The sequence below is a fragment of the Microtus pennsylvanicus genome, chromosome 7 (genome assembly GCF_037038515.1).
Source record: "Microtus pennsylvanicus isolate mMicPen1 chromosome 7, mMicPen1.hap1, whole genome shotgun sequence".
NCBI lineage: Eukaryota > Metazoa > Chordata > Mammalia > Rodentia > Cricetidae > Microtus > Microtus pennsylvanicus.
Genome location: NC_134585.1, coordinates 119,599,481 through 119,721,376, shown reverse-complemented (window position 1 = coordinate 119,721,376; position 121,896 = coordinate 119,599,481). Strand labels below are relative to the sequence as shown.

Sequence of the window (121,896 nt, the reverse complement as noted above, 5' to 3'; positions counted from 1 at the left end):
GCATATGAATTTTTTGAATATTTTTATGTTTTTTAACTTTATGTGCATTGGTGTGAAGGTGTCAGATCCCCAACAACTGGATCTTCATACGATTGTGAGCTGCCATGTGGGTGCTGGGAATTGAACCCGGATCCTCTGGAAGAGCAGCCAGTACTCTTAACCACTAAGCCATCTCTCCAGCCCCTATGAATTTTTTTAAAAAGATTTATTTATATGTGTGGGTGCTTTTGCCTACATGTTTACTTGTGCTCACATGTGTGCAGTACCCACAGGAGCCAAAAAAAAGGGGGGGCATCAGATAATCTGAACTGGAGTTACAGATGACTGTGAGCCTCCATGTGGGCTCTAGGAACCGAACACTGGCTCTCTGCAAGAGCAAGTGCTATGAACCACAGACTGCCTGTGCCCTAGGTCCATCCATACTGTCTGTGTATCCTTCTGCCTGTGCCCCAGCTCCATCCATACTGTCTGTGCATCCTTCTGCCTGTGCCCCAGCTCCATCCATACTATCTGTGCATCCTTCTGCCTGTGCCCCAGCTCCATCCATACTGTCTGGGCACCCTTCTGCCTGTGCCCCAGCTCCATCCATACTGTCTGTCTATCTGTGCATCCTTCTGCCTGTGCCCCAGCTCCATCCATACTGTCTGTGCATCCTTCTGCCTGTGCCCCAGCTCCATCCATACTGTCTGTGCATCCTTCTGCCTGTGCCCCAGCTCCATCCATACTGTCTGTGCACCCTTCTGCCTGTGCCCCAGCTCCATCCATACTGTCTGTGCACCCTTCTGCCTGTGCCCCAGCTCCATCCATACTGTCTGTCTATCTGTGCATCCTTCTGCCTGTGCCCCAGCTCCATCCATACTGTCTGTGCATCCTTCTGCCTGTGCCCCAGCTCCATCCATACTATCTGTGCATCCTTCTGCCTGTGCCCCAGCTCCATCCATACTGTCTGTGCACCCTTCTGCCTGTGCCCCAGCTCCATCCATACTGTCTGTCTATCTGTGCATCCTTCTGCCTGTGCCCCAGCTCCATCCATACTGTCTGTGCACCCTTCTGCCTGTGCCCCAGCTCCATCCATACTGTCTGTCTATCTGTGCATCCTTCTGCCTGTGCCCCAGCTCCATCCATACTGTCTGTGCACCCTTCTGCCTGTGCCCCAGCTCCATCCATACTGTCTGTCTATCTGTGCATCCTTCTGCCTGTGCCCCAGCTCCATCCATACTGTCTCTGCACCCTTCTGCCTGTGCCCCAGCTCCATCCATACTGTCTGTGCATCCTTCTGCCTGTGCCCCAGCTCCATCCATACTGTCTGTGCATCCTTCTGCCTGTGCCCCAGCTCCATCCATACTGTCTGTGCATCCTTCTGCCTGTGCCCCAGCTCCATCCATACTGTCTCTGCACCCTTCTGCCTGTGCCCCAGCTCCATCCATACTGTCTGTCTATCCGTGCATCCTTCTGCCTGTGCCCCAGCTCCATCCATACTGTCTGTGCACCCTTCTGCCTGTGCCCCAGCTCCATCCATACTGTCTGTCTATCCGTGCATCCTTCTGCCTGTGCCCCAGCTCCATCCATACTGTCTGTCTATCTGTGCATCCTTCTGCCTGTGCCCCAGCTCCATCCATACTGTCTGTGCACCCTTCTGCCTGTGCCCCAGCTCCATCCATACTGTCTCTGCACCCTTCTGCCTGTGCCCCAGCTCCATCCATACTGTCTGTGCATCCTTCTGCCTGTGCCCCAGCTCCATCCATACTATCTGACTATCCGTGCATCCTTCTGCCTGTGCCCCAGCTCCATCCATACTATCTGTGCATCCTTCTGCCTGTGCCCCAGCTCCATCCATACTGTCTGTGCACCCTCCTGCCTGTGCCCCAGCTCCATCCATACTGTCTCTGCACCCTTCTGCCTGTGCCCCAGCTCCATCCATACTATCTGTCTATCTGTGCATCCTTCTGCCTGTGCCCCAGCTCCATCCATACTATCTGTCTATCCGTGCATCCTTCTGCCTGTGCCCCAGCTCCATCCATACTATCTGTGCATCCTTCTGCCTGTGCCCCAGCTCAATCCATACTATCTGTCTATCCGTGCATCCTTCTGCCTGTGCCCCAGCTCCATCCATACTATCTGTGCATCCTTCTGCCTGTGCCCCAGCTCCATCCATACTGTCTGTGCATCCTTCTGCCTGTGCCCCAGCTCCATCCATACTGTCTGTGCATCCTTCTGCCTGTGCCCCAGCTCCATCCATACTGTCTGTGCATCCTTCTGCCTGTGCCCCAGCTCCATCCATACTATCTGTCTATCCGTGCATCCTTCTGCCTGTGCCCCAGCTCCATCCATACTATCTGTGCATCCTTCTGCCTGTGCCCCAGCTCCATCCATACTGTCTGTGCACCCTCCTGCCTGTGCCCCAGCTCCATCCATACTGTCTGTGCACCCTTCTGCCTGTGCCCCAGCTCCATCCATACTATCTGTCTATCTGTGCATCCTTCTGCCTGTGCCCCAGCTCCATCCATACTATCTGTCTATCCGTGCATCCTTCTGCCTGTGCCCCAGCTCCATCCATACTATCTGTGCATCCTTCTGCCTGTGCCCCAGCTCCATCCATACTATCTGTCTATCCGTGCATCCTTCTGCCTGTGCCCCAGCTCCATCCATACTATCTGTGCATCCTTCTGCCTGTGCCCCAGCTCCATCCATACTGTCTGTGCATCCTTCTGCCTGTGCCCCAGCTCCATCCATACTGTCTGTGCACCCTTTGACATGAGACCTGCTCTTATGCCTCGATTCCTTCATCTGTCGAATGAGAAATGGTGGTGCCTACTTCACTGTAAGCACAGAGTACATGTTCTTACTGAGAGAGCATTATCATCTTGGTTTTACAGATGGAGAAATTAAAGCTTAGAGTTTAAATAACTTTTCCAACCAGCATGGCTAGTAACGAAGATATTGGATGATAAATAAGAGCTGAAGCCCACGACAGCTCTCTGAGCTCCATGCTACACGATCTCACTGTTGCTGAATGACCAAATGCAAGGACAAGTGAGTGACAGAAAAGACCTTTATTGCTGGTGCCTGCCTTTTGACTCTTGCATAAGGAGGATATTGGGACACACCATCTCCCTGTTTCTCATTCCCTGCAATCAACTAAGAGAGTAGACAAAATTCTTTATCACTTTTTTATGTGTATAGGTGTTTGCCTACATGTATGTGCACTATCTGCATGTCTAGTACCCTCAGAGGCCAGAAGAGGGCGCGAGATCCCCTGGAACTGGAGCTGCAGACAGTTGTGAGCCACCATATGATTGCTGGGACTCAAACTCACTCAGGTCCTCTTGAAGAGCAGCCAGTACTCTCAACTAGTTAGCCACATTTCCAGTCCAACAACATTTTTTTTTTAATTTTTTTATTGATAAAAGGAGGATAAAGAAAAGAAAAAAAAACAAATTTCCACCTCCTCCCACCAGCCTCCCATTTCCCTCCCCCTCCTCCCACTCTTCTCCCCCTCCTCCCACTCTTCTCCCCCTCCTCCCACCCCTCTCCCCTTCCCCCCACTCCTCTCCCCCTCCCTTTCCAGTCCAGAGAGCTGTCAGGGTTCCCTGCCCTGTGGTACGTCCTAGGTCCTCCCCCCTCCATCCATATCTAGGAAGGTGAACATCCAGACTGGCTAGGCTCCCACCAAGCCAGCACTTTGCATAGGATCAAAACCGCGTGCCATTGTCCTTGGCGTCTCATCAGCCCTCATTGTTCGCCATGTTCCGAGAGTCCAGTTTTATCCCATGCTTTTTCTGGTAACAGTCCAGCTGGCCTTGGTGAGCTCGCAGTAGATCATCTCCACTGTCTCAGTGGGTGGGTGCACTCCTCGTGGTCCCGACATCTTTGCTCATGTTCTCACTCCTTCTGCTCCTCATTGGGACCTTGGGAGCTCAGTCCAGTGCTCCAGTGTGGGTCTCTGTCTCTATCTCCATCCATCGCCAGATGCAAGTTCTAGGATGGTATGCAATATATTCGTCAGTATTGCTCAAGGATAGGGTCATTTCAGGTTCCCTATCCTCAGCTGCCCAGGGAACTAACTGGGGACCTCAGCTTGGGCACCTGGGAGCCCCTCTAGGGTCAAGTCTCCTGCCCACCCTAAAGTGGGTCCCTTAACTAAGAATTGTGGTTCCGTGCTCCCCTATCCAACCTTCCTTTATCCCGATCCTCCTGTTTCCTCAAGTCCACCCTCCTTCCCTTCTACCTTTTCTCTCCCCATCTCCCCTAACCCCCATCCCACCCCACCCCCAAGATCCCACTTTTCCCCCCGGCAATTTTGTCTACTTCCCTTATCCAAGAGGATAACTATATGTTTTTCCTTGGGTTCACCTTCTTACTTAGCTTCTTTAGATTCGCCTATTGTAGACTCCGTGAACCCTATTTATGGCTAGAAACCAATTATGAGTGAGTACATCCCATGTTCGTCTTTTTGGGCCTGGGATACCTCACTCAGGATAGTGTTTTCTATTTCCATCCATTTGCATGCAAAATTCGAGAAGTCATTGTTTTTTACCGCAGCGTAGTACTCTAGTGTGTATATATTCCATACTTTCTTCATCCATTCTTCCATTGAAGGGCATCTAGGTTGTTTCCAGGTTCTGGCTATTACAAATAATACTGCTATGAACATAGTTGAACAAATGCTTTTGACATGTGATAGAGCATCTCTTGGGTAAATTCCCAAGAGTGGTATTGCTGGGTCCAGGGGTAGGTTGATCCCGAATTTCCGGAGAAACCGAAACACTGACTTCCACAGTGGTTGCACAAGATTGCATTCCCACCAGCAATGGATGAGGGTACCCCTTCCTCCACAGCCTCTCCAGCAAACCAACAACATTTTTTAAAATAATCTATTTTTATTTTATGTGCATTGACCACATGTGAGATTTTTCAAAATTTAAAGATTTTTCAATTTGTCAACTTTGGCATGTTGACAAACCAGACATAATTAGATTATGAAAAGGAAAGAGGAGTTGAAAATGTCTGGTTTGACGAACAGAGAAACTGAAGTCTGAGTTGAAAATGTCTGGTTTGACGAACAGAGAAACTGAAGTCTGATGCGATAGCCCACACCTATTGTCTCAGCACACAGGAGATTGACACGGAAGAATGGGGAGGGAGGAGAGAAGGGGAAGGAGTAAGGAGGAACTATAAAGAGGGACAGAATAGATGAAAGATGATTACAGATTTTCTGACCCCAAGATTATACAGCCAAGAAGAGAAGTCCACTTTTTTTTTTAAGATTTATTTATTTATTATGTATACAGTATTGTCTGCCTGCAGGCCAGAAGAGGGCACCAGATCTTATTACAGATGGTTGTGAGCCACCATCTGGTTGCTGGGAATTGAACTCAGGACCTTTGGAAGAGCAGGCAGTACTCTTAATCACTGAGCCATCTCTCCAGCCCCGAAGTCCACTTTTTTTACTGACCAATGTTTTGCAAGAATTTTCCCCAATAACATAGTTTACATAGCATGTCAGTTAAAACACAAACCACACTGAAAGTTACAGGTCAGACAGAAGGGTCAGGCTGGGCCAAGAACCCCAGCGACAGGGAGGACAGGGCTGGCTCTGCTCAAGTCATAAGGACTCGTGATTCCCTTTCCTTCAGTGCTCTGAGGACCAATGCCCTGTCGGGAAATGAATTATCCTGCCACCATCGACCCTCAATCTCTTCTTGCACAGGGCTCCAGGGAAAGAGATCTAGCAGAAGGCCACACATCTTAGAGCCCAAAGTCGGCCTCAGTGAGTCAGGAAGTGCTTACCTTTAAAGGCCCACCTCTTCCATCCTCAGCCTGGAGAAGCATTTCCCTTGGGAAAGGGGAGATAGTTGCCTCTCCAACTTTTTAGTTCCAAGGTCGTGTGCTTATAATCGGGACAGAAGAAACAATTGCTCCCTGCGAAGCTGGAGTTCTAAATCAAAGCGTGGAAAAGAGGCCAAGGGCCCTAGGCGAACATCTGTCATTGAGTCATAGCCTGAACAGACTCAGGGCCTAGCTCAACAGCCTGGCTCTGAGGAATGGGAGAACTTGGATCACACTGGCCCCACACACAACTGCTGCTCAGAGCCAGGGGCTGACTTGAGAGGGGACGCTGCTTCTCCATTCCAGAGGGCGCTAGCCTCCTCTGGTAAAGTGAGTCACTCTGTCAAGCAGAGCGTCCTCACAATGTGGAAACACTTCATGTGTGGAATGCGGAACAGTGAACGGCTGGAAGTGATTTAAAACAAGGACAAAGCCAGGCGTGGGGTGCACACCTGAAATCCCAGCACTTGGAGTGGGGGCGCTAAGGCTGGAAGATGGCGACTTTGAGGCTAGCCTCAGCTACATAATGAGATCCAAGAGAGACAGAGATGAAGACACACAAAGAAAAATGAACAAATCATCTTTGAACCTTAGAAACCTGTCTGGCCTGGAAGTCACTATGTAGACCAGGCTGGCCTCAAACCCACAGAAATCAACCTGCCTCTGCCTCCCAAGTGCTGGGGTTAAAGGTGTGCACCACTACGCTCTGGGATCTTCTCCTTTATTTAGTTTGGTAAACTTGTATTTAGAGACAGGTCTTCCTAAGTTGCCGAGGCCGCCCTTACATTTCCAGTCCTCCCGCCACATCACTAGGCAGCTGAGGTTATCCTGCTCCGCGGGGTGAAACAGTGCGTGCGCCGGGCTCTTTTCTGCTCAGACAGAAAGATGAAGACCTGGAATACGGGCAGCTGTTGTGAAGGCTGGGAACGAGCGCTCCCGTGAGCTTCTTTCCCACACCATGTCTGCAGTCCACGTTTATGGGAGGCTGGCAATGATGGCTGCATGTCTGGGCAGCTCTTACCGCCCTCATGGTAAAAGTCCTGGAGAGGCAGAACTCTCCTCCCTCCGGCAGCACACAGGAGTTGGCTTAAAACACCGCAAAACACAGGCAATAAAAGTGGCTGAAGTCAGGAGCTTGCCATCTCCTCAGCCCTGACATCTCTAATTGGAAGCTGTCAAGATGCTGAGCGGCTGCCCAGCCATGCTCCAGCATCCTGTTTGGCCTTTCAGCAGCAGCCCACAGTGGCATACAAAGCAGATGCCAAAGATGCCCCCAACACTTTATTTGTCTAAATAAATCTTGATCTCCAGAACGTCTTCTGCACAGCTCCTATCTGCACGCCACATCTCTGCTCCTCCCTGCGGGAGAGCCTCCCTTTCCTGCAGGCAGCACACTCATTCAGCACCCCCAATCCAGGCCAGTCTTCTTGGCACCCTTGCCAACCCCACCCTGCTTCCAGCCTGTTCATATTCTGGGACAAGCAGTCTGGATATACCTGTGCCAAGCAAGACTGCCAGGGCAAGAGCAACCCGGGAGTCAGGAGCAAATCCAGATGTGGAGTGGAATGTTTTCAGGAAGCAGGGGAAGAAAAGTTACATTCTCAACTGAAAAAGAAAGGGGAACCAGAGGGGCCAGGCAACAGGAGGGTGTTGTTTCCCATTTCCTTGGCCCAGCAGGGTTTGTGTAAATTCAGCAATGTCTTATTTGGCCCTGCAGCCAACTGGCTTCCTGACAGAAGGGGTGGGGGGGAATCACTATACTAACCCAGTGCTATCCAGAGATTGCCAGAAACGAATAAGCCCTTGCAGAGCTGCAGTCAGTCTTTCCAGGGATCTGCTCACCTCTGCAAAGGCGCAGGTTGCTCATGTTCCTCTGCCGTGACTGGCATCCCCCATAACCCTGTGCAGTGCTGTTTCAAATCAGGGCACAGAATGGCCAAGTTCAGGGATCCCACAAGGTCATTGCCCCCAAACGGGGTCAAAGCTAGGGTTAGGTCAAAACGGGGCCTGGTGACTGTAGCTTTTCTAAATACCACACCACCCATACATCAGAGTCTGAGGGAGCTGTATTACATCTTTCAGATGGTGACAACAGGATACCACCCTCTTTCATCCTCTCCAAGGCGTAGGAGACCAGGCCAGGCCCATGGGGCAAAGAGATATGTTAGCATAATTTATTGAAGTCACCAGACAATGACTGTGTCACAGACAGGAAAAGAATTTGAAGGGGCATGGAGATGGTGTTCAACGCCCTCATTCTGTAGAGACTGAAGTCTCAGGACACTGTAGAGACCACACCAGGCCCTGGGCCTGGTCCTGACACATAGAAACACACAGACTTAAGGCTCCTGGTTGTGAGCTAAGGAGATTTAAGACTAAAGCTGTCCCAGTGGTCCCGCGTTCAGGTGCTGGAGTGCTGTTGAGACTACTGGAGGACACTACAGGAAACACACTGAGCTGCAGGGACACTCGGGACTGGAATTGAAACTGTTCTGGGTGGAGAGATTAGAAGATCCCACCCCTGCCCCTGAAACAGTCATGATTCCCCTGTTCCCCGGGCAGCACACACTTGGGGACAGACACTAGCCTCCTGAATTACAAACTGACTCAGGAGGGAGAAATGAAAAGCAGCAGCTAGAGGGAAGGAGCCAACAGAATGCTCTCCCCACGTTCAGGTATGCCCAAACACCTCTGCAGAAGACTGCGGAACACTGGTATTAAATCAGCTATGAGATGCAAGCAAAACCAGTAATAACTTAGCAAAATAAATACAGTGACAGTTTTGCTGGGACTGATGAGGAAGTGGTTCTTAGCTCTGGGTCAGGAAGACTGAGGTGTGCCTTTTGGGACACCACAGGGGAAAACCTGAAGACTGGGAGCTTCCACGGGGGGGAGTGAGGTCGCAAGAACTATTCATGGTCCTTAGGAACCTGCTAAAACCTGCTCCCTGAGGGTAGATTCCTTTGTCCCTAGAAAGGCAAGGCTGTCTAGTTTCGGCTCTCTGGTTAAGACTGGGCCTGGCCAGCTACCCGACACTGGCTGTCCGAGGGAGGCCCAGGAGAGCGTGGCACAGGGTGGAGCCGAGTAGAAAAACAAACAGTTTGTTGCTAAGAACTGAGCCTTGTTTGCAGAAGGAACTTCATTCCCTCAGGACACTCTTCAGTCGCTGTACAGCTGTGCTTCCAACTTTTGGGGGCTGAGACAAATTTTGTCACTTCTCTGGAGGTGATGAGGGCCTGGCTTCGGGGCAGCGAGACTCCAGTGTACACAGCAGGGGAGCGGTTACCCAGAAAGACAGTAACTGGGAGAAAGAATATTGTCCTGTTCCTGCTAGCAGGAGAATGTCTTCCCAAGGCCTGTAGTGTCCCGAGGAGACAGACGCTTCTGCTCCATCTGCCAGCAAGCAGAGGATAGGAGCCTGGGGCATGAGCCCAAGACCTGGGGCTACCAGGGTTCGGTCGGGAAGTCAGTCGGTATCAACGGCCTACAGAGGTGGTGGGCTTCTCTGCAGGTCTGAGCGACAGCAAGGGCATCCCAGCGTCTCCCGCAGCTCAGGTTTCCACCACTCGGATGAGAGGCATAGGCTTAGGGCTGGGGGGCTTGGATATCCTGACACTGGAGAGAGAGGAGTGAACACTGAGGGGCGCTATTGTCTCCCACCCCGCAGCCGCCCTCCCCCCACCCGAGGCACTTCCGGTGCTGGCTCATCTCCCGAGGTCTACCTGGAGGAGCAGCTGTGACACGACATATCTATCTGACATAGTGGCTGACAAGGATGGGCAGTAAACAACCAAGAGTGGACACGGCTGACATTCTTGATCTTCTTCCTAGACTGGGGCCTTTCTGTGAATCTCTTAGGAACAAAAGACCCTCCTCTAGAAATGTGCAAATATATGTACAAATTTGCAATACGTAAATATTATAAATAAATTTTACTCGCACTCTTAGGGGTTCATATACTTCCACAAGCCATGCGTGGACCTGGGCTAGAGAGTAGCCTGCCGGATGATTTCAGATTGGAGACCGGGGCAGAAGGCTGGGCTTCCGTCTTCCTTGCCTCAGCACTGAAGGCTTTACAAAGCTCCTCCTCTCTCTCCATCCTGCCCGGGCCCACGCTCAGCATGTACTCACCTGCCCAGATTCTCCGTCTTGGCGCGGGTCTGCGTGCTGAAGTTCCCATGACTGACCTGCTTCTCTATTAGATGCTCCATGCGGTCATGCATCTCCAGGTTCTGAAAGGCCAGCATGGTTACAGCGGGCCTCCCTGGTTTGCCACACGCCCCCATTAATTTGCATGGACGCTCCCGCTAACTCCATGACTACCAGCACCTCTCTCTTTATCTTCATCACAAGACACCACTCTCTGTCTCCAATGCTGGCTCCTCACTAAGGCAGCAACACTGCTCACTTCTGGCTTCTCCTCAGTATACATTTCCTATCCAGAGTTTGTCTCCAGCTGACATAGTCATATGCCTTCATCAACAGCCTAGTTTTTAAATATCTGTAGTTTCTTTGCTGTTGTTTTGACTTCTCCTTTTGATTTCTCTGTATGTCTGTGTGAGTGCACACCACATGCACACAGGTAGGTGCCTTCGGAGTCTAGAAGGAAGTGCCAGATGCCCAGTGCTGAATGTACAGGTGGCTGTGGCTTGCCAGATGTGGGTGCTAGGAACTAAACTTAAGTCCAAGCTCTTAACCCCGGAACCATCTCTCCAGTCCTTACAATTTTGTTTTTCTCCAACATATTTTATCTTAACTCTAGACGATACTTTCTCTAAATACCATTTCCCATCTGCCTCCCCTATTACAGGGACATCACACAGTGGACTGCAAAGTGATCAGCAGGTGGTCAACAGATGGGAAGGGCTTAGCAGCCAAGTGGAAATAGACCAGGAAGTCACCCTGATGCTGACTGAGCCCATCACCAGAACTGTGAGGAGATGCTAACTATAGAACGTGCCCTCTTCCTTCAAAGCCCGGCTCCACTGTCAGCGAAGTTCTTATGGTCAAGATGTGCCACAGTGGGTGGTTTGTACCATGAGGCTCTGCCCTTCGGCAGGGACAGGTCTTGCCACTGTTAGCTGCTTACAATCCAACTGACCATAGAGCAACACTCTCAGATACTCGGTTCAAAGCAGCTGCTAGATAGAACCAAGCCCCTTCCTGTGCCCAGGCTTCTCCATAACTCAATTCCATGTTGGGGCTCTCCCACACACAGACCTCAGCCTATCCTGTTAGAGCTCCTCTATACACAGACCTCAGCCTGTCCTCTCCCACACACAGAGCTCAGCCTGTCCTGTTGGGGTCTTTCCCATACACAAACCTCAGCCTCCAAATAGGCAATTTTCTCCTTGAGTTCTTGAATGGTGGCGTCCTTGGACTGGATCACAGCTTTTGAATTCTGGAGCTGCGAAGACATAAGAAACATGGAGTTTTTTTTCTGCAGAGACTCAGTTCACACTCACCAAACTCCACCCTGGCTAGAGGGAAACCAGCAGAGTCAAAAGGAGAGCTTGCTCCGCTCAAGGCTTCACTGATGTTTCTCTAAGAATGAACACAGAAGCAAGGATGGCAGAGTGAGAAGTGCCATCCTTAAATCCAAAGTGCACAGCAGACGATGCAAAACCTAGTGCTTTGAGTTCTGTGGAGTGAAATTATTTATTCATTCGTCTAGGAAACATTCTTTGAGTGCCTATCATATCATAGCTGCTGTTCAGGACAATAAAAAATGGCAGAAAACAAGACACATGTAAAAGGAGCTGGCTCAAAGGGAGGAAATGACCTTAAAGAAGAGAACCTTATGCTAAAACTCAGGCAGAAGAGTGAGGCCGGGAGCTGCAGGAGGTATGAGACGGTGATCTTCACAGATAACTGGTTTGTTAGGACTCCATTACTCATTTGCCAGCAAAGAGTTAGAGCGTAGATGAGAGCAGCCTCTCTCCTTTCGCAGTGGGAAACGAGATGCAAATACAATGTAAGGGAAGGACAGGAGCGCAATACCTGAACTCCATGTGCGTCCCATGCTGCTCACGGGACGCACAATTTTAAACTCAGCTGCCCAGGGGACAGGTAATGAGAGCACAAGCTTGGGGTGAACACAGGACAGGTAAAATGGGACACCCCCCCTTACCTGCTCTATCATCTGCCGAACTTTCCGCTGCTGGCTCTTGAGCATGTCATCCAAGTGGTGGATCTTCTCCCGAAACCCAGCCACTTCCTTTTCAAGAGCAGCAGTCCTGGGGACAAAGACCAGGAGGCGAGGTGAAGTCACACTGCCACCAAGTGTGAACCCCTCTGGCCTCCGTGGCCTACCCTTTAGAGTTGTCTAGTCCAAGGACGAGGCAGTATAGGTCATGTGCACGCCACTAGGGGGCAGAGTGCTGTGTTTCGGCTGTTCTGTTTTCCGAGACCAGGACCGCACTGAAACCTGTCAGGCTTTTCCCAGACCAGGACCGCACTGAAACCTGTCAGGCTTTTCCCAGACCAGGACCGCACTGAAACCTGTCAGGCTTTTCCCAGACCAGGACCGCACTGAAACCTGTCAGGCTTTTCCCAGACCAGGACCGCACTGAAACCTGTCAGGCTTTTCCCAGACCAGGACCGCACTGAAACCTGTCAGGCTTTTCCCAGACCAGGACCGCACTGAAACCTGTCAGGCTTTTCCCAGACCAGGACCGCACTGAAACCTGTCAGGCTTTTCCCAGACCAGGACCGCACTGAAACCTGTCAGGCTTTTCCCAGACCAGGACCGCACTGAAACCTGTCAGGCTTTTCCCAGACCAGGACCGCACTGAAACCTGTCAGGCTTTTCCCAGACCAGGACCGCACTGAAACCTGTCAGGCTTTTCCCAGACCAGGACCGCACTGAAACCTGTCAGGCTTTTCCCAGACCAGGACCGCACTGAAACCTGTCAGGCTAGCTCTGCACTCACAGGTGCTGTCTCGCCTCAGTCTCCCAAGGTGCGAGGATTACAGACACGCATCAGCATGCCTTATCAGAGGCAGGTTTCTGGCTTTTTATTAACATTATTACTAAACTTTTTCAGTATTAAAGTCAGGAGAAAGTTGGCTGCCCCGCGTGTTATAAGTTTCTGATTGCCCTAAAAAGTTAAGTAGGAACTTACATTATTCTAAGCAAACAAAGTCAAGATCCTCAATAAGAAATATTTGCTCTTATTACATTTTTAAAAAATTTCTAAGAATTTTTAAAAATTCTATGTGCAGTAGTGTTTTACCTGCATGTATGTCTGTCGGATCCCCTGGAATTGGAGTTACAGACAGGTGTGAGGAGCCATGTGGTTGCTGGGAACTGAACCCAGGTCCTCTGGAAGAAGTCAGTGTCTGAGCCACTTCTCCAGCTCCTCGGTCAATTTTGTTTGTTTGTTTTTGTTTTTTCAAGACAAGGTTTCTCTGTGTAGCCCTGCTGTCCTGGAACTTGCTCTATAGGCCAGGCTGGCCTCGAACTCATGATCCTCCTGCCTCTGCCTCCTTCAGCAAATCCTACTGGCGTGTGCCACCACAACTAGCTGTCCTTAATTCTTAACAGAGTATTCCTCAAATCCTTATAAATTTCCAAGCCCAGGAGCAATGGGCCATGTTTCACTATACAGTATTTGGCCATGTGTTCCTAGCTCCTGACAAGATGCCTAGAACCTCCAGAAACACCAAGTGTGTCTTAGGTACAATAAGGGAATGTTGGCTGGGGTTTGTACATAGTTGCAGGATGGGGCTAGTTAAACTTCAATCCTTCTCCAACCTCAGGGGGAGAGACCAACCCTGCCTGCATGCTGGACAAAGTGTTCAAAGACCTCCTGGGTCCAGAAACACATAGGCACGCACGTCAAGAGGACAGCGTATGCTAACTCCCTGGGAACAGGCGCGGCGCACTCTGGACCTCACCGCATGTGCCGCTTCATCCGTTCACCTGAACCCTTTACAAACCTGACAGCATTGTTTCGTCAGCTCCAGGAGCTAACAACAAATTCCTGACCTGAGGAAGCAATTGGGAAGCACCCCACCTGATGAATAGGTAATGGGAAGGTGGTACATGGTGTCCTTGAGCATGCTCATTTTGAATGTCAGCTGAGGGGAGGTAGAACTGAGCTCTTGACGCGTGGGGCCCAAATCAACTCTGGATAGTCTTAGACTAGGATTAGATTGTGGGACCCATGATCAGTGTCAAGAGAGAGGTAGAAAATTGCCTAATGTGGCAATGCTGTGAGCAGAGGGAATTTTCCTTAGTTTTGAGAATGCCCAGAGAACCCAGAAGAGCCACAGGCACTGGCTACCCCCAGTTCTGCCCGAAGACAAGTGCACACTGCTGGGAAGTGGGGAGTACTCGGGCTGAGGTGGAGCCACCACACACCTGCGCCCCATAGCCTTCTAAGTCCCACTCTCGGTTCTCCACACTAGGGCATGCAGAGGTCAAACACCATTCCAGAGCCTTAGTCTGGGATTACCTCACGCTGTTTCTCTTGTTCTTCTCTTAGTCTGCCCTGAGTATGTCCCACACAAGGTGGAATGGTTATAGAAGTCCACCTCATGGGCTTCCGATCCTCGTTAGTATTTGCATATGTCCTCTGCATCCTCCCTTACACTTTACCCATACATCACCTCACGGGCTTCCGATCCTCGTTAGTATTTGCATATGTCCTCTGCATCCTCCCTTACACTTTACCCATACATCACCTCACGGGCTTCCGATCCTCGTTAGTATTTGCATATGTCCTCTGCATCCTCCCTTACACTTTACCCATACATCACCTCACGGGCTTCCGATCCTCGTTAGTATTTGCATATGTCCTCTGCATCCTCCCTTACACTTTACCCATACATCACCTCACGGGCTTCCGATCCTCGTTAGTATTTGCATATGTCCTCTGCATCCTCCCTTACACTTTACCTATACATCACTTAGGATACCTAATACAACCACTGCTCATTGTTGGTTTGGGGGACCAATGGCAACCAAGTAGCACATTATGCCATGTTTGCTTGATGCTCCTGGGAGGCCTGCTCTTTTCTGAGGGGAGACAGAGAAGGGTTTGGATCTGGGGGAGGGGGAGGTAGGAAGAGGAGAGACTCGGCAAAGGAAGTCAGGATGTAATATATGTGAGAATAGAAAAAAATAATAAAGCCAGGCGATGGTGGCGCACGCCTTTAATCCCAGCACTCGGGAGGCAGAGGCAGGTGGATCTCTGTGAGTTCGAGACCAGCCTGGTCTACAGAGCGAGTTCCAGGACAGGCTCCAAAGCCACAGAGAAACCCTGTCTCGAAAAAACCAAAATAAATAAATAAATAAATAAAATAAAATAAAAAAAGATTTGATAGGAGAAAAAAACTGATGTAGAATATTTATAGCAAAAAAAAAAGACTCAATATTCAGTAGAAACGATTTCCAATTTCCCATTTTTTGCTTTTGTTTTTTTCCCTTGAGACAGGGTCTTACTATAGTCCTGGGTGACCTAGATCTTCCTATGTAGACCTTGTTGGCCTCGACTTAATAGAGATCCACCTGTATCTACCTCCTGGGTGCTGGGATCAAAGGCGTGAGCCACCACTCCCAGCTTCAACTGTTCTTCTAAAGTGACTTTGCTATGAACGCAAACCAGAAAGGGCGCTACAATAAAAAGATGCCCGAATTTTCCATGCTGGGAAGGTCAAGCCCAGGTTGTCCTAAAGAAGAGAAAATACCCCTATTTTCGGATGGGGGGCTGTGACTCTGCTGATCTTGGCCCTTCAGGTAATGTCTGTTGAGTCTGAAAAGGGTCACTTACACAAGGGTGATCAGACCTGAGATCTAACTGTTTTTGTTTATTGTTCATCTATTTTTGAGCCAAACCTTGTTACAATGCCCAGGCTGGCCGAGATCTCATGGTCCTTCCTCCTCTGCCTCCTGAGAACCTGGGGTAACAGGTACAGACCACACCACTACTGCACCCAGACAGAGTTTAGTTAGAGACAGAATTCACTCTGCAGCACAAGCTGGCCTTGAACTCCCAGCAATCCTCCTCAGTCTTCCAAGTGCTAGGATTATGGGCATGTGCCACCATGCCCTGTCAACATCTTACCGGTCCTGAAGATTCAGGAGGCAGTCTTTGCTCTGTGGGTCCTACTGACCTGACGCCTCTGAGCCCCTCTCCTCAGAGGGCATTTGTCAAACCCTCTAACCTTGGAGGCAGAAAACTCTCAGTAATCCCTACAGCTCTCCAAGGACAGCAGGTAGTTCTTGGTTTCTATCTGAACTGCTTAGAGCAACAGCAAGTCCTCATGGAGCTATCCTTTCCGTCACTGAAAGACTGGAGAAACTACAGGATCTTGCGGAGCTTCCCGTGTGTCTGCTCTAGGAGTGAGAAACCTGGAGTGGCTCACAGTGAAAACCCCTCTAGTGGGCTGCAACAGCCACGCTGACAGCTCTACCTGACCTTAGCTCTAAAGCCATAAAACCCTTTTCTTTAGGTCACTGCCCACATGTTAAGTGAGCTCCCCGAAGAAGGCAGCCTTCCGAACAGTATCTGCCTGGGTGGGGCTCCAGCCTATGTGAGCACACTGAGTTGGAACTGGAAGATCTGACCTCAGCGCCAGCTTCCTCCTAGCCCTGGCAGCAGGCTGCACCACCCGCCCTCTCTTCCTTCACCCAACCTTACAGTGAGCAAGGGCCCTTACTTTTCCTTTTCTGCTTGGCAGTCGGCGTTCTTGGTTCGCAGCTCCTCTAGGGCCAGCTCCCCTTCCCTGACTCTTGACAGTAAGGCTTGATGCTCCTAGAGGGGAACAAAAGAGGCATGTAGCAGGAAAGGACAGCAACAGAATCTGTGCTTGGGGTGAAATGGGTACCTCAACAGCAACTTGGCTGCCACTGGGCCTGGGCCTGCTGCCAAAGAGCAGCAAGCCAGGCTGGTTTGCTGGGTGCCCTCCCCTGTCAAGCACAGCCTTTCCCACTTTCAGCACAGAAACTTCCCAGCCTCACCCAGCCGCCGTAGAGAGAACTAGGCCTGTGTTGTGCAAACCCACCTGCCAGCCCTGGCGGCCAGTCCTGGGTGAACCAGGTAGAGTGACTGGCTGCTAAGAAGTCTTCAGAAACCCAAAGGGGGCATCTGTATAAGAACAGGTCTAAAGTGGGAACGGTTCTCCTGCAGTGGAAGAAGACGGAGGCTGGATGTCCGACTTTCCATTCTTAAAGTGCTGGAAGGGATGGGAAGGGGTGTGCATGGCTGCTGGAAAGGGACGCCACTGAGCTACTGAGCTACTGGAAAAGAAGCCTTACGTCCATTTTGGCCCCAAACATCACCATTACCGTCTCCATCCCCAACAAGCGCCTCTGTAGCTCCCCGACTTCTGCCGACTTCTGTTCCACTCTGTCTTCTTCTCTCTGAAGGGCCACATTACTCTGCTCTGCCTCTCGCTGATACTGGCTGAGTGTAACCTGTGATGTGTGTTGAAGGGCAGAAGAGAAAAGGTAAACACAGATAAGCCTCAGAAAGAGAACCTGGGGAGGCTTCAGAGCCCTGACGGGACGAAGGAGGCCACTATGGAGCACGGTGTCACTCCCATCTCCACCAGGACTACCATGGAGAGTACCTGGCCCTCACACACGGTTCATCAAGATCCCCTGGCTGACCCCTTCAACACCTCCACGGCCCTCCAGTGCTGACCAGCTTAACCCAAAGCTGTGACTTCCCTGCTAATCAGAAGCAAACAGCCCAGGAGACACACTTCTAGCCTGCCATTTCCCCACATCTCTGCCTCCACATCAAGGCCAACACGCTGCCTGCACAGGTGCTGCAATGCAGCATGCAGAATCTGCCTAGCAGATGAGAAGTCTCACAGATATCCCTTCTAAACACCCTCCTAGCCCCGAGCAGGTTTTCAGGTTCAGCATGGCCCCGAGCACAGTGCGAGTTCACGTCGCACAGACCTGGGGTCCTTCCACATTTCCAAAGAGCCACAGAGTTCCTTGCATGCAGCAAGTTCATTTAGTCCAATACTCGCCCTGGCACAAACAAAGCTAGAGAATGCCAGGGCCCGTGCTACCACCGGGAACTTCAGCATCCATTTCTCTGCTTCCCTTCACCCCAGACGCCTCACTACTTGGTAAAAGAGGATCTAGATAACCTCTGGAGGACCCGGTGAACCAGGGAAGAGAAAGCCCAATGCGGAAGTGTGTGACGGGACCTGTCCGCATAACTCACCTGCCCTAACCAAGAAAATTCACTGCAAATTCCTCCTGAAGCAGGCAGCCAGTAGACCAGGAGTCCATACTCCACGACAGGCGATACTTATGAAAATGGTCAGTCTTGCCCTTCATACCCCCAGGTTCAGAAAAGCAGACTGGACAAATAGTCTTCATCAGGAGAGGTTAAGAAACACCCTCAAAAATAAGTATTAGCCTGAAACAGGCCAGCTTCTTGAGCAGGAGCTTAGAAAAAGCCCACGCTCAGACTGATGTGTGCCAGAGCACAGATAACACAGCCATGATCTAAACTTCCAATGTCCATCACAGAATCACAAAGATGCAAAAACAAACCTACAAAAACCAACAGGCCCAAAAGGGGGAAACCAAACAAATCAGACTTGTTTTCCAAATCCGTCACAGCAGCTCAGCCTGCCCTGTTCATGTAGGAGAAACCTGACCTAAGGGGCACCTGCTGTACTGGGTGAAGAACTATCTACTATCCCAAACTGGCTGCTACTGTCTCAGGCCGGCCTTTGGAGCAGCAGGCTCCACCACGCCGTCAGAAATCGCAAGCATGTCTGGAATGCCACAACTTCTCACGGCCTCCCAAGTCCTAAACCTGCTTAGGGCTACAGCTTCAGCCTCCTTTCCAGAGAATAGAGGAAATGGGTGGTCATCAACTGACACATAAATAACCAGATTATCTAAACTGGCTCACAGGACAGAGACTGGGAACTCCTTTACCAAAGGGCTGCTTTGCTCATAAACTGGTCTTAAAATTGCCCTAAGTCAAACTATGTTTTTTTTTTTTTTTAAACTATGTTTAGCAGGAAAGTCTGCTTAGAAACCCAGCACTGAGAAACACTAAGTCTGTCTCCCTCTTCTAAACCCACTGTAGCAAGCGCTCGCAAACACCCCACACGGTCGTTCATTAATCCATCCAACAGAACCTGAACCCAGCTCTAAGGAAAGCTATGTCATGGCTCAGTTTCCTTAACCCCAAGACAAGCCATCATCCTCAGTGCTGTTCTCCTTCATCCTCGATCTTCTTCTCAAAAACCCCCGAGTTTAGGGTCGGTAGATGGCTCACAAGGTAAAGGTGGCTGCCATCGAGCCTGGAGATTTGAGTTTGATGTGGTGGAAGGGAAGAACCAACTCCAGCAAAGAGAAACCCAATTTCCATGTATGCACGGTGACAACCATCCACCCACAATATAAAAAAACAACTCTTTTTCTCTATGGAAAAGCTCCCAGTGTGCCTGCAGCAAACACAATCCTATCATACCATATCTATCTGTGAGCAGTAACAGGTAACAGAAGGGAGACTGCACACAGAATAGACAGAGAGCTGCCCAGCACACAGCATTCTACACCCCAAGGATTTTCCACATTGAACTGAAGACTCGCACACTCTTACTAGAAAGGGGCTTTTCCTGTTCATAGATTTTGTATTTTTTTAATCCTCTAAAACAATCTAGATTATTTGGGAGGGGCTGATGAGATGGCTCAGCAGGGCAAACGTAGTTCAGTCCCCAGGACCAACACGGAAGAAAGAGAAAACTGACTCCTATAAGCTGTTCTCTGACCTCCATACACACGCCAGGACAGCAAAGTGTCCTCTGCTTGCTGCGCAAATCAACAGCTGGCTGACCAAATAACACACACACACAATGTTCCTCACTGATGCCATGCCTGCCTAGTGTGCATTCAATCTCCAGGACCACACACACACACACACACACACACACACACACACACACACACACACACACCCAGCACTTGGGAAGGTAAAGAATCAGGAATTTAACCTGGGCTACATGAGATTTGTCTCAAAAACAACAGCGGCTGGAGATAGCTCAGTGGATTAAAGAGCTTGCTGCTCTTCCAGAGGACCCAGGCTCGATTCCCATCACCCATCTGGTAGCTCAGAACCATCTAGAACTCCAGTTCCAGGGGCTCTATTCTCGCTTCTGACCTCCTCAAGCATCAGGCATGAATGTGGCAGACATACATGCAGACAAAACAGCCTAACACATAAAATAAATAAAAGAAAAGAATTAACTATAACAATAATAAAGGTGGCAAAGCCCTGTGTGTCCACCAGCCTGGTTATCTTCTTGACAACCCAGACTTATTCACTCAGCCTCCACTTACGAAAGACCTACCTTATGCCATGTATTACACCAGGCACTGGAGTTCTGTGAACAGGACAGCAACGTGCCTGCCAACAAGGAGCCTCGGAAGCTGTGATTCTTATTATGGTACACACAGCAATGACTCTTGAGTTACCTGTGGCCCCATCCGGGACTACTACTCCACTTCAATAGAACAGAGAATCAAGAGCCAACCTTCAAGGGCTAGCCATGTAGCCCCGAGGTAGAGCATTGCCTAACAAGCAGAAGGAAGGCATAGGCCTCAGCACAGAAGGGAAAGGAAAAGAAAAGACCTGACCTTTAAACTACGGCCAGATGTGGACAGCAAACACTTTAACTAACATCCAGGGAAAGCAGAGGCAGACAGGAGGTGAGCAAGGCTTCAAAGCATTGCATTGTTGGCTGCCGTTCACCCAGAGAAACAAACTCCATGCTGAGAAAGTCGCTGGCACTTCATCCAGGAGCCAGTCCTGAGGGCACCTTCTCTCCAGATCCCACATCTTACCTCGAAAGCCACACGGTCTGACTGGTGTCGCTGCTCGGCCTCCTGCAGCTTGGCAAGCAATTCCCGCACGGTCTTCTTCAAGCTCTCGACATCTTCGCTCATGCAGGTGTCAGCCTAGAACAGAAACAGAGAAAGGAAAGGAAGCTGCCCATCTATGACTTGGTAAGAGAAGGCCGCCTTCCTGCCCAACGCTGGGATTTGCACCACCTGTAGGGACCACCCTGACAAAAGAATGAACATCACACAGGGTCCACAAAAACATTCTCCCTTAACCCCTAAGAGACTTGGCCAGGCTCAAATCACTCAAGGATTTAAGATAAAGTTATTTTTAAACACATTAAGGGAATAGTTTCTTCTCAAACGCTTACTTTTTAAACATGTATCTTGTATGTTGGGGTGGCGGTGTGTGTGTGGAGCACTGAACACATACGGAGGTTGGAAGACCACTTGTTGGAGGTGTTCCCTCCTTCCTCCCTGTGGGTCTCAGTGACTTCAGGGCAGTGTTACCTGATCATCTCACTGGCTTGGGAAAGACTTCTCAGAGGTGGGGGGAGGGGTGCTGTCTTTATGGACCTGCCTTCCTCTCGATTAGACTGCTTTGCTGTTGCTCTGACTTAAGGTTTCATTCCGTAGTCCAGGTTGATCTGGAACTCACTATATACAGCCCAGTCTGACCTCAGTTTCGTGGCATTCCAGCCTCAGCCTTCCTTGGCTAGGATTAAAGGTATAAACTACCAGTCCTGGGTTCAGAGAAAAGCTCTCTGAGAACAATGACCTTGCTCCCAAGGACAGCCCCAAAGCCCGAGGGCACGTCTTTAGCGGTTGCCGTGACTCACTCAGACTCAGCACGGAAAGGGCTTACTGCTGCATAGGCAGGTTTAGAGAAAAGCGTGAAGCACATGGATCTGATGCGATGAAGAAAGGCGGCCCTCTGAGGTGACGGCTAGCTGTCCCTCCCAGACACACCCAGCCGTGGGCTGCTGGTGAGGCTGAGCAGGCGTGCAGGGTCTCGCTCTCACTTCTGCTGCTCCTGAGTCTGACAGACTCTCCCAGTCTTGCACACTAGGAAGCAGCAAGACCTTCATCCTGGCACAGAACTCTCAGCCAGGTGCAGGGAGGCATCCCCTGCCTTTCATTCTTCCTGGCTCCTGCAGGCCTCCATTTCTACGCATGAGTGGGGAAGACTCCTCACCACACCCTGCCTCACAGGCTGTCTCCAGAGCTGGCAAGGCAGTACCTGGTGGGGGTTGGAGCTTCTAAGAAGAATATAGGCAGCTATTGCTAGGTGTTACTATAATTATTACCAGTAATTTATTTGTCAAATACGGTGACCCATGGGGAAGGAACAGTCTGGACATTAATTAAGTCACTTTGTCGAGTCCTCGCTAGCCTCACCAACAGGCTCCTGGGATACAACCCTGACACATTTACTTCAACTATCTTCTCAGAAGACCTTTTCGATGACATGGAGATTTTTTTACATTAATTAAAACATGTCAGAGGTTCAGCTCTGTAGCAGGCTGCTTGCTTAATATGTGTAAGAGGTTAAGTACTAGAGAGAGAAAGAAAGAGGGGGAGGAAGGGAGAAAGAGAGATTTTATCATGTAATACAATATAAAACAACAATAAAAGGCAGTTATAAAACTACACATGAGAGGAACAAATAACAAACTATGCTTCAAGCTGACATTGTTCCTCCTGCTTCGGTCTCCCATGTCCTGAGATTACAGGAATGTGCTATCATGCACCATTATCATGTGCTATCATCATGTGCTATCATGTGCTATCATGTGCTATCATGCACCATTATCATGTGCCACCATCATGTGCTATCATGTGCCATAATGTGTCATGCATGGCTCAACACATCAGATTTTCATATAGTAATACAAACAGACCCTAAAAATGCATTTTGAGCAAAATGATTTAAAAGACATAAGTCTGTCATGTAAACTGAAATCACTTTACAGTAATTTTATTTAAAGTCATATAATAAGTATTTTCTAGTTAGTGGGAAAAAAAGAAAAAACAGTACAACCAGCGAGAGGCCCCGATGGGCCTGATATGCGGTGAGTAATGGATGAATGTCATTCATTTCTATACGCGAAGGCCAAAGAGCCCAACCCCAAAAAACTGTTCTTGGGGCTGGGTGTGCACTTTAGTGGTAGAGGCCACGACTGTTGAAGAGACCCAGGTTCAAGCCTCAGTATCAAACAGACAGAAGCCCCTAAAAACAGGACAAAGAAAAGCCACCACCACAGAAACAGAAGCAAACAAGGAAATGCAGAGTGCCGTGCAATCTCAAAACTGTAACTGAGTATTTGCATGACTGAGAAGGCAGAGAACGTTTCACAAAAGTATAACTTTTCCCCTTTGGAGATGAGACTGGACAGAGAGACAGGAAAAGTGAGGGGTCAGGGGAAGAGAAAGAAACCCCTTATTTCTGGAATCTGGCGGGGAGACAAAACTGTGAACACTGATAAAGCCAGGAGTGGTTAGACACACTGGCTTTCCTAAGAGGAGTTAAACAAAGATGCTAACAATAGCAAATGAACTGAGCTCACCTGGGGACAAAACATTTGTAAACATGACCACATTATCACTCCTCTGTCATCCCAAACACCCAGACAATATCCCTCATAAATCTCCTCCCACCTGTCTTCTGACCTTCACGCACATGTGGGGGCATTCACATGTTCGTGCACACACACACTCAAGTGCATGCACACACTCGAGTGCACACACACAACAAATAAATAAATGTTAAAAAAAACTGTTTTAAACCACTTGACAATTTCATTAACAAAAAGAAATTCTTTCAGACTAGAAATAAATCAGCTCATATATTTTTATTTAATTTTTAAACTTAAAACTTAAGTTTTGCTTAGTCTTCAAACCGTGTTGTAAGTTATGTCTTTCTAGCAGTGTAATCTGGAAAGCCGCAAGATCACAAACCGCCACTGTAAAGACGGTGATGGCCCCTCTAGTGAAACCCGTGTGCAGCCATTTCCCTAAGCTCTCCCTCTTTTGTGGCCCACACGGAATCTGAAACGTGTACTATCCCTTATCTTTATTAATAAACTGCCAACTTTGCTTCACTCTGACCCGCCCTAGAGTTGGTGTAGCCAAGAATCTGGCTTTCTTCCTTGTGGCAATCCCTAAGGTGAGGTGAAGCCCTCAGGATGCTCACAGGCTACTGCTGCCACTGATGCAGAGACCAAAACTCTGAAAAATTTCTCCTTTACTTTTCTGTTTCTGAATTCCCAGATTTTCTATAGTTAGCATATCTTATTGTGGTGGTTTGAATGTAACTGACCCCATAAACTCATAGGGAGTGCACTACTAGGAGGTGTGGCTTTGTGAGAGTGGGTGTGGCCTTGCTGGAGGAAGTGTGTCACTGAGGGGAAGGCTTTGAGGGCTCATATATGCCCAAGCCATGCCCAGTGCCTCAGTCTACTTCCTGCTGCCTTCTGATCAAGATGTAGCCAGCACCATGTCTGCCTGCAGGCCATGTTGGTAATGGATTGAACCTTGGAAATTGTAAGTCACCACCTCAGTTAAATGTTTTCCTTACAAGAGTTGCTGTGGTCATGGCAACAGAAACCCTAACTAAGACACAAGGTACAAGTCTCGTTTTTTAAAAAGCACAGCAGCTGAGGAGAATGAAGCTTATGAAATAACATGGAAAAACTTAAATAAAACCAGGTGGTGTGGTGCACACCTTTAATTCCAGCACTCAGGATGCAGAGGCAAGAGGATCTCTGTGAGTTCCAGGACAGCCTATCTACAGCGTGAGTTCCAGGGCCACTACACAGAGAAACCCTGTCTCAAAAACAAAAAACAACAACAAAAGGCTTAAATAAAAAGCCAGGAGGCTGGGAAAATGCCTCAGGAGTAAGAGCGCTTTACATAGCATACAAGAGGAGAAGTGAACAGAAGTAATGTCTAACATGATCCTGGATTTGAGAAATATAGGTACATGTTTGCTTATGCATGTGCATTTGTGCATGCACTTAAATGAGTGTCTGTGCACAGAAAATAATGGTACTTATGCCCAGAAGTAATGGCGCATGCATGCCTTTACTCTTAGTACTTGGGAGGTAGAGGCAGGTGGATCTCTGTGAGTTCAAGGCCAGCTTGGTCTACAAGAGCTAGTTCCAGGACAGGCTCCAAAGCTACAGAGAAACCCTGTCTCGGGAAAAAAAGAAGAGAAAAGAAAGAAAAAGAAAGAAAAGAATGGTACTCAACTTTAGATAAATATTAGATTCACTTAAAAAAAAACATGATGCTCGGAGCTGGAGAGCTATTCCAGCTCAGAGGTTACGAGCACTGACTGCTCTTCAAGAGGTCCTGAGTTCAATTCCCAGCAACCACATGGTGGCTCACAACCATCTGTAATGAGATCTGGTACCCTCTTATGGTGTGCAGGCATACATGGAGGCAGAATGTTGTATACATAAGAAATAAATCTTTTAAAAAAAAAAAAGAAAAACCAGAAACATGATGCTGGCACTACGGAGATGGCTCAGCAGTTAAGAGATCCTCCTGCTCTACCAGAGGATCCAAGTTCAGTTCCCAGCACCCACATGATGGCTCAAAACTGTAACACTAAGTCCAGGGGATCCAACAGCCTCCTCTGCCCTACAGGGCACCAGGCACACATGTGGTATACATATACACATCCTTGCAAAAACACTTATGAACATTTAAAAACAATTACTCTACATCTCCAGGAATGGGACCCAGGCATTACCTCCTTTAAAGCTTGTAAGTCTCACCCAAGGGGCAGCCAAGCAAAGTCATCCTCTTGGAGGACCCGCCCGCTCCAGTCTGCCGGCAGTGGCTACTCCTAAGCAGCCAGCTTGCAGAACTTCCACTTTTCCTGTCTCTGTTAGATTTTTATACCAAATGAGGTATGAGGTGGAACGGCCGGGGGCAGGGAATGCTGCCTGCCAGTTAAGCTCAGTTCACCATGGTCTCCCCTGCTACCTACCTCAGGTGGGCTGCTGTAGAGAGACGTGGGACCCTGACTGAAGCCATTTGGCTTTTCTAGTACCACCTGTGTAGAGAAGAAAAAATCCAGATTAAAAACAATTGAGCAACCTGGCAAACAATTCTGATGCATTACATTTCTAAGATGTCAAACCCTACAGAGCAGTGAGGAGGACCACAGTCTACAGAGCAGTGAGGAGGACCACAGTCTACAGAGCAGTGAGGAGGACCACAGTCTACAGAGCAGTGAGGAGGACCACAGTCTACAGAGCAGTGAGGACCACAGTCTACAGAGCAGTGAGGAGGACCACAGTCTACAGAGCAGTGAGGAGAACCACAGTCTACAGAGCAGTGAGGAGGCTCAGGGTCACTTGCCACCAAACCACCTGAGTTCAGTCCCCAGAAACACCTGGCAGGAGAGAACTGACTCCAGAAATTTGTCCCGACATCCACATGTGTGTCATGGCATGAGTGCATGCATACACACACATACACACACTCAACACGTGTGCAGGTTCACATGCAAAATAAATGTAAAAATATTCTTTTTATCTTTTATGGAAGAGAAGGGAAAGGGAGAAGGGAAAGAAATAGGAAAAAGAAGAGAAGGAGGGAGCCTGGGAGGGGAAAGATTCCTAGTGCTCCAAGGCAAACAGAAAGTAGAGGGTGGGCTGCAAGATGGCCTTGAGAGGGAACTGTAACCTGTAGGGTGGGTGAGACAGACCTCAGGCTAAAGCCTGCAAGGACTGGAAAAGGTCTGAGGTGCATCCCTCCCAGGAATACAAGTCGCTGCTTGCCATGCACACTGAGGTTTCCTTTCCATGGAGATTCTGACAAGTTTTGACAAAGACTAACCAAGAGAGGAAAAGCTTTTGCTACTGCTCATCACATGATCTCAACAAGGGGCCTGGGATTGGGGTCTAGCTCTGACTGTGCACAAAAATTCTGGTGGCACTCGACAAGGTGTGACATCAGGCCTTGATGGTGCTGCCTTCAGCCAAAAAAAAAAAAGGAAACCTGGAAACATCCAGCCCAGCCCGTGAAATCAGTGGAAACAAGGAGGAGCCCTTTTGCCACCAGTGGCTCAGAACAGGGAGGGGGCTGCTGCTGGAGAAAGATCATCTGACCCAAACTCAGGTCTCAGGAGCCAGAGTGAGACCTCAAGAGGAGCTCGCTCTGCTTCTGAGGCCACTCCTGTTCTGGAGCTTTGAGAAAGCTGGACAGCAGAATCCCACACTGCTCTCCCAGAGAAGATTTACAGTGTTTGCTCCTAGATTGCTGATGTCTCTGCTTCCTACATCTTGGTCAGGCTAAGGATACAGGGACAGGATGGAGTTTCCTAGCCCAGCGTTGAGATAACTGCATACACAAATAACAGACTGGATCAAGACTTCCACTTTGGGACTGGAGAGACCCACAAGTTCCAGCATCCCTATGGCAGCTCATAACCACCTGTGACTTTAGACCCAGGGATCTGACACTCTTGGCCTTCCGGAACACTGGGTGAAGACATGATACATATACACACAGACAGGCAAAGACTCACACACATAAAATAAAAATAATAAATGTTAGTTGGGTGTGGTAGTTCACACCTTTAATCCCAGCACTTGGGAGCCAGAGGCTAGAGGATCTCTGTGAGTTCCAGGCCATCTTGGTCTACATAGTGAGTTCTAAGACAGCTAGGGCTGCATAGAAAAATCTTGTCTCAAAATAAAAAAAATACAGAAATAATAAATCTTTAAATATATATATATGACTTCCATTTCTACTTAGGCTCACCCAAATTTGGCAAGAGCAACTTACAAGAAGTTTGGATACCTAGGATGTCCAAGGCTACATGCTGGAGCCCTATTTCTGTGAGTTCTCAGGAAGCCGGAGCCTCTCTGCGCTCTCCCTTCCTGGTCATGCCTGAGAGTCAGCACCATTCCCAAGTACCTGGATCTCCTGCCGCTGTAGAGGGTCTCCTGGACTCCTGTCAAGCTTGCTACTTATATCCTCCCGGAGCTTCTGCAGGCAGTTCCTGGCCTGGGGAAAAGAAGGCCAAGACACTTGAGGCTCAGGGCAGGGAAAGCAAACCATACTACTTCAGTCTGACATTGTGATACACAGTGCCTGCAGACAGGAATTGTGCTTGGGTGAGGTGACAACCCAGTCTCTCCAGTGCAAGCAACAAGATAAATTAACTCCTCCCCTGGCAGCACTGGCATGCTGGCTGAAGAGACAAGTAAGATGCGCAGTGTGGAATCCAGCGGTGAGTGCTAAGGAGGAGACCAGCCAGGCAGGGGCTGGGAAACACTGGGGAAGGTGGCGGACCATACAGCCAAACAGCCATACAGTTGGCGTGGTGAGGGATACTTGATTATTTGTTGATTAATGGATTAGATCCAAAGGTCAAGAGTGCTATTTGATAGCACTCGGGAAACAGAGGCCTGCATAAAGAGTTCCAGGACAGCCAGGGCTCCACAGAGATCCTGTCTCAGAAAACAAATAACAAGTAAAAATAGATAAATAATATATAGACACATAGGAGGCCATGGGCACTGCAGTGACACAAAGGAGCAGAAATAAAAGGGAGCCCCCCAGATTTTAGGCTCAGGGACTCTAGGTTTTCCCTCCCTCCCTCCTTCCCTCCCTCCCAGGAATGGGGCCGCACCTCCTGGATGTATTGGACCTCACTCTTCAGCTGGTCGATGTTCTTCTCGTGGATCATCTTGTCTCCAGGCCTCCCTTTCAGGTACACCTGCAATGAGGACGGCACTGTTTAGCTAAGAAACACGCAGCCGCACTCCAGGAGGAAGGGGCATACTGTGAGCACCAGCTTACCCGGAGACAAACTGGTGACTCAGCTCAGAAGAGTTGGAAATGCATTTCCACTGCTCTGTGTAGGCAGAGCTGGGGACCAGACTCAGGTCTTCATACACGCTAGACAAGCACTACCAACTCAGTTACAGCCCATCCCCAAAATGTAGTGCTCTTGGACCTATTTAATCTGCTTCTAGGAATTTATCCTAACAACAAAGTCAGCTAAACGACACACAACCATACCAGCACACACACAATCACACCATGTGACTTGATGGAAAAGTGGCCGGAAGGATGCAGGCTGAGCCAGTCACTCAGTCCCCACAGGAAGAGGTCTGAAGAAGGACTGAAGGCTCTGCTCGGCACAGCCTTTTCCAGCAGTGAAACAGCTGACCGCTAGCATACGTACACTCAGTGGCATCTATGCTCAGCCAAGTATTAGACATGGATACAAAAGAAAAACAGACAAAATGTGCAACAATGGATAATGAATTCAATAAGTCATAGCGTTTAGTGGAATATGATGCTGCCATTAAAATGCTGATAGGTCTAGACACAGAAGGCGTTACAATGTGTCATTCGGTGTGGGTGGAGGAGGAGATGATGGAACAGCGCTTACTAACATTCTCTCTTTTTAAGAGATACATGTATATATAGAGGAGGGTATACAGTAAGATGTTTACAACGGTTATCCTGCTAGACTATGAGGTAGCTTCGTCTTCTTCAAGAGGCATGCAATTACTCTGGGTAAGGAAAATAAATAAAGTAATTAAAGGCATTCCGTTTGGAAGGGAAGAAGTGAAGCAATGCCTATTTGCAGATGACATAACCTAGCATAGAGAGCCATCTAAAATCCCCAGGGAACGCCGCAGCTAGAGCAGCGAGGCTGAAGGACACCACCTCAATGTACAAACAGGTTGTCTTCCTACATCCTAGCAGTCAGCAATCCAAAGATGAAACCTTGGCAGGGGCTGGAGAGTTGTGGCTCAATGGTTAGGAGCACTTCTCTGAAACCATGAGGACAAGATTCAGATTCCAGCCCCAGGTAGCACACTGGCTTCCCCATAAGTGCTGTGACCCCAGCTTCAAGTGAGGCAGAGACGGAAAGGTCTCCAGGGCTCGGGAGCTTCCAGGGTAGCTGAGAAAGGACAGGCCTCGGGGGGAAAAGGCCAACAGTGCACATGCACACAGCACACATGTACACACATAACTCTCCCCCAACATGTACACACAAATAAATAAATATAGTAATAAACAAAATTCCATTTGCAGCTGGCTGTGGCAGCACACACTTGTAATTCTAGCACCTGAGAGGTTGAGGCAGGAGTTCCAGGCTAGTCCAAACTACAAAGTGAAATCCTATCTTAAAAATAAAAATAGGGGGCTGGAGAGATGGCTCAGAGGTTAAGAGCACTGACTGCTCTTCCAGAGGTCCTGAGTTCAAGTCCCAGCAACCACATGGTGGCTCACAGTTATCTGTACTGAGATCTGGTGCCCTCTTCTGGTATGCGGGCATACATGGAGGCAGAATGTTGTATACATAATAAATAAATAAGTAAAAAAAAAGAAAAAGAAAAAAGAAATGGTTTAATAAATAAATAAATAAATAAATAAAAATAGGGGTGCTGAAGAGATGGTTCAGAGGTAAAGAGCACTGGCTCAACTCTATATTATGTTCTAAAGTTATTTTTAATTTTTTAAATACATTTTTAATTTAAAAACTATTTATTTATTTATATGTGCATTGGAGTTTTGCCAGCAAGCATGTCTGTCTGTACACCACATGTGCCTGGTACCCTGCAAGGTATTAGATTCCCTGACATGGAAGTTACAGACAATTGTAAGCTACCATGCAGGTTCTGGGACTCGAACCCGGGTCCTTGGGAAGAGCGCCCTATGCTTCTAACCTCTAAGCCAGTTCCCTAGCCACACATCTTTAAACTTTTAATTATGTGTATCATGTATATCTGTATAGGAAACTGTTGTGAGAAATTTGTTTGCACTGAAACTCTGCGACTGCCCATAAAGTTTACTTTGAACCAGAGTGCAAAGTTAGCCACCAGCTGACCAGAATTAGCCATTGGAGAACCCAGGACACATATAGGGAGACACAGGAAGTAGGAGGGAGTGGCTTAAAAGATTCACAGACCCTGTTGGATCAGAGAAGGAGAGAAAGAGGAGGCCACTGGTCACTTCTCTACCAATCAGGTTTTTATCCCGATATTTAACTCGCGAGTTTTTATTAATAATAGAACAATGTAAGTCTGGAGACTGTGCACATGAGTGCAGTTGCCTGTGGAGGCCAGAAGAGGGCATTAGACTCCCTGGTGAGGAGTAACAGGCAGTTTTGAGACACCCGACATGGGTGCTGGGAACCCAACTCAGGTCCTATACAAGCACAGCAAGTGCTTTTAACCACTGAGTCAACTCCCCAGCCTCTAATAAAGTTATTTTTAAAAAAGAAGGAAAACTGTTCATGCCCATGCCTGGGGCCAGGCTCGGCCAAAGCCTCTGCAAGGGTGTACTCTGGTGGTAGAACCGCTGCAGGAGACGACCAGGAGCTAGCTAGCATCTCCCTGATCTCTCCAGCCGGTATATGAGCTGTCAATCACATACCTGCAGGATGGGGGAGCAGAGAGGAAAAGGGGACGTGAACAAAGCTCACCTTAATAATCTCTTCGTGCCCATCATGGGACTCCACCAGTTCTGAAGCCAGAGCATGCCCAGAGGAGCGATCAGACACCATGGCGTAAGTCTTCCTGCCCGCCTGCCAGAGAGACAGAAGTGACTCAGAAACCACACTGCAACCAGGACCTTCTGCCCTCAACCCACACAGAGACCTACAGGAAGCTTCAGTCTGATTTCTTTGCCCCCCAAGAGCAGCCACACAGCAACAAGGACACAGGGCAGGGGACGTTAGTAGAAAACTTGGGTTAGCTTTTATTTTAGAGGGGCCTCCCACTTCCCAAAGCACACGGCTGGGTTAGCTGGGTGTGTCTGCAGGAGATGCTCGCAGGCTTGCAGCAACAGATGTGGCTCCAGGCAACACCAGGGTGAAGGGAGGGTCAGGAGCAATGAAGAGCTGGCTGAGAGGAGGCCTTGCCCCAGCAGACACCATGATACCTTCTGGGCTATGTGCTCAAGTTCGTCTCCTGTCAGTTCACCCTGGAGGGTCAGCCTGAGAATGTCCACACTGCCCTAGTAATGACAACAGCAACAGAGACCCCTTAGTGGAGAGCCTGCCGTCAGCTAAGGTAGACTCTCTGGAGGGTCAGCCTGAGAACGTCCACACTGCTCTAGTAATGACAACAGCAACAGAGACCCCTTAGTAGAGAGGCCTTGACAAAGACAAGTCCAGAGACATGCTCTCGGCTTCTCCAGTATCAGGTCTCCCTGGGTGCTGGCATGTCTCTGACCTGAGAAAGACTATAGGCACATGGTTCCACAGATCACAGGAGCACAAGGTATGATTCTCCTTCCCCAGAGAACAGAGAAATTATCCCCAGACTATCATCTCCAAGCCAAAATTCTTGCTTGTTTGTTTGTTCGGAGACTGGGTCTCATCCTGTCCAGGATAGCCTTGAACTGCTGATTTTCCTGCCCCCACTTCCCCTGTGCGGAGATTACAGGTGGACACCAATGCACTCTGCTCTTGAACCCAGAACTTCAACCCCTGATAAACAGCCAGAAACTTTTGAAGCCTAGGATATCCTTCTAAAACCAAACAATAAGTCAGACCCTGAATCTCAATTTGGGAGTGGACACACACACATGTACATACGCAAACATACAAAAAGACCCACACGCGCACACACGTATATACACACATATACACACGCACACACACAGACACACACTCACTCACACTCAATTCCAGCACTTAACAGGCGGAGGCAGGAAGATCGTCAATTTGAGGCTAGCCTAGAGTACACAAGTGAGACATTTCCAAAAAACAAAACAAGCAAACGACAAACAAAGAAACAAAAACCTGAATACAACCAAGCCTCTATTAGCCACATGGAAATGATCCAAATTACAGAAGGCAAGATAACAGGCATTTACTCTGATATCACAGTAATTTCAAAGGACGAAGGCGACTTTGCTAACTCAGGATGGATTAAACACCTGTGAGGACAACTAAAAATCTCAGAGAGGAAAACAGAAGTGAGGAAAGCAAGCGGCTAGAAATTTAGGATGCATGGGGACTTAGCCACTCTGGGCCTCAGTTCAAATGGGGAAAGACAAGGGGCTGACAGTCAGAGGGAGACAGCGTGAGGGTGGAGAATAGAGATGGAAACTCCTATTCTCTTCCTTTCTGATTTTCTTGCAGTGCTGGGATGGAACCCAGGCTACTTGCCCATGTTAGACTCCACCCAGCTACACCACAGACCCCAAGAGAAGATGGGGGTGCTGGGCATCCCAAGGAGGAAAGTGACCTTGAGCTAGTGCCAGGAGGCACAAACAGCTAGATCTGCGTTTGAGGCCAGACTGGTCTTCATAGCAAGCTTCAGGCCACAGAGGTAGAGGGTAAGACCCTGTCTCAAAATAAATTAATTAAACCAATATGAAAAACAACAAAGAAGCAGACACATCAAGACGGCTCTGCAAGTAAAGGCCATTTGCCACCAAGCCTGGTGACCATGATAAGTGGAAAAAAAAGATTAAGAGTGTAGATTATAGTGTTGTGTGTGTGCAGGTCGAAGCCCAGGGTTAACATCAGGTATTTTCCTCGCCCCCTCCCGTCTGGCAAGGTCTTACTACATAGCCCTGGCTGTCTTGAAACTCACTATTTAGAGCGGGCTGTTCTTGAACTCACAGGGGTCTGCCTAAATCCACTTTATTTCTTTTTTTTAATTAATTAATTTATTTATTAAAGATTTCTGCCTCCTCCCCGCCACCGCCTCCCATTTCCACTTTATTTCTTGAGACAAAGTTACTCACTGAACCTGAGCTCACCAATTTGGCTAGGCTGGAAAGCCAGCAAAGCGCTCCCACATCCTCCTGTCTCTGTCCTAGTACTGAGATTACAGGCACGTGCTGCCACCAAGAGTCAAACTCGGGTCCTCAAGATTGCACTTTACCCCAGCCCCAGAAGTCTGTTTGCTTAGAAAGGATTTCTTCATTTTTATTTTATGTGAATAAGTGCTTTTCTTGCAGATATGGAAGTGCAGCATTTGTGTGCAATGCCCTTGAAGGCCAGAAGAGGGCACCAAACCATCAGAACTGGAGTTACAGACAGTTGAGTCTCCATGTGGGTAGTGGGAACCAAAGCCAGATCCTCTGCAAGAGCAGTCAGTGCTCTTAGACTCTGAGCATCTCTCCTGCCTCCCTGCCCACTCTCACCACAAAAATGGTAACTGTGTGAAGCCATGCATATGCTGCTTAGCTAGATCGCATTGTTCCACACTAAACACATACTTCAAATAATACAATTTTATCTGTTCTTTTAAAAAAGGTATGTTAGGTGTGGTGGCACATACCTTTTTGAGACTAGTTCTCATTATGTAACCTAGAATTTGCTATGCAGACCAAGCTGGCCTTGGCCTCAGAGATCTGCCTGTCTTTGTACTAGGATTAGAGGCATGCACCACCAATCTTAGTCAAGAAAATTAAGACAATTGTTAGGTACATGTTAATCTCAGCAGTTAGTAAGGAGGAGAGTGGGCTGTAAACTGTGATGTTCTAATTAGGGTCTAATCAGCTTGACACAATCCAGAATCACCTGGGAAAGGAGGCTCACTGAGAAACTGTCTAGATCAAGCCAGGCAATGGTGGCATATGCCTTTCATCCCAGCACTCAGGAGGCAAAGGCAAGAAGATCTCTGAATTTGAGGCCAGCCTGGTCTTCGAAGTGAGTTCTACGATAGCCAGGGATACACAGAGAAGCCTTGTTTCAAAGAAGCCCGAAACAACGAGAACAGCAACACTATGGGACTTATGTGCTGGAGAAGAAGCCACCTCGGTAGGGTGCTGACTGGGATGGATGAAGTTCCAAGTCAGTTTCCAACACTTCATAAGACCTGGTAGGGCTGTGGACACCTGTAATCCTAGCACCCGAGAAGTAGAGGCAAGAGGATCACAAGCTCCACCCTGGGCTACACAGTAAAATCTTGTTTCAAACGACCCCTACCAAAAGATAATGAAACAGATATCCCTAAAATCCCCATAGCTGTCAAAAGAAAGAACTAATACTATGAACAACTCTAAATATAAATTTGATCATTTATAATAAATAGACCAATTCCTAAAATAGAGAAAAAGAACATCTATCACTACAAGTCACTCACTCCCAAATGAATAGAGACTGTAGCTCATAAGGAAATCAGGTTTCTAGTCTGAACTCTCCAGGCCTGGACGACTCCACTGAATCAGCTCATGGACCGGAGAGGCAGTGCCAGGTCTATGCAATCTCACCCAGAGAATGGAAGACGGTTCTGCTGTGGGAGCTTCTTCTGCTCCTTCAGCCAATAGCCTTTAAGATACCAGTCCACGTGGGCGTGTCTCTTATACTGTAAATGCAGCTGTAAAGCATGCCCTTGCTCTCTGACAGGAATCTTAAAGGCTATTGGCTGAAGGAGGGGAAGGAGCTCCCACAGCACTGCTCACTTGATGAAGCTAGTGTAACCGAGTACAGACAACGACAGAAATCGATGTGCCTGTGTGCACGGGGGGAGATACAAACACACAACACAGGACGACTTACGGACACCAGTATCTTTCACAAGTATAATTTATTCCCTAATATTTTGTTATAGGCAGGACAAGAACACGAAGAGGCATTTTACTAATGAAGGGATACAGATGGTAAATAAGTACATATAAATAATTGTAAGCACATGTAAATTAAGATCACACTGAGCACCACTACATACCCACCAGAATTACTGAAATAGCACCCATTTTGACAGTACATATACTAAAATCGGAACAGGGCCCGTGAGGTGGCTCAGGGGTAAGGGTGCTTGCTGCCAAGCCTGAAGGCCCGAGTTCAGTCCCCAGCACTCACATGGTAGAGACAAAGAAACCACTCTAGCAAGCTGATCTCTGTATTTGCATACACTGGCATATCTGTGCACAGACTCATACAAAATCTCAAGTTCAAGGCCAGCCTGGACTACAATAAGACTGTGTCTCAATATAACAAGGGAAAAATCCTTAAGAGTTATGGAAGATCTTGTCTGGCATGGTCAAGGCCTTGCATCCAATCTCCAGCATCACCCACTCCCCAAAGCCTCCCTTCAACAGGCAAGTTGTTACATTTGGTGGGTTTTTGCTTATTAAAAAAACTTAAGTTATGGGTATGGGTGTCCTACCTGCCTACATCTGTGCACCATGTGCATGCCCAGTGACCAAGGAAGCCAGAGAGGCTGTTGGGTCTCCGTGAGCAGGACTTACAGGTGATTGAGAGCCACCATGTGGGTGCTGGGAATCAAACCCAGGTCCTCTGGAAGAGCAGCCGGTGTTCTAACTGCTGTGAACTGCTAATTTTGTAAATCCATTAAATTAGAACATTACTTCGCAATAAAGGGGGACAAGTACTGATACCTATACTAGCAATCTCCAGAGAATTATGAGTAGGAACAAAAACAATAAAAAGGTAGATGCCGGGCCGGAGAGATGGCTCAGTGGTTAAGAGCATTGCCTGCTTTTCCAAAGGTCCTGAGTTCAATTCCCGGCAACCACATGGTGGCTCACAACCATCTGTAATGGGGTCTGGTGCCCTCTTCTGTCCTGCAGACATACGCACAGACAGAATATTGTATAAATAATAATAAATAAATATTTTTTTAAAAAAGGTAGACGCCATACAACTCCATTTATGTAATATTCTCGAATGAACAGGAAAGAAACGAAGACACCCTCTCCCTGCAAGCAGCCTGAGGTGACCTATGAAAATGGCTCACTACTTTCTTGACCCAGAAAACCCCACACAATTATACAATTCAAGAGTTTTAAATCTTTGAATTCCCCCCCCCCTTTTTTTTTGGTTTTTCGAGACAGGGTTTCTCTGTAGCTTTAGAGCCTGTCCTGGAACTAGCTCTTGTAGACCAGGCTGGCCTCGAACTCACAGAGATCCACCTGCCTCTGCCTCCCAAGTGCTGGGATTAAAGATGTGCGCCACCACCGCTTGGCTTTATATTCACTTTAAGAACATCTATGTAAGCCGGGCGATGGTGGCGCACGCCTTTAATCCCAGCACTTGGGAGGCAGAGGCAGGCGGATCTCTGTGAGTTCGAGACCAGCCTGGTCTACAGAGCTAGTTCCAGGACAGGATCCAAAGCCACAGAAAAACCCTGTCTTGAAAAACCAAAAAAACAAACAAACAAAAAAAGAACATCCATGTAACTGCCCAGGCCATCCAGGGTTTGTATATCGGAAAGCCACGGAGACTATGTCCCACCAAAAGCCGTCATTTTAAAGGAGCAGCGAGTGCCGGTCTGGCAGCAGATGCGCACAGGGCAAACAGTGGAGCTGGCCAGCGTCGGTGGCTAAAACACTGCTGAGTGTCTCCCGGGCTTACAGAGAGCAGTGCACCACTTAGGGTCAGCTGTGGATTCTCCAGCCACTGAGCACACCAGGTGTACTCCAGCAAAGCACCCACTACCAGAACTCATGAGCATACTAATCCATACATGAGCTCCCGAAACACGGAGGTGACCCCCTCACTGAAAAGGAACAACTGTTTCTAAGCCAGAAGAGGAGGCTGCACAAAAGAAAAAGAATTCCTAGAAGAAACAGAAGCTACAAATGTTACAGCCTTGGAATAAATTCAGCACAAAATAAATGCATAAAAGAAAAAGAAAGAAAGACCAGATTAAAGATTGCTGGGAGCGAATGGGAGGGTGGGGCAAAAGGGCAGAGTGACTCCGAGGCAACAGCGATGGCAGAGATGCCTGTGTGAGCAGGGAAAGCTCAGGGGGTTTCCACGTCCGTACCCTGCAATGCAGTGTACTGGGGTCTGAGCTGAGGGATACGGATAGGGAATCCTATCTATTTTTTATATTTATTTTTATTTTATGTGCGTTGGGGTTTTGCCTGCGTGTATGTCTCTGTGAGGGTGTCAGATCTTAGAGTTACAGACAGTTGTGAGCTGCCATGTGGGTGATGGGGATTGAACCCAGGTCCTCCGGGAGAGCAGTCAGTGATCTTAATTGCTGAGCCATCTCTCCAGCCTCCCCATCATCTATTTTTTTAAGGCAGGATCTCACGTGGTGGCCTACCCTGTCTTTGAACTTGTAGTCCTGTTGCCTCAGCCAAAACTGTATTTAATGCTCACTAACACTCTATTTAATGGATAGACTAATTTATTCAGACCAACCCTTATGTAGGTTGTCGGTTTACAGCTTATTCTCTATCTCTGTCTCTCTCTCTCACACACACACATAAACACAAACAGGTTTTTTTTAAAGAAAATATTGGGGCTGGAGAGAAGACTCAGTGATTAAGAGCACTGGTTTGGTTCTTAGCACGCACATGGCAGCTCACAACCACTTGTACGTAACTCTAGTTCCAGGGATCCAAGGCCTTCTTCTGGCCTCCATGGTAGTCATTCAGATACATGGTGCAATACATACACATACGTACATATATACATATACACACACACATACATAAACACGCACAGTCAAAACACATATGCATGATATAAAGTAAGTAAGCCATAAAGAAACCTTTATTTGATAGATCAAAATGATCTGTAACAGTCCCTGGGTCGCTCTTCCATCTCCTTAGAGAAAAGGAATAGCATTTGGGACAGTTGCAACGATACCCCACCCCACTTCAATCTCTTTGGAGAATTCCTACTCAGCCTTCAAGGCTCAACTTGAAAGTTAGGGTTATATTTCAGTTGGCAGAATGCTTGCACAAGGCCCCGGGTTCGATTCCCAGCACCATATACACCCGGTGTAAAGGTGCACACTTGTAACTCCAGCATTTGGGGGGGCTGAACAGAGTAAGATTAGAAGTTCAAGGTCAACTACACAGTAAACACCCAAGGCCCAACTGGGCCACATGAGACCCTGTCTTTAAAATAAAATAAAATTAATTAATAGGCTGGGTGAGATGGCGTATGTCTTTAACTTTTGTTTTGTTTTTTAGAGACAGGGTTTCTCTGTGTGGCCCTGGCTGCCCTGGAACTCGCTCTGTAAACCAGGCTGTCCTCAAACTCAGAGGTTCTCCTGCTTCTGCCCTCCCCCCTCCACCCCAAGTGCTGAGAAAAAAGGCATGCATTAGCACTGCCTGGCCTACATTTTTATTTTTAATCATTTTTAATTTTTATTTAATGTTATGGATGAGTGTTTTGCCTACATGTATGCAAGTATATCATCTGTATGCAGTGCCCAAGCAGGCCAGAAAAGGGTGTCAGATCCTCTGGAACTGTAATTACAGAGGCTGGCGAGCGGCTATGTGGATGATAAGAATCAAGCCCAGGTCCTCTAGAAGTGCTCCTAACTACAGAGCCATCTTTCTAGACTGGGTACCGGCTGGAATCCCAGTACTCAGGAAGCAGAGGCAAACAGATCTCTGTGAGTTTAAAGTGAGCGTTCCAGGCCATCCAAAGCTGTAGAGTAAAACCTTGTCTCAAAAATTAAAATAAATGCCGGGCGGTGGTGGCGCACGCCTTTAATCCCAGCACTCGGGAGGCAGAGGCAGGCGGATCTCTGTGAGTTCGAGACCAGCCTGGTCTACAAGAGCTAGTTCCAGGACAGGCTCCAAAACCACAGAGAAACCCTGTCTCGAAAAATCAAAAAAAAAAAAAAAAAAAAAATTAAAATAAACTGGGTGGTGGTAGCACATGCCTTTAATCCCAGCACTCAGGAGGCAGAGGCAGGTGGATCTCTCTGAGTTCGAGGCCAGCCTGGTCTACAAGAGCTAGTTCCAGGAGAGGCTCCAAAACTACAGAGAAACCCTGTCTTGAAAAACCAAAAATAAAATAAAATATAAATTTAGAATAAAATAACCACAGAAGGGGCAGCAGAATGTAGCACCAGGACTGGGAGGAAGCTGTGAGGTGCTGTCTTCAGGACACGACAAGGCCTTTGCGCTCATGAACGCTCTGCAACCACAAGATCCGTCAGCAATCCACCAGGCAGCAGGCAATACTACTCAGGCTTACTCATCTGCAGGATGGGGGCTTGAAAGTAGGGGGAGAAGGCTGGAGAGATGGATGGCTCAGAGGTTAGAGCACTGGCTGCTCTTCCAGAGGACACAGTTAAATTCCCAGCACCTACATGGCAGCTCATAACTGTCTATAAGTCCAGTTCCGGGGGAAACTGACACCCTCACACAGACATTCATGCAGACAAAACACCAATGCACATCAAATAAAAAGAAAACATAATAAAAGAGTGGGGGAAGACCATGTTAGGTCTTATTTATATAACCCTTTTATACCCTTTTCTTTGCTCCTCTTCTCTCAGAGACCTTGAATACATGAACAGCTGATTAGGCAGTGACCAGCTCAGAGTACCTGATGTGAAGACACATTGAGAGAATTCAGGTGATCCAGCCAGGGATCTTCCCAAATCCCTTTCTTTTGAGAAACACAGACCGCTTACCTTCACCCTCACCCCCAACAGAGTTTCTCTGTGGAGCCCTGCCTGTCTTGGAACTCACTCTATAGACCAGGCTGGCCTTGAACTCTGAGATCCACCTGCCTCTGCTTCCTGGGTGCTGGGATTAAAAGTGTTCACCACCACTACCTGGCCAGACTCTCTGATCTGGAGAAAGCAGTCAGGCACACTAGACAAAGTCAACAGAGAATGGCGGAGGAGTATCATGAGAAAGATCAGCAACAGCCCAGGAAGGCGGGCCTAAGAAGAAAACGGCCCGTGGATATACAAAGGATGCTCAGTTGGGCACACCGGCAATCCAGAAAAGCAGCGGGGTCAGGGCCAGCCTGGCTACATAATGAGACTCAAAGTACATGGGAAGGGGCATGCTAGAGAGGTGGCTCAGAGGTTAGAGCACTGGCTGCTCCTGGTTCAGTTCCCAGCCCTCAGAGGGGCTCACAAATGTCTATAACCTCACTTCCAGGACGTCCGACGCCCTCTTCTGACCTCCATAGGTACTGCAAGCATGTGGTACACAGTCTACACATACAGGCAAAACACCTACCTACATAAAATAAAATAAATAAAATAAAATAAAAATTTTAGAAAATGTTAAACTACAAAATGGCCACAAAGCAGTTCACACTTATGATCCTGTGATAGTTTGAATAAGTATGATTCCCACAGTGTCTGAATGCTTGGCCCAGAGGGAGAGAACACTATTAGGAGGTGTGGTCTTGTTGGAGGAAGTAGGCTTTGAGGTCTCCTATGCTCAAGCCACGCCCAGTGTGGTTCTCCTGCTGCCTGCAGATCAACAGAACTCTCAGCTCCCTCTCCAGCACCATGTCTGAACCTCTGAACTGTAAGCAAGCCCCAGTTAAATGTTTTCCTTTCTAAGAGGTGCCGTGGACATGATGTCTCACAGCAAATAAAACCCCAACTACGACAGATCCCCTAACCCTTGAGAGACTAACAAGAATTTAAACCCAGCCTGGGCTATACAGTGTGTTCAAGGAAGCTTGGGCTCTTAATAAAAAGAAAAAAAAATAGACACTAATTCACAAAACATGGCTTTTCATTTAAGTACACGAACACACAGTAATTGTCAACTCCTACACACAGCAATTACTATGAGTGGGACCCTACTGGGCTCTAGGCCAAGGACTTTACATGTGCTAACTCATTTAAGCCTAACAACAGCATGCAGTAAGCACCACGGTTCCAATTTTACAAACAGGTTCACAGGTGAAGAGTCTCATCATGCAACTACTCATAGACAAATCCCAAGACCTGAGGCTCCCCTCTCGGCTTCTAACCAAGATGCCACACAGCATTCGTTCTAAGCAAACACACATTTGTTCTGAACACACACACACTGTGGGGGGGGGCGAGGAGGAGCAGAGGCTCAAGGTCATCCTGACTACACACAAGTTTGAGGCTAGCCTGGACTATGAAACCCTGGAAGGGAAAGGAGAGTGGGGGAGGGGCATGAGGCCTTTTTCCCCCATATATTTCTGTGGTTTTGGGTTTACATGTGTGCGCGTCTATTGTGTGTGTTCGCGTAGGTGAGCGTGGAGGCCGAAGGTCAACCTTGGGTGTCACTCCTCAGTCGCCATTATTCTTTCTAGACAGGGTCTGTCCTTGACCTGGAGCTCACAGAGTAGGCCAGACTGCTGACCAGTGAAGTGTAGGGACCCTCCTGTCTCTCCCTCCCAGCATGGGGATTTCAAGGACCCCGCCACCAGGTCCTCAGTGTGCCCAGCAAGCAATTTACTGCCTGAGCCATCTCCCCAACCCCTCTGTGGAAATGTTGCCTAACACCCCCATAGTAAAATTATAGTGAGGAGAAGGGAAGCAAGGTCCTAAGGCTAGATAGAAGTGAGCCATGTGAATCCCATCTGGCGTCCGCTCATCCTGCAAGCGCTCGCTCTCTGGACCCTGATTACAGTCTGTAGACCGCAGGTGACCATACCCACGCTGCTCAGTTTGGGCAGAGTAGGAGCTGTGTGAGGGCAATGCACAGGCACTCGGTGTATGGAGGCAGCACAGTACCCAGGCAGTCAAGGGAGGAGGGCGTCTAACAGACGGTCTACACAATCCTGGAGGGAGAGGCCCAGGGTTCTCTGCGGACGCTACAGAGCCACAGACCTCATCCCACAACTCCAAAACAGTGCCAAGGATGGAAACCCTAGGGCTCCTCTCTGCTTGCTGAGAACAGCTGTCCTCTGGAACTACAGTGACCACAGGGCTGTGTTCAGGCAGAAAAGACCTTTAGAAACCACCCCAAAGTGTTGGGTAGGATGGAGGATGGTCCCCTCTGGGGCCTCTGCAAGGCTACAGGGGAATTGGGAGTCTTCTCGAGGGGCAAAAGCAGGACTAATCATAAGGTGAGCAGGCCTCTAACCTCATAAACACTCTCCGGAGAAGCCCAGCGACCTCCAATTACAACAGCCTCTGAGCCCTGTTCAAACAAACCTGCAGTGTGACTCACTCCTCAGAGCAGGGAGGGGGTAAACACATAGCTAAGGGCTTAGCAGATCAAGAGGCTCAGAGAGGTGATAGGAGATAAACAGGGGGGGCCCCAGGGGTTCTCACACCACAAGCTTACTGAGTGGGAAAAGATCCATGGGAACAGCCCGCTTTCCTAGAACCCACTCTTCAGGCGGCTACGGAGCCACTAGTTCTGGGAGTGGGGAGGTCCAGGGTAAAATGCCTGGGTCAGAAAGGGAAGGGAAACAGAAATGGTCTCTGAGCTGAAAACCTCGAAGTCACCTTCACCTTGTACCCAACTCCTGCAGGCTGATGTAATCTCACAAGCTGCTGCTACGGCGGCCATCTTAGCCACTGCTATCCCCATCTGTGGATTGTCCAGCTATGTCCACCCAAAAACTGAGAATGCCACCTTCTCCTAACACTGGTTCCTGAGAGGCCAACAAGAGGGAAAAGGGAAAGGGAAGAGGACGGGATGGAATGGGATGGCTGGGTGCCCACACTCTCTCGGGGAAGGTCGCCAATTCACTGGGTGAGTAGGCTTGGTGTGCCTGGTCCTCCCTTCCCTCCTCCTCACAGGTAAACCAACAAAACAGGAGGGGAGCACCTCTCATCTGGCAGCCTACCCGCAGCATGGACTGGACAAGCGCCACAATGGGACTCACCTGACTGGGGAAAGAAAATGAGGACACTTGGAGCAACACATTTCTCATGATCTGCAGCCCCACACCGGTGCCTGGCAGTGACAGTATGGGACACCTGCCTCAAGTGCAGCCAGGCTGGGGAAAGGGGGACTCCCCAGACCGGATACCAAAGGCTGAGGCTTCCCTGGTCTGGACGCCTTCCTTGTGATTGGTTTCCTGCTCTCACAGGCTTCTTTCATTCATCATCTCCACCCTGCTCTACCCACCCCACATTCTCCTCTCTTCCTGCTTCTGCTGCCCAGCCTTAAATCTGGGCCAACAGTCTTCCTGGCACACATCCATTCTCCCAACGAATCCTGCCACCCCTAAGAAACAGGTGTTTCACAAGACTGCACCGTGACCCAAAGAGGCACATGCCATAATTACCAGCAGGCGGGGAAGCTTGTCCCACCCGATCTGAGCACTAGCCCTGGAACCGAAACCATCTGGTGCACGCTCCACCCCGGAGAAATGCGGGCAAGGTTGGTGCCACATGCCTACTGGTTAAGTAACTTTCCTCTCTCACATCTTCCCCTCCCAAACCAGGCAAGAAAGCCAAGCTCTCCCCGAATCCTTGTCGGGCTTGGGGACTCACTGAAAAGGTAGAGCGGGCAGCAAAAGGAGTAGGGAATGGTGTGGGGAGAAACTCACACTGGAGTCTGGGGCAGGGGCAGGGGCCGGAAGAAATAGTCCCCAAACTTGAAAGATTCCTCCACCCAAGAGTTTCTTCCCCACCCAGGTGTCACAGAGACAGGACTTTCAGCATTTCAAAATTCGTCCCATTGGAGGAAGCACCAATGAGCACAGATCTTAAGTGGCTTCGAACTCACTATGTAGCCCAGGATGAACTTCTAATCTGCCTGCTTCTACCTCCCCAGTGCTGGGCCACCATGGCACGTTTATGTGGTTCCGGGAACTGAACTCAGGGACTTCATGCTGGGTGAGCACTCTAACAACAAAGCCATGCCCCTGGCCTCTCAATCCTCTTTGAAAGTAAGAATACTCAGCTGGGCAGTGGTGGCGCACGCCTTTAATCCCAGCACTCGGGAGGCAGAGGCAGGCGGATCTCTGTGAGTTCGAGACCAGCCTGGTCTACAGAGCTAGTTCCAGGACAGGCTCCAAAGCCACAGAGAAACCCTGTCTTGAAAAACCAAAAAAAAAAAAAAAAAAAGAAAGAAAGAAAGTAAGAATACTCAAACAATTCCATTCCCAGGTATAAAAGGAAAATAAGTCTACATAAAGTTATAAAACTCCCTAGCACCAATACTTACAACAGTCGAAGACTAGAAAGAACCCAGAGGTCCGCCATTTATCCTATGATGAACACGCCACAGGACACCAGAGTTAACATGGAGCATCAGTCAGTGTCGTATGTGTACGAGCCTTTCAGCAGCACACAACTTGAAAGACAGTCAGAAGGCCCACAGACTGCATGACTTCATTTATGGGAAATGTAAAAATGAATAAGAAATTCATAGGCAAACAGACTAGTAGTTGCCTGGGGTTGGAGAGACTCAGAGGAATGGGGAGTGAGTGGCTGCCAATAAATAAAGATTTCATTATGAAGTGAGCAAAAGGCTCCAAAAGTGGTCCAGCAATGACCGTGTATCTCTGAATACACCAAAACCACAGAACTATATACCTTAAACTGGTGAACCGTTGGCATGATGGTTTTAATAAAGTTTATAAAATGGTTAAAATTCATGGTTCACTTACAATAAACCACACCCCAATTTTAAAAATATTTATCTTTGTGTCACGTACATGAGTATTTTACCTACATGGATATTTGCGTACCACACAAGCACCTGGTGCCCACAGAGGCCAGAGGAGGGCATCAGATCCCCTGGAGCTGCAGTTACGGGTAATAGTGAGCTGCCCTCTGGGTGCTGGGAACTGAACCCAGGTCATCTATAAGAGGGGCCAGTGCTCTTAACTCTGAGCCATCTCTTACAGTCCAAGCATTGACTAAAGAAAAAGTAGGCCCAATCATTAAACTATTTTGGCTTCTGAAGTCTTACAGGAAGCATCTAATAGACAGTAAAGACAAAGGTTCATCCTACAGCAGATAAACAAGTTCCAAATCTTTCCAAGACCAAAAAAACCCCTCAAGTGTGGTAGCATAGGCCTTTAACTCTGGAGCCCAGGAAGGAAAAACTGGGAGGACACAGGTGCGCATTCTCTATCTGCGCGGCTCCCGCCGGACAGATAGGAAGTCGGACCTCCCACTCTTGTAGTGTGAGTTTCCCCTTATAACCATTAAAATATAATTGTTATTCTTGAGCTGGCCTGGTTATTTATTGTACCGACCTAATTCGCAACAGATCTCTGTGGGTTAAAGGCTAGTCTGGTCTACAGAGCAAGTTCTAGGACAGTCAGGGCTAGAAAGAGAGCCTGTGTCAAAACAAGAAAAGAAAGTAAGAAGGAAGGAAAGAAGGAAGGAAGAAGGGAGGGAGAAGGTTAGGGGAAAGCACAGTATATAAGGAAGGGTAACACAGAGATAAAAAAAATAGCCCAGAGTACACCAGCTCCCTTGGCCACGAGAAATGGAAAAATGAAAGGGCCATTAACTCTCAATACCACTATGAAGGCCCAGCCCTGCTGACTCGCAAAAGTCACTCAGCTCTCCACCTTGGGTCACCCAGTCTCCCTCCTACTCTTGGCTCTCTACACTGGCAGAGACCTGGAACATCAAGGAAAGGGAAAGGAACAGGTAAGGATAAGCAAATGTGGCCATACACACCTTTAATCCTAGAACCCGGGAGGCAGAGGCAGGTGGATCTCTAAGTTTGAGACCAGCCTGGTGTACAGAGTGAGTTCCAAGACAGCAAGGGCTACATAGAAATCCTGTCTCAAAAAAACAAAAACAGGGCTGGAGAGATGGCTCAGAGGTTAAGAGCACTAGCTGCTCTTCCAGAGGTCCTGAGTTCAATTCCCAGCAACTATATGGTGACTCACAACCATCTATAATGAGATCTGGTGCCCTCTTCTGGTATGCGCCAGGCACACATGCAGACAGAACACTATATACACAATAATAAAAATCTTGAAAAAAAATGAAGAAGAAGCACATGCCTATATGAAGAGATGAAAACTTGACCAAAGTCAGACAAGGTGTAGTGGCACATGCTTTCAATCATAGCACTTTGGAGAGTGAGGCAGGAGGACCACAGCAAATCTGAGGCCATCCTGGGCTACCTTAGTTCTAGGTCAGCCTGGGTACAGTATGAGACCCTGCCTCAAAAAGGGAGTGGAGCGGAGGAAGTGGAGATGGTTCCATGTACAAGCAGAGTACAGATCTCCAGAGACTGAGAAAGAAATCCATCTTTAGCATCTGGCCTCTATGTATACCTGCACTCACACATAGATACACACAATCCTATTTCCTCCACCCCTAGGCTTGGGTACCCAGGTGCAGTTAAAACATTTCAGTCCACACCAGTGGCAAACACAAAATAAGAGCTAACATCTGACCGCTTACCACGTGCCAAGCGCTGTCTTTAATGTTTCACACACGTTATCTTACTTAATCCCCATAATGATCTTATGAGAAGGTACGATTGCTGTCTCTTCTTACATATTAGGAAACTGAGAATGAAGAAATTAATTACCAAAGTACTTAGTCAGACTTACAAAGTTATGCTGCCTTTCTTTTAAAACAAAAAACTTTTTAAATTATTAATTATTTGTTTACTTTGAGACAAGTTCTCATGTATCCCAGGCTGGCCTTGAACTCCCTATGTACCAAGGATGACCTTGTACTTCTCATCTCCCTGACTAATTTTCTGAGTGCTGGGATTATAAGCATGTGCACTACACCCAGTTTGTATAGCGCTGGTGAGCCGATCCAGGGACTTGTGCATGCCGGGCAAGCAATCCAGCAGCCCCAGAGCCACGCTCTTACCTGCAATGCTATTAATAGAAATCACGGGTTAACTAAAAACTGTGGTTACGCTGCAATCACAAGAAAGGGCTGTCTAAGAAATAGGAGACTATTAACCTCCTTATAATTCCTACAAGTCAACAGGTATTTAAAACTGATAGAAAACAAACAAAACCAGGAGGCACAGCTCTGTGGTGGAGCACTTGCTTAGTGCTCATGAGGCCCCAGGTTCAATTCTTTGTACCTCTAGTGTTTTCTCGGTGGGTATTGGGGGTGGTTGGGCTGGGGGTGTAGCTCAACTAGAAGAAAGCTTACCTAGCATGTCCAAAGTCCTGGTTTTGACCCCCCGCACCACATAAATCGTGCATGTTGTCAAATGATCGTAACCTTAGCATCCAGGAGGTGAAGGCAAGAAGGAAGGTCGGAAGTTTAAGGACATCACTATTGGGCTTGAGGACACCCCAAGTACAAGCAACTCTGAGGAAAGGGGGAGGGAGGAAGAAGAGGAAAAGGAGCTAACTAAATGGCTTAGCAAAGAGGTGTCTGATGCGGAACCTGACAAGACCCACATGGCAGGAGAGAACTGATTTCCCTGTCTCCTGACCTCCATACATGTGCCACGGCAGATTCCCACTCCTGCCCAAGCAAATGAATGAACGTAATTTTCAAAACAGGAAAAAATTACTATAAGCATTTTATTTAGAAACAGAGGTTCGCACCAGACAAAACAGGTAAGAGTTGAAAGTGGCCACTTTCCAAGCAGCAGAACTTAAAGTAGAGAACAACTGTATTTTTTCAAAACCCATCTGATATTAGTTTCATTTTATAAATCACATACAAGAGCAGGCTAAAACCCCAGCACTTGGGAGGTGGACACAGGAGGACCAGGAACTTTCATGTTAGCTTAGGGTTGCATGAGACCTTGCCTCAAAATGCCAGAAACCAAAAAAAAAGTAAGATATTCTTTAAATGTTATTTATTGATTTTATATGTATAAATGTTTTCCTTCATGTATGTATGTAAATCACACATGCCTGGTGCCCATTAGAAAAGGGCATGTGATCCCCTGGAACTGAAGTTGTGGGTAGTGGTAAGCCACGCACTACATGGGTGTTGAGAATCAAATCAACTAGAACCCTGAACTACGAAGTCATCTCTCTATCCCACATAGTCTTTTCATTTAAAAGGTCGGGGGGGGGGGGGGGGCTGGAGAGATGGCTCAGCTGTTAAAGACTAGGCCTGCAACTAAAAATATAAAAAAGTCAAAGAGAGGGAGTGAGTGAGGGAGATAGCAGGGACGGAGGGAGGAAGGAGGCAGGCACCCGTGCCGGGTCTAAGGCACGAACACGTTCTTTACACGCAGCCTCCATGTCCTCCACTGGTGACAGCATGTGGGTTTTGCACCCCATCCTTCACTGGGCAATCTTGTAAAGCTGCCAGCCCAGGAGCCCTGCTCTGTCCTAGTTAGGGAGATGCCAGGAAACAATGGCTCCCTGGATCTCAGAAGAACGGCAGAAGGGCCTAAGACAGCTGGAACCACCCAGAAGAAGAAAGCATCTGTGTTCTTGTCCAGGAATCCCTTCACTCGGACTTTCTAAGCTCTCCTTTACCTCTGTGCACCGTTCCTTCTCTCCTAATAAGTTCATCTCAAAGTAGCTAGGTCACTGAATTGTTTACTATAAGCAAAGGAAGGCAGTGGAAATGTCTAATGAGTTTGGTATTCATTTGTACTTTCTATGCCAATATAATTTACCAAGGACACTTTCAAACAAACATTTTTAACATCAAAATATATTTATAACCAGACAGACACAGTGGGCTGCACCTTTAATCCCTTCAGACTCACATGTAACTGAAGCAACATTTTTGTCCAAAGACTACTCTTGCCAACAACACTCTAGGGATGTAAGCTCCTTTTTTTTTTTAATGCTGTTTCTCTTCCACTATATATTTTGTTTTGTTTTGTTTTGAGACAAGGTCTTGCAAGCTATGTAGTCATAACTAGCCTGATTCACTATGTAGACCAGGCTGGCCTCAAATTCCCAGAGGTCCATCTATTTCTGTCTTCAAGTTCCAAGATTAAAGGCATGTACCACTATGCCCAGCCTTACCTCTATGTTCTTGTTTGTTTGCTTAGTGACAGGAATATAGACAGCTTATTAAGGAAGAGAAAGGCACTCCCAAAAACACATAGGTGGGGTACAGTGCCGGAATGGACGGAAGCTCAAAAGCTTTCTGCCCCACTATGTTGATTTCAGACCCACTAGCGGCTAAAGGCTCTAAAGACTGTGCCTTTACAAATGTCCAGCCAGAACAGCACTACAGTGTGTTAACTGTACTTTCTCATCAAAGTGTGAAGCATGGGAGACACATGGTCCCAGGATTCTGACTCCAACTGTCTACACTCCCAAATCCTGGGGGCCTGTTTTCCTGATGGGGGTGGGGTCAGTTAGTCGAATGCTTGCCTGGCATGCCCACAGCCCTGGGTTCGACCCCAGCACCCATACATCAGGCATCCATTGACTCATTTATTTACTCATACCTTTTGCATCCTCACTGAGCACCGTTCAATGCTATGAGTCCATGACAGGTTCCCAGGAACTGAGCAGGGCCATAAATTCTATCTGCAGATTGGCTCAGTCAGAGGCAAGGAATCCAGGACAAACCCTGTCTCCTGACTGATTGATTGTTTACCATCTGTCCTTCCTCCTCAAGAACCCAGGAATGTCTCCAAGAGCAAATCGAGGCAAGGGTTTCTTTATTCCCAGCTCTAGAGCAAAGTGAGTCTCGAGTCTAGCCTGTCTCCTCCGTGATATAAAGCTCTCTAGTCAGCTCTAAACGTACCTAGACCCAGAACTAATTCCTTGCTATTCTCCATCTCTGCTCTCTGTCCCACAAAACAAGCAACAAAAGTATCAAGGGACAGCAGCAGATCCTTCTGTGTTTTGGTTCTCTCTATAGGACGTGGGTCTTTTTCTACATCAAGCAAAGAGACGCCCATGACCCCTCACTCTTCTTCATTCCACATTCTTTTCCTGACTCAACCATTCCAAAACAGCAAAAGCATGGAGAACTTGAGATTTGTTGGCTGTTGGTTTTGTTTTTTCCATTTGGTCAGCATCTCTTACCTGGAAGGAAAGGCTGGGTTTGGGCAGTGTCAAGACTTGTAATGTGGCAGAAACATTCATACTTCTAGGCAAAAATGTCAAGGGGACGGTGAGCAGACTTCAGTGATCAGCTGTATTCTAAACTTCAAATGAGCACCTATTCTACAACTATCCTTTGAAGAAGAGCCATAATCCAGCTGTGGCTGGGTTAGCTTTGCCTCAGGGACATGCTGAGACAGGCAGAAGCAAAGGAATCAGATGGGGGGGGGCACAACCCCCCCATCTCCTTGGCTCTCATATCACTCTCCCACAATAGCTTGGAAATAAATTAATTAGCACAGATCTACGGTGTATTTGGATCCCCCAGCAATGCCTAGAAACATTCAGCATCAAATTACCGGCCTTTCCCTCTGGAGAGAGAAAAATCATGCGGTCAGCTGAGGGTGCTGGGTGGGGAGGGCATAGGGGAACAGGGAAAACTGGCTTGCTCTGGAGAACACTCACCTCTGCCTCTCTCTCTCTCTCTCTCTCTCTCTCTCTCTCTCGCTCGCTCGCTCGCTCGCTCTGTCTGTCTCAAAACATCCCTTTCATCCCCTCCCGAGGCTTGGCAATTGGACACGGAAGCAAAACCCAGGAAGCTACTGGTTGGTCGAAAGAGGGAGGGGATCATTAAAGCAAGATGAAAAAATAAATTCGAAAGAGGTGACAGTCACACGGAAAGCTCTATCCATCCTCTTAGCGAAAGGTAGAATCTCTGAACAATTCCGGAGTTGCCTGAAATCAGCCGGCCCTCCCACGCTCTCGCCTCTTAGTTCCCTGCCCTAGCATTTCACCCTCTGCCTCATTTTTCTAGTTAAAGGATCACCTGAAGCACCATAAAAGTCTTTGAAGGGCTTCTGAGGTCATCGGGACACACGGACAAGCCTAAACCTCCTGGACCGGCACAGTGTCCGAAACGGCGCAGGAATTCGGTCCCTTGAGCGTCTCCCACGACCCAATCCAGCTGCCCACGAGACACCTAAGTAAAGCGCCCGGTCCCAGGACCGGGGCTGCAGTGTCCTCGCCAAGGGCAGGTACTCCCCAGTCCGGGAGCCTCCAGGGTTTCGTCCCGCATCTCCCACGCCACCGTCCGCCGCAAGGCAAAGGAAGAAAGCGCACGGGGCGACGCGGGCCTGACCGCACCAAGCCGGGCGTCAGGTAAGGCACGGGAGCGGCTGGACTGGACAGCCCGATGCCGAGGCGGGAAGGCGGGGTGAGCGAGACGACCTACCGCGGTCTGGCCCTCCGGGTGCACGTCCACTAAAGTACACCAGTTCCGCGTCCCGTTCATCTTTCCGCGGAGGTCGCACGGGAGCCCTCAACTCCGAGGTCCGGCGGCAACTGGGCGGGCACGCACGGAACCGCCCCCTGGTATAGGCGCGTCGGGGGCGGAACTGGAGCTGCGCCACGCCCAACGCGGTATTTGTCAATGGGTTGAGCGGAAGAGAGGGGGCGGTGCCAAGAGTCTTCAGGTCTCGCCTACTAGCGCTACCGCAGATTTACAAAAAGGTGGGGCTTGGGAGTGAAGGCAGGGTGGCCGCTGGGTACGAGGAGGTGGTGAGTACGAGTCTGTGGTGGAATCTCAGCATTCTTCATTAGTCTTGTCTCCTTTCAGCTCTCCAGGATCGGTGCAGGGAAAGAATCTGTCTGGCCCTCTGTAAAAGTGAGTTGGGGCCGGCACATGCTTCTATGGTCTCTCCTCTCTCTAAACGTAAGCCAGCCTGTAGGGTTTTTAGAGCTGAGTAAATCTTTCCTCTGTGGCAAATAGGTAGGCAAGCACCAAGGGCCAGCTCACCAGGACTAGTCTAAGCCAGTTTGGCAGGTGCTTTTCCCTGGCAAGCCGCCCAGGCCGGAGTCAAAGCCAGCTAAACTCTGGGTGGGGCTTGTTTTCCAGAAGCTACCCTTATATGGTGGGGAGAGGCGGGACAAATCGCCTTAAAAGGAATTTGCGCCCTAGAGAAAAGATGAGTCTCCACAGCACCAGAGGCATTTGCTTCTTTTGAGGACTGAACGCTGGTAGATGGCTATCCCACTGACTGATCCAGAGGGACAGGCCATGTGTAAAAGCTGACCAGCTTGAGTAGGCAGAACTACTACATTCGTTTTGGTGAACAGCTGGCTCCTTCGTGTGAATTGGAATTGCACTGAGTCACTGGATAGTAAGAAATGGATGCAAAGCTCTCTCCCTGAAAGATAAAAGCTGGGGCTATCAGTGACCCAGGATAAGAGAAAAACCTGGTTCTGGTCTCTTCTCTACCCCTCAAAGGCACTTGTGGCGGTTTGGTGTGAAAGTCCCCCATTGATGGGGGAGTGTCATATATCAATCTGTTGATTTCATTGTTTAAGCAATAAAGAAACTGCTAGGCCCATTTGATAGGCCCACCCTTAGGTGGGTGGAGTAAACAGAAGGGAAGGCTGGGAGGAAGAGGAAGTGAGGTCAGAATCCACAGCTCTGCTCTCCGGAGCAGACGCAAGAGAGACGCCATGCTACCTGCTCCAGGGAAGACGCACACCATGCCCCAGCTCCGACCCAGGATGGACTTAGGCTAGAATCTTCCCGGTAAGCGCACCTAGGGGCGCTACATAGATTATTAGAAATGGGCCAGAGCAGTGTTTAAAAGAATACAGTGTCCGTGTAATTATTTGGGGCATAAGCTAGCCGAGCCGGGCAGGCGGCTGGGGTGTTTGGGGACGCAACCCTGCCGCCGCCCATATTACTACAAATGGCGCCCAACGTGGGGCCCGAACCCACGACCCTGAGATTAAGAGTCTCATGCTCTACCGACTGAGCTAGCCGGGCCGGGCGGCTGGGGTATTGGGGACGCAGCCCAGCCGCCGCTCCATATTACTACAAATGACGCCCATACGTGTGGCTAACTAAACCCACTTAAAAAACCTGAGAAGGCTTAAAAATAAGGGAGAGAGCATTTAACACAGATTTTTGCTGTTTGTTGGTGACGTGCTGTAGAGAGATTTCCTGATTCAGCAACAGCAGCAGAAAAAAAAGCTGCGTTATTTTAAAGTGTGGCTTCCTGGGGCTTTGCCGCCAGTGCAAACTCTGGCTTTATGTTGTGTTCCCACTTGGGATCAGAAGGAGAGTGCTCTGAGACCGTGACGATGACTCAGAGCTCCCCGTCTGCTCCTAGGCAGAAGGCAGAATCAGGCTTAGGCAGGCGGAAGAGCATGGCGGATTCCTGCTGCCATACAGAGACGTGTTTTCAGACTGCGCAGTGCTCTCTCTGCGTGTCAGATTTGGCTGTAACTTGGATGAAAAGAATTTCTGTGCTGCACGCTCAGTTTCAGAATTAAAGTGCTGAGTGCCGCTCCTACCTGGTAGCCCCAGAGCTAGCACAAAATGGTACGTCCTCCATTTTGAAATTTTCCTGACTCAGCTTCAGCTGCAAATCCCTGCAGCTCATTAAGAGGTCCTGCCACAAAACACTTAAACAGTGTTGATGAAAAGCTGAACACATGCTTTTCGGTTTTCAGCCGTAGCAGGAAAAAAGCTGCGCCGTTTAAAAATGCTGGCTTTCTGGGCCATCCTGCCAGGGCAAACTCTGACTGTTTGAGGCAGGAGGGCCGGCTACCGAGAGAGGATTTGAGTGTTGTCTGTTGTAGCTCGCTGGCTGGCAGGGACCTTGAAAGGCCATGAGGCTGGAAAGTTAAGGAATGGACTGGATCTAGCTGGCAAAGCCACGCCTTTAGTCCTACTGATATTGCTTAGTAAATTAAAGGCTCTTGTGGTCAGAAAAAGAGAGATATACAGTAAAGAGAGATTCAAAGACAGAGAAAATTTCTGAATGGTTTAAAGTGTGTTAAAAATATATGCAAGCTGAAAGTTGAAGTTCTTAAAGCAAAAAACAAAAAAGGAAGAGAGTTGTTGTGTGTCTTAGTACACACCTTTAATCCCAACACTTGGGAGGCAGAGGGAGATAGACCTCTGTGACTTCAAGGTATGGTAGCACACGCCTTTAATCCCAGTGCCTAGAAGGCAGAGACGAACAGATCTCTAAGGTGTAGTAGTGTACGCCTTTAATCCCAATGCCTGGGAGGCAGAGACAGGCGGATCTCTGAGAGTTCAAAGACAGCCTGGTCTATAGAGCTATTCCAGGTCAAAGATATGCACTCAAAAAGCAAAAGTTAACCTAGGAATGTCACATCTTAGATTCTTAAGCGCCTAGTGATTTAAAGGCACAAATCAAAAGTGCTCCTGAATAGTAAAAAATTGCAGATTCACAATAGGACAGATTCAGACAGCTAAACGAGTCACACTGTTGGATAAATGTACGTTGGCTTGGGAGAGAGAAGAAAAAGAATATAGAGAATAAAGTTAATGGTTTAAAAAGAAAAAAGTAAAAGTAAAGTCTTTAAAGAGACAGAATAAAGTAAAGTGATAGAGTAAAAATAAGCCGCGTAAAGATGGAAAATTCACAGAGAGTCTGGATTATGTACATTGTGTTTTCTTTAAAATTTTTGACTGTGAAGGAGCTAAGTACAGAGAGATATTTCATTACATGGGCTGCCAAGCTAAACCAGAATGGATATAAGGGTATTACGATTTCGAAATTTGGATCTAAGGATATGATGCTTTGGAGAGAGTCTTCTTTTGTTTTCACAGAGGATGAGACTCTATGGATTTCTTCTATTCCGATTTGGTATGATGGACCACGTCCTCCTGAAGGGTTGCTGTGAACATCTTCAGAAAATTGCCTTGCTCAACTGCCAACTGAGATAAACCTGGCACACAGGTTACACCCTAAAATCATTAACGACGCCCCCATTCAGCAGGAAGCAGTTTGGAGAGAAAAAACTGCGCCCATGTTCCCAAATATAGTTTATAAATGTTCTTTTACATTTAAAGGGGGCTATGATATAGACATGAATAATTTGCATTAGTATAGATTTTGCTTTATTGATAGAGATTTACGGTCAATTTTGTTATATGTATAAATGTTTCTGATGTAACTTTTACTTGATAACTGTTTTGTTATATGTAATTTTGCTAGGTTGAAGTTAAAGCCTTTCTTTTTTGTTTAAACAGAAAAAGGGGAAGTGATGGGGGAGTGTCATATATCAATCTGTTGATTTCATTGTTTAAGCAATAAAGAAACTGCTAGGCCCATTTGATAGGCCCACCCTTAGGTGGGTGGAGTAAACAGAAGGGAAGGCTGGGAGGAAGAGGAAGTGAGGTCAGAATCCACAGCTCCGCTCTCCGGAGCAGACGCAAGAGAGACGCCATGCTACCTGCTCCAGGGAAGACGCACACCATGCCCCAGCTCCGACCCAGGATGGACTTAGGCTAGAATCTTCCCGGTAAGCGCACCTAGGGGCGCTACATAGATTATTAGAAATGGGCCAGAGCAGTGTTTAAAAGAATACAGTGTCCGTGTAATTATTTGGGGCATAAGCTAGCCGAGCCGGGCAGGCGGCTGGGGTGTTTGGGGACGCAACCCTGCCGCCGCCCATATTACTACACCCCATGAGCTGTCATTTGACACTTGGTTCCGTTTGGGAGGGTGAGGAAGTGTAGTCTTTCTGGAGGAATTATATCACTGGAGCAGGCTTTGAGAGTTCAGACTTCCACACCATTCCCAGTTTGCTCTCTACTTTCCTTTGTGTGTATGTGAGCAATCAACTGCCTGCCTGCCTGCCTGCCACTGCCTGCCATCATGATGGTGACACTCTTATCCTTCTTGAACCCTAAGCCCAAATAAACACTTCTCTGTCTAGGTTGCCTTGTGGTGTCTGGTCACAGCAATGGAAAGTAGCCACTGCAGCGTTCCTTGCTCTTCCCAGAGGTTGTTAGGAAAGAGTACTTCTACTTTTAAGTAGTCCATGTTTCCTAGATCCCTGATCAGTTATGAGAGACATCTAAATAAAGTCTCATTTTAAAGTACAGTTTAAATGACTTCTTGAAATAGGGCCTGCTTAGGAGCTAAAGGCGCCTGCTGCCAAGCCTCACGACTTGAGTTCAATCCCCAGGACCCACACTGTGGAAAGGAGTCTCAAATTTATTATCTGACCTCCACAATTGTGTGCGTGTATGCATGCATGTATACATGAATGCTACAACACACCAAACACACACACACACACACACACACACACACAATGTTAAAAAAACAACAAACTGGGGGCTGGAGAGATGGCTCAGAGGTTAAAAGCATTGCCTGCTCTTCCAAAGGTCCTGAGTTCAATTCCCAGCAACCACATGGTGGCTCACAACCATCTGTAATGAGATCTGGTGCCCTCTTCTGGCCTGCAAACATACACACAGAATATTGTATACATAGTAAATAAATAAACAAACAAACAACAAACTTTTGAGTAGGCCCCCAAATTAGCCAGGAAAATAAAGACAGGAATTTCAGTATAGATATGCCATTTAAATATTTAATTTAAAATAAACCAAGACAATCTGATTTGCAGGATTTTTTTTTAATTCATGAAATTACAAGTGATTGATGAGAACAGAACTTACTTTGGAAATAAGAGGTGAACCATCCCCATCCATTACCTTCACCCACCAGAGCTTGGCACACCCCAGAACTCAGGAATACATTCTCCAGTGCCCCTTCCCATCTCTACTGGGAGTCATCTTCTAACCCCAGGCAAAGATCTGAATCAGGAATCTCACTTCCTGAGAAAAAGCAAAGATCTGTTGGTTCCCATGGAGGCTGGGGACATCTGGTCAGAGAAGCCACTAGGAGGCCACAGGGACTAGATGTTTGCTTTTAGGACCTGTGTAAACAGTCCTGTGGTTCCCAGACAGGGGGTGGGCGAGAAGGAAGATGGAACCCTGAGGAGAACCAATCCCCACCGCCTTACCCAGGCTTCGGAAGCCCTTCTCCCGGGGGCTGGCTGGCAGAGCAGCCTGTGGGGAAGGACAGGCTGGCCCCAGCGAGGAAAGGCTGGTCTCTGGAGAGGTATGAGTGCAGGCTTAGGAAAGGCAAGGGCAGCATCCCCATCTCACACTGCTAAGGCACTGAGAGTAAAGCAGCAAGGCCGGGATGGTAAAGACGGAGAGACGACAGGTCCCCTGGACCCAGTGACGTGGAGAGAACAAAACCATTGCGACTGAAGAGATGCTAGGGACTACTCGTGGGCCCACGACTGTGCAAAAAGTATCCCAAGTGGGTAGAGCCCACCTGCATGTCCATTACCCATAGTGCTCCCTCCCCTGCTCCAGAGTGGGAGGAATAAAGGTTGCAGGGATCCAGGGAGCAGAACATTGGGTATTTCCCTGAGCCATATGGTTAAATATTAAAGAAATAAAGCTTTACATACATGGCAATATCCATCCCTCCCTGTCCTCTGCAGTCCCCCTCCGTGGATATGTTGGCCATTAGTCCCGCTGTATGGGAGATGACAGAGAGGTCAGAACCTACAGGAAGGGCTCAGCAGGCCTAGCCACTCTTCCAGTGGCAGGGACAAGCCCACCACCAGCTCACTGCTAATGTTTTATCACCCTTACTCTGACCCCTCCCAGTCTTAGTCTGAATCAGGTCACCCATAGAAAAAACAAATGACTCAGGCAGGCAGGACAGAGCAAAGCAGAACAGGGGTGGCTGAGATAGGCTTCAAGCCCGTATGGTCCTTAACAGAGCATGCGCTAACAGGAGCTGGTCTGCAGGTTGCTCTCTGTGAGCAGGGATGCAATGGATGAGGGGTCGTAGACGCTGTCAAATTCCTCGTCAGAGCTCAGCCCCTCTTGTTTGAGGGCCGCCTCAGCAGCTGAGCGGGAAGCTTTCCGCCTGAGTCGGAGAGAGAAGGGGCAGGACTGAGACCATCACCCTTCCACTCTAAGACCTAAAGCTAGCACACGGTCCCCTCCTCACCAGGGATCTAGGGAGACAAAGGGAATGGTGGGAGCTAAGATACTAAGACCCGATTAGTCTACCTTCTAGGCAGGGATAAAGAACTACATAGTTCTCCTTACCTGGCTTGGGAGGGTCCATTCCCTACCCCCCATGAGCATGGTGCAGAGCAAGGTACAGAAAGGTGGCCATACCAGGCTTCCTTTTCCAAGGCTTTGATCCGGGCCTGGAGCTGTTCATTGACTTCATGCTGTTCCTCCAGCTCACGCTGTGCCTTCTTCCTCAGGCCATCCAGCCGCTCAATTTCCTCTTCGGCTTCATCCACCTGCCGCTTCAAAGCCTTCACCTTCAGGCTTAGCTAAACAGGACAGGGTGTCCCCACATTAGGAAAGCTTACTCCAAGGGCTGGAACCTCCCCTGCAATGTTCTGACAAGGGACAATCCCCCTCACCCATGCTGTGACTTTATGTAAATCCTCCAGCCTCAGGGAATTGTTGAGAGGCAGGTTAGGGAGCTAAGGAGACAGTTCAGCCAATAAAGGAAATAGATTGTCACGTAATCTCCCTAGGACACACTAGCCAGCCAGCCTAACCTATTTGGCAAGTTCCAGACCAGTGATAGATTTTGTTTCAAAAAAGAAAAAGATGGAAGGTGGACCGATGAACAACACCCATGGTTGTCCTCCAGCCTCCACACACGTGACACACATACACCTACACACAAGCACAACCCAAAGGTTATTTGGGGATTCGGTGAATTCATGACATATAACCCTTAGAGAAACTAGCACACACACTACAAAGGCTATAACTACCCTAGGCTAGACCTCTCAAACTAATCTCTGTCCTTACACAAGCTAATTCTAAATGCAGAAGACTTATGGGGACAGTGGCCTTCAAGAGAGCACCTAACGTATTTCCCTGTGGCTGCATGTCCACAGGTGCCATCCCTCACCCCTGTGGCTGCTGTCCACAGGTGCCATCCCTCACCCCTGTGGCTGCTGTCCACAGGTGCCATCCCTCACCCCTGTGGCTGCGTGTCCACAGGTGCCATCCCTCACCCCTGTGGCTGCTGTCCACAGGTGCCATCCCTCACCCCTGTGGCTGCTGTTCACAGGTGCCATCCCTCACCCCTGTGGCTGCTGTCCACAGGTGCCATCCCTCACCCCTGTGGCTGCTGTCCACAGGTGCCATCCCTCACCCCTGTGGCTGCTGTCCACAGGTGCCATCCCTCACCCCTGTGGCTGCGTGTCCACAGGGTGCCAGGCCCTCACCCCTGTGGCTGCTGTCCACAGGTGCCGTGCCCTCACCTGGTCTTTCTGGTCGTTGACATGCTGCCGCTCGTCATCGATCTGAATAGAGAGCTCTTTAACTCTCCGTTCTAGTTTTCGATTGGTGGACTGCAGAACTGTCTTCTCTCTAGAAAGAACAGGAAAGCGCGGTCTCTAGCTTTCCCATCTCTAAGGAAGCCTTTACTTAGCACTGACCACCTCCGAGGACTTTCCTGTTATGAGCCTCACCAGCTGGTCGGGAGGATTCTAGGGAAGTCCCAAAGACCCAGGGGTCATTCCCATCCCAGAATTTCCACAACTCTGCTCTAGATCAGGAGAAAGGGGTGGGGAGAGGGATGACTGACAGGTTTGTATCACCTCTCCTCAGCTTGCAGCCGCTCTTGTAACAGTTGATACTGGGACTCAAGCTGAGAGAAGCTGGCGCTGGGTTTCTGGAAGCCTTCGGAGCTGGCCAAGCGGGTCTTCAAGTCCTTGTTCTGAGAGAGATGGGAAGATCCCATGGTTAGCATTCCAGATGGTCCTCTGTCTGGCCTCCTGAGTCTATCCCCAGACTCCTTCTCACCTGTCTCTCCAAGGAGATTTTGTCACACTCCAAGTCCTGCCGAGCAGACCTCTCCTGCATGAGCTCCGTCCTCAGCTGATCCACCTGTTAGAGATGAGGGAGAATTAGACTCGGAGAAGATCACAGCTAAACCTGCAAAGTAAGTCAACAGAACCAGATCCCTGGAAGACACTCTCTGAACCCCGAGTCCCTCAGATTCTCAGGCAATTAAGTACTCTCCTCCTAGAATTCCCAGCACCCTATTCTCAACAGCCTAACTAGATTAGAGAAGGCCATCATACATCATACATGAAGCTACCTCTCATTGCCCCTTCCTCATCACATTGGATTGTATCCCAGAAAATCAGTTTCCTGCAAGCAGTTCCCAAAAGGCTACTGCAGAATCTGTGAAAGTGAAGTCTGAATTGCACTGGAGAACCTAAGATGTCTCAGGCACCAGGAATGCGGGACATTTGCAGTGGGAAGATACAGGCGCCGAGAGGAGCTGATGGGAGAAGAGAGAGGCTATGCGTGCTACAAGCAGCAAAGCTGCAGGGGAAGGACTGTCCAAGACCAGTAGAGTCAAATGATGTCACCAGGAGCCCTGGACGCTGGATGTGGGTGCAGAGCTTACAATTAAAACACTGCTTTGAGTCTCAGAACAGATTTTGAACTTTGGACTTCTGAACAGTATCGGAACTGGAAGACTACAGGAACTTTTAAAATTGGACTGAACGCATTTGCATTATGGTATTGATAGGGGTTTTATGGAGGGGAACAGTGGGATACTATAGATTAAAGTGATGTTTGGAAGTGTGCGTGGTGGGGCACACCTTTAATCCCAGCACTCAGGAGGCATAGGCAGGTGGATGTCTGTGAGTTTGAGGCCAGCCTGGGCTACGGAGCATGTTTCAAGGCCAGCCAGACTATATAAAGACCCTGTCTCAAAAAACAACAAAAACAAACAAAAAAGTGACATGATGGGTGTCAGGTTAAAAGAAGAGTTTTTTTTTAAATATTTTATATATTTATTATGTATACAACATTCTGCCTGCAGGCCAGAAGAGAGCATCAGATCTCATTTCAGATGGTTGTGAGCCACCATGTGGTTGCTGGGAATTGAACTCAGGACCTTTGGAAGAGCAGGCAATGCTCTTAACCACTGAGCCATCTCTCCAGCCCAAAAGAAGAGGTTTTAACTGTTCAAATGGGAGGAACAATTTAAAGAAGGCTCCCCAAATCCCACAACCAGGACTCCTGAATTGAAATAGTCCTCACTAGGGTCAGCGCAGCCTGGACCACCAGGGCTTTCCGCAGACTCCAATTCTTGGCTTCCTGTCTGCTCCTTCCCAAGCAGAGGAGAGCCTGAAGGCCTAAAGCAGATGCCTTGCCAGACCCCCCAGGTTATGAAAGGAGAGCAGAGCTATCTTTGAGAGCTGGGGTGTTACGGTGGGGAGTAGTCACCTGGTCACGGCCACGGTTCACACGCTCGGTTAACAGTTCCACCGTGTTCTTTTCTTCATCTAACTCTGCCTCCAGCCGTGAGACTTTCTCCTGAAGCAGAAGGATAAAAGATCAAGTCTGTACCAAATTCTGGGCCCTCGAACACCAAACGCAGATCAAGACCCCCATCAAAACTTCAGTTCCACAGATTTTTCCCCTTGCACATTCCAGAAACCTTCCGCTTGCTCCTGCTTGCTCAAAACCACCACGGAGCCAGCGCCCTCTGCTGACCAGGAAGGCGAACGCTAGAGAAAAACTGAAGTTCCTGTTCCCCAGCGGAGGCCAGGATGGAAACCCTCAGAAGCAGCATTCCCAAAGTGTGGGGAAATTTAGGCGGCCCAGCAGTACCATACAGAAGTAAGAGCATGGATTCAGGTCAGCCTCCTAGGCCTGGACACCAGACCTCCCATGTTCTGGTGAGGGGACCTACTCCACTGGAAAGTGACTTATCTCTGCACCTCAGGTCTCCTTATCTGTGAAATGGAGTGAGACCATCTACCTCCCAGGGAGAGTCCGAGGATGAGTCTTACGTGCCACGCCACAGTGCATTATATGCTTGTTGCTATTATTCTTACACAAGCACAGCAAACTGGAGGCTACCATTCACTCTAAGGGAGGAAAGCCATGCTCAACTCCAGCTAGCTTGTGACATGCAGAACTCAGGTCTAAGAGGGTCATGCTAACACTGTCCAAATGCAAAACATGACAGAAATCCAATTTTTTTATATGACATCTATAAATTTCTCAACATCTACATTTAGTTCATAGCTTAAAAAAAAAACTTCTTGAGTTTTATTATCTACACAGAAAAAGGCTTCGGATACATTGGCTCCATTTCCTACTCAAAACTCACCGCGCTAGCCCCAAACCGCCCTCTCTCCTCACCCAGCCTGTCTGTGCCTTTACCTCGAGGCTCTTCAGTTGTCGAGTCTTGTCATCCTGGGTGCGCTTCTTGTTCTCAGCCTCCTGCTCCAGCCCCTGCAGTCGCTGGGCCAGCAGCTCTTTGTCCAGCCGGGCTGTGTCCCGCTCAGCCTGGGCTGTCTGCAGGGCCTGCCGCAGCCTTTGCAGCTGGGTCCAAAGACAATACACAACAGCTCAGCCTAGTTGAAATGTAGGGGTAGAAGGTGGGAGCAGTCTGCCCATGGGAAGAAATACTCCACCACGGGCATTCTTTAGTGCCAGGCTGGGACCACAGCTTGGTGGCAAAGCGCTTGCCCTGAGCTGTCAGCTCATGATGAGAAACAATCACTTCTAGTTCACTTTCCTCATTGCCTTAAAACTCACTGCACAAATGGGAATCACTTGGGAGTTTTACTGGGGAGTAGGCACAACTGTGCCTATTTAAAGAGGTTTTAAAAACCACCAGTCTGCCAGCACTGGGGAGGCAGAAGCAGGAGTTTGAGGCCAGCCTGGTCTATAAAGCAAGTTCCAGGGCAGCCAGGACTGTCCTACAGAGAAACCCTATCTCAAAAAAACAGAAAATAGACAAAAACAAAAAAGTTACTAATCCTGTCAGGCATGGTAGTGCATGCCTTAAATCCTTTAGCACTTAGGAGACAGACAAACAGATCTCTGTGAGTGTAAGGCTAGCCATGGTGAGACCCTATCTCAAAAAAAAAAAAAAATCCTAGGTCCCAGATTATGACCTAAGTAATAAAAAATTATATTGAGACATTAACATTTTTAAAAATCTTGGACAAGTGGTGGTGGCACACACCTTACACACCTTTTAATCCCGACATTAGGGAGGCAGAGGCAGGCGGATCTCTGTGAGTTTAAGGCCAGCCTGGTCTACAGAGTGAGTTCCAGGACAGTCAGAGCTATACAGAGAAACCCTGTCTTGAAAACCAAACAAACAAACAAAAACAAAAACAACCAACCAAACAAAAGCAAAAAAAAAAATTTCAAGATTTTTAAAAACCTTCCCAGGTGACTCTGATGTGCGGCATCTCCTTCTGTCTGTCCTCATGTGAACAACGCCCCCCCCCCCCTCCAGTGGTTATACCCAAGTCTGCGCCCCAGCACTCCGGCTCACATCTTCAGTGTGGGGCAGTGACCTTCAAACCAAGGACACTTTTCTGTCACTTAGGCTCCTACCTCATCCTGAAGCCGGCTCAGCCCCCCTGAATTCTTTTCGGCCTCACTGGCCCAATCCTTGGCCTGGCGCTGGGCATCAGCTACTTCCCTCCGGGCCTTTTCCTTGTAATCTTCCATCTGGGACTGGAGCTGCTGCAGGGCTAGCTTGGAGTCATCCCCAATCTGCTCCAGCTAAAATGCAGGGGAAAGTGTTTACTCACACCGCACCTCTACACCAAATGTTCTCTCCTGTGTGCAGTCCCAGCTCCAGAAGTCTCATAAGAGCTTCCTCTCTGCCAGGCAGCCCTCTCCAGCTTTCCTGGTCTACATCCCTCGTATGGCGAGGGTTCAAATGTCTGAACAAGGGACTGAAGAGATGCCTCAGTGGTTAAGAGCACTGCCTGCCCCTCCAGGGGACCCAGGTTCAGTTCCCAGCACCCACAGGGCAGCTCACTGCTGTCTATAACTCCGATTCCAGTTCTGTTCTCATACAGGCAAACATGCAGGCAAAACATGAATGCACATAAAATAAAAAATTAAAAACAAAAGAAAACAAATGTCTGGATAGACCATAGCTTGATCACTTATCTCTGGTCTCATTTTCTCATCTATAAGATGGGATAGCAGGGCTGGAGCAATGACTCAGTGGTTAGAGCACTGGCTGCTCTTCCAGGACTCGGGTTCAATTCCCAGCACCCACGTGGCAGCTCACAAATGTCTGTAACTCCAAGATCTGGCACCCTCACACAGACACACATGTGGGCATAACACCAACGCAAATAAAATAAAAGTAAATAAATTATTTTTTAAAAAAAGATGGGATAACAACAGTATCTACATTGTTAATATTTATAATAGTGGTTGATACTAAGTAACCCTTCAATCACCAAGTTTCTGCAAACTTGCTGAGACATGGTTATAAGATATACCACTAAAAAAGAAACTCTGCCTACTGAACTATGACAAGCCCTTAAGTACTATTTTCAGAGAAAATAAAATGTTTGTTTTTCTCAGTTGACATTGCTAATAGTTGACCTTGCTTTGTAAAAATAAGATTGTGAGGAAGAACCTTACCAGCAGAAGTAATTTGATTTCTTTATTTCACTTGCTTCTTCCTCTCCCCACAATTTAAATAAAAAATAAGCTGACTCTTATGCTTAGGTCTTTGAGACTTCTAAAGGAAACTCCAAGAATGAAGACCCCAGGGCAAAACCACTGATATGTAAGTGGGATATCACATTGGGGCTGGGCATGGTAGCACACAACTATACAGTTCAATCCTAGTTTTAGCTAAATGAGATCTGTCTCAAAAAAAAAAAAAAAAGAAAAGAAAAGAAAAAAAAAAGCCGGGCGGTGGTGGCGCACGCCTTTAATCCCAGCACTCGGGAGGCAGAGGCAGGCAGATCTCTGTGAGTTCGAGGCAAGCCTGGTCTACAAGAGCTAGTTCCAGGACAGGAACCAAAGCTACAGAGAAACCCTGTCTCGAAAAACCAAAAAAAAAAAAAAAAGGGGGGGGGTAAGAGATGGCTCAGTTAAAATAACACTGATCTTCCAGAGGACCTGAGTTCAGTTTCTGGCGCCCACAATGGAGACTTGCCCTCTTCTGACCTCCTTGGGTACTGCACTCACATGCACACAGATAAACCCTGACATAGACACAGGTATATAAACCCAATTTTAAAATAACAGTAAGAGTCAAGTATGGTGGCACACACTCTTAATCCCAGCACTTGGGTGGCAGAGGCAGGTGGATCTCTGTGGGTTCAAGGCCAGCCTGGTCCACATAGTAACTTCCAGGACAGCCAGGGTTACACAGAAAGACCCTTTCTCAAAAAATAGAACAAGATAATAATAAGGCTTTTTTTTGGTTTTTTTCTTTTTTTAAAAAAGAAGATTTGGCCCAATCCTCTCTTGAGGAAAATGAACGTCACACAACCTACCCCCTTCCAGGGCTAGTTTCTGCAGGCTTAACGCCTTTTCCTACGGGTCCAGGCAACCTGTGTTTACCTCTTTGTTGAGTCTGTCCACAGTCTTGTTCAACAAACGCTTCTGCTCCTCCAGCTCTGCCTTGCTCTTTCGGAGAGCCTCCCGCTGCCTCCCCTCTTCCTCTAGGGCCCGGTTCAGTGCTTGCTGTTCCTGCCCAAGGCGTGCCAGCCCCCGCTGGGCCTCTTCCAGCCGGACCTCCAGAGCCCGCTTGGCAGCTGCCAGGCTCCCCTCCTCCTCCTGGGCAGCATTCAAAGCCTCCTCTAGCTGCTGTTTCTCTACCTGTGAAGAGGGGACGGTTGGGCTGAGAGAAGGCAAAACTTAGGCAGGAGGAGGGGAAAGTTGGGGAGTTACTAATGAAAAAGATAGTGCTGGCTGTGGTGGCACACCTCTAACCCCAGAGCTTGTGAGGAGAAAGCAGGCAGACCTCTGTGAGTTCGAGGCCAGCCTGGTCTACATAGTGAGTTCCAGGCCAGGTGGGGCCATATAGTGAGACCCAGTCTCAAAAAAACAACAAAGAGCGGGCAGTGCAAACAGGCTGGAGGAACGAGCAAAATAATCAAAGCACAGAACAAGCAAAGGGAAGGGAGGCAGGAGACAAAAATATCAGTGCAAAGTCTGAAACCACCAAGTCGCTCCAGGAAACAAACCCAAGCTTAACAGGTATGGTGAGGGCAAAGGAGCAGCCCATGAGGGCCGCACACTGAGAAGGGGAGCCCAGGGCATGCTGGCACACTAAAACCAATGGCTGAGTACTGAAAAAGGCTTGACGGTATGGTGCAGGGCGGTCCAGGAGACCTAGTGCTTACCTCCAGTCGGCGCACTTTGTCCCGAAGTCGTGCCTCCGCTGCTTCCCCACCCTCCGCCAGGCCTCGGGCCTCCTTCAGCTGCTGCTCCAGACCCAGGATGCGCCTTCGGAACTCATCGTTTTCCTCCTGGGTCTCCCGGAGTGTAGTTTCCACTGTTGCCCGACGCTGCCCCAGCACCATGGCCTCTGCCTCTGACGCCAGCTTAGCCTGCGGACAGTGGGAGAACTGGCTCAGACCGTGGGGCTCAGGTGGGTAAACATGCCTATCCAGGAAAACGGGCCACCTAAGCACCCACCAGAAGCTCACAAGAGCCAGGCATGGAGGAGGAGCCCCAGCCAGGGACTCCTAATTACCCTACCCCTATGTAGATGCAGCCTCCCCTGCCATAATCTGCTATTCACCACACGCACGAGCCTCCAGAACAGCTCAGTACATACCCATCACAGGTAGCTTTGCAGGCTCTGGTTTCTCAGCCCTCCTGACCCCTCAGCCTCCACCTCTGAGCCCTGGGCCCACTCCCCTTGCCTTAGACGCCTCTTCACAGTCCTGCCGCAGTTGCTGCAGGGTCTTTTGTAGCTGGAAGTTCTGCTGTTCCAGGTCTCGGCCTCGATCAGCCTCGGCCCTCAGCACTGCCAGCTGCTTCTCTAATTCCTGGTCCCGCTGTCGCCCAACCACCTGCTGGCTCTGCCGCTCTGCCTGGAGCTCTTTAAGTTCCCCCTGGGTGCGTCTCAGCTCCTAAGGGAACAAAAACAGCGAGGACAGCTAAGAAAATAGGACTCTCGTACATCATGGAAAGGAGTATACATGCTAAGGCCACTTGAGAGAAGAATTCAGATTCACAAAAGCTGAGCCAGGACAAAGCAAGCTTGTTCTTAGTGACATGCACATGAAACTGACAGTTCTCACAAAAATTTGTTCATAAATACTCATAGCAAGATCAGTCACCGTGTCAGGCACAGAATTTCCTAAATTTGGAAAATGAACAAAATACACAAAATCAAGAATAGGACATTGTACAGCCATAAAGCTGGGTAAAGCCAGATGTGGTGGTGCACACCTATAATCCAACACATATAAGGCAGAGCCAGAAAACTCACGCGTTTGAGGCACCCTTGCTGTACATAGTAAGTTCCAGACAAGCCTGGACTATGTGAGAGACCCTATCTCTAAAACCTAGTATCATGTAAACAAACAAAAAGATGAAGGCACTTGGTACCACACAGTTGAATCTTGAAAAAAATTACACCAGATGAAAATGATGAAGGCCAGAAATCAAAAGCTACAAGTAACTGAATTGCAATGATATGAAATATCCAGCTTATACAAATCTGGAGAGAAAAGACCATTGGGGCATGGAGAGAATGGCTGCTAAGGAGCATGGGATGCTTTGGGGGAGGTTAAAATATTCTGTAACTAGGTAATGGTAATGGCTTCGCCGTACAATGAATATACTAAAAACTGCCAAACTGTTGACTAGGAGAAATTTGGGGCCAAATGTGGTGGTGCATTAATCCCAGCAAGAGGAAAGCAGAAGCATGCAGATCTCTGTGAGTTCAAGGCCAGCAAAGTCTACATAGTGTGACCATGTGTATAAACAGAGGAATTTTATAGCACATAAGATATAACACACTTTTCAGCTTTCAATTCGGAAGAGGCTATGGTGCAACTTTCTTCGATCGTCCCTAATCCGGGTTTATCTGACACCAGCCACCTCCACCATGCTGACAAGTTTGACCCTAAGGAGATCAAAGTCGTGTACTTGTGGTACACCAGAAGTGAGGTCGGCGCTACATCTGCCCTGGCCCCCAAGATAGGCCCCCTGGGTCTGTCTCCAAAAAAAGCTGGTGATGACATTGCCAAGGAAACCAGTGACTGGAAAGGTCTGAGGATTATGGTGAAACGGACCATCCAGGACAGACAGATCCAGACTGAGGTGGTGCCCTCTGCCCTGATCATCAAAGCCCTCAAGGAGCCATCAAGAGACAGAAAGAGGCAGAAGAACATTAAACACTTTCGACAAGATGGTCAACAGAACTTCCTGGAACTATTAAAGCAATCCTGGGTTCTGCACAGTTTATGGGCTGCAATGTGGACCCCGCCACCCTCAAGACATCGTTGATGACATCAACAGTGGCGCAGTGGAATGCCCAGCAAGAAGGAGCAAGAGAAAATATTTCAATAAAAGACCATCTGCTGATCAAAATAAAAAAAAGATAGGCCAGGCGGTGGTGGTCCACGCCTTTAATCCCAGCACTTGGGAGGCAGAGGCAGGCGGATCTCTGTGAGTTCGAGACCAGCCTGGTCTACAAGAGCTAGTTCCAGGACAGGCTCCAAAACCACAGAGAAACCCTGTCTCAAAAAAAATAAGTAAATAAATAAAAATTAAAAAAATAAAATAAAAAGATATAACACTGAGAAACCATGAGGAGGAAGAATGAACTCATGACTAAAACAGGACTGGCCATCTAAAAAAAAATATACCAAAAATGTGAAAGAATAAATACTATTGCATCTTAAATTTCTTTTAAAAAGGCAGGTAAAATATCAATTATGGTTCCCTCTAGGCACTTTTGAAATTTATAACTAGCTAGCAAGACTGACGGGCAGAGCATGCAGTACTCTAGTGTACACACTAACCAAACTCATCGCAAAGAAAAGGGAACACAGCTGCTATCTGGTTTGTGCTGGACTTGGTTAGTCTGCTACCCTAACTCATATTTTTGTTAAATACTAGATAAAATATACCTCCTCTTTGAGGCATAATAATGAATGAGATCATCTGGAGAACTGTCAAGCGGCCACGACAGCTGATACAGCCATAGGTTTCAGACTCTCCTCGGTATCTGTAACTTCACAAATGTCATCCCCAAATAATTAACTGTACTCCTTTTTGTTCGGTTTGTTGTTTGTTTTTAGTTGGGTTTTTTTTGGAGGTTTTTTAAATATTTATTTACTTATTTATTACGTATACAATATTCTGTCTGTGTATATGCCTGCAGGCCATAAGAGAGCACCAGACCCCATTACAGGTGGTTGTGAGCCACCATGTGGTTGCTGGGAATTGAACTCAGGACCTTTGGAAGAGCAGGCAGTGATCTTAACCTCTGAGTCATCTCTCCAGCCTCCCCCCCCCCTCCGGGGGGGGGTTTGGAGGGAAGATTTGAGGCAGAGTCTCTGGAGCCCTGACTGTCCTGGAACTCAATATGTAGATCAGGCTGGCCTCGAACTCATAAAGGTCCACCTGCCTCTGCCTCCCCCGTGCTGGGATTAAAGGTGAGCCACCACCTGGCCTATTAACTGTTTTTCTTATCCTTCATATACTACAATACCAAGAGTATGAAACTGGGTTTAAATTTTATGACTTTCTCATGACCCTTTTATGGACCATATCCATGCATGAAAAAAGGACTGACTTTCTAAAGAAGATCAAAGGGAAGTGTGTGTCACTGTCCTGCCAGCAAGACTGTGGCTTGGGAAACTGGGAGATGCAATCAAACACAGGGCCCCTTAAGTTCCATGTCCAGACTCTGCTTTACCAAATAGCCTTCGGATTACACTTTGATTTCCAAAGGTCAGCCAGCCAGGCTGACCCAGCATTCCAGCCCAGGGATTATATTTCTCAAGGTAAACTAATAAGCAGACATTCTAACAAAACATTTGCTTTGTCACGTAGTTAATGAATTCCTTCCTGGAAGAGCAGTTTTTGAAGTGCTAACCAAATTAAGGCTCTGAGCCTGCAAAAATGACCCTGGAGTTTTACAAATCCACATGTATTTAGCTTCCTATGATGTCTTCTAAAAGGTAGCCAGCAGCTTCTGCCTATACCCCAACCTGGCTGCTGATAGTCTTTTTCTTTAGGAAACTCTATAGCCAACGAGGAAACCAGTCCTGAAGAACTAGACAGCCAAAACTGAGCTGCTAGGATGAAGCCTGAAACCCCACTCCTGGACACAGCCCCACTAGCCCGGGCAGAAGTGCATCAGTGGGGCAGGAGTCATCCCGACCTGCAGTCGGGCCCCAGGTCCAAGTACCTTTTTGAGCTCCTCAACCTGGTGAGTATCTCTTGCACCAGCCCGGGCCTGCTCCAAGTCCCTCTGTAAGATCTCCATCTTCTCCCCAAGTTCCTCTTCCATCTCCTCCTTCTCCATCCGCAGCTGCAGAAGTCTGAGCCCAGCAAGGTTAGAAACAAAGGACAGAAGATCAAGGTGAGACTTCCCACGTGAGGAAATTAAAAGGACAAAGGGAACAGCCCTCTGGAGGCCATTGCCACAGGCACCACTCTCAAGGAATAGATCTGGAAAATGCCAGCTTTGGAAAGAGGATATGGGAGAGCCCCTTGGGAGGGAAAGGCAGTGGGGTAAAGAGTCAGGTTAAATGCCCCCGAGAAAAGCAGAAAGGTCTTATCTTACTCCTGCTTGGTGGCTCGCAGCTCCTCCTTGTTTTTCTGGAACATACTCTGCCAATGACCTGTCTCCTCTGAGGTCTCCTCCAGCTCCCTTTGCAGCTCCCGGACCAGGGAAGACATCTTCTGCCTCTCAGCTTCCAATGCAGCATGGTCCTACGGAAGGAGGCAAATGGGCACCCAAGGTACCTTCACGTAAAGGTAGAAGAGGAAGCTGAGGCCCAGAGAGCATCACAGAGTGACAGTGTGACCCCTGGCCGGGTGAAGCTAAGAAGTGACAGTCAGCCTCCCTGTGATCTGCAGGAAGCCCCCCTCCAGTATTTCCCCATGGATTTGGCCACACATCCTTATGCTATTTCTAGCCTGTAACTCCTCTCTGCTCTGGTAGGTTTCCTAACCATCTCATGTGTCCTTTAGGAAGGTCCCTAACTACAACCATGAAAAGTTCAAATATACACAAATAAGGCAGCCCCATTCCCTGGCAGTGTCGTCCTCTCCCAGCCCCAGTTCTTGTCACATGCCTGGGTCGCATCTTGCATGCTCCGGCGAAGCTGCTCCGTGTCTCTCTGGTATTGCAGCCGGACATGTTCCACTTCCTGGTCATGGGAAGCTACCTCCTCCTTCAGGGCCCCCTTCAGGGCTGTCAGCTCCCGTTCCCTCATCCTTAGCTGGTCCTCAACTCGTTGTTTTCCCTCTAAGACCTCTTCCAGAAGTTCCCGGGTCTCTAACAAGTCCTGGAGAAAGGGAAGGTGGAAGCTCGGGCGGGGGACCATGTTAGGATTCATTCTGTCTATTAAAAACTCAACCACGAGACTGGAGAGAAGGCTCAGCAGTTAAGAGCACTGTCTGCTTTTCCAGAGGTCCTGAGTTCAATTCCTAGCAACCACATGGTGGCTCACAACCATTTGTAATCTGGAGCCCTCTTCTGGCCTTCAAAGGTACAAGCAGATAGAACACTATATACAAAATAAATAAATCCTTAAAAAAAAAAAAAAAAAACTTGCCGGGCAGCAGTGGTGCACACCTTTAATCCCAGCACTTGAGAGGCAGAGGCAGGTGGATCTCTGTGAGTTCGAGCCCAGCCTGGTCTACAGAGCTAGTTCCAGGACAGGCTCCAAAGCCACAGAGAAACCCTGTCTCGAAAAACCAAAAAAAAAAAAAAAAAAAAACAACTCAACCACTTAGCCAAAAATACTTATGAGATCTTGACAGGGTGGCATATGCTTCTAACCCCAGTATCTAGAAGACAAAGGCAGAAGAATCACAAGCTGAAAACCAGAATGGACAACTTCATAAAGTCCCACCTCCAAAAAGAAAGAAACCATACTTTGTATTAGTATAGTATTAGGTGCTTTTTGCCCTCTAAACTGCCTGCAGTCTAAAGCAGAGCTGTCATCTGGTCTCTAACCTCACACCACCTTTGAGTGTGCCTGAAAGCACACTGAAGAGCGCTGGTGAACACCTGCCTGCTTTCCGCACTTCAAACAGTGGATGAGCAGACCTGGGGATGCTGCAGGGACCGAGGCTAACACACACACACACACACACACACACACACACACACACACACACACACACCTTCCTACCTTTACGAGAATCTCCTTTGCAGGCTCAGGACTCTGGCCCTGCTTCAGCTTGATCTGTAGCTCCTTCACCTGGGTCTCCAGCCCATGCCGTAATCCTTCTTCCTGGCCCAGGAGGAGCTTCATGTTCTGAAGCCTATCAAGAGATGATAGCATGGATACTATGCTCTGCAGTTGCTGGCTTACCATCCATCCATCCATTTAAACTTCCTTTAAATCTCTAATTTTTGCACATTTGGTTTTGCTATGAAGGAATAGAAGGACCTTGTCAAAATGGGCAAGCATTTCACCAATAAACTACACCGTGCCCCATTCAAATTTTTTCCCTTTATTATATTTTTATTTATTTACTGTGTATATATGTGTGAGGGAAACATCTGAGAGGTAGCCAGACGACAACTTGCAGGAGTCATTTCTCTCTTTCCAACCTGTGTGTCCTAGGGACGAAATTCAGGTCCTCCGGTTCTGTGGTAAACACCTTTACCAGCTGAGCCATCTCCAGGCCCTTGCTCAAACCTCTTGTTTTCTTTTTCTTTTTTTTGTTTTGGTTCTTTGAGACAGAGTTTCTCTGTGTAACAAACAGTCCTGGCTGTCCTGTAAGTCACTCTGTAGACCAGGCTGGCCTTGAACTGAAAGATCCGCCTGCCTCTGTCCCCCACACGCTGGGATTAAAGGTGTGTGCCACAACTGCCCAGCTCCCTTGTTCAAATCTTTTTTTTTGGGGGGGGGTTTCGAGACAGGGTTTCTCTGTAGCTTTGGAGCCTGTCCTGGAACTCCCTTTGTAGACCAGGCTGGCCTCGAACTCACAGAGATCCGCCTGCCTCTGCCTCCCAAGTGCTGGGATTAAAGGACCTGTTCAAATCTTAATGAACATTTATTCCCAACTACTTCAATGAAAACTGAGACCTGCTCCTTGGTGAGCGAGTCTGCAGCACTCACGCCATCAAGAGCTACAGTTTACACATGCACACACACACTCCACTTCTCTACCCTCTGTTCCCTGTCTCTGGAGCAAAGATTCTGGAGATGAGGACCCTGCCTGCACAGCTCACTGATGTTCCTCAGGAGCCCACACCAGAGCCTGTCACATAGACAACATCGGTCACAGACAGAAGACATCTGCTACACTAGTGAGTAAATCCTCACAGCGACCCTGTTCGGTAGCTGATGTTTTGAAGGCCATTTGACAAACTCAGAACCTCAGGCATGCCCATGAGCCCATCTCCAGATCATGCGCTATCACCATTACACAGAAAGGGAGAAAGAAAACAGTCTCCGCCCCCTTCCCATCTGCCTCCTACTCTAGGCCCAGCCCAGGCCTTGAAGCTGACCCCAGTGCTCCCCCAGCGGCACTCACTCCTTGGCGCTCTGCTGCGCCTCCCCCTTCTTCCTTTCCAGCAGCTCCTGCAGTCGGTTACACTCCTCTGCCTTCTCCTCCAGCTGCCTCTCTAGCCCAACCCTGGATGGTTCCAGCTTCTGCCGCTTCTGGGAAAGAAATGGAGAACAGGAAAAGCTTATAGACAGATCCGGAATAGCTCCAAATGGCAGCACATGCCTATAATCCTGACACTTGGGAGGCAGAAGCAGGAACTTCAAGGCTAGCCTGAACTACACAGTGAATTCCAGGCACTTAGGGTTAGAATGAAATCTTGTCTCAAAAAAAAAAAAAGTCTCCTAAGTGTTCTAGTAATAATAGCCATGAGTCAGAATTACTCAGTGAAGCTGATCCCTGATTCTCAGTCCTCAGACACTGAGAAATGCTTGTTTTAGGCTGTTAAGTTTTGGAGTAATCTGTTTTGCAACAAATAAGAGTATATTATTATCTTCACTTAGTGATCAGGAAACGGGATTTGAATACTTGAAGAACTTAACTGAGATTAGTTACACAGCCAACAATTACTAGAATCAAAGTTGGAATCCATTAAGTTTGATTCCACATAACCATTAATCTGCACCGATTTCTCCTTAACAAGGGGATTGCAAACCAACAGGAGCTGAGCTCCTACTTATGTACAGGGCAATACTGGGAAAAGAGGAAGTAGCATTTATAATGGGGCTGGGGCCGGGCGTGGGGGGGGGGCAGGGCGTGGTAGAGTGCCTGCCTAACATACACAATCCCTGGGTTCCATCCCCAGCAAGGCATAAACTGTGCCTAGTTTATGGTGATGGACATCTGAATCCCAAATTTAGGAAGTAGGGGCAAGAGGGTTGGCTGGGCGGTGGTGGTGTGAATGCCTTTAATCCCAACACACAGGTGATATCTGTAAATTCAAGGCCATCTTGGTCTACCGAGTGAGTTGCAGGATGGCCAGGGCTATATAGAGAAACCCTGTTTCAGAACAACAAACAAAAAAATAAAACAAGAAGTTCTGGGTCATTCTTGGCTAACGTAGTAAGTTCACAGCCAGTCCTTTCGGGACCCTGTCCTCCAATCCTAAAAAGAAAAGTAAAAAAAAGTGTCCATATGTTTTAGAGGAGAGTGGCTTCATCATCTCACCCTTCTCTGCAACTCACTGCTACAGCAAGTCCCCTAACCGCTCATCTTCAGATTTCTCAGAGAAGATCCTCCGACATACTTTTCTTTGCACAGTCACTGTAATGATTATGTATTTACCCAGAGCAGTATCTGCCATAAAAATTACACTCGATAAATGACATTATCGTCACCATCGTAAGTATGATGAGAAAAAGACGACTCGAGACACATAGGATGTAAGCAGCTTTGGGTTTTTTGTTTGTTTGTTTTTGTTTTTTGAGACAGGGTTTCTGTGTGTAGCTTTGGAGCCTGTCCTGGAACTTGCTCTGTAGACCAGGCTGGCCTCGAACTCACAGAGATCCACCTGCCTCTGCCTCCCAAATGCTGGGATTAAAGGCATGCACCACCACCGCCTGACCTTTTCTGTTTTTGAGACATGGTTTCATGTGACCCAGTCTGACTTCAAACCTGATAAACAGCCAGAGAGGACCCTGAACTTTTGATCCTCCTGCCTCTACTTCCTGAGTGTTGGGCTTATAGGTACCACCACAACTGATTGTATTCAGTACTAGGGATTGAACCTGGGACACTTGGTGCGTGCAAAGTGAGCATTCTATCAGCTGAGCTACACCCCTGGAGAGAGAACAATAGTAAGTTTCTCAAGCTTCCTCTGAACAGTCAATAGCAGACTCCAGACATGGACACCAAGGGATAATGAAAAGGAAGTAGTTAGATCTCCTACATGCTCCCCACCCATGAAGTCCCAGAGAACGTCAAAGGCCTTGCTGGGACTAGGATACCAACTTATTGTCTCACCTAATACAGACAGGACCACTCAGAAGAGCCGGCCTAGCTGGGCATGAGTCCAGCAGAGCGAGGAAGATCTCTGTGAGTACGAGGCCCAGACAAGGATACTCATACTCAGTAAGACGCCCCTCCCCTCCAGTCTAGCTCATCCCTGGACATCACCTTCCCCGTGGTCCTTCACTCCTCCCCCTGCACTGCCTTACCTTCACCTCTTCATCCAGCTTCTTCTGGAGCTCCTCCACTTTTCGGGTAAGTTCATTCTGCCCTGCCAGGGCCTTCGTAGAAGCAGGAGAAACCATCTGCCAGAGGCATGGGGGAACAAGCAGGTGGAAAGTAAGCCCACATCCAGATCCCTGGAGGCCCTCAAGGTGCTAGTCCTGACCCCAAAAGGTCACTCACCCCCAGAGGCTGCATCTGCTCCAACACCAAACTGACCTTCCTCCTCACAGAGACTTCACTTTCTGAGCTCCTGGGGGACAAAAGGACCAAAGCAAGGGTGAACAGAGGGGAGGAGAGGGACAAGAAAGGAAGTGTATGCTCCCACTACTAGGTGGACCCACTCACCCCTCCCTGAGGATGCCATAGATGGTGGCCTTTACATGGTCCACACTGCCTGGTGCAGCCTCCCGCTGGTCTCGGAGAAGGTCTGGAGTTGATTTGAACTGGAGGGAAAATGAAGGGGAAAAAAAAGGAAAGGAAGAAGAGAAGAATGGAGAAAAGATCAGGCCAGAGTATTATGTGGTTCAAATGAAGCACAGGCAGTCGGAAGAGGAACAACACTGCTCAGGCCTGAGGAACGCCCCCCCCAAAAAGCCCAAGCAGGGTAGATCTCTGCACTATTGCTGTACATCAGACTTTTCTCAGTAACCAGCTGTGACCTGTGTCACAAGTAATCTGTCATTAACGCCAACAGATGTGCTGGATTTGTAAATGCACACAGCTCTAGAAGGCACATGTCTCCCACTCAGTCCTGAGTTAAAAAGGAGAAAGACTAGCAGGGGAGCTTCCCATACCCTGCAGCCTGCATCAACAGTGCTAGACCTAGCAAATATCTGTGTGCTGATGACCGCAGACGGCTCACTCCCCGTGCTCGCTTCCATTCTCCTTAGAATTGCACCATGAAAGTAGGCTGTGCATGTGACATTGAGTGGATAAGATGGGGAACAAAAGGCAGACTTTTGGCCCTGTGCTATCTGAATTAGCAAAGGATTCGTGGGCGGATGCAAAGCTGGGGTTGGCAGTGGGGAGGGATGCCATCTGACCTGCACCATGGTGGGATCCTGTGCTTTCTCCCGCGTTTCCTCAAAACTCTGAAGGACCCAGTCTTGGGTCTGCCGGGATCGGCTAAAGCTGCTGAGAAGGCTCTGGCTCTGAGGCGGCTGCTTTGAACTGTCCACGTGGTTGTCATACTTTGTCTCAGGGGTCCAGTGGTTGGAGGACTGGCGGTCCCGATCCTCGCGGGTATCCCTTGAGAGCCGGCTGTCCAGACTCTGGCTCCGCTTGCGCTGTTCGTGGGGAAGTGTCCGCGTGCGGCGTCCAGTGCGTCCGCGGACCTGGCCCCCGGTTTGACTATCAAACTTGTTGATGAGTGAGTCCACTGAAGACAAGGGGGCGGTGTCAATGGTGTTAACCGGGGGCTTCTTTGGAGGGGTTAGCTCCAACAAGCTGGCGCTCCGATTGTTAGGACCCACCGAAGCAAGCCCTGTGAGGGAGGCTTGCGACTGGGACCGGAGCAGTCTTCCGTTCCAGTGGTCCCTGGGCTCCTCATCAGATGTGCTGCTCTGAGAAGGGGCGGGAAACCCCTTGACTTGAGAGTAGGGGTTCTCAGGGAGTTCTGAATCAGAGCTCAGTGCTCCTGGGGACCCTCGGTTGTTGGACCCCTTAATTTGAACCCCGAAGGAGTCGCTGCCTTTCTCTCCACTGTTAAGCACCACAAAGGGCTGTCCGGCAATGCCCTGCACGCGCACAGCGACCCCATAGGTACTGGCTCTTGCATCCTTAGCAGGACGACGCCCAGTGCGACGAAGGGTGCCCATCTCAGTAGCACCCTCTGGCTCTGTGATAAAGCGAATTTGTACTCCATGGTCTACAGGGCCCCGAGGATCAGCCATCATGTGTGCCTGCTCCACATGTAGGAGGGGTCCTAGAATATGAAGAAAAGAGTTTTAGTTGAGGAGCCTGAAGTAGAAAGCTAGTTTTAGGGAACACTGTGTTCTACAGAAAACGGTTCTCATATTTTATCTGAGCAGCAGAAATGCAGTATACGGAGTCTATCCCCGGTTTCTGACTGCAACTTCTCCCAAGTGACGCTGATACTTGTGGTCCACTTTGAAAAAGCTGGGACGGTAGTTCGTGAATAGACAGCTTGCCTAGTATGTACAAGGTTTCTCCAACATAGGGAAAAAATAAAAATAAAACAGATAACACGCTTTGAGACCCAGAGATCCAACAATAATTCATTTCCTTTATGCAGTCCTGGGGATTGCGGCTTAGTACGACTTTGAAGATACAGCACATACAGCTGTGATAGCCAGCGGTCTCTACCACGCAAAGGCAGACCCCTAACCTACTTATCTGATTCTTCCAGTCCCTTGAAAAAAAGCCTCCTACTGCAGAGTTTATTAAAATGTATAGATGACAAAATGGGCACCCATTTCCGGGAAGACAAACTGCTACTGACAGCAGCGATGTGTCTGGGGTGAAGGTCCTGAGGGCTGGACACACAGACGGGTTTACTCTCCGGGCTTTCCCTGTGTAGCTTCCTGTCTCTTCTGAACTTGATACCGTGTGGACTAGCGCCTATCTCAGAAAGAACTCTGGGCTAGGTTGTGACTCAGTGATATAGCATTTCTCTAACATGTGTGAGATCTGGATTCAATCCACAACACCAAGACAGAAAAGTAAGAGGAGGGAGGACTTAAAAAAGATTTTTTTTTTTTTGAGACTGTGTCTTCTGTGGTCCAAAGCTGGCCTCACACCCTTTTCGCAGCTGAAGATGACCTTGAATTCTGATCCTTCTGTTTCCGCTTGAGCACTGGTATTACAAGGGTGAGCTCCTGGGCAGTCTGGGATGGAAAGAGGGCTTTCCGTGCCAGGCCAGCATTCTACCGACAGAGCTTCGCTCCCACCCTTTCCACATAGGTTTCAGTGTGCCAGCCCAAGGACCCAGAGCAGGCAGGCTGTGGGACAGAGCCAGGGCTATCCACAGGCCAACCAGTAAATGGAATGCCTTCCAGGTGTGCTCTGCTTCCTGGAACTGGGGAGGGAGGTTTTGGTCCAAGCAAATTAAACAACAAATGCAGCTTCCTCACTTCTGCTGGTCTCTACTGGAGCCCAGCACCAAGCTGGAGGGAGGAACCTCAGGTGTGCCAGACAGAAAAACAATCATACCCAATCCAACCGCCCTGTGGGGCGCTGGGCCAAGGAAACTTGGCAAGGTCCCTCTCAGAGATAGTAGACGCTCTAGGAAGCCAGAAACCAGGGCAGCTGAAGGGAGGAGATGGGCAGGAGGAGCAGAATACAGGTGGGAAAGGAATGGGGAGAACCGGACACTGAGGGCATTCTTAGCAATCCCAGACCTTCCCAAATGGAGGGAGAAACCCTTTATTGAGAACGATTCACTTTGGGGATCCTGGGGCTGTGACTGACAGGAATGCACCTCCTCCACGACACAGCCCACACACACTTTTAACGCAGAATATTTAAGTTTGTGAGTGCAGTGGGGAGAAGCTCTCCACATTACTCAAGAAAAAGAAGAAGCACCAGAGAAGTGGTTCTCACCCTGTGGTTGGCGACCCTTTGGGAGTCAAAGGACCCTTTCACAGGGGTCACCTAAGACATTATGGTTTATAGCAGTAGTAAAATTACAGTTACGAAGAAGCAATGAAAATGCTTTCATTGTCTGTCCCCACAGCATGAGGCTCTGCATTAAAGGGTCGCAGCATTGAGAAGCTCGAGAACCATTGCTCTAGAGTTAGCACGTGTGAGTCTGAGACAAGAGGATCACCAGGAGTTCAAGATCAGCTTCAGCTGCAGTGAGACTTTGCCTCAATAAAAATACATAATAAACAAGCTGATTGCCTTCTTTTTTCTCCACATGCAATAATTTTATGTTTACCTTTTTTTTTTTTTTTTTGAGAAAGGGTCTATGTAGCCTACCTAGGCTGCTTCTGAACTTACTAAGGAGCTGAGGAAATTAAGGTTCTTTCTTTGGGAGTCTTAAGTTTCATCAATATAAGAATTTATGGACACAGAAGGAAGCTTACAAACAAGAGTTTGATAAAAAGCAATAGGACAGGCAAACTGTCAATCACAGCAGATGCCAGGAGGAGGGAAATGGAATGCATTTAAGAAAGCAGGCAGGTTAGTAATGGAGGTCAGCAACCAACCTAACAAGGCAGACAAGCAGCTAGAGGAAGAGAAAGCCCCGTGTGTATGGAAAAGCATGCCCAAGTTTGGCAGATAGCGAAAAGAGAAAGAAATAGCGGTGCTTCTCTCGCTAGGAAAAGCAGAGTTTCTTGCAGAGATCCCATCATTTACATATATTCCCAGCAGGTTTACCTCAGTTTACCTCCACACACTTACTGAAGAGATTAGTTCCTGTCTCTACCACTAGATAATGAGCTCCTCCAGGGCAAAGACCAAGACTCCCAGCTACCCTCCGCCTGGAACTTGGAGAATGTAAATGAATACTCTTTGAAGGCTGTGTCCTGACCAAGGCAGACTCTCCCAGCAGCAGAGAGATATGCCCGTGGATGTCTCATAGCATTCCTTGTGCCTTAGTAAGGATACATCTTCCTGGTCTGGACTCTCTGCCCCATAGATGTACCTAAACTGCCAGCTCCCAGAAGTCACATGATTTATTCATGATGAAGTTCTGCCCTGTCAGTGTATCTGCAGATCTGGACAAGGAGCTCCCATGTAGGCACAGCAAAGTGTCCACCCCTTGGCCCAGGGTACCAGCCAATGTAGGGGTGCTATCCAGTGCTCCCCTAGGTTCCAAAGACACACCCCCACCCTCAACTACTCTGAGTTCCAGGACATGTGGGTCAGGGGCCAGGACGGAGAGATCTTTAGGGTGGGTCAGAAAACAGAGCTCTAAATGATTCAACACGGAAAACCCGAAACCTACCCGCCTTCAGTTACAGAGGACAGTGGGGTGGGGCCCAGAGAGCAGGGCACTCCAAGGCCTTGCATAAGCCCTAGGCAGGTAAACAATGATCGCGACCAACAACGCAAAGCCCAGGGCCTGTGCTCTCACCAGATGCCTGACCCTCTTTTCCCTCTCCTGGCACATGCCCAGGGCATTTCTCACCAACTGTACTGTGGGAAAATACCAGGCCAGAAGTTAATTCAACGCCATCTGTCTGCCTCTGCCATCCTTGTCTGAACCCAGGGAGAAGGCACGGTACACCTGTACCAGACAGCCACTTCTCCCTGAGTTACTCATTAGCCTGCCCTGCCCCAATTCCATCACCTCTGGCCCAGCCATTCGCAGCTGGCTTCCAACCAGGAGTGACAGGGTCCCTGGACTTCTGGCAGGAAGTGGGGGGTGGGGTGGTTTCGGGTGTGTGGAGGAAGGGCTGATGTACACAGGGCCAGGCGATATGCTAGATGCTGAATAACAGCAGTCAGATGGGGAAGAACTAAAAGAACATCGATCAGAACCACCTCAGTTGTAATAAAAAAAAAAAAAGCAAACAAATGGTCAAAATTAAAAAGGCAAGTTCAGCGACTTATCATTGATAAGGCTCCTTGTAGGCCCAAACAGAACACCCCCTCTAAGGGGACTCCAGGCTAGGTCCACTAAAAAGCAGAAACCTGAGAGCCAAGCTGGAGTTGCTTGGCCAGTGGGGGTAAAAAACACAATGAAGAACTGGGCCCTTGCAAACTGGCTGGACTGGTTTGAGAGGCAAAGGGAAGGGAGGGCCTGGGAGGCTACCCTGGGAGCGGGCAAAGCAGACCAGCGTGGTTCCCCACCACAGCGGTGGGATGAGGCCAGGAGTGGAGCTCTCCCCAGCCTACCCGCCAGGGCCGAGGCTCTGGAGGCGGAGGCAGAGGTGGGGAGGGAGGAGGAGGCAGGAGTTACAGATGCACCTGGAACGCGGTGACAGGCCAGTTTGTGACAGGAAGACTTTGTCTCCCTCCACCACTCCCTCTCTGGCTCCCAAAGTTGCATTCCTGGTCTTGCACTTACCTTCATCTACTCCCAGGCACTTGGCTCTTCCCTCCCCTCCCACGAGGGTAAAGGCAGGCAAGTCTGCCTGGGAACCACAGGAAGCCAGAATCCTCTTAGAATCAGGCAAATCTCTGAGCTGACAGCCCCCAGAGCCAGACCCATACTCCCAAATACCCGGGAAAGGAAGGTGCCCTGGACCATGTAGGCAGCTTGTCTACAAACATAGCGGTTGCTAATTATTTCCCAATTACAGCAACTGTCTTCAGACAGAGCATCAAAGGGGCCAAACTAAGGTTGACTCTGCCTCCACTGCCGCCTAAGGCAAGGAAATTCACCTCAGAAGTTGTCTGGGGCCCAGTATATACCTCTCATGTGGCCTGGGAATTTGGAGATGGCATTCCCCGAGTCTTCTGGTCTCCTAGGGGGTTCTGCCTGTCTCTCTGCACCACTAGTGCCTACAGTGACTTATCATAGATCAGGAATCGGGACTCCTGCTACGGTTCCAGGGAATCAAGAGGATTCTGTAATGCAGCAAGAAAATTAGCTGCACTCCCAAATCTCGCCAGTGCCCCCCAATCCAGAACTAAAGGAAGAAATATATATTCTCTGGAAAGGAAGGGTTGACATCAACCTCAGGGAAGAAGACAACTTATAGGTGGGTGTGGTGACACACGTGCCTGTAACCCCAGCGCTGTGTGGTGCCAGCAATCAGTTCAAGGTCAGCCTCCTCAGTACAACTTCAAGGCCAGCGTGGACAACATGAAACCCAGTATTCAATCAATTCACTATCCACTCCCCCGAAAAAGCAAACATTTTCAGTCATTTGGGGGGTCCAGGGATTTATGATTCTTGATGCCCCTCTCTTAGAGAACACACACAGTTCTTTCTAGAGGAAGAAGGAAAAATTCTCCCTGGCATGAATAGAAAGACAGAAACAACCTTAAATAATCTCACACCTAGCAAGGAGATGGGGATGCCCTCATATCCCGACCTTAGCGTCTTACTGGCAACCGTTTTCACCTGTGGGCAAACGGTCAGAGAACGACACCACATTTCAGAGCACTTCCAAAGCCAGAGGAGGGTGTCAGAGGCCAGCAAGGACTGGCGGGGCGGGGGGGAGGGGGTGTGAGTCACCCCCACACCAGCACCTGCTGATATCGCCACCGCAGTCTCTGAACCCACGGCGGCACTTCCATTCGCTCCAATACACTAACCCTCTCCCGCCCCGACGCTGGTTTCCAAGAGAAATTCTGCCCCAAGGGCCAGCGCCTGACCTCCAGAGATCGTAGCGCTGAAACGCTCGATGCCCTGGGAACAACCTTACCCTCAGGTGCCCCACACCTGGCACGGTACCAGTCACTTACTTCTGGCACCGGAGCAGGGGCCAAGCTCTTAGTTCTGCCACCGCACTCTGACCGCCCCTCCTCCTAAACTCAGCACCTGTGCCGAGGAGGAGGAGGGCATCTGGCGCCTCCACCCCGCCCCTCAGGCGTACTCCTGCGGGCCCACCCACCTCGCAGGTGTCCTCGCTCCCCGCAGGCTCACTCACCCGAGTCGGGCTCGGTGCTCCCGGACTCTCACACCCCGCAGGGGCTCACGCTCCGTCAGCCCGCGCAGCACGCGCGGCTGCAGCCCAGCCCCTCCGAGATCTGAGCGCCCTCCTCTCCCCCCGCCCACCAACCTGTTACTCCCCAGGAGCTCCGCCCCCATTGGCCGTCACCTCCCGCTCCGCCTCACCCCTCCTCCTATTGGTCGGCTTCCCGCAAGGGGCGGGGCAGCCACCGCGGGAACCCAGAGCCGGGGTCCCCAGCCCGGTGGGCGGGAGGGGCGGCGGGGTCACGTGGGCTGGCGGGGCGCCAAGGGGCCTGAGAGGCCATTTTGGGGGCGTCGGGGCTTTGCGGACCGGGGTGTCTGAGCGCCGGAGCATCCCCTGGGCTCTGTGGGAAGCGCCTCCCGTGTGCTCTTCTCTACGCAAATCTCGGTCCACGGCCCTTTCCGCCCTTCATCTCCCTCCGCCTAAGCAGGAATACCGTTCTGTCACTTTCTGCAGAAAATTTCTTCAGTCTCCCGACGTCAGCGCGCCCTGCATTTCTGCTCGCCTGCCTTATCGGCAACCCGAACCAGAACTCCAGTCTTGGGCTTCTGGCCTCCATGATCATTTTGCAACCTTTTTCTCTGTAATATTTATCATCTAATTTACATCATTCTAAAAATCATTTTCATCCTTTTGTCTCCCTATGATAAGCTCCGCCACAGCTGAAATCTTTTTCTTTTGTTTCGTTCGCTTCATCTCAAACGCCTATAACAGAGGCCAGCACATATTTGGGTCTTAATAAATATGTGTAGAATGAATGAATGACTGGGGGCCGAGTGCTGTAAATTTACAGCCATCAGAATGACCTTCGGTAGGAGCAGAAAGGGACTCAACCATAGACTGTAAATCCGTCTTCTTTGAAAGCCTGTCAATAAGTAGGGCTTTTGGCCCCACTAGACCAAAAGTCTGGGGTGCTTTGCCTGTAAACTGAGGGCAGTTAACCTTAAAGCCGGCTCCTCGTGTTAACCGCTGAGGTACGTTAAAAGAAGATTGGCTTAGCTTACCTTGCTGGGCTCTGAATAGTTCTCTCCTTTATTTGTTCAGTAAATATTTAGTGTAATATATTTAGGTTTGAAGAGGAATCTTCGATACAGCCAGCATTCCCGTGGCGTTTGCTGTAGCTTATTTCCTCCCCCTCCCCCAGCCCTCAGAAGCTGGGCGTGGACCCTGGAGGGGAAAGTCCACCTACCTGTTCTGTAGCTGGGTTGCTAGGTCTCCGCATTCCAAAGGAAGCTTTCTAGGAGGGATAGAGCCCTAAGGAGGAACAGCGAGAGAAGGCGCGGTTTGGGCGACCTTCTGGGGAGCTGGTGTCCCTCCTGGATCAGGTTACTTTCAGACCAAAGGGTGGTTTGGAAAGGAGATCTTAGAAATAAATAAAGATGATAGACAGACAGACAGACAGACAGATAGACAGACAGACAGATAGAACAGGTGAATTGTCCCAGTTACTGGAAAAATTAAGGTAAATTAACTCTCTAGGTAACCCCTTAACTATACTGAGTGTATTTGTACTGAACAAATAATAGGAGAAAAAGAGGGGAGCTCCGAGTCACCCACAGAAACCTTTCCTTGGAGGAAGCACTCAGGCGGATCATCAGCCTCAGGTCAAAAAAAAAAAAAAAAGCCCCACCCACCCAAGTCCCTCTGGCCAGAATTCAAAAGCCTTTAATCCTAGCAGAGACAGGTGGATCTCTGAGTTTGAGGCTAGCCTGGTCTACATAGAGAGTTCCAAGCAATGTATTCCAAAGATACATTAAGGGGGGGCAGCATCAAAGGTATGACCCCCTTTTCTGGAGGATCAGGTGTGGAAGGACAGAGCTGAAGAAATGGAGTCAGGTGACTTTAGACACCAGGCGGCTGGACCTGCCACGGAGAAGGGTGATTCTCTCTCTTTGAGGCTGGCATTTTGGAGCTATTGGAATTATTGACAAGCCTAACAGAAGAGTATGATAGAGGCAGAAAGACACAAATGATGTGCTTATGGGAAAGTCTCCTTTCAACCCAAATAAGGGCAAACTTAGTCTGAACCTTTAGAAAACAGGTAAGATTATACTTCCAGGGATCATTTCTATACTTCATTTCTAGAGAAATTTAAATGTGTAGAAAAAGAAAACAGGTATGTTAGTGGGGTTGTGGTTGAGAAGACTGCTTGCCTAGCATGTTCTGGGGATTTGGCTCAGTAGAAAAGGATTTGCCTATCATGTCCAAGACTCTAGGTTCAACCAGTTGAAGGAAGGGTGTCATGGGAGCGCACTTGCCTAGAAAATAAATAGGTGAAGGAGAAAGCTGGGTGAATGGAAATAAGAAAATGGACAAAGTGTTTGGGTGGAAGCATCACCCCAGCCGCTGACATTCATACACCCAAAGAGTCTGGAATGTTTGGGTTAAGCCTCACCCCAACCCCTGGTGCCTCTGTACCCAAATAATCTGGAATGTTGGGGTTAAGGCTTCACCCCAGCCCCTGGCATCCATATATCCAAAGAGTCTGGAATGTCTGGGTGGATAGTTCCATCCCAAGCCCCCTCCCCTGAGATGCTCAAGACCATGCCCACAGGGTATTTAAACTGCCCTCAGAGAACACACAACGTGTTCCTGTTCTTCCTTCCCAGTCTCCTCTCTGGGGGCTGGAAGGCCACCCGGGAGGGAGCATTGGTATCCATTAAACCCCAGGCTTTTCTAATTCAGTTTGATTTGGTCTGATTCAGATTATTGCATCAGCGGAGAGGTTTATTGGGACACAAAAACTTTTCAGCCAGGAGCAGAAAAACTTGTTGACTGAGGGGACTAGAATGGGAGGGAACCTATAGAGTGAGCAAAGAACAGGTAAATAGCAGAAGATAAGAGACCTTAATAGAATGGCGGTGGTGGCACACGCCAGGGCTACACAGAGAAATTCTGTTTTGAAAAAAACAAGATAAACTGTATGGTTTATATGTAGCTCAAGCTGGCCCTCTCAGTCCTCCAATCTCAGCCTCAGAGTGTGAGATTGCAATACGTACACCAAGACACCCTACTTGAGGCTTTTGAGCAAGACAGTGGCCTGGCGGAAGACTAATCCCGGTCTGCCTGACAGATGCAATGGCAAAGGTTGGTGGAGGTGGCCAGCCCTGTGGAGTAGAGAGCAGTGCAAAGGGAGAGGGACTGTTAACACCCAGATGGGGGAGAAAAACCATGGGGCCAAGCCATCGTGGCCAAATCAACTAAAGCAAGCTTCTATATGCATGTACATGGACTGCCTTTCATTAAGGTGGGGTTCAAAGGTCAGCGTTGTATAAGATGAAGACAGGGCTTTTATAGCTCAGGGGTAGAGAGTTTCCAAATAGACGATTTGGTGGACAAGTTAGGCAGAGTTACAGGAGTATAACATAAGCATAACAAATTAGTCCCTCCTGAAACAAAGACATCGCTGCAAAGTGGGTGTAATAACGGGTGGCCGTAACAAGGTAGTCATAGGCGGTCACATAACCTTTTGAAACAAAGGTAGGGTTGCGAGCTGGTTATAAACATCTTTTTGAAACAAAGACATGATCACCATTCCGGGAACAGGCATTCAGAACCATTTGTAGTTAAGGTTGCAGGTGGGTCCTAGCCCAATCCTTGAAAAACAGAGATTTAATCATAAACAGGAATCAACCTAGTTTGTCTTTACTATAAGATAGATTTTAAGCCTAAGATGGAGGCAGACTGGTTCTTCAGGACAGGTAACCACTACTTTGAGACATTTTCTACAAATTTCTTATTGTTTAAGTCTTGAATTTTCATATTTTATTATGGTTATTATTTATTTAATTTTTGGAGACAGAGTCTCCCTATGTAGCCAAGGGGAAACTCAAACTCACCAGGTAGCTCAGGCAGGCCTTGAATTCCTGACACTCCTCCTGCTTCTCCCCCGCAGGTACTTAGATTACAGGTGTGAACCATCATGCCTTCCTAAATCATTTGTCTGTAACAATAATAACTTATGCTAACACCTGGGCTTTTCCTGATTGAGTTGAATTTCTATTCTGGGTGTGGCGAGGAAGTTAAAAAAAAAGTCACTGATGAGCCAGGCATGGTGGTTTATGCCTATAACCTTACTATGCAGGAGACTGAGGCAACGTGATTGCCACAAGTTCAAGGCCAGCCTGGGTTATGTAGTGAGTTCTAGGCTAACCTAGGCTATAGAGTGAGAATGTGGTGGTTTGAATAAAAATGGCCTCTACAGGCTCATATATTTGAATACTTAGTCCCCACTTAGTGAAACAAACAGGGAAGGATTTGGAGGTATGGTCTTGTAGGAGGAAATGTGTCACGGGGGGGGGGGGGATTTATGTGCTACGGTATGCGAGCCGAGAACACGTGCATACTGACAGACAAACACACGGGGTCGTGGGTCATCCTTGATACAAGAATGCCAAAAATGTCATCTTTATTGTGCTCAGGGGCAGCTTATATAGGGCTCTGACCACACCCCAGCTGTCAGAATCCACTCCCCTGCCAGGCTGCTCAGAGCAGAGGAGAACAAGTTGTTTCCAGAAAATTCAGGGTCTGGTAGTCTGCAGTCCCCAACAACTCCCAGTATCTCTCCCTCTCTCTGCCTCATGCTTACATGTTGTGGAATGTTATTTTAACTGGGCAAAGACGTGTTACATTTGTTTATGCTGCAGACTATTACTTTTACTGTGTAAAGGTGTGTTACTTTTGTTTATACTCCCTTTGCTTAATTATGTAGAGATATGTTGCATTTGTTTCACTTGCCTGCCTAAGACACCTGATTGGTCTAATAAAAAGTTGAACAGCCAATAGCCAGGCCGGAGAAAGGATAGGTGGGACTGCCGGACAGAGGCAATAAATAGGGAAAGAAATGGAGGAATGGCAGAAGAAGGAAGAGAGGACAAGGGAGAAAGAAAGGGACACCCTGGTAAGAAGCAAGCAGGCCCCAGCCAGCAGACATGAGAGGCAGTGAAAACAGGATATTCAGAAAGAAAGGAAAAAGCCCTGAGTCAAGGGTCAATAAAGAGAAACAGCTTAATTTAAAAGCGCTATCCAGAAACTAGCTAAATTAAGACCGAGCATTCAAAACTGAAAAGTGTCTGTGTCATGATTTGGTGGCCCAGAAGAAAACTCCTGGTACACTTACACATCAGGATGCCAGCTCTTAACTGCTCCATCATGGTGCCTGCCTTGCCTGCACCATGGTCCTCACCATGATGGTCAGAGACTCACCCTCTGAAACTGTAAGACCCAAATAAGCTCTTTCTTCTATAAGTTGCCTTGGTCATGGTGTCTTATAGCAACTTATAGAAACGTAACTAAGACAGGCTCTGTCTGGAAAAATGAGGAGAGAGGGAATTGGGAGGAAAGGGAAAAAAAGAGAGGGAGGGAAGCGGGAAAGGAGTGGTCACAGTAACACTTCATATACTCTCCCACCTTCGGGGTCTAGGATGTCCCCACAGGCATTTCCTTCTTCTGACCCACTTCTCAGTTCTCAGCACAGCGTGGGAAGCAGAGCCATGGTTGTTTGTGACAGCACCAAGCAGAGCTCTAAGTGTGGAGTCAAGAGACCTGTGTTCTGACTGATTCGAACTTTCCTCCAGGAGAGCTATAGTCCAGCCAAACCATCGCAGTTCTAACGTATTCTAACTTTCCTCCAGGAGAGCTATAGTCCAGCTTCCTCTGAGAAGTATGATGGCCCAAACTGGGTGTGGTGGCACATTCCCTCAGTTCCAGCACTCAGGAGGAAGAGGCAGGTGGGTCTTTGTGAATTCCAGCTGGGTCAGAGCTACACACTGAGATCCTATCTCAAAAAAAAAAAATCATATTTTTTTTTGTTTTTTCAAGACAGGGTTTCTCTTTGTTGCCCTTGCTGTCCTGAAACTCATATCCATATTTTTATTCATTTGTTTATTTACTTTTGGTGTCATGGCCATCCCCCTGCCTCTGTTTCCTGAGTGCTAGCAGGACAGTTTGTGCAAGCTCACCAAGCTCATATTGTTCTTATGAACTCTGTGGGGCCTGTGTGTCACGTTCTTTCCTAGCTCCTCCTTCAGCTAGCAGCATGAGTAAACACAACCAGAACAACTCTTTGGAACAAAGAACTCCAAGCCACTTTTTCTACCATAAGCCCTGTCAAGGGAGAGACCCACCTGGAAGCCCCTTGCTTTGCCTCACACCCTCCAACGACTTTGTCCTCCAACACCTACCCAGGCATCTCTAACACTCTGGGCACCCAGATCCAGTATCTTCAAAGCTTCCAGTACAGGTTGAAAATACGGGGTCCTCTGAAAGGAAAAGGTATAGCAAGAAGCCATCTATCTCCAGTTCTGATGGAATGAGAAGGAACCAGCTCTTTCCCACATCATTTTTTTCAGAGTTGTTAAAACAACATTCTGAGCAGAGAGCCAGCTTTTCCCCACACACCCAAACAACAGCTGATTCCACCTCCGTCTCTTCCCTTCTGTCAGTGAAGGAGACAAGCTTGGCAGCTTAAACCCATACACACATTCCCAAAGCCTCAGGATTCCTCCAGCCTTCCCTGTGCACCGGTCAAAGAGCTTTAGCAGAATCATGGCTTGCTTGATTTGCTTGTGTCTGAATCCTTTTCAAAGTTTATGTTTTATAGTTACAGAGACAAGACGGCATGCAGAAATAATGCTGCACTGGGCTGAGGCGGTAATAACCCAGGCACTAAAGCATTCACTTTGCAAGTGTGAGTCCCTAAGTTCGATCCCAATATCCAGATAAACAGCTGGGTACAGTGGTGTGTATACTTGTAACACCAGAGATGGCAATATGGGAGTCAGAGACAGGCAGACGGCTGGCACTCACTGACCAGCCAGCCTGGCCTACGTGGTGCTCCAGGTGTTCCTGGGCAGTGAGAGACTTTGTCTCAAAAGAAAAAAGGTGAGGCTTCCTCAAGAACCACACCCAAAGAGGTTCTCGAAGCTCCATATCCATGAGCACACATGTGCACATACACAAATAACACACACACACACACACACACACACAAAAGGGGTGGGAGGGCACTAGATTTAGAGAGGAAACACCTGACAGAGCAGCAGCCGCTCAGTTAAGAGAGAATCTGCCTGGGGCTGGAGAGATGGCTCAAAGGTTAAGAGCACTGATTGCCCTTCCAGAGGTCCTGAGTTCAATTCCCAGCAACCATGGTGATTCACAACCATCAATAACGAGATCTGGTGCCCTCTTCTGCCCTGCACTGTATACATAATAAATAAATCTTTAAAAAATTTAAAAAAAAAAAGGAGAGAGAGAATCTGCCTTCCGGCTCCAACTTCACTGGATTTGGGATCTACTACAGTGTCAGAGCTAAGGCAGACACGGTCCCAGACCTCTCTCTAGTCAACGAGCACAGCGTGGTTGCCAGGGACCTGGTGGTTTCTGCCCACCGCTGGACTCCTCTAAAGGGCTCTCTTTGCTCTGGAGCTTTCCATTGGTAGGATCTGCATTGGCTTGAGGTGCACCCGCCTTCCCTTGTCCATTTCCATGATGGGTATCAGGTCTGCACCACTGCCGGAAGGCCCACTCTGTTTCTGCTTCCGCCCTGACCTACACAGACATTACTGTCCAAACACCTTTTTCAGTGGTCGTTTCGTCTCAGCGCCTGCTTCCACAGACCACCTGATTGGATCCAGTTGTTTTGGGAGTGGTCTGCCTGGTGAGTTCCAGGACAGCTCCTGGTACACACTTATGTCTCAGCTACTCCAGGAGACTGAGGCAGGAGGATGCCAGAACACCAAGAAACAGTTTAAGGTCAGGCTAGGCAACACAATAAGATTCCAGAAAACAAAAAACAAAAAGTCTCCTGAACAGTGAAGTACAGACAGTCTCTGGGAGGAAGCTGGCCCACATGAGAGCCTTGTCTCTCAAGAGAAGTGGGAGAGCATTTGCTGCAACAGTTCAGGCACACAGGCCAGGCTAGGCGGAGAGATAGCAGGAACACTGAGACCATGGAACTGGCTAGCTGTTACTCAGTTGCTTTGAGCCTTGCCAGGAGATAATGAAAAGCCGAGAGCAGTTAACAAACACTGGAAATTAACTGTGAGGGCCAGAGGCCTCTTTGATGCCTTACAAAGAGACCCTTATCTCCCTTCAGCAGTGAGAGAGTGAAAAACATCTAAGACCAAATTCCTGGCTCCAGGGTTCCCAGAAGCTCATCCGCAAGGAAGCTCAGGGCCCTGGCTGGGAAAACCAGGAAGCCAATGCAGAGGAGGAAGATCTATGAGGACACCAAAAAGATTTTGGCTCCCTGGACTCCTCTGAATCCTCGTTGTCTTAAGAGGGTGTCTACTCCTGTCTGTTTAGAGCTAGCTCTCCCTCCATGGGCGATAGAGACATTTTCCAAGGCCTCTTCTACTCAGTCTCCTCCAGCCCACAAGAATCCTAATTAAGGCTAACCTTGCTGCATAGTCCAGCGAGGCTATAATGGGCCCTGTAAGGGAAGAAAGGGACTAAACCTCAAAATACCCGGTGATTAAAACGGAGAAGTCGCTGAGAATCTGACGGAGAAGTGCTAGGTCCCCTGAAGGCTGTGAAAACAGGCTCTGCACCGCTAAGTGTTAGTCTCAAGCTCTGGACAAATGGTTGAGGTGCCTATTTAACATAGCAAAGTAGATGCTGGCTGCCAAGTTCTCTCCTAGTATGTACCTGTAAGGGAGTCATCCTGGCTGGCACACCCCGCCCCCTATGGTAAACTCTTCAACCCAGGGACAGAGCGCACTTCCCTTCCCTCAGATTCTCTGATTCCTGTATAACCCTTTTGATTAAGAAGTAAGTCACTTGGTCCACACCCCAACCCCCTCTCATGGCCTGGTTCAGTCCAGATGCCTCTGGCTGTTCTCTCCCTCACCTCTGGCTGTTCTGTCCCTCATCTCTACAGTTTTCAGCTCTTCCAACACACCTAGGAGCATCCTGTCCTTTGTTTGTTCACTAAGGCCCTGAGGTTGGATTTTATATATATCTTTTATATAATTTATTTTATTTTAATGTGTATGTATGTGTGCCTGAACACCTACTGTATGTCTGTCTGTGTACCCGAAGTGACGTCAGATGCCCTAGAACTGGAGTCACAGATGGCTGTGAGTGGCCATGAGGGTGCCAGGTTGAGATGGCTCTTCACTGCCAAGCCATCTCTCCAGCATTCCAGGGACTGAACTTTGATGGGCTTAATTTAGAGAATGAAATATGAGTGTATAAGGGAGAACTGATATTGGTGTAGACGTCACTTTCTTTTGTTGTTGGGGCTTTTGTTTGTTTTTGGTTTTGAGGCAGGGTTTTGGGTAACCCAGACTGGCCTCAAGTTCACTAGTATCTAAACATGACCTTGAAATTCTGATCCTCCTGCCTCTACTTCTCAGGGGCTGGGATTGACAGACATGTCACACCACCAACCCTGGTTGGGGGGAACATCATTTTCTTGGGATCCCATTAACATCCTGGTAAGGACATGCCTCAGCGACTCCAGCAAACAGAGGAAGCCGCGAGCCCTCGCTGAGAGAAAGTCAAATACCTGAACTGCCTCGTAACAGGGGAAAGAAAAGACTAAATGCACCACTGAAGTCTACAAACCAGAGTTGATCTTAAGAGGCCAGAAGCCTTATCAAAGAATGTTCCATAGACAGCCTGTAGAACCCCGATCACTAGTGCTCCAGGAATGTGCTGGAAAGAGAAGTATCAACAGCACCGAGAAGCTCGCCGTAGCCTCCGTCTACAAGCAGGAGCAAAGAGGGGAGGCACTATCACAGCCCAGCGCTTTTGTACCAGCAGAGATGGTATGGTGTAGTGGAAGCTGGTCACAGCATTCAGTGACCAGAAGCCTGGGGATGGGGCTGACGATTACTGTAGTGATTAGTAAGGCCGAGTGACAGCCGAAAGGTTTGACACTAGGTGTGGGAAGAGACGGTTAATAGAACACGGCATCCCTCACAGCAAAACAGATACTGCTGGATAGTCCTGGAAGTGCTTGCTACCTTGGTTTGGACCCTTAGCACCCAGAAAAAAGGAAAACAAAAGCATGTCCAGTGGTGGACTGGTGGGATAGTGATGGGCATAGCTGCTTTCCCAGAACCCAGGCTCACACCTCTTATCCTGGCACTGGGCGAGGCAGGGAGCGCTCCTGAGGCTTGCTGGTCAGTCAGACGAGCTTCAGTGACAGACGGAAACACCAATACTGTGTGAGCAACACACTACTGATTCAATTACCACCCTTCCAGAATGGGGCTTGTGATATTTGATTATACACAGAGCAGAGGGCACACAGGCACTTTGAGGGTTATTGAACACAGAATCTAAACTGTCACTGATACCTAGAGTCTTACTGGGCAAGGTAACAACACCCTAGCCAAAGGCCAGCTGCTGGTGAGGCCACCCTACTTAGAACAGTCTTGTTAGGACATCCTGTGGGTGGCATCATACTAATGAGTCAGGCTGAGCAAAAGTAGTTGATGTTGTAAAATACATGATCCCTGAGCAGGGAAGTAATTGGGACCTTCGATGTCAGTCAAGTTCTTAAGAATCCAGTGCTGGGCTGGAGAGCTGGCTCAGAGGTTAAGAGCACTGACTGTTCTTCCAGAGGTCCTGAGTTCAATTCCCAGCAACCACATGGTGGCTCACAACCATCTGTAATGGGGTCTGGTGCCCTCTACTGGCCTATAGGGATATATGGAGACAGAATCTGTATACATGATAAGTTCCAGTGCTTATGGGACATGCTGGGACATCTGTTCCAAAGTAAAAGACAATTCTACCAGGTTGTGGTACACGCCTGTTATCCCAACACTTGGGGGGCAGAGGCAGGGGGATCTCTGTTATTTCCAGATTATCCACAGCTACATGGAGAGACCCTATCTCAAACAAAGACAAACCTTTGGCCCCTTGCCACAAAGAATTCACAGTACCTGGTAGGGCCCCTAAGGTCCTGACGGCAACTCTTTTCTCACCAGAAACACTGCTCTGACCCATATCCTGGGTCACCCAAAAGACTGTCTCTCTGGTACCAGGAAAACGGCTCTGGCTTGGCAAACTGAGTTCAATTCCCAGAACCCGCATAAAGGTGGATGGAGAGAACCCTTCATAAATTTGTCCGCTGACTTCCACACGGGTGCCATGGCATGCATGCATGCTCATACAAGAACATTACTGTTAGGGTGGAGCTCCGTCCCCGTCCTCCTCCCCAACTCCCTCACCCCCACTCCAAACCCTGCCCAGTCTCAGAAAGCCCGTGAAACAGCAGTTCCTCTCATGGAGGTGCACAGGAAACACCTACAAGCTATTTAAAAAGCCGTCCCCCGACTTGCCACATGGCTCTCCCCAGTGGTTTTCTCCTCCCCGGTGCTCCAGACCATCCAGGAGTTGCTTTGCTCATTAAAGCTGGGCTTTTTTTTTAAGTCCCAGCACTTGAGAGGCAGAGGCAGGCAGATCTCTGAGTTTGAGGCCAGCCTGCTCTACCGAGTGAGTCCAGGACAGCCAGGGCTACACAGAGAAACCCTGTCTCAAAAAAAAACAAACAAAAAAATAGAACAAAAAAATTCTAATCCCCTAAGGCTCAAACTCTTTCTAGCAAGAGTCACACACTGAAATGCAGTCTCTGTCTGCTGCTTGGGCACTTTGAACTCTGTGTACATAGGGATTGCCAGGCAAGAAGGAAAACTACCATGTGGTCAAGGGTAAGGCCTCTCATCTGAAGGGAAAAAGGCAGGACTGCTCTTACATTAGTTAGAGAAAGGAATGTGTGGGGAACACACTTAGGCACCGTCTTGGCACTCTTTTGCCTAACTATGATCATGAAAGGCAACATAAACAGGAAGTTCAGACCTTAGGTCCCTCAGGAGCTAGAGCTCAGGCCCTGGCATCTGACACACCGTTGAGGCAGTAGCTGGGATAAGGAGAATTTAGAGAAGTTAAATGAGGAAGCTGGGCATGGTGGCATATGCCTATACTCCCAGCATTTAGGAAACTGAGACAGGAGGATTACTAAAAGTTTGAGGCCATCCTGGGCTACATAGTAAGTTCCAGGCTAGCCTCAGTAATGTGTGATACCCAGTCATTGCCCCTCCACAAAAATAAATAAAGAAATAAGAAAGAAAGAAAGAAAGAAAGAAAGAAAGAAAGAAAGAAAGAAAGAAAGAAATGAGTGTCAGTCACAATCCTTGATCACGTAGGTTTTCGCAGGAAGAGAGAACCAGGAAACCATTATCAAATGTGTATGGAGAAGTGAACTCTCTCGACACGAGGGTGCATGAGAGTAACCACAGCGAGGTCCAGACTGGATTACCTGCAAGAACATAACTTTTGGGCCAGCAAGATGTCTTAACAGGTAAGCCTTGACAATTTAGATTCAATCCTCAGATCCCACATGGTAGGAGAGAACAGACTCCTGCAAGCTGTCCTCTGACCACCTCACATGTACCATGGTGTGCACACACTCGAACTCACACACACAAAGTCAATAAGTGTGAAGAAAAAGAAGAAGAGGAAGAGGAGGAGGAGGAGGAGGAGGAGGAGGAGGAGGAGGAGGAGGAGGAGGAGGAGGAGGAGGAGGAGAGAGATGTGCCAGGCATGGTGGTGCACACTAATCCCAGCGCTCAGGAGGCAGAGAGAGGCAGGAGAATCTCTGCGAGTTTGAGACCAGCCTGGTCTACAAAGTGAGTTCCATGACAGTCAAAGCTACACAGAGAAACTGTGTTCCAAAAAACAACAACAAAAAGAGAGAGAGAGAGAGGTGTTTTGGGGTTGGGTTTGGGTAGAATTACACTTGTAATTCTAGCACTTCGTTGTTTGAGGCAGGAAGGCTGTGAAGCCACACACACACACACACACACACACACACACACACACACACACACAGTACCCTTTGTTCAGCTGTGAGGAATGTCCGTATCTCACCTTTTCCAGAGCAACTCTGCCCGCTCTGTCACCTTCAAGTCAAGACTGCATTCTTCCTATTCACATCTAAGAAACGGGTCTGCACACCCAGGCCTGGCTGTTTCTGAAGACTGTAAGACTATGCTGGGAACTTCCCACGGGGTTGACTGAGACCTTGTCTGAGACCTTGTTAGATCTACAAGATTTGTCTCCGCCTTGTCCAGCCGCTTCTGCTTTTAGCTGCCATTTCATGACCCCTAGTAATGCTCTTGTTGTGTTCCAGTGAGAGAGTAATGTGACTCAAAAGATGGGGGGGGGGGGGGGAAGGAAAGAAAAATCACATATATGGCTTTGTTTTTATTTTATTTATTTATTTGTTTGTTTATTTCTGAGACTGGGTTTCTCGGTGTAATCCTGGCTGTCCTGGAACTTGCTCTGTAGACCAACTCAGAAATCTGTCTGCCTCCCAAGTGCTGGGATTAAACATGTGTGTCACCACACCAGGCTAAAACTACGTACATGTGTATACATACAATGCAATTATGAATACATATGTGTACACATAGTTTTAGGGGTTGGCTATATTCTAGTGGTAGGGATTTTGTCTACATGTATAAGGTCCCGAATCCAATCCCTAGCACCAGGAGAAAAGATGTGTATGTAGATGCGGGCTAAAAGAAAAGAGGCAAAATAACAAGAAATCTGGCAGAGCAAAAAGACTATAAATGAGCTTTTAATGCCCAGCAGTGGTGGCACACACCCTTAATCCCAGCACTGGGGACGCAGAGGCAGGCGGATCTCAGTGAGTTCAAGGCCAGCCTGGTCTACAGATTGGGTTCCAGGACAGGACCCAAAGCTACAGAGAAACCTGTCTCAAAAATAAAACTTTTTATTGTTGGAATTATATAAAAATAAAAACAGGGAGGACTGGTGAGATTGCTCAGGGGTTAGAGCATTGACTGTTCTTCCAGAGGACCTGTGTTTGGTTCCCAGCACCCATATGAGTACCTACAACTGACCATAACTCCATTTCCAGGGGATTTTGTGCCCTCTTCTGGTGTCTGTAAACACCACATGCAGTGCACAAATACCTATACACATGTAATAAAATTAAAGAAACTTGGGGGGCATGTACCTAGGAACTTAAAAAAAACATATTTAAAGATAAAAACAAGGGCATTATTTGATGTACTATCTTCTGTCCCTTTTGGTTGTTTGCTTGTTTTTTTCCCCCTATATAGCCTGGTCATAGAGATTAACCTGTCCCTGCCTCCCAAATGCTGGGACTAAAGGTGTGAGCCTCCACTGCCCTGCAGCTTTTCCTTTGTTTTATTGTTGTTGTTTTGAGAAAATAGAAGTCTGGTCTTTGTCTGGTCTGAATTTGTGGTTCTCCTGTTTTGGTGGAAGGCCACTCATTTGTTTCCTGACAGCCCAGACCTGAGACAACCACTTAGCAACTATATTAATTACAAAACTGCTTTGCCCGATGACTCTAGCATATTCCTAGCAAGCTCTTACATCTTAAATTAACCCATTTCTATTATTTTATATTTTACCACAAGGCTTATGGTTTACTGGCAAGGTTTTGGCGCGTCTGTCTCCTGCAGTGGCTACTTGGTATCTCACTGACTCCACCTACTTTCTCCCAGCATTCAGTTTAGTTTTCTTGCCTAGCTCTATTCTGCCCTATCACAGGGTGAAGTAGCTTCTTTAATCATTAACCAATAAAAGCAACGCATATGTAGAAGGACCTCCCACATCACTCTGCAGTGCCTCTCAAAGTGCTGGGATCCTAGTCGTGCCTCACCAATCAAATAAATAAATAAACAAAAACAAATAAATAAATGCCTCCCAGCATGTATGCTCATTTAAATCCCTGGACCAACCCTCTCTATGTGTACGCACATGCACACTTAAAAAAATAATAAAAACTGCCAGTCATGGTAGAGAATGCCTTTAATTCCAGAGTTTGGGAGTCAGAAGCAAGAGGACCTCTGAGTTCAAGACCGGTTTACACAGAGAGTCCCAGAACATTCCGGATTACATTGAGAGACCCTGTCTCAAAAGAAAACAATAAATGAGGGCTGGAGAGATGGCTCAGAGGTTAAGAACACTCCCTGGCTGTTCTTCCAGAGGTCCTGAGTTCAATTCCCAGCAACCACATGGTGGCTCACAACCATCTATAATGAGGTATGGTGCCTTCTTCTGACCTATAGGGATATATGCAGGCAGAATACTGTATACATAATAAATAAATCTTTAAAAAAGGAAACAATAAATAAATAAATTGCAGTGGCGTACATCCTTAATCTCAGCACTCAAGAGGGAGAGGCAAGTAGATCTCTGTGAGCTGAGGCCTGCCTGGTCTGCATAGGGAGTGCCAGCCAGCCACAGATACACACAAACCCCACATCTGGGTAGGGAGTGTTGGGGGCAGGGAGATAAAATGAGAAATCATCTTTAAAATATTGACTGAGAGCCTAAATATAAAGTTAGTCTAGAAACACAAATGTGTTTATGAAGCACCGGTCACTTCTCGGGGACCATTTATTTGCTTTAGTTTTCTTTAGTTGCTTCAACAAATCAAACCCACAAATTTATTATCATACATCTCTGGCCAAAAATCCCAAAACTTCACTTTCAGCAGGGCTTGGTGTTGTCTGGAGGTTCTCCTGGACAGGTTTCCTGCATTCCTTGACTCTTGGCCCTTTTAAAGGTCTTTAAAGCTGTCAAGGTAGCTTTGTTAAATGAAGTAGGAGGTCATTAGCCTCAGCCTGTCTCCACACTCCTGTGAGTAGCTGCACAGTGAGGAGCTGTAACCTAGTTTAGTGTGTAAGCAAACTGAATCCTGAATGTGGAGTACACAGTCCAGTCTCAGCTAATCACAGGCTACCAACATGTCACACCATATCCAAACAAGGCAGACATCTGCTCCTGGCCAATCAGCTGATTTTTCGTGTTTGCTTCCGCAAGTAGCCTATAAAAGCTTGAATGTTTCCTACTCCTGAGTGCTTCCTTATTCCTAAATTGGTCTTTGCTCCGATAAACTCTGCTAAATTTAATTTGTCTGAGAGTTTCAGGAGCATCTAGAAAACTTCGCTGAGTGTGGAGCTCCTTGCTCCTTCTGGGAAAACCTCCCCATCTCAAGATCCTTTTATCTTTCTAGATGGGGCTTCAGAAGGATTGCCTTGAATTTACCACGTTTCCCAGACTGGCAGTGAATTTGTGGCAATCCTCCTGCCTCAGCCTGTTGCGTGATGTTTTACTCTTTTGGCATTTTGGGGGAGGGGCACCACCCAGCTCCTAAATAAATCACACACACAGAGGCTTAAGGTTACTGCGCCTGTCTTAGCTTGGTTTATTTCTTGCCAGTTTTTCTTTTGTTATCACTACTACCTTTTGCCTCTGGGCGTTTAGCTTTCCCTGTTTTTCTGTGTGCTTTAGTTTACTTCTTCCTCTGTGGCTTGCTCAGTGACTGCTGGCAAGCCCCTGATGTCCTCCTCCCCTTGTTCTCTCGTTATTCCTCCTCTTCCTCGGTTCTCCTTCTGTTTATACTCTGCCTGCCAGCCCCGCCTATCCTTGCTCCCCTCGCTATTGCCTGTTAAGCTCTTCACTAGGACCATAAGAATCACAGCTTCACAGAGTTAACAAATGCAGCATCACCCCTTAAAATAATACTCTCCAGCATCGGCCTCTCAAACGCTGGGATTATAGACACAAGCTATCGCACCTATCTTCAAAGTCCTTAACTTCATCACCCTGGACAATACCTTTGTCCTGTAACAGACGAAGACCCTGGGTTTAGGTAGTGACATCTTTGAGGACAATATTTTGTGTTAGTGCTGTGATACAGTTAGTGCTGTAATTTCAACTCCTGGCTCAGTGTGTGGGTGAACCCTGAAATCACAACATTTGGGAGGCTGAGGCAGGACAGCTGTGGGAGTTCAATGTTAGCTTCTTTCTTAAGAACTTCTTTTTCTTCTTCCTCTTCTTCTTTGTTTTTTTTGTTTGTTTGTTTGGTTGGTTGGTTTTTGTTTATTTGAATCAGGTCTCACTATGCATCCCTGGCTGGTCTGGAACTCACAGAGGTCCCATGGAGATTGCATTATAAAGGTAGATAATACTTTCAGAACTTTCAGAGACTGATAGAGTGCAATGAAATGAATGCTCTTAAATCAGAAGGACTAGATATGGGGGGGGGGGGCTGGGGGCGCTGTCACTTTGTGGAGATGACTTTTGAGCCTCAGCCTGAAAGATTTGAAGATGACAACAGGCCCCTTTGGTCCTATGCCCCCTGTAATTGTTTGTACATTTGACTAAGTTTAGGCCTGTTGATTCAAGATGTTAGTTTTACCCAGGGTTCAGCTTTACCCTCCTCAGTCGTGAAAGAGCTATGGGAAACAGACAAGTTCCAACGTACAAAGTGAACAATGACTTATTACCTCATCTCCTCGGGAAGCTGAATTCCTTGAGCCTTTTTGAATTTCGAGTCAAAACCGAGAAGCAGCAGGGCACCCCTAATCTCAGCACTTAGGAGACTGAGGCAGGAGGATTGCTACAAGTTTGAAGTGAGGCTGGTCTACATATTGAGACCTGTAGTGAGCCGGACAGGATCGCCATTACAAGATGGCACCGACATCCTGTCTTGTTGGAAATAAACAACTCCATATTTGGCTATGCCTTTGAGAGCTGCGCATCCGTCCCCGCTTCCCGCATGCGCGGTGGATGAGGATCCTTGAGCCTATCCCGATGCGGTCTGGTGTCAGCTGTTGGTGGCAGCCAATCACAGGGCAACCCGTGTGCCAATTCCCTATTTAAGCAGCTGCCTAAATGCCCCTGCCCCTTCGCTTTATGTCTCTCTCTCCCTCTCTCTCTCTCTCTCTCTCTCTCTCTCTCTCTCTCTCTCTCTCTTTCCCCCCTTCGCTTCCTGCTGTCTCTCCCCTTAGCTCCCTGCCCCCTTCGCTTCCTGCCCCCTCGTTTCCTGCTCCCCATCAATCAAGGGCACTCCAGTAAAGCGTGTTCTGAGTAGAATCCTGATGTGGTGGTCATTCTTTCTCGCCGGTCGAGAAGTCCGCCACAGAGACCTTGCCTCAAAAACCAAAGCAAACAATGAAAAAGATGGGTGTTCAGCTGCCTAGTATGACAACCTACATTTGTCCCCCAGACTAACATGGTGGAAGGAGAGAATCAGCTCCTGCAGGTTGTCCTGGGACCACCCCATGTGCGTCACGGCACACCTCATCCCACAAATAAATACGTAAATGTAATGATTTAAAATCCTTTTTTTAGCTGAGCAGTGGTAGTGCATACCTTTAAAAACCCAACCCTGGGAAGGCAGAGTCAGACAGAGCTTTGTGAGTTCAAAGTCAGCTTGGTCTACAGAGTGAGCTCCAGAACAGGCAAGGCTACACAGAGAAATCCTGTCTTGAAAAACAACAACCACAACAAAAGCAAAACTGTTTTAACATGAGAACTTTTTGTTTTGGAGTGTGAAAGAGCAGCCAGGCTGGAGAGATGCTCGGTGGTAAAGAATACTAGCTGCTCTTGCGGAGGACCGGAGTTCAGGTCCCATTGTCCACATTGCAAGGCAGCATCACCTGTAATTCCAGTTCCAAAGGATCCCACACCCCATTCTGGCCTCTTTGGGTACTCCATGCATGTGGTGCAGAGACGTACACACAGACAAAACACTCACACACAGAAAAATAAATAAATCGAGAGAGAGAGAGAGCGAGAGAGAGCGAGAGCGAGAGAGAGCGAGAGCGAGAGCGAGAGAGAGAGAGAGAGAGAGAGAGCGCTAATCTGTCTTGGGATTAAAAACAGAACCCAAGCCAGGCAACTGTGGTTGCAGGAGGATCTGTGGGTTCAAGGACAGCCTGGTCCTGAGTTCCAGGACATCCAGGGCAGTTACACAGAGAAACCCTGTCTTGAAAAATCAAAATTAATAAATGTATACTAAAGAAATAAAAAACAGAACCCAGAAGTGTTTGTGTTTGTAGTCTGGCATAAAACCCTAAAGACCACAATAATGGAGACCCAACCAGGAGTCTTTTAAATCCTTGGCCACTGGAGGTTGGGGGGAACAATTTACAAAAACTCTTTAGAACGTCTAAAGTAAGCTTTCTTCAGCCAAGCTTTGATTGCTTGCTACATCCTGGGCACAGGGGAACTGGGAACTGGGCCCTGAACCTTCTAGGAAGTGGGTGGACAACGCTGGTCTTTAAATACTCTATAGTCACATCAAAGCTGAGCAACGGAACCAGGGGTGCCAAACAGCAGTGCGTCTGCCTTCCCCAGGCAAATGTCGTCCTTCAACAGGGCTGTGGAAGGGAGGGCTTCCTGTAGATTAAAGAAAAGATTGGGATCAAGGAGGAGACTAACCAGATCAAGGAGGAGACTAACCAGCTAAATGAAAAATTACAAAAAGTTTATAAAAGGAACACAACATTCTCGCCCCGATAACAAAATACATTTTGTCTCGGGTTCTCATCTGAGGGGAGGGAGAGGTCCTTTATCCTGGGATGTGGTAGAAATTCCACAATGACATGCTTTGTGTCTTGTCTCTCTGGGCGGACTTTGTTCCCCCCAAATAATTGCTTAATTTTAGGGCTGTGGTGTAGTTCGGTGGCAGAGCACTTGTCTGCCATGGGAGACGCCCTCACGTTCTTCCTTCACACCAGAAGAAAAAAAATCTTATTTTAAAACAAATTTCCATTTGAGCAAAACATGAATTAGGTGCATTCTTACATGCAAATAAGCATATATAAATTAAATAGCCTAGCTGTGTGATTTAAAATTTTTACAGTTTTATCCCCGCTTTGGACAATAGTTTATTTAGGTAGGATTGACATATGGAAAACTTCAAGTGTAAAGCATACTGTGGGAAAGTTCCTATGAGTATCCATCTATGCAATCCCTCCTACACGCCAGATAACAGCGGAGAATCTAGAGGTGCAGGGTGGATCTGTTCTCCCTGGATTTTGACCTCTTGTCAGCTCACAAATTTGTATTCTCAGTAATGAAACAAGATGAGTCACTTACAAAACATTTTCCTGCCAACGTAGTCAGTTAAGAAAAGCAGCTTCCTACCCACCCACTTGGCAGGTGCTCGGCTGCTCATTAACCACAATCTTGTCACCACACTGTCATTTCTCTCTGTTCTCCGTACACAGGGCTCGGCTGGAAGGCAGAGAGCTGAGAGAGCGCTCAGTGGGAATCCCGGGCCAGCTCCAGGCTGCTCCGCCAGAGTGAAAGCAGGAGAGATTTCTGCCCTTGGCTCCCCAATAGCTCTGGCTCTTGCTGGAGGCTGTTAGGCATGAGGTCTTCCTGTCTCCAGCTCAATACTCCCCTGGACTAGGAGAAGAGGACCTCTACCATGCTGCCAGCACACCCTTCCAGCATCTAGATTTAAGTCCAGTGCTTCTTCGTGATTCGACAGTATTTACTGAATTCCTACCGGACGTCACACTGTTTCAGGCTCAAGGTACAGAGCAGAAGTCAAAACAGGCCAGGGTAGCACACGTCCTCAATCCCAGCACTCGGGAGGCAGAGGCAGACGGATCTTTGTGAGTTCGAGAACAGCCTGGTCTACTGACCTAGTTCCAGGACTGGCTCCAAAGCTACTGAGAAACCCTGTCTCGAAAGCAAAATAAAAACAACAAAACCAGAAGTCAAAGCAGACAGTGCTGCCTGCCTGCTTGAACTGAGCTTTTGGGCTTCCCTTTGTGGGGAAACTAAAAGCTTGACTCATGATTCCACCTGCCAATGGCAACTTGTGGGTTATTCCCAGGTGTCTGTCCTCGTTCCTCTTTGGCCTTGCGACAGCTGCTGTGTCTACGATCCTCTCCAGCTCTAAGCTCTCCCAGAACCATCTGTGGGTGCTTCTCCCTGTTCCCTAACCATGGACGTCTTTCCTTTCTTTGTCCCTGCTTCCTTTCCCTCAGGGACTCGTTCACTTTCAAGCGTTTGCTTCCAAATCAAGATAACTCTCAACTCCCTCTACTCTGACTTCTTACCCATAACCCAAACCTGTTTCCCACTGTCTCCAGACTGCCACACCTGTGCATCTCCTCTCTCATTAGAGCCACTTCCCCAGTACGTCCGCTCTCTGTCCCAAAGTTCCTGTCTCCTCCTCTTAACCCCCAGGCACCCAAATATGGGACTCTTTTGTTAGAATTGTACTAGAGACTATCAATTAGGAAAACCAGATGGGCATTGTGGCTCACACCTGTAACATCAGAGGCTTGCTATGGGGTATAACGGCCTGAGCTACAGAGTGGAGCTCAGTCTTAAAATATCAAACCAGAGGGGCAGGAGAGATGGCTCAATGGCTAAGCACACTTGCTGTTCGAGAGGACTTCCCAGGTTCACTTTTCAGCACCCACATGGTGGCTCACAAGAATCTGGGACTCCGGCCGGGCGGTGGTGGCGCATGCCTTTAATCCCAGCACTCGGGAGGCAGAGGCAGGCGGATCTCTGTGAGTTCGAGGCCAGCCTGCTTCCAGGACAGGAACCAAAAGCTACAGAGAAACCCTGTCCAAAAAATCAAAAAAAAAAAAAAAAAAAAAAGAATCTGGGTCTCTGGTTCTAAGGAATCTGATACCCGCTTCTGACTTTCTTGGGCACCAGGCATGCATGTGGCACACACACATACGTACATATATACATACAGGCAAAACATGCATATACATAAAATAAATAAAATCCAACAACAACAAAATCAACTACAACAATAATTAAGATGACAAAGTCCTATGCGTTCGTTTTTTTTAAACCAATGATTTCTTTTTTTTAAATTTATTTATCCATTTATTATGTATACAATATTCTGTCTGCATGTATGCCGGCAAGCCAAAAGAGGGCGCCAAATCTCATCACATGGTTGTGAGCCACCATGTGGTTGCTGGGAATTGAACTCAGGACCTTTGGAAGAGCAGGCAGTGCTCTTAACCACTGAGCCATCTCTCCAGCCCCCTATGAGTTCTTTCTTTAACAACATGGATTTATGCACTCATTCAGTTCATGTTTATGAAGTACCTACCCACAGTTCCAGAAGATCCACCTCCCTCTGTTGATCTCTGAAGGCACCAGGCAGGCATGTGGTACACACACATACATGAAAGCAAAACACCATGCCCATAAATCAAAATGATGATAAGAAGAGGAACCAAACCAGGGCTGAAGAGATGACTCAGCAACTAAAAGAGCTTGCTGCTCAATCACGAGGACGGGAATTTGGATCCCAGCACCTACATCTAGCAGTTTACAGAGGGGCTTTAATTATAGTTCCAAGAGATCCAACACCCTAATCTGGCCTCGGAGGGCAGCTACATGCGCCTGAACATATACCTCCCCAGCATGCACACACATACATACATGAAATAAAAACTAAATGTAAAAATCAAAGAACAAAACCAAACCAAGCTGGCAACTATCTGCTAGCTGCCCTGAATACGGAACAGTTAAGACACACGAATACTCGAATGCGGTGCGACTGTGTGGACTATGAGAAATAGTCCCAGGCTTGGGCAAAGCGGGTGGGGACGTAACATGGACTTCAGAGGAAGATTTGCCACTGATAGACTTAGGTCGGGCTGTAGGGCACGAGGAGAGGGAAGAAGAGTGGCTCTGGGAGCCTAGAGGAGAGGAAGAGGGCAGCACGGGCCTGGCAGCTCGGACTCAAGCTCCGCCTGATTCTGAGTCCTGGAACAGGGCTGGCACAGAAGGGTTTTGCTCTGGCCCCTCAGTGAAATGATGGAAAATGGCAACTGTACAAGCAGCAGGATTTCATCTCCCAGCTGAGCAGTCACAACAAATATAAATATAAGTAAGTAAAATGAAACACCATGATGTCGTGGATAGGATCCTGGGACAGAAAGAAGACACTGAGTTAGCAATGAAGTGGGATGGAGAGATGCTCAGGGGCTGAGAGCACTGGCTGAGCTTCTGGTGGACCCACGTTTGACTCATGGCGCCCGCACAACAGCTCAAAACCGTCTGTAGCTCCAGTCTCGGGGAATCCAGGGCTGTCTTCTGGTCTCCACAGGCACCAAACCCACAGGGATGCTTAGATCATACACGCAGGCACAACACCCAAACACCTAACATTTTCATAAGGAAATGAAGTCTGGCCTTTATAGTAGTAATTGTTTACAATGTGCCGTACTATTAAGATTAAGGTATAAATAATAGGAAAACTGAGCTGGGCATGGTTACATGTGCTGTAATACCAGCATTTGGGAGGCAGGGAAAGGAGAATTTTCATGGATTCAGAGCAAGATTGGAATAAATAATGAGGTCCTGTCTAAAGGACACACACCACAGATAATAATAACCTGGGGTGGTGGCCTATGCATATAATCCCAGAACTTGCTGGGTAGAGGTAGGACTGTCAGGAGTTCAAGGTCATACTCAACTACCGGGAGTTTGAGCCTAGCCTGGACTAGCTGCTCTGGTTCCTAATGAATGTTTTTTGGGGGACTAGGGATTTTGAGACAGGGTTTGTCTCTGCAGCTTTGACTGTCTAGGAACTCACACTGTAGACCAGGCTGGCTTCAAACTCACAGAGATCCACCTGCCTCTGCCTCCCAAGTGCTGAGATTAAAGGTGTGCACCACCACCACCCAGCTTAATTTCCCCTTTTTTAAAGACAAGATTTATTTTTGCTTTATGTGTCTAGGTGTTTTATTGCATGTACGTCTGTGTACCATGTGCGTGCCTGTGAAAGTCAGAAAAAGGTATCAGATGCCTTGGAACTGGAGTTACAGACAGTAGTGAGCAGCCACGTGGGTGCTGGGAACCAAACCTAGGTCCTCTGCAAGAGTAACAAGTCCTCTTAATTGCTGAGCCGTCTTGCAGTCCCCCTTCCTTTTATTTTTTATTTTATTTTAGATGGTGCGTCTTTATATGGTGCTGGCTACACAGACTAGACTCCTTGAGCCTGTTCTGATCCTGCTGTCGGCCTCTAAAGTGCTGGGGTCGCAAGGTGTGTGCTGCCACGCCCAGCTCAATAATTTCTAAAACAAAACAAAAATCTATGAGTGAAATGAGGGTCATAATAGAAGAGCACATTCTAAACCCCTCTACTGTGGGTTCCAGGCTGTGAGAAGGAAGCAGACTTTCATGTGCCAGTACGAGAAGATCTTCAGAGTCCTTTAAAGAAGAAAAGACAGGGGGCTGGAGAGATGGCTCAGCAGTTAAGAGCATCGCCTGCTCTTCCAAAGGTCCTCAGTTCAATTCCCAGCAACCACATGGTGGCTCACAACCATTTGTAATGAGGTCTGGTGCCCTCTTCTGGCCTTGTTGTAATAGGAGCGGTGGGCTGCGTCCCCGGCACCCGGCCGCCCGCACGGCTAGCTTTACCCGAAATAATTACATGGAAACTGTATTCTTTTAAACACTGCCTGGCCCATTAGTTCCAGTTTTTTATTGGCTAGCTCTTACATATCGATCTAACCCATTTCTAATAATCTGTGTAGCTCCACGAGCTGGCTTACCAAGAAAGATCTTAACCTGTGTCTGTCTGGAGTGGGAGAATCATGGCAACTCCTTGACTCAGCTTCTTTCTCCCAGCATTCTGTTCTGTTTACTCCGCCTACCTAATTTTATGTCCTATTAAAGGGCCAAGGCAGTCTCTTTATTTAACCAATGAAATTAACACAAAACAGAAGACTCTCCCCCCATCATGGCCTTCAGGCATACACACAGAAAGAATATTGTATACATAATAAATAAATAAATATTTTAAAAAAAAAGAAGACAGGGCCGGGCGATGGTGGCACACGCCTTTAATCCCAGCACTCGGGAGGCAGAGGCAGGCGGATCTCTGTGAGTTCGAGACCAGCCTGGTCTACAGAGCTAGTTCCAGGACAGGCTCCAAAGCCACAGAGAAACCCTGTCTCGAAAAACCAAAAAAAAAAAAAAAAAAAAAAAAAAAGAAGACAGAACAGACAAGAGAACCAAAGTTCAGTGATATTTGCATGATCTCATTCATGAAATTAAAGATAGACCAGAATAATTTCATAGTTTATATCTCAGTGCAAAATTAACTGACAGGAGCCCTTGTTCACAAGAGTTCCTATACCATAACACTGGTAAAGCCCGGAGACAAGCCTCGGACCCTTTCACTTGGGGCTTCTGTGCAATGACACAGGTCACGTGCCCACGAAGCCCGGCCCCTCTCCATACACAGTTGGTTCTTATTATTTGATTCCGTATTTGCTAATTCATCTAACTTGCTAAAATTAATTTTCAAACGCCCCAAACAAGTGCTTGATTGGTCGTTAATAGACATGCTCAGAGCAGAAGAGAAATGTCACTGGCTATTACATTACCAGCTGAGGTCAGATGAGGCAACTCGGCTTCTCATTTCGGCCCCTGGCTTACTCCATAAATAAGCATCTCTTTCTCTGAGGTATTATATTTAGTGTGACACATGCTTGGCAGGGTTGTTATTTAAAATGATCCTCACCATCCTGTGGAAGCGCTGTCTAGAGTTCCTGAACCCACTGTGAGGTCAGTGTTAGAGAACCAACAAAATGCATGGCAGAGGGAGTCTAAGTGGACACAGGCATAGGACAGCTTCCATTCTGGTCAGTTGGAAGTGCTTGGGCCTTGTGATCCCAGCAAGGCTAACCTGAGCTACAGAATGAGACCTTGTCTCAAAGTTAATTGAAATTGTATTACAATATTTGTGTGTGTGTGTGTGTGTGTGTGTGTGTGTGTAGGTACATGTGTGCTGTAGCACGTGTGTGACCATCAGACAGAGTCTGTTCTCTTTTTCACCCTATGGGTTTCAGGGATCAAATGCAGGTTACCAAGCTAGGAGGCCAACACCTTTACCTGCTGAGCCTCCTCAACAGCCATAATTAATTTTATGACCAGAGGTTTTTAAGAATCTAATCCTAAGTAGGTGTGGTGAGCTCCCAAAAGGCAAAGGTAGGCAGATCTAAGTTCAAGGACAGCCTGGTCTACCCAGTGAGTTCTAGGCCAGTCAAGGCTACAAAATGAGATAGTGTCTCAAAAACAAAAACAAACAAAATATCAAAAGCCCCCAAACAAAACAAAACAAAAACAAAAAAACAAAAAAGAAAAGAAAAGAAAAAAGAATCTAATCCCAAATTTTCTCTAAGAGGAAAAGTTGCTAATTTATAAAGTCTTGGAAGCATATTTGCTGAGCAGAAATGCTGCTTGTAGGGTTGACACCAAGGCTCCTGGCTGATGGCTCAGTCAGCAAAGTTGTTGCTGAGCAAGTGTGAGAGCCTGGATTGGGATCTCCAGTCACCTACATTAAACTCACATCTGGTGGTCCGCTTCCATAATGCTAGCACTGGGGTCGTGTGTGCGGACAGGTGGGCAGGCCCTTGGAGTTTGCTGGTCAGACAGTCTAGCCAAACTGGTGAGCTCCAAGGTCAATGAGAGACCTTGTTCCAAAAGAAAAAAAAGGTGTAAGGATTGGAGATGCTCCCTGAGTAAGGGGGGCTTACTGCAAAGCTTGAGGCCTCAGCTTTAGATTTCCAGCACCTACTTTAAAAGGTGACCTGACCACCAACGCTTGTGCCTCAGTGCGGGGACACTGAGACAAGAGGAACTCTGGGGCCTGCTGAGCAGCTAGGCTACCGCCGACCAAACACACACGCTCACTCTCTCTCTCTCTGTCTGTCTCTCTCACACACACACTCACACACACACATATACACACACATACGCATACACTCACGATAGGCAAACTCCAGGTTCAGAGGGAGCCCCAAACCACACACACACACACACTCACACACACTCACTGAGTTGACTGTCAACCTCTGGTCTCTGCACACATATGCGGCATATCTCATACGCACACATAATTATACACATACTCTACGTCAGCTCTGAGTATGTATGTATGTGCTTGAGAGTATGTGTATTTTCAGAACTGGACTGGGAGTAAGAAAGAAAATTTGTTTTCATCATAAATATTTAATAAAATAATAATTTTAAAATACTATTGATAATTATTTTAGGGCTTTTTTTTTTTGAGAAAAAGTTTCTCTGTGTAGCCCTGGCTGTCCTGGCTTCAAACTCAGAGATTCATCTGCCTCTGCCTCCTAAATGCTGGGATTGAAGACGTGCGCCACCCCCACCTTTTTTTAATACAGGGTCTCACTAAGTAGTTCTGGTTGTCCTGGAACTCATTGTGTAGACCAAGCTGGCTTTGAATTCAGAGATTCACCTGCCTCTGTCCCCTAAGATTAAAGGTATGCACCACCATGCCCCACTGTATTAACCCCATTTTAAGTGAAGAAACATGTATGTATATATATATATATGATCCTAGGATTGAACCCAGAGCCTTGTACATGGTGGGCAGGTGCTCTGCCTTTTGACCTCACTGAGTAGGACATTCTTCAGTGACAGATCCCGAGAGAGAGGACCAGGAACTCAGAAGACAAGGGAATAGCTAAGTTTGGAACGGGAGGTCTTGCACAAGCTATGTCTTATGTCAAGCAAGCTTAAGAAGTCCAGCAGCTTATACACTATTTCCAGTGGGGAAATGGGACAGACTCGGCAGGTAATATCATATAGTGGGACCAAGTCAGAGGGAAGTTAATCAAACAATGTTGCACAGAGGGAACATGGAATATCTCAAGAACATTACAGATTGAGCACATAGCTGCCTTGGGACTGATAACCAAAGCTCCAGACAGTGGGAAGCCCTGTGGTCTCAGGATCTGAAGCCACAGCTCCCCCAGGGCCCTGGCCCCAGGCCATTACCGATCTTGCTGAAGATTTCTGTATTTAGAGACGAAACTGTGTTTTTGCTCCAGACACCATCAAGGCCTCAGGGAAAGCCTGGGTCAGCCCAGCCCTCAACAGCCATTGAACTACAAGCCCCTAGGTGAAGAAACAAGTACCCTGCCTGAGGCCACACAGAGAATAGGATTGAGAGTCTGGCTCTAGAATCTGCTTTTAGTCACAGGTCATTCCGTCCCTTGATTGCTCAAAGGAGGGAGGGGCGAATTTCCTCTCATGAGAACCCCATATAAATCATCCTTTAAAAAAATCTTATCAACTGCCTAGAATTTTCTGGGCCTCACTTTTATGACAGGCTGTCTTGACACTCCTAGCCCTGTAAATGAACTTGGGACTCAGAAGTTGGGCCCTGACAAGCAGTGGTAGAGTGTACATCTAGCATGTGTGATACCCTGGGCTGGGTCGCCGGTATAAAACAAAAGAAAGAGGGAGAGAGAGAAAAAGAAGCAGGCCTCGAGCATAGTCCCTTCTCTTCTGGTGGCCACAAGAGGGCGAGAGGGACGAAGCTCCTCTGTTCGGTATACTCGCTAACGCACCAGAGAGAGAGGTGCTGGGCGGGTTCATTTGCTCATTCGTCTGGCATCGTCTCGCTACCCAGCATCAGGTTCTTCTGGGATGCTGTGCGGACATGCTCACTTTCAAACATCGCGCAGTGTTTGAATCTTGCCCTACTTAGCATGCGGAGGTCAAGGGACAAGTCACTTCTCTCTGGGTCCTGGGGATTGAAGCCGGGCTTAGACTTGGTGACCAGTGTTTTTATCCACTGAGCCATCTTGCTGGCCTCCTACTATGAGACTTTAAACAAGTTGTTGAAGCTTTCTGAGCCACAACCAGGCCTCTGACCACGACTGTGTTATTGCTAATACAGCAGTGGCGAACATTGAGCATTTAGTGTATGCCAAGCAGTTCTAGCAAACTGTGAATATGGACATGTGCAATTTTCACCTGTATGAGCAGGAGCTACTACTGTCTTCATTTTACAGATAAAGGAACCAAGGAATACGAAGGTGAATTAACTTAGCTACTATTGATACCTAGCTTGTAAGGAACAATCTGTCCCACTTTTGTGCACTGTCACAAAGATAAAAAGAAGAAGTATGTGTACAATGCCTGACAGGAAGGCATCCTGCAAACACCCCAAGCATAAGAAGGATCTTTGTAAACCCTACTAAGATTAGGTTTGGACAAATTAAAAAACGAATCTAATCAAGAATAGGTTAGGGGCAGAGGGATGACTCAGTGGTTAAGAGCACTTGCTGCTTATGGGAGCTGGAGAGATGGCTCAGAGGTTAAGAGCACTGGTTGCTCTTCCAGAGGTTCTGAGTTCAATTCCCAGCAACCACATGGTGGCTCACAACCATCTATATATGCAGATATATATGCAGTATAGAACACTGTACGCATTATTAATAAATAATTCTTTTTTTTAAAAAATATTTATTTATTACGTATACAATATTCTGTCTGTGTGTATGTCTGCAGGCCAGAAGAGGGCACCAAACCCCAATTACAGATGGTTGTGAGCCACCATGTGGTTGCTGGGAATTGAACTCAGGACCTTTAGAAGAGCAGGCAATGTTCTTAACCTCTGAGCCATCTCTCCAGCCCCTTAATAAATAATTCTTAAAAAAAAAAAAGAGCACCTTCTGCTCTTCTAGAGGACCAGGTTCAAATTCCAGTACCAATATGGCAGCTCACAACTGCCTGTAACTCCAGTTCCAGGGGATCTGACCCCTCTTCTCCTTGAGCACCAGGCACACATGGTGCACAGACTTGTATGCAGGCAAAACATCACATCCCTAAAAATAAAAATGAACATTACCACTGACAGAATTTTTAAATTGATTTTATTGAGCTATACATTTTTCTCTGCTCCTCTTCCTTCCTCTCCCTCTCCCATGGTCCCCATGCTCCCAATTCACTCAGGAGATCTTGTCTTTTTCCACTTTCCATGAAGATTAGATCTACGGTATGTCTCTCTTAGGGTCCTCATTGTTGTCTAGTTTCTCTTGGATTGTGAATTATAGGCTGATTTTCTTTCCTTTATGTTTAAAAACCACCTATGAGTGAGTATATGTGATAATTGTTCTTCTGGGTCTGGTCACCTCACTCAATATATTTTCTAGTTCCATCCATTTGTCTGCAAATTTCAAGATGTTATTATTTTTTTCTGCTATGTAGTAAGTACTTCATTGTGTAAATGTACCACATTTTCCTTATCCATTCTTTGGTCAAGGAACATTTAGGCTGTTTCCAGTTTCTGGCTATGACAAACAAAGCTGCTATGAACATAGTTGAGCACATGTCCTTGTAGCATGATTGAGCATCCTTTGGATATATACCCAAAAGTGGTATTGCTGAGTCTTGAGGAAGGTTGTTTCCTAATTTTCTGAGAAATTGCCACACTGACATCCAAAGGGGTTGTACCAGCTTGCATTCCCACCAGCAATGAAGGAATGTTTCCTTTACCCCACAACCTCTCCAGCATAAGTTGTCATCAGTGTTTTTGATCTTGGGCATTCTTACAGGTGTAAGATGAAATCTCAGAGTTATTTTAATTTGCATTTCTTTGATGACTAAGGATGTTGAGCGTTTTCTTAAGTGTCTTTCAGCCATTTTAGATTCCTCTGTTGAGAGTTCTCTGTTTAGATCTGTATCCCATTTTTTATTGCATTATTTGCTCTTTTTTTTTTTTTTTTTTTTTTGGTTTTTCGAGACAGTGTTTCTCTGTGGCTTTGGAGCCTGTCCTGGAACTAGCTCTGTAGACCAGGCTGGTCTCGAACTCACAGAGATCCGCCTGCCTCTGCCTCCCGAGTGCTGGGATTAAAGGCGTGCGCCACCACCGTCCGGCTTATTTGCTCTTTTGATGATCGATTTCTTGAGTTTTTCGTATGTTTTGGAGAACAGACCTCTGTCTGATGTGGGGTTAGTGAAGATCTTTTTCCATTCTGTTGGCTGCCATTTTGTCCTATTGACCATGTCCTTTGCTTTACAGAAGCTTCTCAGTTTCATGAGGTCCCATTCAGTAATTGTTTCTTTTCAGTGTCTGTGCTACTGGGGTTATACTTAGGGAGTGGTCTCCTGTGCCAATGTGTTCAAGTGTGCTTCCCACTTTCTCTTCTATGAGGTTCAGTGTGGCTGGCTTTATGTTGAGGTCTTTGATCCATTTTGACTTGAGTTTTGTGCACGGTGATAGATATGGGTCTATTTTCATTCTTCTACATGTTGATATCGAGTTATGCCAGCACCACTTGTTAAATATGCTTTCTTTTTTCCATTTGATATTTTTTGCTTCTTTATCAAATATCAGTTGTTCAAAGGTGTGTGGATTAATATCTGGGTCTTCGATTCAGTTCCATTGGTTCTCCTGTCTGTTTTTATGCCAATACCAGGCTGTTTTCAATACTGTAGCTCTATAGTAGAGTTTGAAGTCAGGGATTGTGATGCGTCCAGAAGTTCCTTTATTGTACAGGATTGTTTTGGCCATCCTGGGTTTTTTGCTTTTCCATATGAAGTTGAGTACTGTTCTTTTGAGGTCTTTGAAGAATTTTTCTGGGATTAGATGGGCATTGCATTGAATCTGTAGGTTGCTTTTGGTAAGATTGCCATTTTTACTATGTTAATTCTACCTACCCAAGAGCATGGGAGATCTTTCCACTTTCTGGTGTCTTCTTTAATTTCGATCTTCAAAGATTTAAAAGCTCTTGTCATACAGGTCTTCCACTTGTTTGGTTAAAGTTACTCTGAAATATTTTCTGCTATTTATGGCTATTGTGAAGGGTGATATTTCTCTGATTTCTTTCTCAGCCCATTTATCATCTGTGTAAAGGAGGACTACTGATTTTTTTTTTTTTTTGGTTCCTGTCCTGGAACTAGCTCTTGTAGACCAGGCTGGCCTCGAATTCACAGAGATCCGTCTGCCTCTGCCTGATTTTTTTTTTTTTTTTAGTTAATCTTGTATCCTGCTAAATTCTGAAAGTGTTTATGAGCTGTAGAAGTTCCTTGGTAGAATTTTTGGGATCACTTATGTAAACCATCATATCATCAGCAAATAGTGAGAGTTTGACTTTTTCTTTTCCAATTTGTATCCCCTTGATCTCCTTTTGTTGTCTTATTGCTCTAGCTAGAACCTCAAGAACTATATTGGTTTTTTTTGTTTTTTTTTAATATTTATTTATTTATTATTTATACAATATTCTTTCTGCATGTATGCCTGAAGGCCAGAAGAGGGCACCAGACTCCATTACAGATGGTTGTGAGCCACCATGTGGTTGCTGGGAATTGAACTCAGGACCTTTGGAAGAGCAGGCAATGCTCTTAACCACTGAGCCATTTCTCCAGACCCCAAGAACTATATTGAATAGATATGGAGAGAGTGGACAACCTTGTCTTGTTCCTCATTTTGGTGGAATCACTGTGAGTTTCTCTCCATTTAGTTTGATGTTGGCTGTTGGCTTGCTGTGTATTGCCTTTATTATGTTTAGGTATGTTCCTTGTATCCCTGCTTTCTCCAAGACCTTCATCATGAAGGGATGTTGTATTTTGTCGAAAGCTTTTTCAGCATCTAATGAGATGATCATGTGGTTTTTTTCCTTTCAGTTTGTTTATATGGTGGATTACATTGACAGATTTTAACGTGTCGAACCATCCCTGCATCTCTGGGATGAAACTTACTTGACAATGGTGGATGATGTTTCTGATGTGTTCTTGGATTCGATTTGCCAGTGTTTTATTGAGTATTTTTGCATCAATGTTCATGAGTGAGACTGGTTTGTAATTCTATTTCTTGGTAATGAATGTCTTTATGTGGTTTGGGTATCGAGGTAATTGTAGCCTCATAAAAAGAGTTTGGCAAATGTTACTTCTGTTTCTATTGTGTAGAACAATTTGAGGAGTATTGGTATTAGTTCTTTGAAAATCTTGTAAAAATCTCAGCTGAAACCATCTGGTCCTGGGTTTTTTTTTTTTTTTTTTGGTTGGGAGATTTTTAATGACTATTTCTGTTTCTTTAGCAGTTATAGATCTATTTAATTTGCTTTTCTGGTCTTGATTTAATTTTTGTAAGTGATATTTATCCAGAAAGTTGTCCATTTCCTTTAAATTTTCCAATTTTGTGGAGTACAGGTTTTCAAAATATGACCTGATGATTCTCTGTATTTCATCCATGTCTGTTGTTATGTCCCCCTTTTCATTTCTGATTTTGTTAATTTGGATATTCTCTCTCTGCCTTTTGGTTAGTTTGGATAAAGGTTTGCCTATGTTGTTGATTTTCTCAAAGAACCAACTCTTTGTCCTATTGATTTTTTGAACTGTTTTCTTTGTTTCTATTTTGTTGATTTCAGCTCTCAATTATTTTCTGCCATCTACTTCTCCTGGCAGAGTTTGCTTCTTTTTGTTACAAAGTTCTCAAATGTTCTGTTAATTCACTAGTGTGGGATTTTTCCAGCTTCTTTATGTAGGCATTTAATGCTATGAACTTGCCTCTTAACACTGCTTTCATTGTGTCCCATAAATTGGGGTATGTTGTGTGGTCATTTTCATTGAATTTATAGTAAGTCTTTAATTTCTTCCTATATTTCTTCCTTGATCCATTGATGATTCAGGTGAGCATTATTTAATTTCCATGTGTTTGTGAGCTTTCTGGAATTAGATTTTTGTTGCATTCTAATTTTAAGAATACATGGTGTTATTCCAAATTTTCTGTATCTGTTGAGATCTGTTGTTACCTACTATGTGGTCAGTTTTGTTGGTTTTTTTTTTATGTATACAATATTCTGTCTGTGTGTATGTCTGCAGGCCAGAAGAGGGCACCCAGACCTTATTACAGATGGTTGAGAGCCACCATGTGGTTGCTGGGAATTGAACTCAGGACCTTTGGAAGAGCAGGCGATGCTCTTAACCACTGAGCCATCTCTCCAGCCCCATATGTGGTCAGTTTTTGAGGAGGTTCCATGAGGTGCTAAGAAGAAGGTATATTCTTTTATGTTTGGATAGAATGTTCTATAGATGTCTGTTAAGTCTATTTGAGTCATAACATCTGTTAGTTCCCTTATTTCTCCATTAATTTTTTATCTGATAGCCCTGTTCAGTGGTGAGAATGGAGTGTTGAAGTCTCCCAGTATTAGTGTGTGGGGTTTAATGTGTGGTTTAAGCTTTAGAAGTGTTTATTTTACATATGAGGGTGCCCTTGTATTTGGGGCATAGAGGTTCAGTATTGAGATATCCTCTAGATGGATTTTTCCTGTGACTAATATGAAATGTTCTTCTTTGTCTTTTTTGATTAATTTTAGTTTGAAGTCTCTTTGGTTAGATATTAGGATAGCTACACCCTCTTGTTTCTTAGGTCCATTTGATTGGAATATTTTTTCTCAATTCTTTACTCTGACGTGATGTCTGTCTTTGAGGTTGAGGTGTGTTTCTTGTATGCAGTAGAAGGATGATTCTGTTTTTGCATCCAATCTGTTAGTCTGTGTCTTTTTATAGGTGAGTTGAGTTCATTCATATTAAGGGATATTAATGACCAGTGATTGCTATCTCCTGTTAATTTAGTTTTCATTGTTGGTGATGTTATTTTGCGTGTTTTCCCTTCTTTGGGATTTGCTGCTGTGAGATCATCAATTGCCTGTGTTTTTGTTGATGTAGCCATCTTCCTTGGGTTGGAGTTTTACATCTAGTACTTTGTGTAGGGCTAGGTCTGTGGCTAGATATTGTTTAAATCTGTCATGGAATATCTTGTTTTTCCTTCTATGGTGATTGAAAGTTTTCTGGGTATAGTAGTCTGGGCTAGTATCCATGATCTCTTAATGTCTGCATAACGCTTGACCAGGACCTTCTAGCTTTCATTGTTTCCATTGAGAAGTTAGGTGTAATTCTTATAGGTCTGCCTCTATATGTTACTTGGCCTTTTTCCTTTGCAGCTCTTAATACTCTTTCTTTATTCTGTATGTTTAGTGTTTTGATTATTATGTGGCAAGGGGACTTTTTTTTGATCCCATCTACTTGGTGTTCTGTAAGCTTCTTTTATCTTCAAAGGCAACTCTTTCCTTAGGTTGGGAAAGTTTTCTTCTAAGATTTTTTTTAAATATATTTTTTGTGCTTTTGAGTTGTACTTCTTCTTCTACCACTATTATTCTTAGGTTTGGTCTTTTCATGATGTCCCATATTTTCTGAAAATTTTGGGGTAAGCTTTTGTTAGATTTAATGTTTTTCTCTATTGCATCTTCAGCACTTGAGATTCTCTATTCCATCTCTTGTATTCTGCTGTTTATGCTTACAATTGTAGTCGTTTCTCATGATTTCTATTTTTGTACTTCCTTTGGCTTGTGTTTTCTTTATTGTGTCTATTTTAGTTTTCAAGTCTTGAATAGTTCCTTTCATATGTTTGATTGCATTTTCTTGGTTTTCTTTAAAGGATTTGTTGATCTCTTCCAATTTTTTTGTTTGTCTTTCCCTCCATTTCTTTAAGGGAAATTTCATTTCCTCTTTAAAGGCCTCAAGCATTCTCCTAAAGTTTTTTTTTTAGGTCATTTTCTTTTGCTTCATCTATATTTGGTTTTTTAAGTCTTGTTGTTGTAGGGTCACTAGTTTTTACTCTGGCCTAGGTGGGCTCAATCCTCTTTCTGTAAATGTCACTGGTCTGAGTCTGCTCCTGGCTTGGACTTGGTCCTGCAAAGATCTCTGGCTCCAGCCTTCTCTCTCAGAGGTCCCAGACTCAAGTGCACCTGGACCACAGAGGTCCTGGCTCAGGCCTACTCCTCGGAGGTCCCGGACTATGCCCAGACTCACAGAGGTCCTGGCTCAGGCCTAGTCCCTCGGAGGTCCCAGACTATGCCCAAACCCACAGAGGTCTCTGCTTCTGACTACTCCCTCAGCGGTTGCTCCCTTGTACCTGCTCCCATGGAGTTTGCTGTCTCGGTGCTCATAGATACTTTCTAAAACCCTGACTGAATTTTTGTAAGCAAAATTAAAGAAATGTAAAGAAACTAAAGTGATTTCCTTCTCATGTAAAGAAGTTTGGATTGGCCAACATGGCAGAGTGCTTCTATCTCAGCCGGGATTCAAGCTCCTTCCAGCTCTTCTCTGTTAGCTAGCTCATACCCACCAAGATCTGCAACTCCAGATTCCAGATCCATGCCTAGGCTAAGCAAGGTATCTCTCCACAGAGAATAGGGTCCACAAAGTCAGTTCATGCATTAGAGTTAGATCCTGGTCCCACTGCCAGTGGCCCCATATACTGCTCAACTATACCATTGTCACCTGTATTCAGGGGTCCGAGTTCAGTCCTATGCAGATTCCCCATTTGTCAGTGATCTTCCTCTAGTTCAAGTCACCTGATTCTGCGGGTTTCCCCATCATGGTCTTGACCCCTTTGTTCCTATTATCGCTCCTCCCTCACTTGGTTTGTACTCCAGGAGCTCGGCCCCGTGGTTAGTTGTGGATCTCTGCATCTGCTTCCATCTGTTTCTGGATGAGGGTTCTAGCTTCTCAGGGTTGTGGACTGAAGGTTGGTTACCCTTTGCTTTATGTCTGGTATCCACTTATGCATGAGTACAAACTATATTTGTCTTTCTGGGTCTGGGTTACCTCACTCAGGATGTTGTTTTTTTTTTTTCTAGTTCTGCCCATTTGCCTGCAAATTTCAAGATGTCATTGCTTTTTACCACTGAGTAGTACTCCATTGTGTAAATGTACCACATTTTCTTATCCATTCTTCGGTTGAGAGACATCTAGATTGTTTCCAGGTTCTGGCTATTATGAATAATGCTGCTATGAACATAGTTGATCAAATGTTCTTGTGGGATGAGTGTACCTCCTTTGGGTACATGCCCAAAAAGTGGTATTGCTGGGTCTTGAGGTAGATTAATTCTTGGGGGCTGGAGAGGTGGTTCAGAGGTTAAGAGCATTGCCTGCTCTTCCAAAGGTCCTGAGTTCAATTCCCAGCAACCACATGGTGGCTCACAGCCATCTGTAATGGGGTCTGGTGCCCTCTTCTGGCCTGCAGACATACACACAGACAGAATGTTGTATAGATTAATTCCTAATTTTCTGAGAAATCGCCATACTGATTTCCACAGCAACTGTACAAGTTTATACTCCTAACAGAAAAGGAGGAGTGTTTCCTTTACTCCAGTCCTGTCCAGCATAAACTATCATCAGTGTTTTTGATGCTATCCATTCTGATTGCTGTAAGATATTATCTTAGAGTTGTTTTGATTTGCCTTTCCCTGATGACTAAGGATGTTGAGCATTTCCTTATGTGTCTTTCAGCCATTTGAAATTCTTCGGTTGAGAATTCTCTGTTTTGATCTGTATCCCATTTTTAAAATGGATTATTTGATAATTTGAAGTTTAGTTTCTTGAGTTCTTTGCATATTTTGTAGCTCAGACCTCTGTCAGATGTGAGGTTGGTGAAGCTCTTTTCCCTCTCTGTAGGCAGCCGTTTTGTCTTACTGACCATGTCCTTTGCTTTACAGACGCTTCTCAGTTTCAGGAGGTCCCATTTAGTAATTGTTTCTTTCAGTGTCTGTGCTACTGGGGTTATACTTAGGGAGTGGTCTCCTGTGCCAATGTGTTCAAGTGTGCTTCCCACTTTCTCTTCTATGAGGTTCAGTGTGACTGGCTTTATGTTGAGGTCTTTAATCCATTTTGACTTGAGTTTTGTGCACGGTGATAGATATGGGTCTATTTTCATTCTTCTACATGTTGATATCGAGTTATGCCAGCACCACTTGTTAAATATGCTTTCTTTTTTCCATTTTATATTTTTAGCTTCTTTGTCAAAAATCAGGTGTTCATAGGTGTGTCTGTTTGTGATTTGATTCTTCACCTTTCTGTTTTTATGCCAATACCTGTTGTGTGATGTTTTACCCTTTTGGCTTTTTGGGGAGCCACTCACTACCCAGCTCCCAAATAAATAACACATGGAGGCCTAATCTTAGTTAAGAATGCCTGATCTTAGCTTGGCTTGTTTCTTGCTTACTTTTCTTAATTTAAATTATCCTGACTACCTTTTGCCTCTGGGCTCTATTTCTATAAACCGTTTTCTTTTTATTCCATAACTGGCTGGGTAGCTGGGTGGTTGAACCTCGATGTCCTCCTTTCCTTGTTCTCTTGCTCCTCTTTCTCCTCCTCCTTTCTCCTTTTATACTCTCTGCCTGTTAGGCCCACCTATCCTTGCTCCTGCCTTACTATTGACTGTCCATCTCTTTATTAGGACCATCAAGTGTTTTAGACAGGCACAGTAACACAGCTTCATAGAGTTAAACCAGCGCAGCATAAACAAAAGTCACACACCTGAAAATAATATTCCCCAACAAATACCAAGCTGCTGTTTTTCATTACTGTAGCTCTATAGTAGAGCTTTAAGTCAGGGATGGTGATGCCTCCAGATGTTCCTTTATTGTACAGGGTTGTTTTGGCTATCCTGGACTTTTTGGTTTCTCCTTATTAAATTTAATATTGTTCTTTCAAGGTCTGTGGAGAATTGTGCTGGGATTTTAATGGGGATTGCATTGAATCTGTAGATTGCTTTTGGTGTGATTGCCATTTCTACTATGTTAATCCTACCTGTCCATGAGCATGGGAGATCATTCCATTTTCTGCTACCTTCTTCAGTTTCTTTCTTCAAAGACTTAAACAGGTCTTTCACTTGTTTGGTGTAAGTTGCCCCAGGATATTTTATGTTGCTTGTGGCTATTGTGAAAGGTGGGTTGTTTTTTTTTTTATTTCTTTCTCAGTCTGTTTAGCATCTGATTATAGGAGGGCTACTGACTTTTGAGTTAATCTTGTATCCTGCTACATTCCTGAAGGTGTTTATCAGCTATAGGAGTTCCCTGTTAGAATTTTTGGGGTGACTTATGTTACTATGCTATCATCAGTAAATAGCAAAAGTTTGACTTCTTCCTTTCCAATTTGTATCACCTTGATCTCCTTTTGTTGTCTTATTACTCTAGCTAGAACTTCGAGCACTATA

At 47.4% G+C, this 121,896-nt stretch overlaps 2 protein-coding genes and 1 pseudogene across 6 annotated transcripts; 1 reads left to right on the top strand and 2 right to left on the bottom strand.

The window, feature by feature from the left end:
* Window positions 1-5,263: 5,263 nt before the first annotated feature.
* On the bottom strand, window positions 5,264-51,567 carry Tuft1 (tuftelin 1). Of its 2 annotated transcripts, XM_075978263.1 has the most exons (13): window positions 51,442-51,567; window positions 31,580-31,654; window positions 31,122-31,223; window positions 28,308-28,394; window positions 27,590-27,679; window positions 25,653-25,718; window positions 20,660-20,773; window positions 17,123-17,251; window positions 16,495-16,589; window positions 11,960-12,065; window positions 11,153-11,236; window positions 9,961-10,061; window positions 5,264-9,444 (listed from the first exon to the last, which is right to left on the bottom strand). In XM_075978263.1, exons 1-13 carry the CDS (start codon window positions 51,499-51,501, stop codon window positions 9,381-9,383), a joined length of 1,173 nt encoding a protein of 390 aa, XP_075834378.1. In that variant the 5' UTR covers window positions 51,502-51,567; the 3' UTR covers window positions 5,264-9,380. The 2 variants fall into 2 exon arrangements, with proteins under 2 accessions (XP_075834378.1, XP_075834379.1); XM_075978264.1 differs by lacking the exon at window positions 31,580-31,654 and having other exon boundaries at window positions 51,442-51,552.
* Window positions 51,568-56,590: 5,023 nt separating this feature from the next.
* Window positions 56,591-84,330, bottom strand: Cgn (cingulin). 4 transcript variants are annotated; one of them, XM_075978256.1, is made up of 21 exons: window positions 83,226-83,354; window positions 76,761-77,641; window positions 76,063-76,160; window positions 75,898-75,967; window positions 75,702-75,797; window positions 73,573-73,700; window positions 72,219-72,351; window positions 71,154-71,366; window positions 70,640-70,788; window positions 70,262-70,394; window positions 66,756-66,965; window positions 66,231-66,437; window positions 65,446-65,703; window positions 63,460-63,630; window positions 62,269-62,430; window positions 61,324-61,413; window positions 59,881-59,964; window positions 59,676-59,794; window positions 59,337-59,445; window positions 58,222-58,385; window positions 56,591-57,964 (listed from the first exon to the last, which is right to left on the bottom strand). In XM_075978256.1, the coding sequence occupies exons 2-21, from the start codon at window positions 77,610-77,612 to the stop codon at window positions 57,823-57,825; spliced, it is 3,588 nt and encodes a 1,195-aa protein (XP_075834371.1). In that variant the 5' UTR covers window positions 77,613-77,641; window positions 83,226-83,354; the 3' UTR covers window positions 56,591-57,822. The 4 variants fall into 4 exon arrangements, with proteins under 4 accessions (XP_075834371.1, XP_075834370.1, XP_075834368.1 ...); XM_075978255.1 differs by lacking the exon at window positions 83,226-83,354 and adding an exon at window positions 84,275-84,330 and having other exon boundaries at window positions 57,697-57,964; XM_075978253.1 differs by lacking the exon at window positions 83,226-83,354 and adding an exon at window positions 83,041-83,092 and having other exon boundaries at window positions 57,697-57,964.
* Window positions 67,480-70,144, top strand: LOC142853551 (large ribosomal subunit protein uL11-like; annotated as a pseudogene).
* Window positions 84,331-121,896: the final 37,566 nt, after the last annotated feature.

Coding starts and splice junctions, on each gene's coding strand:
- Tuft1 (XM_075978263.1), bottom strand. CDS start 51,501: ATGAACGGGACGCGGAACTGGTGTACTTTAGTGGACGTGCACCCGGAG. Junction 20,774..25,652: donor TCTACAGCAGCCCACCTGAG/GTAGGTAGCAGG, acceptor TTTCTGTTCTAG/GCTGACACCTGCATGAGCGA. Junction 12,066..16,494: donor TGCCAAGCAGAAAAGGAAAA/GTAAGGGCCCTT, acceptor CTTTGTCCCCAG/GACTGCTGCTCTTGAAAAGG.
- Cgn (XM_075978255.1), bottom strand. CDS start 77,612: ATGATGGCTGATCCTCGGGGCCCTGTAGACCATGGAGTACAAATTCGC. Junction 75,798..75,897: donor AGCAGATGCAGCCTCTGGGG/GTGAGTGACCTT, acceptor TGCCTCTGGCAG/ATGGTTTCTCCTGCTTCTAC. Junction 71,367..72,218: donor CAAAGGAGATTCTCGTAAAG/GTAGGAAGGTGT, acceptor CCCTTTCTCCAG/GACTTGTTAGAGACCCGGGA.